The following is a 144,179-nucleotide window of genomic DNA, read 5'->3' on the forward strand; positions in this document are numbered from 1 at the left end:
AGACACAACCCAGGATAGATGGATGTAATTCTGTTTGTAAAATGTAGGGAGATGAAAGGAAGAAATCCTCTGTATGAGTGTGGTCTTTAAATATGTACCGACTTTTATGATCCATCTGACTGGTGCAGGTTATAGAGGCTGGCTCTATATGCACAAATATACAGTTATTATTAATTATGCAGCATATACAAGAGTTCAGTTTTTTAGTTCATGAATCCAAATTAAATAAACCACAATAATATTAATATTGCCCTCTGAGAACAAAAGGATGAACTAGTTTTTGGAATAGGTCATCCAAGGTAGACTATTTTGCCCTCTCAAGTGAACTTCAAGGGGCTTTCCTGAGGATTTGATTCTCTGGGAAAGCTCTGGCTGTCCGGTTGACCCAAGTAGAGTGCCTTGCCCACATCCTCACCAGTGGCATTCCAGTAAACCAACAGACACTTGGCGCACCATGGTAGTCTAAATTGCCCTTACCACCAAACATATTCTGACCAGTGTGCAACATGGTTCTGCCCTGCCCTTGGGTTGCTATCATGGTTGATTCTGGGCTTTCTCAAACTGTATAATGCTTACTGTAGAGGCTGAAGTGCTTATTAGACAGACACCAAATACATAGCTAGCAGCGTTGGGTGAATAAGGCTATCAACTTCTGTGTGTCCAAACAGCCATAGCAGTTTAAAAATGCAAGATAAACAAAAAAGAATGCAAATCTGAATTAAAAATGTCTTTGATCACTTTCAACAGGAACTTGTGTCACAGGGGCAAACGTGATTCTCATAAACCAACCCACCTACCACATACAGGTGTGCCTTAGAAGGAATGTTTCTCTTTTGAAACATAGTTTTAACATCAGCTGTGTTTAAACTGTGCAAATATTTGAATTTTACTTTATTGCAGTCACACTGTAAACACGACATGAGAAATAACAGTCTGTCAGAGGGACAAAGTAAAACTTAATTCTATCACAAATCATATTTGATGGTGCAGTCAGTCTCTAATAGTATTTGGTCGTGTTTCCTTGTGTGTACTGTAAGTCATGACGAACAACATTGTGTGGTTTGGGTCAAAGCAAAGCAATCTCATTTAGAGGCTGATGTAATCAAATCAGAATGTGTGTTTGCGTGTGCATGTTGCCCTGTGGCTAGCTGTTTATCACTTTGAGTGAACGTGACTATACCAGTGCACAGACCAAAGGCTTCCACACTGTGACCACAAGGACTGACAAAGACTTTTGTGTTTTGGAGTCAGGACAACTTCTGCTTTCTTTGCAGTGTGTATCTAAAGATTTGTGTGAGTGAGTGTTTTCATGCATCAGGAAGACAGTGGTTATGATCTTTCCCCATGCTATTTTCTCTCTGGCACACACCAGCAAAGTGTGCTGCACTACACAGTCCAGAAACAGAAACGTTTTATAAGTATTGCATTTGGCTGCTTTTCTATTTATTCTCCAGGCAAGGGACCTGAAAGACAGGACTTATTCAAGCTGACACATTTACTTAGAAATCTCAGTCCTCTCCTCCCAAGAACAGTAACTGAAGTTTAAAACTGTAAATAAGTTATTTCAGGTTGTTTTCTCACTTTCTCCTTTGATTACATTACATGTTTTAGCTAAAAATGGCTGGGAGCATAAAAGTCAAGTTGTTATACTTACAGTCTGGTCAAATGTTAGAAATGTTAATAATGTTAACAATTATAATCAAGGTGTGACTGTGTGCACTTCCAGTTCATCCACCAGAGGGAGCCATCAGGTTGTTACATACATGGTGTGCTTGTAAAGAAGGCCAGTTAGATGTCAATACATCTTACGTTATATACATGTTAACGTACATGTAAAATCTGTGGCAATAATTAACCAGTCTCATCTATAAAAATGAAGACTCGAATTAAAATGAAACCACACAATGCATTTAAATGTGTAACAAACAAACCCATTAAAGACAAACTTAATGTCAGATTTTTCAGACTTTAAGGTACTTATTCAGTTCTCATGCCCTCTCTTTTTTCCTGTGTCCTTTAGATTCTGCAGTGTGATTTAAAACCTTGGGTTAAAGCTGTGGGTTCTCCTCCTTTCCTCAAGGCCCTACAGCCAGTGTGCCTGTTGTGTGTGTGTGTGTATGTGTATATGTGTGTGTCTGTGTTTGTCACGCTACTTGTACGTTTTCTTTGAACTCCAAAGAGGCAGGTGAAAGTGTCTCTGTGTGAAGATGTGGTCTGTGTGTGTTTCAATTGTGTGTGTGTGCGTTTCTGTGCTCCTCCACCAAGCTATTTCACAGCCACCCACAGAAAGTGACACCTACACGGTAAGGCGGGATGGAACTGTTTCCCACTTTCTTCCTTTTCTCTTCTCTGTTTATTTGATAAGCATATGTATACAAGTGTGTAATATGTAAGCCTTTGCATATAATTTGCATTTGCATTCATGCCTGTTATTATTTGCTAAAACTTCAGGAATGCACAGATGGCTATCACTGGGATCCTCAAACTCAGCACTGCAAAGGTAAAACATCTTCATGCTTCCTGAACATGATGCATATATCATGCATTATGTCGTTGTTTAAGTCAGTTTAAAAGAAAAATGTTGTTATATAAAGTCAATTGCAAACTTTCTCAACAATTTTTATTTTCCCTCTCAGACATAAATGAATGTGAAACTATACCAGAGGCATGTAAGGGTGAGATGAAGTGTTTCAACCATTATGGTGGCTACTTGTGTCTACCGCGCTCTGCCTCAGTGTTCCCTGACTCTGATCCACCCAACCAAATCCCTACTGGTGTGGGTAACACCTCAAGTGAGCCTTATAACCCATGTCCCACTGGCTATGAGGCTCATGGAGACAGCTGCGTGGGTGAGTATGTTTGGAAACGTGTCTGCTTGAGGGTGGGGGTGTGTAGTGTGGGTGTTAGTGAACAGGTGGCAAAAGTGAGTGACAGTGTGAATGTGTGCATTGTTAAGGCACCAATTTTCATAATTGCATTCTGATGTTGTTTACATGCAATTGATAAAAGGAAATAAATTACACATAACATTAGCGTTATATGCTCCATGTGTAGTCGAGTGTTTATTGTGGATTACGGCTTCCAGGACAATTCCGCTACTAATTCAGAAACAGGTGGTATGTACGTAAGAGGTTGTCTGGGAGTTTTGCACGACTTGGCAGGGGGTAGTCTGCAGGAGGTAGAAGGGATTTGGCGGGCTAAGCTATTTCCCAGCTGCCATCAACAGTCAAACCCTCATTAATGCACCCCACAGTTGTATTACTCAGCACTCAGAATAAAGTCACACAGTTAGCATTTCTTTATGCCTTCAAGCTGTTAGTCATAAATCAGTAAGTGGCCTCTCTGCTGCAGTAACAAAATACCAGTGCAGCAGCAAATATAAAAGGTGAACTGAAGTGTTGCACAAATAACCTGCACAGTCAAATGTTTTACTCTTACAGATGTGGATGAGTGTGAACAAGGACATGACTGCCAACCCAGCCAGGAGTGCATCAATACAGAGGGTTCATTCACTTGCCAGTGCCCGAATGGATACCGCAAAGTGGGAACTGAATGCATTGGTAAAAAGTAGCCACACTTTTAAAAACAGGCAGAAACAGAATCGGTGTAAAATCAGTTCTTATTAAATATACTTACTTAATTAAGAATTCATACTCTTTCCATGGAGGGTTATATATTTTAGTAAGAGCAGGTATTATATTAGTGTCAGACATGGGTGTGTAAGTAAATGCGAGCCAATGACATTTAAAGAATAAGCTGAGGGGCTCATTTGTGATTTTTAGCCAATACACTTTTTCAAATGTTTTTTCCCCCTTTTTAATTTGAAGAAGCAGATTTTTTAGGATACACAGCACTGCCCTTGACTGAGTGTTACTGTGTTGATAAAGCTGAGTAATGAATTAAGCTGAATGTGTCATTCACCTGAACTTTTCCCCTTCACATTTTTCAGACATTGATGAGTGTCGGTACCGGTACTGCCAGCACCGCTGCGTTAACGTGCCCGGTTCCTTCTCTTGCCAGTGCGAGCCTGGCTTCCAGCTGGCAGGCAACAATCGCTCCTGCATTGGTGAGTGTGCCCACGTACTGCCACCCCCATGCATAGCCAACAATGCTTTGCCCTGAGTCATAGGCCATCCTCCACATACACTCAAACTATACACACAGTAATTTGGAAAACCAAGCCCACATGGTGTTGTACAATATCATCCTACACTTTAGCTTCTCTGAACAGGGGCCAAAGCCAAAACAAACTGCCACAGCACCTCGAATTAGGTGAGTAAGTGACAGTGTGGCGACATAAGGGAATAATTACCTTGGTATTCCAAGGCACAGGGGCAAAACCTACATTACCTTTGGTGTACTGAAAAAATAAACCTAGCATTCCAAGCATTATAGATTTAAGTACAAATATTATCTAATAATTTAGCATTTATTAACCTATGACATGTAGTCTCCATGAGGGACCTGAAAAGTTCCACACTGGCACTTTCTAAATACTTGACTGCATTTTTCCATGAAACGTGCTCTGTAAAGCATACTCATAATTTGGGTCTGCTGGGTCATTATTTGTGTGTTCAGACGTGGATGAGTGTGACATGGGCGCCCCCTGTAGTCAGAGGTGTTATAACACGTACGGCACTTTCCTTTGCCGCTGTGAGCAGGGTTATGAGCTTGAGCCAGATGGATTCACCTGCAAAGGTAAGTAACAAAAACCACAGGCAACGTAAGCAGCACATAACTGACTATTTTATATTTTGTTACTTTTTAACCCATCTTCTAATGTTTTCTTTATTCCTTACACAGACATAGATGAGTGCAGTTTCTCTAGTTACCTTTGTCAGCACCAGTGTATAAATGAGCCTGGCAAATTCTCATGTGTCTGCCCAGAAGGCTACCAGCTCCTCGGGACTCGTCTCTGCCAAGGTCAGCATTGTCTACGTACCTTATTACCACGCTGACCATTACTTTCTTTTCATTTGAATCACTTTCTGATTTGTATGTGTCTCCATTTAGATATAAATGAGTGCGAGACAGGTGTGCACCAGTGCACGGATAGCCAGACTTGCGTGAACATTCATGGTGGTCATCAGTGTGTCGACACAAACGGTTGTCAGGAGCCCTATGTTCAAGTGTCAAACAAGTAAGTCAAGCGGTTTTAGCCAAGCTGGTCCACTTATTTCTTCCTTCATTAAACTAGGATTTTTGTTCTCTTTCTGACAGTTGTATTTAATTTAGGCATAACTTTCTGTTTCTGAAACTGCACTGGGAGTTTTTCCATATTGCCTTAAAGCAAACGTTTAAATTCCACTCTACCTTCTTCCAAAACCTGACAGTGATAATACTGTAAGTGGTGTGAAGGGTTTTTGCTTTAAAGAAACGTCTGAAGGTTGATGAAGAGCATCTAAGATTCAAAATTTGTCAGACCTGTAAAAAATATTTGGATGTAAGGCCTTAATTTCTCTTCTGAACCAGTAGATGAAAATAAAAATACAATATAATTTGTACAATATCTATTAAGGTATCTATTATTTAAATACTTTAGCTCCCTATTCTATACTACCCTCTCAAAAAACTCTGTGCTCCTTATAAGTCATAGATCCATTATGCTCAGACTGGTATACTGTTATTACACTGCAACCCTCTCTCTTTAGTCGCTGTGTGTGTCCTGTATCTAAACCTGGTTGTCAAGACTTGCCCTTCTCCATTGTGCACCGTTATATGAGCATCACCTCAGAACGGTCCGTCCCCTCTGACCTCTTCCAAATCCAGGCCACAAGTGTCTACCCTGGAGCCTACAACACCTTCCGCATCCGCTCTGGAGATGACAGTGGAGACTTTTACATCAGGGTGAGATGCAATTTATTCACACTTATTGATTTGAAACCTCCTGGGGTTTACTTTTCTGAAAGGTATCCCACCCGAACTTGGCTTTTAAAGCGCATTAAATCCTGCCATCTGTCTATTTCTGGAACTTAAAATACTGAAGCCAAAAAAGTGAACAGTTCATATTTGAGAAAGTGGCCATGGGAGGAAAAGGGGAAGGCAGGAAAGAGGGGGAGTGGCACTGATGTTAAAAGTGTGATAGTGCCAAAGTTTGAGGACAATGCAGTTTTATTTTGGTGCCAGATTCTGTGTTTATAGCTTTTAATAGCCTAAGGAGCAAGAGGGCACTGCACAGTACTATTGCTAGGCCTTTATTTAGATTTCTGCAGTCACAAATTAGAGCATGTGTTATATAGTTATATAATCTTTGTCCATGCATGGTTTAGATGTATGCAGTCTTGTTAATATCTTGCATAGCTTTCAGAAGTACATTATGAAAACTGGATTGTGCAATACATTAAGGGTAATGTTCCACTAATGCAGACTTCTAATCCACATTTGTTGTCTTCTCCTATAGCAAATCAACAATATCAGTGCCATGCTGGTGCTAGCCCGTGCTGTGACCGGACCCAAAGAGTATGTTCTGGACTTAGAGATGGTTTCAGTCAACCCCCTCATGAGTTACCAGACTAGTTCGGCCCTTCGCCTATCAGTCTATGTGGGGCCTCATGCTTTCTAAATTAGAGTGGCATTTAGAGCAGAGAGGGGGAGAGGGGCTAGCTAGTAAAAATGGCAGAAATGTGAAGTATGGACAACATATCCATTGAGGACGAGGAGGAATTGAGTTGGAGATATTGGCATAATTAGAAGAACATCTCCCCAAGTTTACTGGAAGAACAAATGCCAAGCAATCTCATAAGAAATCAGAACAAACTATACAACTACTACTTCACAAGTGATGCTGGTCACAGACAGGTAATATAATTGCAGACACAGCCATACCACACATGGTTTTACTATATTTTGTATGAACACCAAATAAAGTAGAGCTGCACTACAATTTCAAAATCTGCTGTACAATCCCTATAGCTTTTCCTTTTACCCTTTCTCATACCTCTCTTGTCATCCATGCTTATTTTTATGATTGCTTTTTATTTTTATTTTTTTTACTTGAAAATGTGTTTTCTTTCTATTTTTCCTTTTGTAGCACAAATTCATTCCAATTATGGTTTTTGCCACAGCCCTTGCTGATGGTTTATGCCTCCCCCCTCTTTTTTCAGTTATATGTAGCAGTTTTAGTGTACAAATAATATATGCACCTCTGAGAACTTCTTTCTGTGTGTTGTGTGCCATTAGTAATCTTCAGTAACCACTTGATTCTACATCTATATCTTCTTCCGCCCCCACAGTGATCACTATTCACCTTATTTGTGTAGTTGTCACACCATGCTGTCAATGTTGTACTTTTGTTGGACTTATTACTGTAATAAAGATGATAAAACCATATGATTTTGGCTATAGCACCCTACATTGAATTTCTTTGTACTATGGTGTGTATTTATCCCTCATCTGTTTTCATGTTTTACTTGAAACTCCATGCTATTGGGGTGTTTTATTTTTTCTTATTTGTGGATTCTCTTCAACAACACTGATACAGACATTTAACATTTAGTTACAGCAAGCACATGAAAAGTCCTTTGGCTGGTAAAAAAAAAAAGGCAAAATATTTAATTGATTGTTCCCTGGTTCTTTATAATCTAAACATAACAAAATTATATTTCAATACATTGATCTACCTGGTTCAGCGAATCATTTTTCCCAACTAAAATTGATTGTAAGTAAAATGAGTATATGGGTGGAGTATCTTGCAATGTGGCAACTCTGTTAATAGTATTAAGTCTAAGGAGGGATCCCACTTCGTTTAGGAGAAACATTTACTGCTTGGCAACGGGCGGACGAGTTAATTGCGAAGTCTAAATGAGTCCAGATCACAGTAGGCTTTCTGCAATCTCCTGGGAAAAGGGTTAATCTAGAGCTCTAAAGTTTTCTCGAGCTATGCAAAACTTAAGCAAAACTTAATTTCTTTAAAGCTACTAGCTAAAATCTTTTAGCACCAGTGGCGGTCGGTCAGGGCCAGCAAAGCCTTCTCTGCTGGCCTAAACACTATCAGAAGCACTGACCTACATTTACAACCTAAATTCTAATATATGTTTCATGAAATTGTATTAATTTATTCCCAACAGTTTATTCTCTTAATTTCGTAGCGTTTCTCTTGGCTGCACTGCTTCCAGTATGTGAATGTTAGATTTTTTGTCCAATCAGATTTCAGCCTCTATGTGCTGCCATGTCAATCTAATCTGCCCAGGGCCTGTAAAGTCTGTCTTGCTGGTCCTTTTACAATATAGAATATTACCAACGGGTCTGTTTCTTTAACCAATCAGATTTAATTTTCACCTCACAGGTCCAGCTAGCTGGCCCAGAATAGCGTCAGCATTTTTCCGTCCTCTGATTGGTTGGTCAGAGGGAAACTGTTACAGCCAAATTTGACTGGCAAAACACATGTGTAGTGCTCTGCACACATTAATACATCGGAGTTAGACTTTTTATGTCTATCAAGAAAGAGAAATTGATTTGGTCTTGGACATACTTAAAAATCCATTTTCCAGAAAAGCTAGACATCATGAGTAGAGGTCGGCCAACCCTTGAAGCTAGCTAGCTTCTCTCAGCCAGGGAAAGGGTTTGTTCGCCACTTCCAGACCAGTGAATATGAGCGGTACCACTGGAGTACAGCCTCTAAGGAGCGGTGCAAATTATGAGTCTGCATCTCTTGTGAGTAGGTTGTATTTTATTTATTTAATGTTTTTGTGATGTTAGTAGACAAATGTTGATTCTGAACCATTTCAGATGATGTAGTTGGTACAGTGCGGTTGTAGTGTAGAGGTTTGGAGTTGTCTGAACTGGGTTTCTTTCTTTAGTAAAATGGTATTCACCCTCCATATGTAAAATGCTTCTCTCTCTGTAATGACACACGTAATTTTGCGTTTTTGTTTAGTATTGATGGTTTCTATAATCGCAACGTGATAGTGATAGTGATTTTTTTTAGTTGCTCAAAAAAAAGTATTTGGTAAAAACCTGAATCTTAGGTTTTTTAACGGAATCTTAACTGAGCTAGTAAACTAATGTTAGCTTGCTGCCTACTGAGCACCAACATATCCCATAAATGTATTTTTTCTTTAACACAATGGTCCCCAGTTCCACACAATAACCACCAAATTCCCTGCATTAACCCCCATAATTAAGTCATTCAACATAATTTTTACTTTCTCTTCTTTCCATCTATTTTCAGGACTGCCTCTGCCCTGGAGAATACATGAGGTATTGTTCAGTCTGGCTCATGCATAATGTTTTTTTTGACACATTACTGAACTGAAAATTAATCCAAGATTCCAAAACTGTAATCTATTATAAAACTACAGGCTCTCTTTTCTACCTGCAGTACTGCACTTCACATTCCAAGCATTGCAAAACACTGAAACACTTCTTCAGTGAGAAGAAAGACCTGCTCCAGAAAACAAGCATTTTGTAATTCCGAAATTCATTTGAATAAGTTAGAATTCAACAATTTTATAATATTATATAGAATTATAGAATTATCAAGACAAGCATAGATGATGCCAAGGCTTTAGCATTACTGTTAGAGTGGATGCACTGACCTGTATATAATCCCCTGCTAAAACTCAAAATTCCTCTTGTGCACACTTATCATCCTACTATCAGTGACTCAAATTATACTTTAGAAATTATTAACTCTTCAGGAAGATCCTGAGACTGTTACTCTTTTCAAATAAATTCCACTTATGTCCTGATTCTTCTTTTTCTTATTTCGGCTGCTTCTATTAGAGTTTGCCACATCGGATCATCCGTCTCCATACCCCTCTGTCCTCTACATCTACATCTTTTAAACCAACTACCTGCATTTCTTCCCTCACCACATCCATAAACCTCATTGGCTTTCCTCTTTTTCTCCTTCCTGACGGCTTCATCCTCAGCATTCTTCTACTGATATACCTCATGTTCCTCCTCTGCACATGTCCAAACCATCTCAATCTCGCCTCCCTCACTTTGTCTCCAACACGTTTTACATGCACAGTCCCTCTAATAAACTCGTTTCTAATCCTGTCCATCCTCATTACTCCTAACGAAAATCTAAACATCTTCAGCTTTGCTGCCTCCAGCAGCACCTCCACCTCCTGTCTTTTAGTTAATGCCACTGCCTCTAAACCATACAACATCGCAGGTCTCACCCCTATCCTATAAACTTTCCCTTTCACTCTTGCAGATACTCTTCTATCACAAATCACTCCTGCCACTCTTCTCCACCCACTCCACCCTGCCTGCACTCTTTTCTTTACTTCTCTAACACACTCTCCATTACTTTGCACTGTTGACCCCAGGTACCTGAACTTCTCCACCTGTCTGTTGTTCCTACTGCACACTTCACTGCTGTCATCCTTATAATCACTGCTCTCACTTCCTCCTTACTAATCCTATCCACGTCATGCTTCTGCACATCATCCAACCTTGTCTCTCTTTAATTTTCCTCATCTATCGGCTGCTCAAAATACTCCCTCCACCTTCTCAACACACTCTCCTCACTAGTCAACACATTTCCATCTGCATTGTTTATTGCTCTAACTTGCAGCAAATCCTTCCCAGCTCGGTCTCTCTGCCTGGCCCGTCGGTACAAATCCTTTTCTTCTCTCCTTAGTGTTTTGCCACATCCCTCTTCACCTACTTCCCCATCTCCTTGTACTCCTGCCTACTTTTCTCATCTCTCTGCCGATCCCAATTCTGTTTCACCAACCTCTTTCTCCTTATGCTTTCCTGCACTTCTGCAATCCACCACCACGTCGTTTTGTCTTTCTTTCTATTTTTAAGATGCCACACCAAGTACCTTCCTAGCTGTCTCCCTTATTACTTTTGCAGTAGTTGCCCAATCATCCAGCACCACCACCGAGCCCCTGTCTGACCTCTTCCCTGAATCTCACACTACAGTCTTCCTCTTTTAGTTTCCACCATCGTATTCTTCTTTCATTCTTCACTCTCCTCCTCTTCTTCTTTACCTCCAAAGCCATCCTACAGACCACCATCCTATGCTGTCTAGCTACACTGTCCCCTGCCAACACTGTACAGTCTCCAATCTCTTTCAGGTTGCATCTCCTGCGTAGAATATAGTCCACCTGTGTGCACCTTCCAACACTCTTATAGGTCACCTTATGCTCCTCCTTCTTCTTAGAACAAATAGTTACCACTGTTACTTCCATCATTTAGCGAAATCTACCACATTCCTCTCCTTACGGCCATGGAAATTCAGGTTTGTGTTTGATTTGGCAAATGTTTTACGCTGCATGCCCTTTCTAATGCAACCCTCCCCATTTATCCGGGTTTGGGACCAGCACTGAGTGAACTGGCTTGTGCAACCCTAATAGCTGGGTTAAATTCCACTCACGTCCTGCAGTTGGGATAAAAACACCAAAACACCATATGCTTTTTAAGAATAAGTGAAATGTTTAGTTTAATGTAATCTGTCTTGCATGCAAATGGATTTTATACAGGCATAAATTTGCAGGCCCTAATGGATCAATTTTTATAACCTATTACTCCTCATGCATTAAAACAGGAGTTGTTTACTGTCAATTACAGAAGAGATTCAAATGTACACTGGAGACATTGAGATAAGATTGACTGATTTATCAAGCTCCATCGTACCATCAGAACCAAGGATTTATGGAAGTTATGAGACATTTCAACAGCAGTGGCCACACCACTGTTCACATTGTTCTTTGCATCACTAGATGCTGCCAGTAGTACTGCCATCTCTAAGACAGAACCATACTTATCAGTTATATCAGGGCTGCCAAATTGGATTGCCATTTGTTGAATTAAACCAACTATTATAAGTTGGAATCTCACAACTGTTTAGAACGTTTTTATAAGATTTCCTATTACTGGACCCAAGAGGTCTAGATGACCATGCTCCTTTGCACAAATACCATGAAGAAATGGTTTGCCAAGGTTTGCGTGAAAGAACTCAAGTAGCCTACACAAAGTCATGGCCTCAACCCCATTTAACACTTCTGGGGAGGAACTGAAATGCAGACAGTGGACCATGCCCCTAGAATGAAAATGATCAATCAAAGCTTCAAGAAAACCCCCCCAAAAAAATTTTAAACAAACCCTAAAAAATCCAGTGTCAATGTCATTTCTTAGTCTTAACAGGATGCTTCTATTGCACTGAGCAGCAAGGGCTGCAGACAGGAAGCTTTACAGCGTCTATTCCCAAGATAAACCAATAAAAAAGAGGCCAAAAAATATAAAAAAATATAAGTGCCAAAACCATCGTATAGACACGCACCCCCCACTCACCGTCCACCCATATATACATTCACGTATGCTTTCTCTTCAATTGTCGATGCTGATGACTCATTCACTGCAAAGTCTTACATAATTATGGCAGTACGATTTGGCCTCAGTCTGCCACAGGGGGGCAGTGTGGCACACGGAGTTGCATATCAGCCAGGAATAGAAACAAACCTGGAGTTACAGGATCTTGCTGCTCGTTTTGCAACCTAATTGACCAGTGAACCCATTGTGTTCTGTCTCTTCCTAGATAGTAAAACAAGCACCAACTAGATAAGGGGTGAATGTGTGAAGGAAGCCATTCAAGAAATATCTGTATCAGTGACAAAGGGTACATAGGCAGACATTATTTCATTGATGTTTATAGTTATATTAAACACATTTGTCTTACTGTCTATGTGAGGACCTTCCAATGCCATCATTAATATTGCAGTTAATTAATGCTAGACTACACTAAACCCCTTACCGCACTAACCTTAACCCGTGCAACTGAAAGGAAATCTTCTGTCCATTTCTTTATAGAAATTCTTCTTTTAAATAAAAGTTGCAATTGTTTCATTTTTGTGAGGACCAAATATTCCTATCCTACAAAACACACACACTCCACATGGCACCATGAGGAAAGTCAGATCAGTGCCTCTTTATGGAGATCATGACAAATTAGGTGAAGTTGATAGAGTGGGTGGCTGGGTGGGGAGGATGTGTTGTGAGGACGGGACATAGTCGTGCTGCTTCCTGTTGGATCTCCGGCAAACCACACACCCAACTGTGAGTACAGCGGCAGGAGTGAGCCGTGCTGTACCCGCCCTGTGGGCACATGGAGAGGTGGGCAGAAAAAGGCGTGCCAGTGAGCCCCCGCATGCGGAGGAGGTTGTGAACAGAAAATTGTGTATACACTCCTTTTAAAGGCATGCCTCAATGTGTATGGAATTTTGTGTGAACAAAAAAGAGATAGAATATATGTCAGGTATGATTTCCTCTTTGGTATGAAAACTGCATGATGTTTGTTTGTGTGTAGATTGATGAGTGATAGAAGGACACAGTTGAACTTCATAAAAAAGGAAACATCATCAAACATGCAGCCCAGATAAGAATTATTTATGATTATTATATCTCTGTATGTCCTTAAACTGTATCTCCTTGTGTCTAACTGCATATGTGCACATATCCTGCCTAGTTCTGAACAAAAGGGACAGAACAGATGGCAGATTGTAAAAATGACATATGTACAGCTTGCCATTGCTAAAGTGTACTATGGAATAATTGGTATCAAACTTTATAGATTATGACAGCAGTGTAACTAGCTGGGGAAAGTTAGATTTAAGCAGTTACACTGCACCATCAGCATGTAGTTCATATTTTGGATGATTTAATGATACAATCTTTTGCTTTTAAAGCAGTAATTTATGACCATGATTGTTTAACTCTTAATTATGACATACCATGTATAAGCACACATATAAACATCAACAGATATCAACTGTTTATACTGTTGAATGATGGAAAGGAACCCAAATTCATTTAGTATTTTTTATTGGAGAGGTCAAAAAATGTTCTATGTCCATCAGATGTTTGTCTGAACATGGTGAGCCTTCTACATGGTGAGAGGTAAGAGTGGGGAAAAACATATGTGATTACTCACTGCCTTTTTCAAAAGATTTAGCGACACAGCTACCCACAAACAGCTGCCAGCCCCAGCTGAAACATCAACCATTACCCACAAACAAACACAGAAATCAGGAAATTCTGACCTGTGTGAGGCGAATATGATGTACATACTCAGAAAAGACTTCCAAATATGCTGAAAGAAGTGTTTAAAATCTTTAATAAAACGTTACGTACGGATAGTTAATAAAAAATTAGAAATGTTATATTTGTGAAGCACTTATTGTCCAAACAGGATTAGTCCTTTCTTAGCTGTAGGTAAGATCTATAATAGATAAAACACAACAGCAACAAGGAGCTTCAATAACAGCCTCAGTTACAGTATCCACCCCTGTCAATCACTGTTATAGATTTAGTGTCTTTCCTAGTTAGTCTTGGCATTTTGCCCCCTTCAAGCACTCCAAAACATCAGCTGCATTAATTACATGAAAAAAGAGTTGTGAGGATCGTAAATATTTGATAGAAATCTCTCTATATTGAAGCAAAGGGAGCAAATAAAACAGAACAAACAAATAGTAAACACATTTCTATTTGTGGATTCTAGAGACCAGATTTATGCTGTCAAATGTATAATGCCCAGGAAACCACCTGCTCAAATAGACTGTTGGACATTACAGTGTTTGCCCCTAATAATTAATCTAATTAGATCTGCTTCTTCATTATCACTGAGCAGTCAGGAGGCCAGAAATAGACACTCCTGAAGGGGCAGAACAGAGGGAAGACATGTTGGTCACCAGTAATTGAGCCATTTACTGAAGGGAATTACATTGACCTCTGACTATTGCAGGGGTGTCCTGATTATAGTTCTGTCTAAATTACAATGACATTACAACAGTAGTCATCTACCTTACCTGCCACTGATTCTATTCAGATGACCCAACCAACAAAGCTAATGCTTCACCTAATAGAATGCCATGTTTGGATGTTGGGTGAATGAAAAGCCTGAGATGGATACATTTTCTCACATTTTAAAGAAATATCACAAAGGCATGCTTTAAGAGCACAAACTGCAAACTGTGATATGCTAAATAATAGTACAATTCTAAGAAGAAGACATACGAACTAAAAGGCTACCACTTAAGGCATGTGAAAGTTAAACAGAGGAAACAAAGGATTCCAGCATCATTTAAATGGACACATTACTTGCTCTAACACAATTCACTGAATGTAATGTAGATTCATTAGGTAAAGCAATGGCGGATAATAACTTAAATTTAAAACCATTTCTGTTTATTTATAACTACACAGCAAAACCGGTATAAGGGAAGGATTTCTCTATGATTGTTGAGCTTTTAATCATTAATAACCTAGTTGGTATATGGCAGAATATTTTACTAACAAACAGAAATACACTGAAAGAGAAATGGTTTTTAATCAAGAAAGAAAACTAGTTGGTTCCATTGAATTCTGAGCAAGTAAGATTATGTTAACTCATCATGACTAGCTTCAATTCGTTATTTGTAAGCCTTTTTTGCCCTGCATTTATTTAATCACAGAATTTCTTGAGATATAAGAATGTCCTAATGGTGAATCAGTGAATAATGTGTCAGGGAATTTCTCCACGATGCATCTGTGTTTGAACATAAGGTGTCAAAGAAGCATTCATTTAGCTGCCAAGCTTAATTCTGAGTCGACTATTTTGTCACGGCACTGCTAAGCATTCTGTTGGCATCCTCCAGCTCTGAAAACACCCACTAAGACCAGGCCAACTGATAATACATTCTTTCATTCATTTGCACTGATACCTTATTTTTCTACTTGCTACTTCATATCTCTAATGTAATCCTTCTTTCTTTACTCTTTATCTGTAGTGGTTTATTTTCTCCATTTAAACTTGCTGGGTGGGGTACATTTCTTTGCATTGGATGAGTCATAAAGTGAAATAAATTTTCCGATAAGTAACAGTCTCTGACTCTTTCTTAGATGCTGTTGATTTTCCATTTATTTTCTAAAATTTTGCTAAATGTATTTCTACAATGAATTTTTGCATTAGTTTCCTTAAAAATGTGTGGTAGGTGAAATTTTACAAAAGAAAACCTGATTTGCAAATCACTACTGTGAAATGAGCCAGGCTTCTGATACCTGGAGGAAAAGCATTTTAGTCCTCAAGGATAGGGAGCCTGGGGGAAATTGAGCAAGATAAAAGCAATAATCATAAACCAGCTAGGAGCTAAAACAGGCACTAAAGTGTTTGTTTTCCCTAACTCTGGAGAAATCTTTTTTGCTGCCCATAGTCTTTCCTATTCTAATAGTTATTCAGATTTCCATCAAACCTAATTCTTTATGGTAAACACAAAGAAAAGAAAATCAATGTACATGCATGGCAGGAGAAAACTTCATAACATTATCATACCATTTAAGGCTTGGTAATGTAATATATATTTAAGACATACTATAGAAGTCTTAAGCGAGTTTAAAAGCAGCTTGGAAAGCACACAAAGACACTGAAGAATAAAGTAACCAGCATATCTACAGTTAATTGTTTTAAGTTCAGTTTTACAATAATGTGAAATAAGAATAGCAAAAATGCAATAGTCAAGAATAAAGTCACAAATGGTAATCGATTATAGTCAGACCTATGTAGTATTAAATTAGAAAGGAGATAAGAGAAAGTGACAGACAGGAGGGGGAAAAGCTTCTGCTAGCAGGTCTGTTGTGATGTCATACATCTACATCACATCACCATGGCAACCTTGCATCAGCACCAACTTACTGAAGAGGGGAGAAGAGAGAGAAATGAAAGAGTGCTGGCTGAATGCTGCTATGTACTGCTACAATTCAGAGACCAATTTTATAAAAGGAAAGATTTATGGAAAGGTATTTGAAAAATTGATTATTAGTAAAATAAATATTCATATATTTCACCTATAGAAAATGCATTAGCATCTCAGTGTGTGACCAAAAGTACATCCTTAAAGATAATCCTGACAATCATCAATGAAAAGGAATTATAGAGTCATGAATGGGCACTTAACAAGCAAGACTCTACATTTATAATCAAATTCTGTGAGTTTGTGTGGAAGAGATGAGCGTCTTAGTGATAGCAGAGAAGGCTAAAGAAAGAGGGAGCGAGAGAATGACACCAGAATCAAAAGTGCAGCTATTCCTATAGTTCCGTGCCTCAGGATCTAAAAATAGACTGCACAATGAAAAAAAAGGAGACAGCATTGGGCTGGGGGAAACATTGGTAGTTGAGGATGAGAAAGAGAAGCAGAGTATGGGTGTGTGGGGGCATTTGCTCACTTAAATTAGGTTTTTGTCTCTGTGGACCTGGCAGTACACATCTAGATAATGCAGTATAAATTATTTTTCCCATACACACATTATTATTAAGTGTAGTTCCAAAACTTGCATATATATATATATATTTTTTTTTTATTCAATAATGCTTTTGTAGTTGATAACTACAAGTATAAAGCTTTACAGCAACACCATATTGCAGTGAATAATCAATTAATCCATCAATCTGACCATTAGTCTGACCATCCATTTATCCACACATCCATTCACAATGTTCTGATTCTTCAGCGCTTCCATTCAATTTTTCAACCCTGACTTTACCTTTGCTATGCATTATCTCTCTCTTTTATAGACCCTCTCTTCCATCCCTCTTCTCTCACTCCAGCTTCTGAGGGAGTGGGAGGTGTTGCTAGGCGACAGATTAGCTCCTTTCTTTTAAGAAGCAGAGTGAAGACCTTGATTCTCTCTTGGTAAAAATAAACACCAGCCAGGAGAAAGAAGCTTGAGATGGAGGACAAGCATCCTTCAACTGCAGAAGAGGTTGCTAACATTGTTTTTCCCTCTTAGTCACACATTTTGCAGCTCTGTCACCACTTTTAAATTGCTTTGTTGCATTCTGAGTGGTACCACATGTCCCATTCTTGTGAATCATAATTATGCAATTAACATTTGTTAGCAGTGAACTGCTCTGCATTTCAGAAATCAATGGCAATAGAGCATTGGCATCAGTAGCAGAATATTGGTACATTCTTAGCTAGTTTGCCAGTTATTTCCATTTATTTTCCATGTTACTTCGAAACATGATCAGCATGCCAGCCATAGTCTATGCAGTCTTGACACAGAAAAACATAAACAATGTAGACAAACGTACCAACTCATTAATTAGAAAAACTAACGCATAAAAATGCATAAATAATCCAAATTGTAAGAAAATAAGAAGTATAATATTTAAATGGGTGTGCCTTGAAATATTATGCTTATTTATTCATTATTTTCCACAAAATATTGAGTTTCCTGACAAAAAGAGATACAATATAATCAAAGTGTAATCTTGTGACAGAGAAAAACATTTCCAAAATAATTCTGTTTTTTGGACTTCTTGGCTTATGAACCAAAATATTATCATATTACTCTGGATCTGCATTGGTGCATCTTTTTTATGCATCTTTTCCATTCTCCTCATTCATTCACATTCACTCACACTTGATGCTCTGCTGATGTGCTAACTTGGACTAATGTGAGAACGATGTGCTATTTTAATGAGAATCATAACCAAAACAGGTGCTCATACACTGCTAAGCTTGAATGTAGAATATCCACATAAAAAATCCAACAACTTTGTTTTTGTGTTTTACAGTTATAGATTAGATTATAGATGTTTAAACATGAAAACAAGCAAAGCAACATTAAGCCATCAAATTGTTCTCTATGAAACACTTTATATTATACACTCTTAAAGTAAATTTGTGGAATCAAAGCATTCTCCAAACTACTATGCTAGGTGTCTATCTTAGAATAAAATAGTGTAGTATAGAGTGTGTGTGTGTGTGTGTGTGTGTGTGTGTGTGTGTGTGTGTGTGTGTGTGTGTGTGTGTGTGTGTGTATTATTGCTTATATGAAGCTAAAGAATACTCGAAACATTTTCTAAGAATTACATATGTGATTAAAATCATGGTTCTCATTGTTAAGCATTATCATTAAGCTCCTTATGTTCAGCATCAGGCATATTTCTGCAGCCCAGATTTCACACAACTAGAACGTTTCAATCTTTATTTATTGTTACAAACCACAATTGTGAAAAACATTGTGTCTATGAATAACAAAATCCCACTTGCACTGAGACGAGTGAAATGTGTCAGTCACCGCTGTGTGGTTATTTTTAGGTAGAGCGACGCGTGTAGTCTAGCGGTTTACAGTCCTAATGCAACAAGTCAGCTGTGCATGCGTGTTCTATCTATCTATCTATCTATCTATCTATCTATCTATCTATCTATCTATCTATCTATCTATCTATCTATCTATCTATCTGTCTGTCTGTCTGTCTGTCTGTCTGTCTGTCTGTCTGTCTGTCTGTCTGTCTGTCACTCACTCACTCACTCATTAGACCTACGAAGCTATAACCCATTTGAATGAGTGTCAATGCGATGAAAAATAAACTAGAGTGATCTGCAATCTTGCCACGTATGCTCTCTCAGGCGATACGCGAGGTGGCCCTAAACGCAGCTTCACTGCGGAAAAGACAACTGAGTCACTTAGAGTTGCCAAATATAGATTCTTAAAAAAGGTGCCTGTTGCTCAAAGTGAGATCTATTAAAATCGAAAGGCAGGATCATTGTTTTCGCCCTTTACAGAACTCCGATGGTGACTCACATAGACCTGCTAATCAGGCATTATGAAGGGTATTATAAAAACACACTGAAAGGACACATCTGCAGAGACTGTGCATGGTCAGTAACGAGCTTCTGAATGAAATGATAACCAGTTATTGCGTGTTGCAAGCTCTGTAGGTCAGGTAATACGCGTGCAACATCGTCTTACCTAAGTTGCTCTTTGAATGCCTAAGTTGTTAGGTGAATCATGATTTGCGTTTGGACGATTAGCCATTTGTGTTGTCATATATGGATCTATTGGCTGTTTGTCACAGCGTCTCTTGATTTACGTGTAAGGTCTAATCAGATGGAGCTCAGTGCAAGTTCATTTCTCAGTTTTGCCATATAAAGGCATAAAGCCAAATTGTGCATATGGATGATATGCATATGTATGTACATTAAAATATACATACATATGCTTATACATATGCTTAATCTTAGCCGCAGAGGGTTAAATATATATATAAAAAAAGATCCATTAGCAATGTCCCACCTTCCTCTACATTACTGTGAGCTGTAAAAAAGGAGAACATTAATTTGCTGTAATGATATCGGACCAGTATATCAAGCACGTAACGCATGAGTATAATATTTTTGAATATCAGTATGAACATGCAACGAACACAAACGGCATACGATCAAATGTTCGGCATCATAGTTGAAATTAATGGTTAGTTATAATAACGGCGGTACAGGAGAAATCATTCGTTGCAGTTTGGTTAGAAAAGCCCCCTTCATCCCCTTCCTCCTCCCTGCACACAGGAGCCCGGTGACTCCGTTTACGTTTTACACTCTGACTCCACCCACCGCTCGGTTTTGTCCAAATCTGGATTTTTGCGTCGCCGGGGCTCCCGATTTCAAGCCTACGTCATCAGCCAGGAGAGGGGATGCTGACGTCCGAGCGGAGTCAGAGTCAAGAGTGGAAGAGTTGGGAGGGGCGAGAGAAGAGAGTTTCAGCCTTGTGAGCACTGATATGAAGCACATCAAATCACCTAAAGCAACCCCCCCTTCCTCTCTCTCCTTTTTACGTCGGTGTTGGCGCGTTGGGAGCCCCCCTACACCAGCCTATATAAGTAACCGGCAATCATAGTAACTCCACCAGATTTACGGGCTCTTGATATCTGGGCGAGAGACGGCTTTTTCAACAGCCGAACCGATCAACACTCCGAACCGGAGGAAGTATCCAGCTAGCCTCCGGTCCGCAGGCGCTTTGGCGGAACCGAAGAGGAAAAAGCCGGACATGTGAGCATTCCGGGACAGTTAGACTTTTGACCGCATTCACGGAAAGAGAGTCGGGGCTTTCCATCAGTCACACTCTATCCACAGCAAAATACACCGCCAAATAACAGTTAGCTTCCCTTCGAACAACGACCAAGATGTACCGTTCCACTAAAGGAGCCTCGAAAGCTCGGAGAGACCAGATAAACACAGAGATAAGAAACCTGAGGGACTTGTTGCCTATCTCCGATGCAGACAAGGCACGCCTCTCCTATCTACACATCATGTCCCTTGCGTGCATATACACGAGAAAATCTGTCTTCTTTTGCCAAGGTAAATATTTTATTATATCGTAAATCATTTCGTATTTTATAAGTGATTATTGTTAATGCGTTTGTAAAGGATTCGATTAAAACTCGGGTTTGAGCTGTAGTATTTTTTGTCCATGCGCAGTACGTGAGTTTTGGCAATAAGTGGATTTTGTTAAACGGATATTAATTTGGGAATTTGAATATATACGATGAAATTTATTGCACACTATTTGGGGAAAAAAAACGAGAAATACCGATCTGCTAAATGAACAATGTCAGATTTCTGGGGGTTGCAAACCGCTGTCTCTGGTGCTAACTAATGGTTGCTGTCCATGGTACTAAAACAGTGTTGCGCTTATGTCTGTGGAATATTTGAATGATTTACTGATTCACTCTATACTATTTCTTTCAGAGGAAGCTGCAGCTGGCAGTGCTGAGGAAAGTGCAGGATTCCTCTCATTTCACGAGCTTTCTGAGCTGGTGCAGTCAATGCCAGGTTTTTTGCTGTTACTAACTGCAGAAGGAAAACTACTTTACTTGACCGACAGTGTCTCTGAACACCTTGGACATTCATTGGTGAGTCTGAATAACAAATATATTTATTATTATGCTACCTTTAATTGTCTCATACAATTAGCAATGAAAGTATAAGGTGGACTGTGAAGACAATTTTCCTTATGATATATTTTAATGAATTTTCAGGTAGATTTGGTTGCCCAAGGGGATAGTGTGTATGACATAATAGACCCTACAGACCATGCTATTATGAGGAGTAACCTGGTGCCCCCAACTTCCCCTGATTGTGGTAAGGTGTACATTTTGGCATTTTACTTCGTGTGATAAAGTGTGATACAGTCATTCATTTATCAAATTAAATCTATTGTTAAACATTTTCCCTCCTTTATCATTTAGATCGATTGTTCCGATGCCGTTTCAACACCTCTAAGTCAGTGCGAAGGCAGAGTGCTGGCAACAAGCTTGTTTTGATTCGAGCTCGCTGCTTGTCATCAGTACCTGACCCTTCCCCACAAGGATCCTACTGGACATCTAATCCAGTGTGGGTGTGCTTTTGCACACCTCTGGAACCACACCCACCTCGACCCAGCACCTCAACTGAACAAGCTTTAACCCCATCTTTGGAGAGCACTTTCCTCCTAGAGTGTTTTCGCTCACAACACAGTCGTGACATGAGACTGCAGGATGCACATGATAGGTAAGGTCAGGTGCCAACTTACTGGGCAATTATCCAACCTCAGCATATTTGTTGTAATATAATTAAAATACAGTAGATATATTATAGCTTCTCACCAGTACTGTTTTTGCTCCCCTCAGTATCAGTGTTTATCTGGGTATGGATGTGGAGACTCTTCGGTCTCGTTCCTGGTACAGTCTACTTCATCCACAGGACCTTACACATGCTTCAGCTCAGCATCGCAGCCTTTGTGAGTGTCACATTTAATAATGTCAAGTTCATGATTGCATTAACTATGTTTACCACACCAGCAATCACTGAATTTACACTATAAGATGTACTATTTACAGTACATCAGTATAGTTTGAAATGCACTTCCAAACACCCACAGGGAAGATGCATGACTCAAAATATCATGCTGGGTGGAATGTCTTGACTCATCAATTTCCTCTTATGTTTCCACACAGTAAGAGAAGGAGGTGAAGGCAGAGCTGAAATGGTGATTCGTGTGGAGGCTGGTGATTGTTCATGGGTCTGGCTTTACATGGTCCTCCAGCTGGAGACTGGAGAAAACCCCATCAGTAGCAACAATTATGTCATTAGGTAAAGTACATATATATTTATGAGTAGATAAGGTGACAATGTCTAATAAAATTCAAGCAAGTTTGAATATTATTAACAGGTTTTTTTTTTTATGCTTTAGTGAATCAGAGGCCTGGGCAGTGAGACAACAATTGAGCTCTGAAGAGTCTCAGCTCTCTGTGGTGCTGAGTACAAGCACCTCCCAACAAGACACTCTTAGCTTGCAGAGTCCTGATACACTCTCTAGTCCTGACCAAGTGTTCACACCTGGGAGCAGTGGCCTTTCGGGTCAGTCGTTTGACTTCAGCATGGCAGTGTGCAGTACAGGCTCTACAGAAGAACAAGGTGCAAGCTCCTCTATTGAACCAATGGCACTGGAAAGTGGTCCACGCTCTAGTATTTCTTCTCTGGAGGAAGAGACCTTGTTCCAGCATCCACCCAGTGAATCAATAGAAAGGCCTTCAGCTGCTTCATCCCCTGACACAGTTGCCACTGTGTCAGATTTGGACTTTCTCACCCAGAACATTCTCCTGCCACCTGCTTTTCAAGTAGATCCTCCACTGCCTGCTCTACCCCTTCCTTTACCCCCTGTACCTACCTCCCAGGCCCAACAGACTAAGGAGTTTGTGTGTACCCCTCCATATACACCCCAGCTAGGAAGCAGCAGCTTTCCCTTTGGTGAACCACTTTTTAGTTTTGATCCCACAGGTGCCACCACACCTCCACCCCTTCCACCAACTGCAACAGTCACAACTACAGTAGCTCCCACTCTTTCCCCATCTGCTCCCTCAGATCCACAGGGCAGCCCTACTCCTCCAACCACCACACTTTCCAGCCAGGTGCCCCTCACCCTGCCAGCTTTATCTACAGAAATACTCTTCCATTCAGAGCCTTGCAGTGGCTCACTCTATGAGAAGCTTCCTCCAACCCCAGACAGTCCAGGTGATGGGGACTGCACTGTTATGAGTCTGCCTGAGGTTCGTGGTCCACTGTATGTTGATGTCCCATATGGACCACTCCCCTTCCCACCTGAAGGCCTGCTCACACCTGAAACCTCACCTGGAAAACAACCAAGTCTGTCTTTCTTCTCAATTGAGCAGGAAAGAGAAAAAGAAAGAACTGAGATATCCCTTTTAGCCCACCACATAAGCACACTAGCTGAGGGCTTCTACCTGGATCCTCTTCTCTCTAAGCTGTTACCCTCTCCTATCTCTCCTCGACCTTCATCTCCCTCATTTGGCTCAGAAGGTCCTGAAACCATCTCACTTCTGGGTGAATTTTATCCTGTCAAATCCTGGAGAGGTCTGGATCTGCCTATCTTCCCAGACGATGACTCTCTGTTTGAAGAGAGTGTTTTAGAGACCATATTTCAAGATCTCTCCTCACCATCACTCTCTTCCACCCCTTCACCTCCCTCTAGTCCTCCCTCTTCTCCACTAACTCCTGAGTGCTGGCAACCACCCCTGCACTTTGACAGGGTCTCTACTATGAGTGCCGGCCACTTCTGTAGCGTCCAATCGGCGCACTCTAACCATGCGACCAGGTGCGGGGTCACACTGTCACCAGTCAACAAGGGTGACATAGTAGATGGGAAGGTGGCAGGCGAAGTTGCCATGGAGACAGAGGTTGTGCCATCGCCACTGTCAACCAGTATCCCGGCATCTCCACCGCTACAGCTGACAGTCTCGCCTGTCACTCCGGTGCCTGTCGACTCACCCGTCAGCCCCGCATCACCTGGTCTGCCCTGCGCCCAGTCCCTCCTCGAGGAGCTGGCCGCCTTGGAACCCATGTTTGGGGCAGGTGCCTCGATCGCCTCTGGCCTGGGGCAACAACCTGAGTTGTATCAACTCCAAAGTCACCTGCCACAACAATGCTTCCACAAAGGTAATAAATAGTTAATTTTATATTAACAATACTCTGCAAACCTATACATAAACTAATAGAATGGGAAGAAGACTAAAATATTAAATAACCTCTTTTTTTTCCTTTCTCATTGTCTTTCAGATGGGAGTGGAAGTGATCCTCCGTTCTAAAATAAGTCTGTGACTTACTTCATTAAGTATGGCATATTGTCATATTTCATGGAGCTACTTTTACTAAAAAGTGAAGATTATTTAACTGTATAATTATATACATAATGTATATAAGGATATAATGACTTCCTCATATTGCTCATATGAGAAAAGAAAAGAGTCAGTCATATTTTGTTCATGTATTTCTCCATGAATTTATATGTCAGGAATGGTGCACTATCTGCAACAATGATGCAATACACTAGCTGTGTTGACCAAGTTGTGAAAGCACTTGGAGGTCAGGTTTTTTGTCTCTGCTTTACTGTACCATGAGCTTTTATCAGAGACCAAGATTTCTTGTTTTGCAAGCGCAGCTCAACTTACAGACTTGCATTTGTATTCACTCGTAGTGAAAATACACTGAAGTTATGAATCTGATGATGTGGACATAAAATCTTACCTTCATATCTCAGATAAAAAAAACAACCAGTTTAAAGCTCAACACTTTTAATAGCAGCATCACAGACACAAAGCCTAATATATTGAAAATGTACCTAGACATTTAATACCATGACTAGCAATTTTATCAGATTTTCTTAGCTTAGTTAGTTGGTTCCCATTTGAAAACAACACTAACTTCACTATTAAATAAGAAATTCAGGCAAGACTGAGCTATGGGTTTGTGGCTGCTATGTTATTTTTTTTACAAATATGTGTATCAGTGTAATGTACAAATGTTTCTTAAATCTGTGAACATATATAAGCCAGTGCATGGGAGGTACATTTTCCAGCATATTTTAATCAGTCCAGTGGACACGCTCTGGAGAAGAAGCCACCAGCTGACACTGAGAAGAACTGAAGATAACTGCACTCCAATAGACTGACAGTCTGGCTAGTGTTAAATGGCTCCTTGGTTAAAAATGTTCATGGGCAAGGCTACATGCAAATGCACTGGACTTTTGCAGCATCAATATTTGTAATGCTTGCAATCTGTTGTTGCTCTCGTATGCTTCCCACAACCAAGGCTTGCTGAACCCAGCCAGGCATCATATTTATACAGTGAATACCACAGTAACATCGTAACTTTACTGTCTGCGGTGTAGAGTGGTGAACATGACCGTGTGAATGACCAATTCTTCTTTTTTGAGAGGCGTTAAAAAAAGTTAGCTTTTGTTTTAAAAATTGAGTGGACAATAGGGATGGGGATACTATTTCTATTCAGTTACTAGTCGACATGGGTTGAGAATGGTTCAATACCCATGGTGTCGACATGCTAACGTAGAGTTGTCTACGGTCAAGTAAAAGGATTGATTCCTACGTTCTACCTATTTACATGCTAAGTTAAAAAGTATTATACCGTGTGTGTGCTGTTATACAGAATGAATGTTTGGTGTACATGCCTCTAGACAGGCATGTGCTGAGGTTTCAGTATGCTACTAGGATGTATACATTTGTAAATTTGTACAAACCACAGATGTGTACATATCAAAGACCTTTGTATTGTATATGATGAAAAAATACTTGACATATGCTATATATGAAGAATGGACATTGTGGATCAGTGTTCTTTTTGTGTTGCTGATAAGTGTATTTGGCTGTCAAATCAAATGCATTTATATTAAAGTGCACTTAAACCTGCTAATGTCTTCTGAATAATTCTCTTTAGATTTGGCTTTTTTGAGGTTTCATGTTCTTTTCATCCCTCCTATTTTGTCTACCACTACTATTCTATAGCATCCTGTTCTTCCTGTATGCTCATGGTCTCTTTCTCTCTCTCTCTCTCTCTCTCTCTCTCTCTCTCTCTTACCCTGGAGCATGGACTGCTCAGCAACAGCACTGACGCACACCCATGATGAGACACTATCTGACTCAATGTGACGCACATGCTTGACACAGAGGCTCTCACACATAGAGAACCACTTCCCACTTTGACGCACACGTGCAATGAATGCCACTCTAAATCCCTCCACTCTCCTCCTTTCCTGGCAGTGTACAACGTACCTGCTATGCATACGTCACAGAGCAGTGCTGTTAGATTCCATATATGGCATTTCCTGCTTAGGGGTACCAATTTTAGCTCGCTCCTTCCCTTTCTCACAGCATCCTTCCCAATATGGAGGGAGAGAGATCATGAAGGAGAAAAACAGAGAAGAATGCATTGGCATGCTCGCCATATTGCGCATGCACGTAGTAAGTGTGTTTAGGCATTTGATATAAATTTAAACCAGTATCCTAACAATGAAACCTTTTCCTATTAATTCCAATCTGTTTTAAAATAGATAATTTTTACTCCTCTTCTCTCTCTCTCTCTCTCTCTCTCTCTCTCTCTCTCTCTCTCTCTCTCTATATATATATATATATATATATATATATATATATATATATATATATATATATATATATATATATATATATATAAACTGTAAAATTATACAGTTAAGACAAAGAAAATCTTTCAAATCCTCTTGATCCACCACCAGTAATAAATGCAGACATATGCTGATGAAAGACCAAGCACAAAGCTGCAGAAATCTGGACTAGCTCTCCTATGCCACACTGTGGCAGACATAGAACATTTTTTTAACTTTGTGTAAAACCAAACAAACTCGCGTTTTACAAATTTAGAAACCATTACACAAAACACTAGGTTTAATACGTTAGTCACTCTATCAATTAGTAGCACCAGCAGTATAATTAATAACTGAAATATGCACTAGTTTTTTTTTTCTTGAATGGATTATCACATTCTTTCATCATAAGTATTATGAGAACAGGGCTCTGCACTTTGTATCACATCTGAACTGTGTAGATACATCAAAATAAACAACTGACCTGAACAGTGTCCTGTTAAAGTTAAAACAATCTGAAACACAATCAATGATTTCATGATATGTTCGGAAAAGCCGATTAATCCCTCCCAAATATCGTGATTCAGGATTTTGAATGGCAAAAAAACCCCTCCCAAAACAACTTGTATTGTCAAGCTTTTTTTAAATGTTTAATCTAATTTAGTCAATGTTGGCAAAGTGCTATGAATGATAGCCACACTATAACTGATCAGTTGGTCAACCACCGTTAAAAACACGAATGACTCGAAGGGCATGAAACAAGCAAGAAAAAGATTCGCTGAAACATTTTACCTTTGAAAAGTTTTGCCAAAAATTAGCAAATTAGCTACACTGAAAAGATTTTAAGGCATTTAGCTCTGGAGTCAGCTTGAGGACACAGAAAACCACACACAAGAACACACATATATATATATATATATATATATATATATATATATATATATATATATATATATATATATATATATATATATATATATATATATATATATATATATATATATATATATATATATATATATTGCATGTTCATATATTTGATTATTCTTGATGATTTTTCAGTTTCCTTTAGTAAAATAAATGTGACAGACCATAGTGTGTATTTAATAGTTTTTATTTTTACATTGTTTATCCATTTTTACATAATAATCTTTAAAGTGAATAAATATGACAAAACAAACTATGATTTCATGATACACTGCAAATGCTAATTCAGAATAGGTGTTTATGACCAAATTGCCAGCCTCTCCTTTTTGACGCATTCGATTTACGTCAGTGTTTGAAATTGCTCACTCATATTCATTCCCTTTTCCCTATATTCCTATATAACTCAACTGCCATGCACTATATATGGATTAGTAAATAGCCAAAATGTATAATATTATGGCAAAAGCAAAATCAGGCCTTGTCCTTTCTTTCAGATGAAAAGAACACACCACACACCACACACTGAGAACAGCATATTGTATTATTTTTTATTCTTAAATGGCTATTCCCAATTATTATTTAAAGAGAAGCCCCATTCTATCCTGCAGTACAACTCCATTCCAAGTTTATGAAAGATTCTTTGTAGCATATCCAGAAGACTGGCGATCAATCTCAAAACGTGACGGCACAGAAACATCATCACTGTCCAGCTAAAGCACATGAATCATGTTGATTTTAATCTTGCACACATTTTTATATAGATGGCCTTTGATTTTATATTAGGGTCTTTCATCCTGCAAATCATCTGTTCTACCACAGCCCAATGGTGATCTGTTTGATTCAGATCCAGTGACTGAGAAACCAGTGAAGAACAATGATTTTAATTAAAAAGTCTGAGCTGACTTTAGTTTTAGTCATTATTCTGCTGAAACTAGGCACTGGCCAAGAAATAATGCATATGTTCAGTAACAAGAAACAAATAAGCTGTTGCATCCAAGTGATTGTTTAATATTAATGGGCCCAAACATTCCAAGGAAACATTTCCCTCAGCTTTGCTCCATTGGCCTAGACTGCTCACTAAGACAGAATGGGTCCGGTCCATTGATTCAACAGAAATTGAGAATCATCAGACCAGGATTTTTCTAGTCTTCAAATGTTTAAATTTGGTGAACCTACACGCACTGCTGACTTGTGTTCTTGGCTAACAGAAGTGAAACCCAACATGGTTATCTGCTGTAGGCCATCTACCTCAAAGTTCAATGTGTTGTGTATTTAAGATGCTTCCTGGTCATCAGAATTGCACAAGTAAATGTAAAAGTAAATGTAATTTGTTACTGTACTTAAGTAGCTATTTCAAATGTCTGTACTTTACTCAAGTATTTGCATTTGGGAACATTTCTACTGTAACTTCACTACATTTCAAAGTTAAATATCTTACTTTTTACTCATCTACGTTGCGCGAAATAAGTCATTTATTTTTATTTATGAGTGGATAAAATGTAACTGGTCAAGCATGCAAGCCACCAATCAGGGTAGGGTGTGCTCTGTTTTAAAATAGTTTTGATTGCAGCTTTATGGCATCTACTTAGCACAAACATACAGTTCAGGGTCAGTTCAACAGCAAGGTAAAACTCCTGGCTCTAACTGGCCAGAAAACCTGTCTTCTTATTTGCACAATTTTATTTTTATTTTTTTTACTTCATCCACCAATGCAATTGTACAGAATGGTTATTTGAGTCACTGTTGCGTTTCTGTCAATTCTGAACAGTCTGGCCAGTCTCAATTGACCTCTTTCATCAACAAGGCATTTCTGTCTGCAGAGCTGCACTTCACTGGATGATGATTATTATTATTTTTAATATTACATCATTCCGAGAAAACTCTAGCGGCTGTTGAAAATCCCAAGAAATCAGCTGTTATATAAATACTCAAACCATCCAGTCATTTGTTCAAAGATTACATTTTCCCATGATGATGGCTGAATTTACCTAAAACTGCTAGCTCGTATCTATATCATGTCATGCATTTTGCTGCTACATGATGGATGCTTAAATAATTGCAATTTTGAGCAGGTATACAAAGTGATGTGTGTAAGTAAATTATTAAAGATTAAATACTTTGCACTTATGTCAAACTATTGTTTCTATGTTTGTTTTCTACTGGTGCACGTTACACACTGAGGGATAAAACAGTTTCAAACGCACACATATTTCTAACCACTAGAGGTCTCTAACGGACACTCCAGAGAACACGAATGGCTGAAAAACGTCACAAAAATGTATACTGAAGTTACCACTTCTCTGGCAATCCTCCAATCATATCTGTAAACGTGATCACACTGTAGATGAAAATAACTGAAACCGCGTGAGTACTTCCTGATGCTATATACACCCTATATGCAGATAAATCTCGTTATTAAAACGATTTAGTACCAACAAAAAAGTGAGAAGTGAAACTGAATTGTCTAAATACACTCATAGTATATAGCACGTGATCAAACAATAACAATTATTAAAAGTAATGTTTATTAAAAAAGAATGTTACTATGATAATTATAATACTATTAAAAAATAAGTCACCGTTCTTTTCCTTTTTGACTATCCATAAAACAAGAAAGGTGTCTGAGTTGATCAAAATAGGCATAAAATGATTAGAGCCATTTTCAGATACTAATGGCAACAAGAAACGTTTGGAGACTAGCATCCTTGCCACCGGTTTAATATTTTTTAGACAATACTTGAAGACTATTTTTTACTGTAGGATTTTCTGATAAAAATTATTAAAGTCCAGTTATTTCTGAAAACATTATACATGCTATATTTGAAATACATGACTACCAATAAATGACCAGAACTATGTATTGTATATACTTTTGCTATCAATCCAGACAGAGAACTGTGCACAATCTGAAGAGAATGTTGCCCTCTGGTGAAATTACAAGAAAATGTATATTTATTTAATTGATAAGATTTATTTAGGTGAAAATTCTCAAAGTTTGAGTGTTATAGCACATTCACTATGTATTAGAGGTGTAACAGTACAAAAAAATTCCCCGCTTCGGTTTAATTTCGGTACGGTTAAGGGGAAGAAATGCAAAACATAAAATTGCTTATCGTTTTTTACTTACGCAGTTTATTATTATTAACATTGGTTTGTTTAAATTGGTTAAACTAAAAAAAGACCCTTGTTATTTGTGTGTGTTTTGCATTTAATATTTTATTTTTAAAAATATGATGTACTTAACTGTTCTATTTATTCCTTCCATCCTTCATTTATTCACTCCCTTGATATGCAAAAATGTCAAGATTTTCTTCTGTTAAGAGAAAATCTTGAAGCTGGATATAAAACACTAAAGAATCTATAGCACTAGCACTAGCACGTTAGCTGCTAGCCACTTCTTTGTTAGCGGCTAACGCTATGGATTCTTTAGTGTTTCAATGCATGTGCAAAACAAATCTTATTTCTGGTACAGAAAGCCAAAGTGACACTGCATCTAACTCTAGTTACTATATATATATATATATATATATATATATATATATATATATATATATATATATATATATATATATATACTTATATACATACACACACACCCCTGGCATTGTTTTGTATGTTTTTAAGTTTGATAAAAAAAGAAAATGCGCTCAAAGTGTGAGGCAGAGACTGAACAAACATAAGGTTTTCCACTTAATATGTTCCTGAGGGAACTCAGATTTTAACTATGTTCTGCATGTAAAAAGGATTGCATTTAACCCTGTACTAAAAAATGCAGGAATGAACGCGTGTACCATTGCACCCCTACTATATATAAAAATTTATTGTTCATTAACATAGATTCACCATGAGATATATCTTCATGCACTTTTATTATTGATTCAACCAAAATAATACATCTCCTGTTGTTATTTTGATGAAAGCATCATCCCCTTGTGTCCCCCTGCAGTGTCCCCTTGAAAAAGACAAAAGGATTTCATGACTACATTATGCAAAGGTCTCTTTTGAAGTGTGCCACAGTGGCTGGCAGAGCCATCAAAGTAAAGCCACTTACAGTTTGAGAATGGGTAGTCACAAAGTCAAAGGAGGAAATAAAGTGCATCTGAATCATTGTATTTGGCGTTTTATCATCTGCTCTCTGTAAATCACATGAAAAGGGCAGGCAAAATAACATCCACTGTGAACTATTTGCATACAAGATTTAAATATATGAAGGCCTATAAATCAGTAGCTTGACAATATAACTATTAAGATTGAGTAATGCATTCTATCATGAGGTCTCAGTGGCATAACAATGATGTGGGATAAATTACATACACACACACACACACACACACACACGCACACATTTGAAGACAGCTGCATTCTGGATTTCAAATGGCTTTGTGTTGTATTAGTTTGATGCCGTGGTGTTCTGACTATCAAACATAGCAAATCTAAATATAGTAACGCCTTTGTTCAAACCAAAAAACCCAAATATATATAACATTTTGTTGTCTGTGTTTGTGTAATTTGTCATTTGTATTTGCAATAAATGAGTGACTTGGAGAAGAATATAATACCTATTGCACATGTACTCTAGGTGGTGTTCCACCATTACTAGTAGGCTGCATTAATCTACTCTGTAGACTAAAAATCAATCCAGCATTACCTTTATATACCATACTGTGAATCTTTTCTTACCGCCATTGGAGGTGCTGTTATAGCTGATTTTACAAAAGTCCAAAAAAAGTCAAAAATGTGTTTGGAGAGGCCAATTTAATTTCAACACCTCACATAAGGCTCTTGAGGGTAAGTGGCAGACAGAGACTCCCCTCAGAATGTCTATCACAAATTATGAGACACTGTCCATGGTGGTGTAATGCACTACAATGGCACCACATATGCCTAAAACTTAGATTTAAGTATTTTTGTGACTCCAGAGTGGCACCTTTCTTCCCTTAAAGGTGAGGGGAAGACTTTATTTTTAATAGGCTCCAAGTAGGACCCTTTTTGTGAGAAAATCCTTACGTCAGTGGAGTTTGGGGGTTCGCCGTAGGCTGATAACCCACTTCCCTGGTCTTTACAGGCTCCAGGAGGACTACTCTTGCAATCTGTTAACAATCTCAGCATTGTCAGCAGGACCGGGTACAGCTCATAGCAATCTGCCAGAATCTAGTTGACAAGCAATGATAACTACTGCTTAGGTGACAGGGCAGCTAACACAGTCAACAAATCTAGGTTCATAAGAAAAGGACTAGCTTAGGCAACATATTCACCTGCATGAATCTCAAGAACACCCATGGTGTCAAGAAAGGCCAAAATGTTGAACAAATAATATTTGCATTGTCACTTTTTCAAATTCTAGGCATAAATGACCATGTGCAAAAGAAAGTGGGGAGGTGATTCTCACTGCACTTTATGGTAAGGACTGGTAAAATATCTTATAAGACCATCCTTCAGTTCAGCTACAATTATTTAATGGACAGTTAAATCAGTATGGGTTGATGCACAAAGGCAGACTACTTGGCCACTGTGTATTAAAAAGTGCATTTAATATAGGTTTGGGCTGAAATAGTGACAGCTTCTCATCTGATCTACAAAACCCAGTCTAAAAAACTATACAACACCATCCTAGATGAAAAAGTAGTTCTAAATAGGTTAAAGCCTTTATTTGTATTGCATAATACATCTACTGCATCAGTAAACTATCTGTAGTATACCTTTATTACTTATATAGAAATTTAAATATTTGTTAGGATAAAATCTTTAAATATCAATATAAGAAATTGTCATGATGAACAGTCCATTGAACAACAACACTAAAATCTATTTCCATATTTAACCTACCATGGAGCAAATATGCCTTGGAATATACTGTGCTTTACATATGAAAAAACATAGCTACATTTTGTCAGTAAAACAACAAACACAAATATGTTTGTGCCTGGCTTGTCTGTATGACACCTTGTGGCAATTCCACATTATCAAACCAATTCCTACTCAATGATTACTTTGGTTCTCTTTTATGTTGAAATTAAGACCTCCCAAAGACAGGTCATGTGATACTGTATGTTAGTAACAGTATGCGTCTAAATATTTTTTTTTTTGCCAAAAAGTGACGTTTAAAGTTTCAAAAACATATTTTATTCAGTATATAAGAGAAAATGTTTGAGGAAATGTAGCCTTTTAAGTTAAAAAGGTCATTTTAAATTTGATGGCTGCAATTAGTCTAAAAAAGTTAGGACATCATCAATTTACCACTGTGTAACATCCCCTTTTTTGTTTTTAACAACAGCACCCAAACTATTTTACTCTGAAGCCATGCTGTTGTAATAGATGCAAAAGTGATTTTGCATTGTCTTGCTGAAATATGCATTTCAGGCTTTCCCTGAAAAAGATGTCATCTAGATGGAAGCATATTTTTTCTCTAAGACCTGTATATACCTTTCAGCATTGATAGTGCCTTTTCAGATGTGCAAATTTCCCCTTCCATATATACTAACATACACACACATACCCCATACTAACAGAGATGCAGACTTTTGATGGTCTCTTTAATCTGGAGAACACCGCATCCATAGTTTCCAAAAAAGATTCTCAATTTTCAGTGATCACAGTACAGTTTTTAATTTTTACCTCAATCCATTTTAAATCAGCTTCGGCCCAGAGAAGACAGCGGCATTTCTGGATCATGTTCACATTATTCTTCATTGCATGATAGACCCTTAACCTGCATGTGTGGCGGACATTGCGATTTGTGTTCACAGACAATGATCTTTGAATGGGTTACTGAGCCCATGCAGTGATTTCCATTACAGAGTAATACCCATTTGAATGCAGTGTGCCTGAGGGCCAGAAGATCACAAGCATCCAATATAGATTTTTGTCCTTGTCCCATGCACAGAGAGATTTCTCCAGATTCTCAAAATATTTCAATATTATTATGTACTGTAGATTATTTTATTTTTCCACAATATTAAGAGACAGTTTTTCTAGAGTTTTTTGTAGATTGGAGACTCTGCCTCTCTATGATACTCTTTTGTTTACACAACGATGTTACTGACCCAGTTAACCTAACTAGTTGCCAAATATTCTTCCAGCTGTTACTTTTTAGTAACACTTACTTTTAAAGACTTTTGTTGCACAATACCAACTTTCTTTTTTAGTATTCAATGTATCAAAATTCCTTAAAGTGGTACATTTCCTCAATTTCAACATTTGAAACGTTCTATTGTGAATAAAATGTGAATTTATTATATTTGGAAATCTGTTTTTATTATCATATTACACAGCTTTCCAACTTTCTTTGGAACAGTCATTGTAATCAAAGGTAGTACATACACAGCCATAGTATGTCTTGCCTGGTTTGACATTTAAAGATTTCAATCGTGGTGGGAGTCTGTTTTTTTTTTCTCCACACCAGCTGGGAATTAGCAGTCGATGGAAATCAATTGCAAGGTTGTGCAGTATACAGATGAGAGCACCTACAGCAGTTAAAACAAACCATACCAATAAAAGTGTGCCATAATTGTTTGCATCACATGTAACAGTGTGTCACATTATCCGTGATAACTGTAAATACATGGAAAACCAACTGGCTTCACAGTTGTTTAAACTCACCAAGGAGCTTTTGCCCATCATCCTAGGAATTTCAGGGATATTTAGTACATTTGTGTTTGTTCTATGTGCCACAGAATGGGGGACTTGACTGAATAGAGCAATCTCAATATATTTGGTATCACACAGAGAAAGCTATTATGTTCTGCCCATGGCAGTGAAAAATTCCTGGCCTTCACTTACTTCTGATAGACACCTGCCTTTTGCACGGCTTCACTGTGTGGAAAGTAATATAACATTTTTTTATGAGCTCTTTGATTCTTAGGCCCTGACTAGCTACTCAATCAGACTCATCAAAGAATTTGATTAATCTGTGCTCTTAGCACTGTGTGCTGTTTAATATTCAACATGCAAACTGTTCTTAAATGCACATGACATTATGTCCACTGTTTAGTTTAGTAACAAATTTTTCTTTTTCAATCCTTTTTAGTGTTCATTCAGGAGATGCTTAAACACAGAATTCTAGATTATCTGAAGCTTATCCAAAACAGAAAAACCTATTGGATAGTGTGATCACTTTTGTTTTTTCACTACAATGGCAACTTAAAAAATTAGCTTGAGGCCAAAATGCTTGCTTGGCATACTTCTAAACAATTTCCAAACATCATACTTGTTTAATTCGTATGAGCAAATCAGTTGCAAGCAAAATCAGCTTTATATACACTCAATGTCCACTTTACTAGGAAGACATTTATACCTTCACATTTATTAGAAATCATCTAATCAATCATTCATGTGAAAGAAGCACACAGCATGAAATTATGCAGCGCTTCAGGTTATATTTACATCAAACATTAGTATGGTGAAGAAAGATAATCTCAGAGACCTTTTGACGTGGACTGTTGGTGCCAGAGGGGCGAGTCTAAATATTGCAGGAACTCATCTCCTGTGGGCTTTAGGGTTAAAAATTTTTTTATATGAAAAGCAAAAGATAAAAATGTATAAATCAGGGAGCGAATTCAGTAAATGTAACTCAGCCATGGTGATCAGAAAAGCATTTCTTAGCATGGCATATGCTGAGGTGGATGAGGTACATCAAGACATCAAGTTTCACTCTTGCCTGCACACAGCAAGAATCTGAGGCTACAGTTGACAGTCACACTGAAACTGAACAGCTGAAAAAAGTCTGATGAATCTCAATCTCTTCTGAAAAATGCAGATAGTAAGATCAGAATTGGGCATCAACAGCAGGCTGATAGGGATATTGTAATAATCCAATAATTCTTGGCACAAATTAATACTAGTCAAACAGCCTTTTAATAGCAAAACTCTATCTGAATATTGTCGCTGATTATGTGCATCACTTACAATGGATATGACTAGCATGATAATGTACTTAGTCACAAAACACAAGTTGTCTTAAATTGGTTTAATTAAAATTAAAAGAAGATCAAAGTTTTGCAATCAGGCCCAGTCAGGAATCTGATCTGAATCTAATTGAGTGCGTAGAATAGAAGATATGCAGCCTGGATGTTTTACTATGTCGTACATATGCCATGATGATGTTTGGCTGTATTGAAAGTAAAAAAAATGTTTGTTCCATGTATTAATAATATGTTCCTATGAAGTGGCCAGCTATGCAGGTATACTTAAATTTTTCATACTGTTCTACTCCTAACAGTTGTACCTGACAAGAGTGAAACGAAGAGACAGAAACAAAAAGACAAGAGAAGAAATAAACACAAAGATTATCTTGCCAGAAAGCAAAATAGACAGGCAAAAGGAAAGAGTGTTGTGAGATTTATAGTTCCAGTAACCACTAGGAATACGACTGAAATAATATAAAAGTATTTTATTACCAAAGGGGGGTCTTGTGTAAATTCAGGATTTCTGTTGTCTACACAATGCAGGTGTGTGTGTTGACATGGGATATAAACAACAGGCAGATACAGTGGGTTTATTTTTATTTCTTTTTTCCTGTGGCTGCCTCCATGTTAGCTGCTGCTTCTTCCTTCAGTCTCTCTTCACGTTGTCGGAGAAACTCGCCGTAGTCTTCGGGTGACAAGCTGACAGAGCGATGACAAGAGAGGAGTGAGAGAGCAAGCCAAAGACATACCACAAGGAGAGGAGTGTGCAGAGAAAGGAGGTGGAGAATGAGAGAAAGAGAGAGAGAGAAGGGGGGTGGAATTGAGAGATACATCAGCATTACATTTGAATTTCAAAATTTTTTCAGTTCATTGAAATGCAGAACAAATGTCTTTCATGCATGCATGATGAGTCAAGCTGGTTGTGCTTTAGTAACAAGGGTTATTCAGCCAGGAGCAACAATGTCATCTGAGATATCTGAGACCTAGTTAACTAATGTAATGAGGTCCTATTTTCATACTCGTTCCAAATGTTAATAAATCACATTGGCATAAAGGCATTTCAAATTGTTGTTTGTAGATTAGTTAACGAAAAACTGCTTCGCCAGGAGGTAAGCCCCCCCTCCGCTTCCAAAAAAAAAAAAACGTGGCTATAAATATGTGCATAAAGCTATTACCTAGCTCTTGCTGAGATCCCTCATCTTTATTTAACTATTAATTATTCAAACTATAAAAATGCATTTTAAACTAGAAACAGGGTGCATATTGAGTTGAAGTCTCAGCTGTACACCAGGGAGCAACGAAAAATATTTTCATGAGGATGAAAAAAAATCTAAAGAGCTTTAAATGATGGAAATATGAATGAACTACGTTAATAAAAAAAAAAGTTTTGAAAGTTATGAGCTGAATAAATAATGTGGTACTATGCATAATAATGAGGTACTACAAATAATACTACGCCCTAATACTAACCAAGTGCTAGTTTTAATTTCATGCAAGTGGCAAAGATGGTGCTGTATGTATAAAGTCTGGCATAAGTAATGCACTTTTGTGTTAGTGTGTAAAACTGTGAGAGGTAAAACTTTATTTCTCACTCGTTGACAACTTTGATGCCGAGTGATCTGGCTGAACCGATGATGCTCTTCACCACGTTCTGCATGGAGGCGTCTTGGAGCTTGAAGCATTCGTCCTGCGCCTTGACCCGTGCTATCTCGTACACCGCCCGAACAGACACCATACCAGCCATCTCATGCCCTAGTGAGAACAGCAGAGGCACAGAGCTGGTTACGAGTGAAGAGATAGAGTCAGACATAAAAAAAAAAAAGTGGAAGGAAGAAGGAAAAAACCCTAGAGCACAAAAGCAAAAGCATAAATGTGTAACAGTGTGAGAATGAGATGAGTACCAGTGTTCTGAAAAGGAGGGGTGTAGTGGAAGAAAGAGAAAACTTATGAGCAGTCAGAAGGAAAGGAGAAGAGAGGTATTAAAAGAGCAGCTGCTATGAGAGGCTATAATTGAAACAGACATGAATATAGGAAAATGAGACAACATTTACAATTCTCTTTCCTTCGTGCAGCACCTTTTTGCCACTGATTTTCTCTGAATAAATTTGCTTCTTCTTCTGGCATGGCTCAGCATAAATATATCATCAATCAAAAAAAATTCAATCAGAAGTCTGCCTGTTCTTTCGTAAAACATAAGCTGAGACTGAGGCATACAAATGGGCAACCGGGAGCTGTAAGAAGGCCATGACGATGTATGACCACAGCTTTAGTTATGATAAGGCTAACTCACCGGTTTTTCCTGCTCCTTTCTCAATGCCCGCGGCTTGTTTCAAGAAGTAGGAAACAGTGGGCTGCCCGATCTTTAAGTCATACGTCCTATCTGGCTGCAGGGAGGGAAAAAAAAGAAACTCAATGCTAGTTCATCCATTAAAGTTGAAAAAACATAAAAGGCTCTCTAAAGTCACAATCACAGCAGTAAAAATCTAAAATATGCTAAAACATGTACAGCACAGCTACAGTACGTGATTGCAGGACCTTTTAAAGACATGAAAAACCTTGAAAAGGTCTGACCACTGTTCACCCCTATGCCAAATGCAGCTATTAGTGACACTTTGGCCTCAGACTCTGTAGGTGAACCCTGCAAAAATTGAATTGCTATTCACAGGCTGAAACAGTCTTTTGTAGACTCTGATGTGTCCAGTGAAGCTAACATCTACGCACCCCACACGCACACACTAGTCTGGGCTGCTGCTACTGAAGCTTTAAGGCACGGATTAAGCGTCACAGAGTGGATCAAAGACAATGAGCGCATAGCAGACAGCCTAATGGGACTGCTGGGAATTCACAAGAGTCCAACAAGGCATCATATCCCAGCCAGAATCGACTGCAGCCATCCAGCTAAACTCTAAAGCCAACAACGTCAATTAAACAACACAGTAAAGTGGTCCTTCTTTAGCTGAGACCAGCTAATCTTTTACTTCTGTCTCCCCTAATCCATGTGCCTACAAAAAAAGAACCCCACATTTGCTCTAGGGCCCGCTTTGCATTCGGCTCTTAATGATTATGTCCTCCTTTGATTTGAATGGAGGGATATTTCTTCACTAGCCTTCTGCAATGATGGGAATATCCCTCAAAAAGCAAATGCAAAGAAATAGTACTCAAATTCTGCTGCAATTAGACATGACAAATGGTAAATGGAACATTTATGTATATAGAAGTCTTCTTTAATGAGACCAAGAAATGCTCAGAGAAATTTGTCTGACATTATGGGCTATTACACGGTACGTTATATTCATTACATTTTTATTGGTAACAGTTATAAATAGAGAACCAGGTTCATTTGCGAATATTCATTCCATCAAGTCAATTAAAGCCAGCAGGTGGAACGTCATGGTTTAAGTATTAGCATTAGGATATAAAACAGCATGATCCAACATTAAATTTGACTTATACCACACTGACAGAGTGAATCTAGAAGGACACACACAAGATCGAAAGAAGGTTTATAAAAGTTGAAATAAATGATGCTTATGATCAGATGGCTGCACAAAAAAACATTCACTGGCTTTACCAGTCTTTAGTGAACCATGGTCATGGTCATAATGTTTGAAAGAAAGAAATTAGGACTAGCAGTGAAATTACTCATGCTGGGTAACAACATAAAAAGAACTCCTACTACACCACGGAGCTCTGGGCTTTGCATAAGACACATACTCTATGGACCCAAAAAAACAAACAAACAAACAAAAAAAACAGATTGGTATTGAGATGCCATAAAAATAAAGTCCTTTTGGGTCTAAAAGAAATGTTTGTTCATGATATAGTCCCATAAAATTGTTGGTTATAACAGGGCCCAAGACTCACCTCTCCTGTTTTGACTTTGTAAAAAGATCTGTCTCATGCGATGCCATCAGTTGACAGCTGAGACAAACATACCTGTTATTTCCATTTATTTCCAAAAACACTTTTCATGACTAGAAACGTTGCTGTGTTTGCCAAAAGCAATCTGATTCCACTTTAAAGCCAGACCCGGAAAACTTAAGTGGAAAAACCTACATTTAAGCCTTTCTCTAATTAAATCTGTAACGCATTTTGTGCAGTGTTCATTCAGCGAATCTCACCTCATGTGTTTAATAACCTCACAATCAAGAGGCAAGAAATAACCCCAGCAAAAGAAAACGTTACAGGAGCAAAATTGGTTCTTGCTTAGTGCGAGTACAGGAGTGCAGATGCCTGGTAAAAGTTTGGGAATTAAAACACTGAGAAGTCTGTGATTATATAGATATATATCTCAAGTCAATAGGCTTTTATTGTCATTTCTTTATAAACAGTTGTACACAGTACGCAGTAAAAATGAGACAACGTTACTCCAGAACCCTGGTGCTCAACTGAACAACAGAGCTACAACACACAACATAAAGCTACATAAAGTGCACCGAGTGCAACCGAGTGCAACCAAGTGCAAACAGTGCAGACAAAAAAGAGTAAAGACAGACAACACAGACAGACAGACAACACAAGACAGCGCCGACCAGTAAACCTACTGTATACTCTGAATGTACAGTACTGTACAATATCTCTCTCTCTCTCTCTCTCTCTCTCTCTCTCTCCCTTTTCATCATTTCTGCAAGCCTGGATGGCTGCCATTGTATACAGTGCCTTGCAAAAGTATTGACCCCCCTTGGCGTTTCTCCTATTTTGTTGTCTTACAAACCTGGAATTAAAATGGATTTTTTGGGGGTTTGTATCATTTGATTTACACAACATGCCTACCATTTTGAAGATGCAAAATATTTTTTATTGTGAAACAAACAAGAAATAAGACGAAAAAAAACAGAAAACTTGAGCGTGCATAACTATTCACCCCCCCAAAGTCAATACTTTGTAGAGCCACCTTTTGCAGCAATTACAGCTGCAAGTCTCTTGGGGTATGTATCTATAAGCTTGGCACTGGGATTTTTGCCCATTCTTCAAGGCAAAACTGCTCCAGCTCCTTCAAGTTGGATGGGTTCCGCTGGTGTACAGCAATCTTTAAGTCATACCACAGATTCTCAATTGGATTGAGGTCTGGGCTTTGACTAGGCCATTCCAAGACATTTAAATGTTTCCCCTTAAACCACTCGAGTGTTGCTTTAGCAGTATGCTTAGGGTCATTGTCCTGCTGGAAGGTGAACCTCCGTCCCAGTCTCAAATCTCTGGAAGACTGAAACAGGTTTCCCTCAAGAATTTTCCTGTATTTAGCACCATCCATCTTTCCTTCAATTCTGACCAGTTTCCCAGTCCCTGCTGATAAAAAACATCCCCACAGCATGATGCTGCCACCACCATGCTTCACTGTGGGAATGGTGTTCTCGGGGTGATGAGAGGTGTTGGGATTGCGCCAGACATAGCGTTTTCCTTGATGGGCAAAAAGCTCAATTTTAGTCTCATCTGACCAGAGAACCTTCTTCCTTATTTTTTTCTGGCCACTCTTCCGTAAAGCCCAGCTCTGTGGAGTGTACGGCTTAAAGTGGTCCTTTGGACAGATACTCCAATCTCCGCTGTGGAGCTTTGCAGCTCCTTCAGGGTTATCTTTGGTCTCTTTGTTGCCTCTCTGATGAATGCCCTCCTTGCCTGGTCCGTGAGTTTTGGTGGGCGGCCCTCTCTTGCCAGGTTTGTTGTGGTGCCATATTCTTTCCATTTTTTAATAATGGCTTTAATGGTGTTCCGTGGGATGTTCAAAGTTTTGGATACTTTTTTATAACCCAACCCTGATCTGTACTTCTCCACAACTTTGTCCCTGACCTGTTTGGCGAGCTCCTTGGTCTTCATGGTGCCGCTTGCTTGGTGGTGCCCCTTGCTTAGTGGTGTTGCAGACTCTGGGGCCTTTCAGAACAGGTGTGTGTATATATATATATATATATATATATATATATATATATATATATACTGAGATCATGTGACACTTAGATTGCACACAGGTGGACTTTATTTAAGTAATTACGTGACTTCTGAAGGTAATTGGTTGCAACAGATCTTATTTAGAGGCTTAATAGCAAAGGGGGTGAATACATATGCACATATTTCCGTTATTTATTTTTTAGAATTTTTTGAAAGTTTTTTTTTTCATTTCACTTCACCAATTTGGACTATTTTGTGTATGTCCATTACATGAAATCCAAATAAAAATCAATTTTAATTCCAAGTTGTAAGGCAACAAAATAGGAAAAACGCCACCAATACTTTTGCAAGGCACTGTATGAGTCTATGCATAAAAGCACTGAAAGATAGACGGAGATCAAATCAGATATACTATATTTGGTCCCAGTTAACTCCACAATGTTAATTAAGTGGTTATATTTTCTTTGTAAAAAAAAAAAAACAATACTTCATCATTTCACTTAAAAAGGCTGTTATCTATAAAAAAAAACATGTTTACTCATTTAAACATAGCAAATATTTTCTATTGCTTCATTGCCCAGTTCAGTTGTTTATGTGCCCATTGCAGGTACATTCAGTGGTACAGTTACAGAGCCCCATACACAGCATGTTCTGGCAGAATTAACATTTTCAGAAATTTGCTCTTCTGAGCAATCAGAGCAGACAGGTTAGCTCTTACCCTTCACCCCTCAATGAAACTCGGGTGCTCTTGACTGTTAGCAGTTGACATGCCTTAAACACATTTCAGTAAATACTAACCACTGCATACTGGAACACGACACAGGACTTGCTATTTCAGAGATGCTCTGTCCCAGTTGTCGAGTCATCACAATTTAGCCCTTATCAAGGAAACTCATATTTTTATGTTTGCCCATTTTGCCTGTTTCCAAAACATCAAATTTGAGAACTAACTATTAATTTAGTAAATATATCCTAATATATCTAACCCTTTACAGGTAGCAAATTAATGGGATAATCAATGTTATTTACTTCACCTCTCAGTGGTTTTAATGTATGGCTAATATGTGGTGTACATAAAGGCACTCCGATGGCGAAAAAGTTTTGTTTGAAATGTTTGAGTTATTATTTAATATTATAGTATTTCACCCAGTATTGTAATTTGGAAAGGATTTGGAGGGGTTATTACTAATAAAGAGTGGGTTTGAAAAGATCACTGAACTGGCTGATTTTGAATGCCTAATAAACAGTACCATTGAACAGTACCATTCAAACACAGTACCATTCAAACGTATGAACATTTTTCTGTCTGCACAAATTGGGGAAAAATGGCTTACACCAAATCAAATTAGCACCATGTCAGCGTTATACCAGCAAATTAAGCTTTTGGATGCACAACAATTGAGCGCTTAGAGGGATATCATAACAGTTAAGGCAACTATGCACAATAATTGGTCAATATTATGAGAACATTTTGGAAATATTGATGCATGCTAGCTAAGTTAAAAAGAAAATTAATCATTTGATATTAAATTTAATTCAATAAATAGGCAATAAAAAATATGAAGGCTATAACATCAGACTAGAAGTGCAAATAAGAAAGAAATGAGTATGACATTTCCACATCTCCTACACCCTCCACTTTTTGCTCTTTAACTTCGCTCTTTAGCTTTACAGTAAAATCTGTATATATTGTATACCTTTAAAACTAGTGTTAGACAGTTGAAAACATGCCAAGGAAAAAGTAAATGTTGTCATTCATATCCTCATTAAATGTCAAAAGAGAGATACTGCACTTGGAACACCACAAAAACATCAGAATCTCCTGATTTCCTGCCTTTGGCATTCACAGCAGCCATCACTGACAACAAAAAAAAATCTTCATAGGGATTCAATTGAAAGCAAAATGTCAAAAATACTGTCATGTGAAGTCCAGATTGATATCACAGCAAAACAGGTTCACTAACAAAGAGTAGAAAAGAAAAAAGAATTTTCATTCAGATATGCTACGCAGGCATAAGAAAAGGATAGGGCATAAATGTAATGTAAAAGTCAAAAGTTACTTAATGATAATGCATGCCTACATTTCTTAGACCATGAAATGTCTCCTTCGGAGATGCAAAAAAGACAGAAAACGGCAGTGCAAGCGCTTCTAGTGAGGCTGTAAGACAGAGTGCTTAACCCGAGCACTGTTAAATGAAAGAAATGAAAATGGAACCTGCTTTAAGAGCTTCTAGGTAGTCATGCAGCCTCTAAGGTTTGTCATGAGTAACCCACATGAAATGAAAAGAAATCCTTCACGCCTTCCGCATTGTGCTTCTCAGCCTGCCACTCTGGGATCGATTCCATATGCAGCTATGCGTATACGAATCCATCTTTCTGTAAAAGCTTGAGACAGCTTGTATTTTGTTTATTATATTATTGTACCAGCCTGGTCAAAAATAAGAAGAAGAGAACAGAAAGAGACATTTGCAGGGGGTGGGAGATGTGGGTCAGCCAAATAAGAGGCATCAGGTACGGCTCTCCTAATGCACCCAAGAAACAAATCATTCAAGCTACTTCCATTACTCTACAAAGCACTGAAGCAAGTACATTACCAGTATTAACTCCAAGAGCTGAAATGATAACAGCATCTTTGGCAAATATTCTATAATAAAGAAGATCAGACGAGTTCAGACCAGGTGAAACGTATGTGCGTTGCATTACGACAGCTAATAAATTCTAAAGTCTGCACTGCAGTTGATTCCAGTCAAATCGAGGATTCCATTTGAACATAATAACCATGCAAGCTTCAATCTACACTTTAACATTCATACTGCATCAGTGGCTGCTTATAACAAGTGGGTTAGAACAATATGAGCCATATCTCAGAGGACTCATATAAACTGGATAAATGAATATGGGCCAAAAAAGATAGTGATCATTTGCCACAATTCCAAGGCCACGTGGGAAAAATCTGCTCCACAATGTTGTCGGAGCATTTTGCATTTTCAATGCAAAATCAAATGAAAGCTAGTTTAAAAAAAATAATAATAAGTGTTCACATTTTACCTTGACATTGATCTTGATGGGAAGAGGAATGCCTTCTTTAAGGTCTTTGGTTTTCTCGTTGAAGTCCTTACAGAATGCACCGATTGGGATCCCTCGCTGGAATGACAAAACAGAAAAAAACAGTGATACATTTGGTAAATTCACTTTCTAAAGATATCACAGGTATCATTACAAATGTATGACTGAAGATATATTTAATATATAGTGATGTGTAGTGTGTACTGCAAATATGTTATTCTTGTCAGATTAGCCATATCACCTATCCTTAAATCTGAACTGGTACACTGAATATTTCAGACGGTCATCTCATGGTGGCTTTCATTCGTGGAATACCAATTACCCTTTAGAAAGGCAGCGTGGTGAGTGTCAATCACTCAATAACTTATTGGTGCACTGCAAGTGCGTGTTCATGCTTGGCTGCCTGTTAGCAAACGAGTGGGAGAATGGAGGAGTCCATTTGGCCAAGGGTGAGTGTGTGTGTTTTTAGAATATGGCAGTCATCACGCCCGTGAGACGTGATAAATGAGATCCTTGTTACTGCTCCATGCCACATAGAGAGCTAAATGTAAAGCTGACATTAAGTGAGCACTGGCTGCCATTTCTTCTCCGTTCCTTCAATTCAACATGGGCGCATTTTCTGTGACTCTAATTCACAGGCCACTACTAATCAGTAATTTAATTACAGGAAAGAGAGAGCTATGCTGACCTTCCCAAAGGCACCACATTGGCCAAGACTCACTTTTTATCCTGCTGTCAGATTTTCAATAAAGGTAGGCTCTGAATTTCAAAATGATTTATTGGCAGCCTGACATATCAAACAATGTCAGACAATCATTTAGAAATAGAAAAAAAAAAACCTAGCTTGGACTTAAAAAATGATTCACAAGACAGTGTACACATTCTAAAGCATCTTTGTTGTACAAGATGATTACAAAGCTATTTCCTTGCAGCATTTAGTTTATTTTTCTCATGATCAAACACTACATAAACGTTTTGTCCAGTTTAGCAACCAATATAAATTCATGGAATGATAAAGTGTCCTTTATTCAGTGGTGGCCACATATAAGAAAAAAAAGTGATTTGTGCAAAATGCTGACCCTGTCTTTCAAAAGAAAGGTAATAAAACTTCCATCAAACTGATAATGGCAAATAACCTTGGTCTGGACCATAATAAAATGCACCTAAGAAGAACTTAAAGCAAGAATTATTTGAGAACATTTTTTTCCTATGGCAAAATAGCTGCCGTTGCCATGCCAACACAACGAACATACTACTGGTGTGGATGAGTTAAATGCTTTTGGACACAGGCACCAAGTAATCTTCCTCATGGCAGATGGCATTACTGTGGGGCTGGTGTGTTGCATTTGAATTTGAGAAGAAAAAAAAAAAAGAAAAACGTGGAAAAACAACTTGTGCTAATAAAATGCAAAACAAAAGTGCCTGAATCCAGTCTCCCTGCTGACTTGCTTATTAACAGCAATCTCATGTGAACCGTCCTGGCATCCAAGCAAACTCTCATTTAGCTGAAAACAACAGAGCTGAGTAAACAGAGGGGTGGGGGAGAGAGTTGTAATTAAATATAAAAAAATATTTTATAGAAGTTTGTGGTTACTGGGAAAGACTCATCTGAACAGCCAACAATAAAGAGTATTGGATTTAAGGCTAGGATTTTAAGGCTGATATTTTCCCATTTCTTTTCATTTGCCTTTTAACTACAAAGAAAAGCAAAACACTGCAATTGGAAGGTAGTTTGATCTATTAAACAAATCATCTGACAGACAAAGCATAGAGCGATTTTTTTTATAAGAAAGGCACATGAGTGTCATTGTAGGGAACTGGAGAGACTGGAAAAGTGATATAAGTATGAGCATACTGGAGCACAAGCCAAACCGAGTCAAGCAATGGCAGCCGTAATGGATATCTAGATGTTTCATTATCATAAGTGTGGCCACTATAAGATTGGAAAACTGTTTGAGTGAAAAGGCGAGTTGATCTCTTTGGCACGCTTTCTAAAGCATGGTGGTGGTTCATAGAGATGCCAAGTGTTTAATATAGAGGGCATAAGGTTTTCACTTTGATGATCTGGCCAAATTGACAGGCCAGCCTGCAAAAGCCTGGGGATCTAATCATCCTGATGTCAAGCAGTCCAATTAAATTCTTTCTTTACCCCGCCGTCACTGATAAAAGAAGAGTAGTCAAGAACAAAATGGTTGCTCTACATCACCTTGATGGGGGCATTTAGTTTTCCCTAGACAACTCACTCAATACTTCAGAAGAATATTAAAGTTCTTTATCATTTTGTGACTCTTATAATGTATCCTTTATGGCCTTAAAAAAAAAAAAAAAAAAAAATGGATTCTTCACAGTCATACCTGATGAAATTAGTAAAAGTTGATGTCACAGCAAAAGAAGTGATAAACGTTCTAATTTACTGAATTCCATGTTTTCATAATGACCTTTAAAAATGGTAATGCACTCTTACAAATATTGTTTCTTTACTCAGTAAGGTCTCCTCAGTGTATAAATATTTAAATCAATAATTCTCATTTTTGCTTAAACTTTCTAATTAGAACAACTGACTTACATTATGAATAAAAAATATAAGATGAATGGCATTTAAAACCAGCATTTTAAATAAATAATACACAAAATAGTAATCAAGTTTTTGCTCCCAGCTTTTGTTATTAGTAAACATAATAAACAAAAATATCTTAATTCTTTAATCATTCAATGTTTTTTTTTTTTCTTTTTTTGCTCATTCTTTACTAATTTACCAGGCACCAGAAGGAACATGCTGACCAGATTCATAGTGTGATTTCAAATTAACCACATTTAAGATCTTGCAGATCACAATAACATAGTGGAAACATAGGCAATTTTTAGTTTATAAAGACACTAATAATGTCGTTTGACCCTGAATCCTGTTTGGTCAGTGGTACTAGACCTTACCAGAAAGGTCATTTCAGTACAGTTTGACAAAATTAATTTTCAACTGCTAAATTAAACATGCATTCAGCCAGCTCCAGAATTATCATTACCCTTGGTAAAGATGATTAAAAAAAGATGATTGCGGTTTATCTCCTGCAGAATGAGAGGAATTTAATTTGAAAATGAATGAGACAATATTGTTTAAAGCTCATATTTGTACATGCACATATGAATGCTCATATCTACCGATTTGCAGAACACAATAAAATTTTGGGGTCACCGAGTGGCCAATTTTACTGCGAGATACGTTCACTATGGAGGGCATGACACAACAAAGCCTTTTTCTTCTGTAACTGCAAATGTATGTGGCTAGAATATACTAGTGCAATTTTTGAATAAAAAGGGTTCTTTTGTCTGAAGAGCCAAAAATACAACAAAATAAAAGAGAAGAGTAATCTTCACTCTAAAGATTTCGCAAATACAGCAACATGGAGTGACGAAACGACCAGTACCCCTTTCAGATCATTAATTTTTAATGAGAGGTGACATATGGTGACATGAGTGACAGAAACTACTGATGCCTAGATGTGGGCATGTCCAGTGACATGTCAAATTTAAGAATGATTTTACTTGAACCTCATGCTAATAATGACAACGAATCACTTAATCCCTGTGTGCAGTGCGTGTAAAGACATTAGTGAACATATCACTAATCAGCGCACTATTAGTTTACCTAATAGTGCGCTGACCAACTAGCACCGGTGTTCACCGAGATATTAAAACTTTCCCTGGAACAGTCTGTTATCCCCTAATGCTTCAAACGGTCCACCATTGTTCCTGTCCCGAAAAAGCCACAGCCTACCTGCCTCAAAGACTACCGACCTGTAGCCCTGACCCCAGTAGTGATGAAGTGCTTTGAAAGACTGGTCAGAAACTTCATCACTAACAGACACACTGGATCCTCTACAGTTCACGTACTGGCAGAACCGCTCCACTGAGGATGCCATTGCTCATCTTCTTCACACAATGATGAGCCACCTGGACTACAGAAAAGGGAATTATTCAAAAATGCTGTTTGTGGACTACAATTCAGTGTTTTACACTATAATTCCCTCCACGCTCACCTCTAATTTGGAGGTCCTGGGTCCTGCCGCTGTGTCAATGGATCTCCAACTTCCTGACAGACAGACCACAAGCTGTTCAGGTTAGCAAACAAACCTCATCCACCCTCACCCTCAGCACTGGAGCTCCCCAGGGTTGTGTTCTGAGCCCCTTTCCAACTCCACCACCATCATCAAGCTTGCTGACGACACTGTTGTGGTGGGCCTGATGTCCACCAACAGTGAAACTGCCTACCTACAGGAGATTAAAAGCCTGGAGAGATGCTGCCAGGAGACCAATCTTCTCTTGAATGTCTGCAAGACTAGGGAGTTGACAGTGGACTTCAGCACGAATCATGAGTGGGCATACCAAATGCTAAACATTAACAGGACCCCAGTGGAGAGAGTGGACAGTTTCCGGTACATAGGTGTTCACATCACACAGGACCTGTCTTGGTCCTGTCACATAAACACCCTGGTGAAGAACGCCCGGCAGCATCTGTACCATCTGAGACGCTTAAGGGACTTTAAACTACCCTCTCAGGTGCTAAGAACCTTTTACACTTGCACCATTGAGAGCGTTCTGATAGGTAACATCACTTCCTGATTCGGGAACAACACCATGCAGGACAGGCGAGCCCTCCAGAGGGTGGTGTGGTCAGCTGAACGTATCATCTGCACCGAGCTCCCTGACCTGCAGGACATCTACAGCACGCGGTGCCGGACCAGGGCAGAAAAATTGTGAAGGACCTCAGCCATCCCAACAATAGACTCTTTTATTTGTTGCGTTCAGGGAAGCCCTTCCGCTCCTTGAAAGCAAACACAGAGGGAAAGAGGAGGAGCTTCTTCCCGCAGGCCATTTGGAGTTAAAACCAGGAAACAACCAGGAACTAGTACTAGACCTCTCTTCTAGTCTTCACTATTTCTGCGTTTTTGCATTATTATATGACACCTTAACTCTGAACTGTCACTTCAACTGAACTTGCACAACACAGTGTCACTCTATACCACACCATACTACACATGGACACTTTAAGGACAATCACACACTAAATCACTTTAATTTGTACTGTTAATATCTGCCATACGCATCCATCCCCATCTAGATAAATGTACATATACATATATTTTCTATAGTTTAAACTTTATTTATCTACTTTATTTTTTTTGTATTTTTATCCTTATATTCTATTCTCTTTTTATGCTTAAATGTCGGACGGTCGTATAAAGCATTTCACTGCATGTCGTACTCTGTATGTATGTGTATGTGACAAATAGAATTTTAACTTGAACTTAGTGACCTCATAGTAAAGTGACTGCCCAGTTGCAGTAATAAAAGCACTGCATGTGTGAATATAGGGCTTGTAAAACTTTGTAACTTGATAACCTGGCATAAAGGACACTATTATTTTCTGATCAAATAATCTGGATAACTCTGCGAAGGAGCTACAACTGATTAACTCTTGCAGCAACATATGCAAAAAAAACCACCCAAATCCACAAAAAGAGTGGTTTCATAACCACAGAACCAAACTTTAACATGATCAAATGCTGATCTAAGCTCAATTAAAAACCTGTGTAGTGAGCTGAAGGACCACAAGAACCTAAAGGATCTCTATGAGCAGATAAACTTAAAACAGCTACATTACCTCTTTCTTTAATCTTTGATCTTTAATCATTCTAGAGCAGACTGATATTTGAAGCAATGCTTACATGCAAAATGTTTTAGAGGCTGAAACACAATTATTGTGGTGCTGTATGTTTGCATGCATGATGTGTGTATGTATGAGCATCAAATGTATAGACCAGAGATGCACAAACAAGAGCCAGCATGCCAAAGATGACCCAGGATGGCTTGCCATGCCATATTTAAAACAAAAAGGGAAAAAAGGAGATGGGGTAACAGTTAGAAAAACTTTGGAAAATGAGTATCATATTCATGTCTTTCATTAGAGGTCACTGAATAGCTGTATTAGGCATTAATTATTGTACAACAAACTGTTTCGCATTGTGATATACATTTTGCAAATGTTTAACTTTGAAAACAAACCACAACAGTTGAGCAAATTACAGAATAATGTTTTCTATTAATTTATTTATTTTTTAAATATAATCAAATCATAAATTAGAAAAACCATTGCAACTTTAATTTTATTATAAAGTTTGTTGCAAAAAAAAATCTCAGCCTAACTGAACACTGAGCGGTTCTGTGAAGCATAATCACTGAATTACTGAGCTCTGTCCTATGAGTACAGGACTGGTTTTGTAGAAGCTAGAGTTTGCAGTTTTGAGTCCACAAAAGTTTTTTTTCTTTGATTAAAGATCACATTGGCATCAAAACTGCTTCCGATTGTCATTTTAATCACAAGTTTAAGATTAATATTGACCTCTCAATAGCATAGCAGAGGACAATGACAAATCAGATTATATAAATAAACTAGGCCATGCCTAACTTTCTAAATCAATTATATAACTTCAAACTTTGCAGTCAAAACTGGTTCTGCAATCTATTTTTAATTTTTTTTCTATCAAAGATTTAACAAAGAATCTGAGTCTACCTTTAATAAATTTGATTTGAAATGCAAACTGTGCATAGCTTTGAGTTTATTTATACAGAAACATAATCTAGGCCAGAACATATAGCTTCAGAATGAACAGCTTTGTAGTTGTTCAGAGCCAGCTCTTTCAGTATGTGAAAGAGGTATATTAATGGGTCACGATTTTCACAAAGAAAATATTGAAGAATGTAAGTGGAACTGAGTTCTGTGTATAGAATGCATCATTCCTTTGCAGCCTCTTACATACTGGCTCCTGTTGTAATTCAAATGTTTCCTTCACTGCTACAGTTCAAGATAATAAACAATATAGATAGACACACACACACACACACACACACACACACACACACACACACACACACACACAGATCACCATAAAATTTAAATTGTGTTACACTGATTATCTCATTAAAATGGTACCGGCCATGAAGTGGGAAACATTAGGCAGCAAGAAAGCAGTCAGTTTTCAGAAGCAGTAAAAATTGGAAAGCATTAGGATCCGATTGCCTTAGACAAATTGTGATAGCTAGATAACTGGTAAAACTGGTATGCAGCGTTTAGTGTTTACCAAAAGGAATCCAATAAAGGACAACTGGTAAACTGTCAACTGTCATGGGTGCCATTTTCATGCACAAATTCCCAAAAATGTTAATGCTGGTTTGCATAGAATATGCCAGAACATTCAGTAGAAATTGTTCAGGAATGCTTTGAGGAAGATGACAAAGAGCTCAAGGTTGACTTGGCTTTCAAATTCACCAGGAATGCAATCTGATCGAGCATCTGTGATGTGCTACAAACACATCCAAATAATAAAGGCCCCACTTTCCAGAGAAAGTTCCTAGTTCCTACAGAACTTAAAGGACCTGCTGCTAAAGTCTTATTTTATCACGATGACCACAGCACACTTTCAAAAGGCTTGTGGAGTCCATGCATCGGCAGGTACACTGCTATTTTGAAAGCACAAAGGTGGATTTAATGTTATGGCTGATCAATATATTTATACAACAGTCAGTCTGAATACTCTATTGGCTAGGTTTGCATTTAATCCGTTGAAGGCACAGGCAGTTCCAAACAGTTTAATAGCCATTTTAAATTAATGTGCAGCCTTTTAAACAGCTGTAACAAAAGTAACAAAGTCACAACTGGAAACAGAGTTACACAGCTTTTGTAAACATTTCCTAATTACCTTAAGTAGCTAAATGAATGATTTAACTAAATGACGAGTTATTTAACTGATAAGAAAATAAGGCAATTTTCATAAAGACAAAAGATGAAATTGATGAAGAAAACCACTGGAGGAGATAATGTTACAATTACAAAAATAGCAGCACAATGAATTAACAGACACAGATTTATGTAATAATTCTTTACTCTCACAGGTTTAATTAAATCTAATCCAAATCTTTTTACACTACTAAAGTTCTGTGTATGATCAACACTGGGCAGAATGCTACATCTGTATATAAACTAATTAACAAAAATTAACTGTTATTTTTGTATCCATTGTCAGTTGCAGACATACCTGTCAGCTTCATTTAATCAATACTGACAAATGACCATGGAAAGAATGAAATCTTATTGAAATTTTCTTTATTTCTGCATAAATTACAGAAATCATTATCTGAATTTCATGTAAACAGACCAAAGTAAGCCCAATGTTTGTTTGTTTATTTATTTATTTATTTATTTATTTATCTGGTGTGACCCCTTGTAGAGCAACAACTGCAAGTAAACATATATAACATTAGCCCAGTCCTCAGTACAGAACAGGGATGTTGGTGGGTTTCCTTACATAAACTGCTTGCTTCAGATTAGGTCTAAATGAATATTACAAATTATAAATTTTTTATTCCACTGTATTTATTAACTACACATGGAGCACTGCATTTCCCCGTGGACCATTATTACTGACACACCACCTGCTAAACTCTGGACTGCTCTGGGCTCTCATTTATAAGCTCATGTATGTTTCCAGCTCAGTTTTGTGCGTACGCCACTTTTCACGTTAAGTTTATGCATGCTATATGTGTCGCCAATTCCCCTTCTGTGTTTTCACATTGTGCTTATGCAGGGCTCATAGTTTACTTACAGGTGTGCACTTTCTCCTGTCAAGTTTTTTTTCACAAATATTAAATTATTTTATATTATATATGTATATTATAAATTAGAACCCTAGACAGGTAACACATAAGATGCTGCAGAATTTAAAAAAATGGAGAAACATAGACAAAAAACAGCAAGGGGCGAGGAGACGATTCAGGCCAAAGAACACAATAAAAAGTTTGGGAACATTTCGAACTAAAACAAAGAAAACCCCATACAGTGCTTTTACCTTTTTAAAAGTAACTTGAAATAGATTATTATTTATGATTTTTTTGTGTATATATTTATATTTGCATTTTGATGTAATATGGCAATTAAATGCATGATATAGGTTTAGTTTCCACAGATTCTTTTGCAATAAAAATGGTCATTTTAAGAGACCCGTCTTATTTTCTCTTGCATATTTAGTATTGATATTTGATGAATAAAAAGTACTTCTCGTCCGATTATTTGATCAATCGATGGACTCATCAGAATACTCGATTGCTAAAATAATCAAAAGCTGCAGCACTACTTCAGATCATTTCCATACCTGTCTATTAGATTAAGGCCAGGACTTTGTCATGGACATTCCAAAACTTTAACTTTGGTCCTCTTTAACCATTCTTTGGTAGCATGACTTATGTGTTTGGGGTTTTTGTATTGCTGCATGACCCATTTTTTTCCTGAAGATTCGGTTCATAAACAGATGTCCTGACACTGTCCTTTAGAATTCACTGGTATAATTCCAAAACCATTGTTCAATCAATTTTCACAGATGGGATCAAGTTCTTAAAACTGAATGCAGTATTTTTATTATGCAAGCATAATCCTTCTAGTTAAAATCCAAAATATATATTATATATACAGTACAGACCAAATGTTTGGACACATCTGCTCATTCAAAGAGTTTTCTTTATTTTCATGACTATGAAAATTGTAGATTCACACTGAAGGCATCAAAACTATGAATCAACACATGTGGAATTATATACATAACAAAAAAGTGAACTGAAAATATGTCATATTGTAGGTTCTTCAAAGTAGGCATCAAGAGAATGCCAAGAGTGTGCAAAGCAGCAATCTAAGCAAAAGGTGGCTTTGAAGAACCTACAATATGACATATTTTCAGTTGTTTTACACTTTTTTGTTATGTATATATATATAGGTATATATAGGTATTTTTCCCCCTAATGGTCCTCTGGCTTGTCCACATTATCCTTAGCAAACTTCAGACAGGCAACAATGCAATTTTTTGAGAGTCGAGGCTTTCTCCTTGCAACCAAGGTTGTTCACACTTCTCCTGATGGTGCACTCATTAACATTAGTCAACATAAGAGAGGCCTATTTTTTTTTTTTGCTTAGAAGGGTTCTTTTGTGATCTTAGGGACTATTACATGCCTTGCTTTTGGTGTGATCAGAAGTCCTTGGACATCCTTTAAAACTTTCTTTATAAACAGATTTGTAACCTTTTCAAGGGTAATAAGCAAACAACTCTTTTTCGGAGATCCTCAGAAATCTCCTTTATTCATGCCATGATGCACTTTGAAAACGCGTGTTTTGAAGATCAGACATTGATAGATACCTGTTCTTCAAATTAAAAAGGCCACTCACTGACACCTAATTGTCTCATTCATTAAAAAACAGATGGACTCTAATTTTACCATAGAACTAACTGCTAATCCTAGAGTTTCACATGCTTTTGCCACACACATGTAATATTGGATTATTTTTCTTAACAAATAAATGACCAACATAATTTGTTTTTTTTGATTGATTGGGTTCACTTTGCCTAATTTTAGAACCTGTGGGTAAATCTGATGTTTTGGGCCATATTTCTGCAGAAACATAGAACATTTTAAAGTTCACCAACTTTCAAGCAACACTATGCATGAATATACACACAGACAGTATGATATCTATATAATGCTTATATAATATTAAGGAGTGATTAAAAAAAACTTTAGCTGAAAAGCAATGTAAATAGTAACTAGTAATAGAAAAAGTAACACTGATTTTATAACTACCGGTAAGTCCCTAAGAACAAGAGAACTCATTAATACTTAAACTGATGTAGAAGCATAGAAATGTGTTTAGACACTAAATAAAAACAGAGGAAATGATTAGATTGATGGTACAATGACCAAATATGACATTTGAGCAAGGTTAGACATTGCAAAAGTGAATCAAAGAAATTTCTTTTTTTTTTAGGCCTGGGAAGATTTACTATATACTTATATGAATAAGGAACCGTGTGTAAAACAGGACATGTACATGAGTTTAATAGAAGACTTTTGGCAGGAAAGAGGATTAATTGAGCCATGCATGCGAATATGGGTAATTCACTGGCATGACAGAGGATGGCAGCGTATAATCAGGGACAGGGTTAATTAAACTGTGCAGTGTGAGGCACTTTCATTAATTACCCTGATTCCTGTTTTCCTAATTTCATTTGCTGCAGTATCCCTTGTCTTATCACATTTCTCCCTACCAGAGAGGCATGCATTTGATTAACTTTAAACTACTAAATTCCCTGTCTCCAATACAACACTTCAAACTTAGAGTGGACACCCAGCAAATAAGGTTCATGTAACAAAACTCAAATGGTAGTTTCTAAACTTGAGCGTGATAAGAGATTGATTAAAAAAAATGTCTAATTGGTTGATGAACATATTTATGTAAAGGAGAAAGTTCTCTGACCAACACTTGGCTGACTGACTGCTGAAAACAAAATCTTTTGGGATCGACTGCTGAAACAAATGTGTTTGGACAACACATAGGTTTGAACTCAGAAACTACTGGCTCAACTCATCAAAGATGCAATCTTGTTGGACTTCCCTTATTTTTTCACAGGTAGACCATCTGTGTGTAAATGAAGTGTGTGTGTGTGTGTGTGTGTGTGTGTGGTGGCAGCTAACTGCTACTGTGTGAGACAGATGGCTATTGGGTATGTGAGTACGCAGTTGGATTGAGACTTGTTTGCGCTGGAGGACATTTGGGCAGCAATCGGGTCCTCGGCACTCCAGAGTTATCCTTCACGTCCTTCCAAACTTTGCTGCTTCTGTCAGGAGGGAAAGTGATGACTGTGCAATGCTGGACATTTGCAACTCCCTCCTTCCCACTTCTCTTCGCCCTCGTTTTCTCTTTCCTCTTATGCTGAGGGAGAGGAAGTGAGACAGAGCTCAAGCTCAGACTGACCTTCAAAGACACCCATTGGGACTAAAGACAGAAAGCTTGAGTGTGCAACAGAGGAGGGGGCAGGCCAAAGAAAAATTGAAGTTGGGTAATAGAAAATCTCTGTGAAAATCAGTGAAGCACACAGATGATTGTGACAAGAAAGATGACTTGGCCTCCCCCTTTTCTCTCCATGGGTCTGATTAAACCACACACTCAAATGACCCCTGCAACCACAAGAAGATGAGGTGCAAGGTTGTATAGAAAATGGTGCACATGCACAGAGAGAGAGGGAGAGAAGGAATAAAAGAGATTGTGCCAGGAGATCCTTTTGAATTTATATGTTAAGAAGACGAAAACTGGCATGCCAGAGCACTTAACGAGAGCAGGGAACGGATAACAAGATCATGCTCAATTTCATTCTATGATGCTGTGCAAATTGCATCTGAAAATAAATCACCTTCTCTCATAAATTCTACACTATTCCCAGACTGTGAAAAGGCGATACGTTGGAGCAGCGGTTCATTTCCGGGCTGCCAAAAGGTCTTCATCAAATATGCCTAGGAAAAAAGAAAGGATTGTTCAAATGAGGACATCGAATTACTAGGCGCCTGAAGAGTAAAACGATTCAGCTATGGTAGTAAATAAGAAATATAAACCAGAGCTTGGCAGCATGTCAACAACTAAAATAATGAGGGAATAAATAACGTAAGACTGATGACGAGAAAATCGGTGATCTCTTCTCTTGCAAATGTACTTACTGTGGCTATGACTGAATTAAACCATAACACTTGACTAGTGCCTTCCCAGCACGAATACACAGACAATTCAAACATGCCCGCCTGTAATTTCGAGTGATTTGGCCAGAAGTGAGAACTGGAGAGAGAGACACGGAATTAAACAAGGGGGGAAAATGGGTGAAGAGGGGAGGAGAGGAGGGCGCGTGCACGTAGGCTGCCTACAAATCACACGCCGCAATCATAAACTCGAGCGATGCGCGCGTTTCATGATATTATTTTCCCCGCGCCAGGAAGCGCATCTTGCCGGCTTATCGTGGGAGTTCAACTTTTTCTTTTTTTTAATATCTTTGCAGATTCCGATTCTCATCCAGCAACGTTGGTCGACTTAAACCCCCAACACCGAGCCGTGCACAGAGCAGCAGAGGAGAGCGTCAAGCTGGTGAGACCACGCGCGACAACCTGAGGGGAAAGACAAAAAAAAAAAAAGAAAGAAGAAAAAAAAAGAAGAAAAAAAAAGAACTATCGGCAGGCGCACGCGCGAGGTTCGGGCAAAAAAAACGGTGTCACGCAAAAAGGTCCGCGGACTGCGAGTTGGGTAGGAGACAGTCAAAAAAAGGCAAAACCCTGACAATTTCCACTATCCTGACAGGATTAGCACTCGATTTGAGGTTTGACAATGTAACTATTGAGCTCGTTTGCGGAGCCTAAATGGCTTCTTTGGATTTACCGGTATGTGGTGAGATCGAAGCGCAGCGACCGCGACGTTTTATTGAAGCAAGTGAACTATTCTGGACGAATTCGTCTAAAAACACAACGAAGGTAATTGCAGATCTATTGCAATACAGACACAGAGACCTGTGCAAAAAGTCACTGCTTGTTTATTTTTGTGTAAATTGTCTACCTCCTTACAATAATGCAACAAACTTTGTCATGTGGCTGAACCGCTGCTTCATTATCCAAAGTTTGCAATAAAAGTTTACAGTGAAATGTCTAAACCTGATCATAACAGCAAAAGGAGACCGCAGAGAAAACGCATGCCCACCTAAACCATCACTAATCTCTGTAGTATACTTTCCTCCAGACCATGCCTTTGATATCTGAGCAATAAAAGTCTGATTACATTTGTAATGCTCAAAAGATCAAGGTTATAAATCTACTATTTATATATTGAGAATATGATTTGATTAATTTGCAAACACCAATCCAACCCTTCACAGCACTGGACACTGTTGTGCTCATGGTCTTGACATGGACACAAAGCTCTACTCAACAACCGTGGAAAGCACCTCGGTTTCGAATGTTACATAGTTCATGTGAGACAGGTCGTTTTTATTGAAGGGAAAGCCAACTGAGAATCAATGCTTGAATAATGCATGCAAGCTCACACTTGTGAACCCACATCCACCTGTGCACTTTCCAAGCCATTACTCATGCTCACAGTAAAACAGGGCACACTGGAATCCTATAGACGCTATTGATGTTTTGAGGGTTTTCAACCAACTCTCAGTATTAATATCAAAGTGAATTACAGGTTGAAAGTTGCGTCTGGAAGAAAAAAAAATCTCTTGACCCATCAAACAGACATGTGATGCTCAAATTTGATAACACAGGCATTATCAGATGTAGTATTTTCAACTCTAATCTTCAGACACAGGGGTTTTTAAAACGCCATTTCATTTCAATTCTGGAAGTCTTTATTTTTTTTAATAATCTTTTTTCCCCACTAAAACACAAAGGTTCAGAAAAACTAATAATCCGAGGTCATGTAGTAAACATCATCTCCTTCATGCGATGTATTAATGCATTTTATTCATACAGTTCCCTAGGACTGAATACATTTGTCTATTCCTGTGCATTGGTATTCCATATTTTTACCCTCAGCAGTCTCCTGTATCCTTTTGTCTCTCATTCCTTACCATGTCACTAACCACTTCACTCATTTCCCCAGACTTATTTATGAACTATCACAATCATGCACTAACATTTTATTAGCTCTGTAAAAACCAAGGGAATGAATCATTGCCCCCCCCCCTCCCCCTTGCTAATAGCACTCTCGCTGTTTAATTCTTGGTTTTCCTCATGTCATTGCCAACCTGAGTATTTTAAAATAATATATGTAGTTGCATGAGGTATTGTAATCCAGTGCGAGTCTCCTCATTAGGACAGATTTAATTAATCTCAGCAATGGATAATGTATTCATAACGATGCCATTACCACATTTCTTAAATGCTAATGATTTTCATATTAGGATGCCATTGATCATGTCAGCTCCTAGCATCCAAAGCTGCCTGATGGACTTCTCAAAGGCAATTGGCCATGGAACACAATTGGCTGAGGATGCATGCATTCGATTTGACTGTAAAGATCATAATTATTTCTTCATACAAGTCAATAAGAACAGTAACAGTGTCCTTGACAGAAACATTGCTTTAAAGAAAAAGGTACAGTGCCTATACGATCATGTAATAACATCTTGTATTATTGTTGTAGATTATGTGCATCTGCAAAACAGCGCAGTTGTACAGTGTCGGAGAATGACCCTGTAAATAAAAGCCATTTTGATAGTGCTATCCTTCATAAAGGACTGGTGGTCCAGCCACACAGAAAACAAGCATTATCAGCATTCCTGGTATTAAATATAAAACAATTAATTAATAAAAAATAAGGCAGTAACACTGTGATTAGTGTATGCCCTATGCAGAAATGTTGAGACTTGTTTCGACAAATTCTAAGCAATGCAAGTCATTATAAAAATCTCCAAAGGAAAAGATCACATGCATGTGCAGTTCTTTTAATTTTATATATGGACAGTAACAGTGCTCCTGTCCAGGTAAAGCTGAAACAATAAATCTAGCCACAGGGACAACGAGTCAACTGCCTATTACAGAAAATAATCACTTAAACGAATACTAGAACATTTACTATGCATAAATATCAGACATTTGTTGCAGTCTATCTGATCCATCATACACCCAAAATATATAATGAATGATGTTATAGCAAAAGCATGGCAGGTGTAACAAATATTCACTGTACTTAGCATATTGTAATTTTATGCTTATTAGTGTACCTAGGACAACTCCAAACTATAAGCCCTAGAACCTTTAAAAATATCCCTGTAGATTTGATGCAAGATTACATTCTAACCATGTCCCTTTTCTCCTGCTACTCCAGGCATGTTACCTTCACCCCAGGTGTGTTTGTCCACCTTGGTGACTGTGAGCACAATGGCTGTGCTTGATCTTTATCTGCTGGAACAGAGCATGCTGGGGCGTGGAAGTAGGGCTTGGCCGGCTACATGGGCATGCACAGCAGTGGCGCTTGGTGATCTAGGCTTCCTGCTGGCACTTCGGTTTGTTTCAGCCGGCGTGGCGTCAGAGGCTCGTTCACCACGCCGTGCATTTGCCAGCGCTCTCTGGTTCTTGTTTCTGTCCTTGCTGGAGCTCAAGCTTTTCTTTGTGTGCCAGAACTACAGATATGAACGCCGGCCAGCTGACCCATTAGCACGCAAGACCCTCACTCTTCTGCTCTCCGTGGGACTGCCCTCGCTCTTTCTAGTACTGACGGGAGCTGAGCATGTAACACCGGCACATAGGAAGCAGGAAGTACGTGCCAGGCTTCTTTGGGTTGCACTAGACCTGCTAGATGTGCTGGACCTGCAGGCTGGTTTGTGGGAGGAGGCTCAGAGTGGTGCAGTAGTCCCATTATGGGTTGATGGTGTTGTATTCTTCTACTGCTATGTGCTGCTACTTCTTTTGCCCTGTGTCTCCCTCACCGAGCTGGCACTTCCAGGACTGAGGCGAGCACACAGGGAAGCTGTGTACCCCTGGCTAAGTCTGTTTGCCATTAATGTGATGACACTGGGGCTGAGGGCTGTGGGTGTACTTTGGTACAGGGACCCAAGGATATCCACAGTGTTTGTGGGGAAGAATGTGCTGGCACTGGCTGTCAAGCTAAGATCATCTTGGGATATGCACAGGAATGGTAGCAGTGGGGGGCAGAGAGAAGGGGGTGAGGGAGGAGGAAGAAACCAGAGCTTAAGGATGGATGCAGAGCAGGTGGAGCAAGGACAGGGTGGTACAGCTCCAGCCACTCAGGACCACACACTCTTGCGCACTCATGGCCAAAGCCATACAAGGCTTGATCATGCTGACAGCTCCCTGGGGTCTGCCTACATTTCACAGGAGCTCTAGATGGACAGATCAGCTACTATGGATGAGCAACAATTACAGATTTATCTTTTGGTCACCATTCATTCTCTTCAGTCTGGATTTGGCCAAAAATAAATAATAACTCATCTTGTGAGCACATTTTCTACTACAACTGAGGGTTGTGTTTTGATCCTGTTTAATTCACGATCATACCTGGAGAGTCATTTCCGCTATTCAGTGCCTTTTCTATACCACAAAACATTTCATTTAACTGCAAAAAATTATTTTGACTGTTTTCCATGTTTATTAATAAAAAAACTAAAAAAAAAAGAAAAAAAAAACCAGTATCATTAACACAATTTTATTTTGTGTGTGATTTTTTTATTTAAAATCTCACCACTTTCTTGGTGTATTATAGAGATGGTATTTGTCCATTTCCAATGCTGATTTCCACCATATAGTGCTTTGACTAAAGAAACATGAAGCCAGGCCTCTTTTTCATATTTACCATCATTTTCATATAAAGACATTGAATTCAGTGTGTTTGAATTTTCTATGGCAGTTAAATACCAACACTCCTTTTCATTTTTAATATTGCAATGGTTTTATCATAAAAAGTTCCCACCATATATGTCCCAATTAGGCTATATTTCACAGAATCGATTTAAAAATATACATATTTTTTTAATAACTATGTGAGATAACTATTTAATATATGAACCATTATGCTACTGCAATGATTAATCTTACATATACCAAAGCCAATCTTTTCTTCATATTTCAACCCTGTTAGGTCTGTGCTTCATAACAACGAAGGACTTTAGACTTAACAATTTAATTAAATATTACATGTTTTTTTAAATGTTGATTATAATAAATATCTGTTTCATACACCATTTGAAATAAATAAACAAACAAAATAAATAAATAAATCAAGGTTACATAAGCATGTTTCGGTTTTGCTAATACATTGATTAAAAAACTGTTTTGAGTCTGTTATTAGGTTATTAATAATATAAGAAGATAAAAATGCATGCAATTGAAACTGCATTCACTCTTTTTTATAAGCCCCATAAAACACACATGACCCTGATAGACCAATAGACACTTAATAGGTTGTAAAATTGATGTATTTGTATGTTGGGGATTTTTTATTTTATTTATTTATTTATTTATTTATTTATTTACAATTTTAGGTTATTCCAAGCCCCCAAAAGGACATAACTCAATGAATTGTGTTTGTGATTAAAACCCCCAGGGCTGTGAGCATCATGGGTACTAAGTATGCATAAAGATATAAAAGAGAAATTGCACAAATGGGTATTCAGAAGACAGTCATAGCTAAAGAGTTTTTCATTATTATTACAAGAGGAAAAAACCTTTGGATCCCTATTTGAGACTAACACAAAACATATAAATGAGAGAGAGCACCTTAATCAGAGACACTGTTTATCTGCACTGATTTTTTTGAATGGATGAAGTGATGAATAAAAAATGTAAATGTAGCAGCGGAGTGTTTCCACTGGCATTATTTTATTAATTCAAGAACTCAATATAGAAAATTCAAAATGAAATGGAATAGGCTGAATCCAACAACACACAGCCCATATATATTAGAGATGTCATTTTCAATGTATTACAATTTGCACCAAAAGAAAATAAATACTGAACGCATGCTTTACACATTACTGTGCTTCTGAACAACAAACAATACAGTATCTCAAAAAAGTAAGTACACCCCTCACATTTCAGCAACCATTTTAGTAACTTTTCTCAAGAGAAAATACTATAGAAATGAAACTTGGGTATATTTTAGAGTAGTCAATGTGCAGTTTGTGTAGCATTATAGATTTACTGTCCCCTAAAAATAACTCAACATACAGCCATAATTGGCAAAATAGCTGACAACCATACAAAGCCTGCTTTACAGGACCATACAAATTTGTGCATCTTGTATTTAAGCAGTTAAAATTTGGTGCTTTGAGTTCAATTCTCTAATACTGACCACTGGATGTTCAACTAGGCACCTCATTGTAAAGAACTCTCTCAGGATTTAAAAATTTGTATTTTTGCTCTCCACAAGATGGCCTAGGCTATAAGAAGATCGGTAACACTCTAAAACTGAGTTACAGTACAGTGGCCAGGATCATAGTTTTTCCGAAGAAGTTGAATCTTTGTGCTTTGTGTCAGGTGCAGAAGCTGGCTTAAAAAAACAGAAGCATGAGTGCTGCCAGTACTGCTTTAGTGGTTGCAGAAGCAGAAGGTCTGCTTGTCAGTGCTCAGATCATACGCCGCTCACTGCAACAAGTCAGTATGCATGGCCGTAATCACAGAAGGAAACCTCTTTTAAAGCTGGCTCACAAGAAAGCCCACTAACAGTATGCTGAAGACAACCCATCCTAAAGCATAAGGTACTGGAACCTTATTGTTAGATACATTTGTTTGTTTGGCTTAGATGATGTCCGGCATGTGTGGCGACGCCCTGGTGAGGAGAACCAAGAAAATTGTGTCTTGCCTATGGTGGTGGTAGCATCATGGTCTGGGGCTGTATGAGTGCCTCCCTTCAGAAAAGGGGCTGAATGGCAATTTTCCAACATAATAACGACCCCAAAACACAGCCAAGATGAAATCTCCCTTGCTGAAGTGGTCAAGTATGTCTCCAGAGCTGAACCCTATTGAGCACCTGTGGGGCATCCTCAAGTGGAAGGTGGAGAAGGGCCACATGTCTAACATTCAGCAGCTCCGTGACGTCATTATGTGGAAGAGGATCCCAGCAACAACCTGTGCAGCTCTGGTAAATCACATGCCCAGGAGGATTAAAGCAGTGCAAGATTTATTATATAGAAATATTTTGTACACAGATTTGACATGTACTCATTTTTGTTGCCAATTATTTAGACAATAATGGCTGCATGTTGAGTTATTTTCAGAGGACAATACATCTGTACTGCTAGACAAGCTGCACATTGACTAAAGTATATAACATTTGTATTGTATTGTCCCTTGAAAAGATATACTAAAATAGTTGCTGAAATGTGAGAGGTGTACTTACATTTTTTAGATACTGTACATGTTTTCAAGCACAATTTAAAACTGTTGAGCAGGGCATTTAGCCTGTCCTGAGGTGCAAAATGCATCACACACAAGAAATGGCCCACAAGAGAAAAACAGGATACAGATCAGAGATGTAGCAAATAACCCAAGTGCCTTCTTATGTGCAACAATTAAACTAAGGTTATTGATTCTTTTCACTATGGATTTTTTTTTACTCTACACTGTGTTGTATGAAGCATGGCTCTGAAGCATTAGTACTCTGCTGTAATAAATGTTTGCTAGACCCTAACCAATTTCCCATTAGTCTGAATATAGAATGATGAGACAGCGCTGGGAAATCTGATCAACTCTCTGATCTCATATTTTATATGAACCTCAGCGACTCCCAGGATCGGTCTGAAGGATTTGCTTTGACATTCTTGTTTAATATTAAAGACAGACATGTCATCTCTGTTTGGGTAAATCAAGTTTCCCTGTTGTGAAAACCATCATCATCATTATTCAAATGCATGAGAAATGACATGAAACAAATAATTGTGGCAGGGGCAGGGATTACTGCAAAGGCTGATTCCCCCATTTATCACAGCCATTATCATAATTATGTTCAGGACAAAGAGCAGAGTGATTACTTGTGTAATTATGGCAATGAGTCTCCTTCACGTTTGACTGAAATGCCAAGAACCTCAAGTCTTAGGAGGTGGTGACACAGTATGTCATGGCCTACCGGACTGACAAGAAAATTAAATTGAAGTTCCATCACTTGCCACTAATACACTCTGCACTTTCCTGCCTCCCAACTATAACCCTTATTAACCTATTTCATTAAAACGGGGCTTGTTTGTCAATGGCTTACCTGCTTACATGCAACTTTACATATGAGCTCATGTGATTCATGGCTAATATTGGCAAAAAGGATTAAAAATACAAAACAGGTGTTATTCATCATGGTGTTATGCACAGTATTGCTTTAAGCATGCCTCTTCACTGGAGATAGATTTCAGAGAAATGAACAGAGGGGGATTAACAGAACCTGAACTCTATTACTTTCTTTTTCTTATTCTCCATAGCAAATATTTTCATTGTAAAGCATTTCTCTGTTGGGTCAAACTGGGGGAAAAAAAAATATAATCTAGCAGCAAAATTGCTATTTCTTACATATAAACTTGAATAACAGTGAATTTTTTGCTGACATGCTATGAAATGCCAGTAGCGGTCATTTACCCTATCCTTTTCTTCCACCTTTTGTTTCCATCTTTCTTCTGGCAATTTTACTCTAAATCATAATGTATGCACCTCAGCTAAATTTGTCAGTTGCTTTTTTCTTTTTCGTTCTTCTTTTATTTCTCTCATTTGTTCGAGTTTGCTCCCAGGCCGACATGCAACCTACCTCTATATGTTTACTCTGTCAGGGTTGGTTAGACAGAAAAGAGAAAAACCGAAAAAGTGAGAGGGGGAGATTAAAGGGCCCATGCCTTAAGCTAAAAGGATGCTGTGCACAATTTATTTACAGTTTACCCACACACACACACACACACACACACACACACACACACAGTGTCACAGCATCAGAGATTCGGACCAAGCAAGGCTGCTGACCGTATTTTGACACACACACACACAGTTTAAACACATGGCATTGTCTTGCTTGACTGCTCATTTCATCTCATTTCCAAGGCTGAACAGATTCCCGTATGCTGTAAAGTGCACTCTGGAGGCTACACAAAAGTGCCTTTATACAGAGGAACGCAGACCTCCGTTATTGTCATTAAGACAGACAGAAGCTTAATAGCATCATTAGAGTTTCAATTACACTCTTACTTAACTAGGTGTTTTATGTGTAAACAGCTATATGGCAGTGTCAGTATACCACTATATGAAACATTCATCTATTTAATAGACAGCAGAGTAGAAAGACCAAAGGGAAAAGGAGAAAAAAAAAGAAAAATTCTACCAACCTGACCCAGAATGGGGCCCAGTGGTGGTCCTGGAGCCGCCTGTCCCGATCTAACAATAGCTCTGATCACACCACCTGCATCCACCTTCTTCACTGCTTTCGCTGCCTTGGATATTTTAGACATCTTCCGTGAGTTTGTCTGGAGCTTGGCCTCCCTGTTCACAAAGGTAATTGCTGAGTTCTAATTTAAGGCATTAAAAATTCAGCACTCTACAATCGATATGTGACCAGAGGCAAAACAATGTGTTACCACCATCTCTCAGGTGCACTTGCTATATAGTCCCCCAAAAGACACAAAATTGTTAATTGTATGAACAAAAATTTTTTTAAAAAGCAACATACATATAATCGTATATCGCACACAATTGATTACAATATTTAACCGTGATTAATCGCAACTTAATCGCACATTTTTATCTGTTCTGAATGTACATGTAAATTTTTGCCATGTTTCCACACGGATTGTTTTAAATGCTGGATGTGAACATCAAGGTGGATTTTTGTGCTTGAAACAAGTGTTTAGTGATTTGAAAATAATTTTTTGTTAGAGTTGATTGTTTTTTTTTATATCTGAGAAAGAAAGGATGTTGCAAATAAATGTGTTTTGCATTGAAGGTCAAACAGAAATGCACGCTGCATTAATCACGTGTTAATAAAATGAGTGCTGTTAAAGAGTTAATGCATATAAGATTTATGCGTATAAGATTAGCACATTAATTTTGACAGCCCTAATATATATATATATATATATATATATATATATATATATATATATATATATATATATATGCACAACATTTTTAATTCTGATTTGGGACATGGAGAATGCCACTGATCAAAAAGTGAGGTAACTGACATTTAGGTGATTTTGCAGTACAAGTGAAATCGAAGGGCTCATATAGCAATGACTCGTTGTTTAAAGAAATCTAAAGAAACGTCATGGCCGGATCTTAAAAGAAATGCTAATTTTTTGACACATTGTGTAACACATTGTTCCTTTTGTGCAAACAAGTCAATTTAGGAGTGTGGTCCATCCAGACATGCTCTCAGATAATGAGCAACTCTGAAAAATAGTGTTAATAGACCCTAATAAATTTGCATCTGGTGCCAGTGTGGGTGAATACGTTGATGCATAAAGCAGTGAAAAAAATAGCAGATGGGAAGATATGGCGCGCGCGCGCACACACACACACACACACACACACACACACACACACACACACACACACACACACACACACACACACAGAGATCCATTATAAGCACAGCTCAGGCCCTATAAGGTACAGTAATAACTACAGCTGGGCTCATACTATGCTCTACATTAGGGTGCTAGAGCGTGGCTGGAGTAATGCCTGAGGACTCATTCATGACTGAATTAAATTGACAGATTTGATCAATTACTTGAGTGATGCAATAGCCAAAAATTTTGTGCAGAGGTTATTTTAAACACACACACACACACACACACACACACACACACACACACACACACACACACACACTCTCTTTAAGCTCCTTACACACAGATTAATAGGCTACACATTTGTTGAATCAGTATGGAAGAATGGCTTTGCAAATAGGCTAACGGCATACAAAAAATCCACAGAGTGACTTTAAGTGCTGTTTAATCAGTCACGGTGTGGTCACATTAATGCGATGCAAAGCAGTTATTAGAATCCATGAGACATTACACCCAGTCAAAGAAAAACGCACTCTCTATAAACAGGCACAAGGAACCTGCTTTAAAGTTTATCACCACAGATCACAGATCTACACACACAAAGGGACAAAAGCAAAGAATCCCTTTGAAGAGCACTGAGGCAGACAAGCTTGACCCGGATCTGCACCTTTAACGCGTGTACTGTATAGCACAAAAAAGGTGTGCAGTAAATACGCACACTTGATTTACTTTAAAATGCCAGGCACGTCAACTCCTTTATTTCCAGCTGCTCTAACGCATTTACACTCTTTAAGAAGCGCCTTGCAGGTTGGATCAATTTATTGGTCAGTCGGAGTGAACGCCTGGCAACCTTCCACTGTTGTGCAATCTCTATGTAGTAGTCAGAATCTGAAGAGTCTGACAGCAGGCCGAGAGCCTGAGCGAAGCAATTTACTGAAAAAGTGCTATTTGATCTGATGTCGAGTTTAGCTTACGAAGACCAATAAATGCCTGTTTTGTTTGAAATGGAATAGATTCCCTGATTGCTTGTTGCTTCACAACACTTCTCTGATCTTGAAATAATTTCTGACAGAACAATAAATAATAAAAAAAGTTTTTTTTGCACCAACACACAGAGAGAAGTGATATCCCGTTTAAACGTCGAGCCACCCATTTCAGGATGTAAGTGTTTACACACCGTATAAACCAAACAAAGGTCATTTCGAACAAAATATACTTTGCATGTTATTTTGATTTATTTCCTTCCGAATAAAAGGTAGTCAGTGTGACTGCTTGACTGACTTGTGCAAGGGCAAAACACCACATGGCTGATTCCAAACAAATACGACAGTAGTATACAACAAACCATTAAAAATGCATTTAATTTAATAAAACATTCTGAAAAATCACTGTGCCTTGTGGGCTGTGGAAAGACTGCAAGGAGAGAAAGAGCAAAGAAAGGGAGGAGCGGAGTGGCAGTAACCAACTAATGAGAGAAAACAGCAGATGGAGCGGATAAAACATTCCTCTTTCCTGATAATGCTCAGACATTAATTATCCAGTGTATCTGATTGCTAGCTAATAATTACTTGTTGTAAAGAAGCCAACAAACCAGGGGTGTAACAAAAAACTCCAGCCATGATTTAATACACAATACAGAGTTTTGATGTTTTGATTCAATTTGAATCTTAGTATATTCAACAAAATTTTAATAAATACAAATCTCAAACTGAAAAGACATTTTAAAGATCCTGAATTGTAAACAATGCAAAACAATTTAAAACTCAGTAAATTTAAAAATGGTTAAAAAAATATATCTAATGTATTACAGGGTCACCATACCTTAGAGAGTTTTTTATTTTTCATTATTAATTGTCCCCCGAAATGAATCTCAGAGCTGTTGAAATGATCAGCTAAACCAATATGCTTTGTAGCAGTGCCCGAGTCAGCATTTTATCCAGAAATAAAAAAACAAAATAGAGTTGTAAAATGCCATTGCACCATTTTGATGCTACTGAAGAGCTCTTTATAACGGGTATAACATGGTTGTATAACCATGTAACCTTTTATTCCATTTGTGTTGGTCATCATGATCGCAAATGCAGATGATTTCCTTTCAGAACTGTCTCTCCATTAAAGAATGTGATCATGTGACCAGGATGCTATTTATAAAATGTATCACGATGGCATACACAGTAATGCACTCTACGAAAAGAAGCTTAATGCAACTTGAATGCAACATAGAGATAATATTTATCTGCACCATTCTTATATTTCTGAAGTATTTTCTCAAGATCTTCTCTGGTGTCATCTAAGAACTGATTCTATGTTCAGGAAAAAGCTTACAAAGCATGTACAGGTCCTCACTGTGAGGGTACAAAATAAAATAAAAAATGGATACATTACTATTTGCAAGGTCAGCTTTAATAAGAGAAGAAAATTGAGCATCACAGTGACATTAGCAAGAACAGGATGTCCCTCCAAAAGGACCAGAAGGAAACTTTTCAGAAAGGTTACCAATCGACCTCCAGCAACATTAAAAGAGCTGCAGAAATATCTGGCAAGCACTGGTCACTCACTGCATGTGAACAGTCTCTCGTATTCTTCATTTTTTAGACTATGGGGAAAGATGGTTTCCCTTTCACAAGAGGAAACAAACAACGTATACATTTTTGTCTATAATTCACAAAGGCAAGACAGCTTATCACTCAAAGAACACCATATCCATAGTGAAGCATGCTGGCCCTGGGGGATAAAGGTGTAAAGTTGGCAGAGGTGAGTGTAAAAATGAGAGATTGCATGACAGCTGAATATAAGGGATTGAGAGAGAGAGAGAGAGAGAGAGAGAGAGAGCTTTAAATCAGTTACAACCTTTTCTCCACATCTACTCTAACCCCACCCACTACCATAAACAGCCATCCACTCTACACCTGGTTCAACAGTTCACAAAGGCTCCATTACCATTCATACATTGTTTTGCAGTGTTTTTCTTTTATGTAACTTTATGTTGTTTTTTGTAGCACCAGGGTTCTGGAGGAACTATGACTCATTTTACGGTGTACTGCAGGGGTGGCCAACCAGTCAGAGACCGAGAGCCACATTTTTTTACTGTGTTACCGCAAAGAGCCACATCATACACATGGGCACACATGAACATCACCCATCCCTTCCTCTTACACACACACACACCTCTGCTCAGCCAGATTTATTGTAAATGTCACACACCAACATAATGACAGAAATTAACTCCTACAGTTCTAAGACCACAGGACAGTCATTTTCAACAATGAACATTGTTTGAACTGTCTTACACACACAAACTCTGTTTAACCAAGTCCACAAACAAAAATATAATAATTTACAATAGTGTTTTTCTTTAACTATGCATGTTAGTGGGACTTTTGGCATTCCTTGCCTTAAACAATCCCCTTCAAATCTGCCTCTTATTCCGTTGTTGCCACTCGAAGCAATTCTTTCACATGGGTGTCAGTCAGAACAGATCGATGCTTTGATTTCACGTGTTTCAGGGTAGAAAACACAGACTTTGTGTTTTTTTTAATGTGCGTGTTTACTTCGCTTGAGTTCAACACGGTATTTTCGTCAAATGCGCATGTGCGTGAGATGAATATACCGCAGGGGTGGGCAATTCATTTTTACAAGGGGCCACATGAGAAACCTGAATTGTGTCAGAGGGCCACACCAACGATAATATTTTAGGGATGCACCGAAATGAAAATTCAATTCAAATGGCAATGAAATCCATAATTTTTGGTGTTATGCCTTTTGCCTTGGCACCATCACTGGAAAACTTTCCTGCCTTTTCAAAAACGTCCTCTACAGACGGAGTGCGCATGCTCGGATTGACTTTACTTTTCTGCGCCGCGTTCTTCTCATATTTAGAATGGCAATCGGGATGTTTGGATTTCAGGTGATAAATTAAACCCGACGTGGAGAAACTCTTATATACAGATACACCCCCTCTTGAAATTTCAGGAACCGTGTGCTGGCTGCGCTTTTTTATTGCGTCATTACAATTGCCGAACATTTTCGGTGCATTTCTGTAATTTATGAATGGCCTCACGCGGGCCGGACAGGGACGTACAAAGGGCCCGATGCGGCCCGCGGGCCGTAGTTTGCCCAGGTCTGATATACCGCAAAGTTTCTCAGTAGGGGCAAGCTCATTTAAGTCTTAAAAATACCGTATTGAACACGCACATTAAAAAACAAACAAACACAAACTCCGATATGAACGTAAGAGCCGCATGAAACCAGCCAAAGAGCCGCATGGGTTGGCCACCCCTGGTGGACTGCTTCAGCGATATATGGTTAAAATTACAAAAGTTTCTTGACTTGACTTGATATACATTCACGTGTACCAGTTGCAATCCTTTTTTCGGACAGTATAATATTGTGTTGCCAGTGTGTTAAAGTCTGAGTTCTGAGGAATGTATAAAGTGGCAGACCGCAACTTTGTTTAGTCTCCACCGTACACTTTAAGCGCACTTTTTGTTCTTAAACTTGAAAACATACGCAACAATGCGAGGGGTATAAAAAAAGAAACTAGAGTTAGCGTAGTGGCACTGTGGCTACTTGCTCCATACTGGAAATACGATTTGTAGTGCGTTGTTTTGCAGGTGTGTGAAATTGCAGCCACTTCCGTTTTGACAACAGTCACGCTATATGGATTTGTTTGCGTTTTTATGTCCAGCTTAAAAAATTTCTCTCAAAAGGAGAAAATCCTGACAACTTCACATATCGAGTGATTGAATGAAAGATGGAAAGAAAGTAAGACATTTGTTGAAGTATGCTGAAATAAGTAGTACATATCTTAAGACAATTAAATATTAAATGTAAAACACATACACACACACACACACACACACGTATTACCCAAATGAGGTCTAACGAAGATGAACTATTAACTTTTATTTTTCCATTTATTTAATTTTATTTAATCAATTTTTCAATTTAATTGCTTTCTCATTTCTCATCTCATATCTCATCTAATTGCTTGCTCTACTCTATTTTAATATAATATATATATATTTTTTTTACAAATATTATAAAATATTATTTTAGATATTATTTAAACAAGCAGGCATTTTTAAAATTCGTTTTAGAATGGTCCCAGAAATTCTATATGATGGTCCCACAAACTAAGAAACATGACTTAAATAAAGCGGTACATACTGAAACATGAATTTTGTGTACCGTTACCGTTTTGTGCATAGTTATTCATTTTGCTATATTTGTTTTACCTCCAATTTATTTTTTTATTTTTTTATAAAGATTTCAGTTTACGTTCTGTTCAGTTATCAATTTAATTGCTCTGTTTCGGATTGGTGCTTGGGCAATACAAAATATTTTCATACCAATACTGCATGCATTAAACTGAATTAAACTTAATAAGAGAGCATGAGGGTGTGGGTGAAAGAGGGGGACAGAGTGAGGGATGATCTATAAAAAGAGATGCAAGTGTTATGGTGAGAGAAAAGGAGAACTGAGTGCATGGGGTTAACATAGGAATCTGAAAGTGGTAAAAAGAGAGGGGGAGAGAGAGGATAGTATAAGGGGCTAGGAGTATGGGGATGAGAGTGATACCTGAAAGTGTGAGGGAGATTAAGAGAGGAAAAAGCCACCAAGACAGTATTAAGTATGACTTCAAAAGATTGTTATCCTATCTCCTATCTACAGGTCATATACACCATATTCGAAATATATGTTAAAAATTTATACTGAACATATTAAGCCATTACACCCTTATTTGGAGGAACATAGCTTGAGCATCATGCAAAATTCCAAAACACTGCAGAAAATGTTCCATTTCCATCATTTAATGTTTTCATAAAAAAGATCTACATTAAATTGAACTCACTACAATTACATTTTCACTCTCCAGTGTTCGGTATTGTTTAAAGATTATTAATCACACTCTTGATATCACCCAAATGAGGATGGGTTCCCCCTTTTGAGTCCGGTTCCTCTAAAGGTTTCTTCCTCATAACATCTAAGAAAGTTTTACCTTGCCACAGTCGCCATGGCTGCTCATCAGGGATAAATACACATCGTTCACCTTAACTGTTAAATTCTGTAAAGCTGCTTTGAGACAATATCTGTTGTGAAAAGTGCAATAACTTGACTTAAATTGGAACACGATTGGCAGAGAAGAACCTCTGACACCACAGGTGCACTCATGATCTAAAGCCGAGTAACTCATATGTTTACAAATAATTATGCTGAAATTTTGTAATCCATTACTAAAAAAAAAAATAGTTGAAGGTTAAAAACGGGTCAATACACAGGCTAATCAACTGCTTATTTCAGTTCTCAGCTGAAGATAATGAAGTTTAGATAGAAAATGTAATACCCAAATCACACCAGTACACACAAGAAGAGGAGCTCTGATATTAGATTTATAGCCCAGAGACAAAGAAAAATAACAAAAGAGAGTCTTCACCCAAAGATTTATGCAGCATTTGCATATATAGATTTACAACCTGCCATATTGAAAGCCAGCCAGTTCATCAGGTTTCTCCCTCTATTGATATATTTATTTTCAGTTTGAAACAAATTGAACTTGCACACATGGGAAAAGAGCTTTGTTCAGACTGAAGAATAACCAATTTGTAAGTCCTGCTGAGTAAAGAATTTTTGCCCCCCAACCCTCTTTTTTAATTGTACATAATAGGCAGGATTTGTTGCAGTAAATAGTAAAAGCTACTAAAATCGGCTACTTATGCATCTCAAAAAAGCATTCATGTGGAAAATTATTAAGTGAATCATTAGAATTTTAAGGTGAAGAATAAGCAAACCAAATGGTGCTTAGAATGTACTGCAATCACAATCTGGCTAATTGTTTCTCATACCTTTTATTACTGTAAAAAAAACCTGCACTTGTAAAAAATAAGCTATTTTCCCTCCAACATACATACTGTAAACTTTAGGTATTTGCAGGTATTAAAGAAAAGTTTAAAGTCTGCTGGAAGAGGCCTGTGTTGGTTCAGGTCATAGTAAGATTTACTTGAATGCCAGGACCCAAGGCTTCCTAGCAGAAATTGCATCGAGCAGACCTTGCATGCTTTTCAGAGTTCATCCTGGAGTCATCTCTTCCCTGGGTAAAAAAAACCCTACAGACATCTGGCCATTTACATGATGTAAAAGAAATCCGATTTATTAGGCTACCTTCTTCATGGTTCAGGTTTGATGCTCACATGCCCATTGTAGGAACTTTTGGCAGTAGCTAGGGGTCAGAACAGGCATTTTGCCCAGCCTTTGCTCCATGCACATCAGGGAGTGTGTCCAGTGTCTCCAGTTCACCAGTTGTCTCTCTTAGAACACTTTTGTTATATACTAATCAATGAACCAGGGACACACAACAAGACCTGTCATTGTGAAGATGCTTTGAGTCATCTAGCAATCCTTGTCAATGTTGCTAAGATCCTTATGGATATTTCCTGCTTGGAATACATGAGCAGCAAGTCTATCTAATTTCGTTATCAACACATGTCCGCTTAAAACACAAAAACAGGTGTGAAATGTAAAACAATTGTTAGAACAAATCAAACCAATTATTTAAACAAGGACAATAATTGAGATATGTATGGTAAACAGTTCACTGGAGAAGTATGTTTACATAATTGCTCCAAATTTTGTTGTGAAATGTTTATTGCTGTTCTGAATAATAAATCATGTCCATGCAGCTACTGCATGAGCATATAAACAGCTGTGGCAGAGAGATTTTAATTTTTTTTTTTTAAGTGTTGAGCTTCAGGGAATGAGCCAACCTTTTAACACAGCTGTAGTCCCTATATAACTACCCTGGAGGAACACAGTTAAAGAATAATCACTCAATTAACTTTTTAATATTTATCATAGGAAAGAGGGACCGGCCCTTTAGCCTGCATGTGGCCTTTATTTCATGGCTTGCTACGATACCTGCACTTCAAATGCAACTGTGATACAGAGATGAGTCACCGCCAATAAAAGGCTAATGAAACGAAACGTCATACTGCTTCATACTGCAGCTGAGCTTTTATAAGCCACCGAGTGCACAGAAGCATCACAATTCAAAGAGCACAGCAGGGTATTAGTATTCCAGCCACTGTTCCAGAAGTTGCATATTGATAGTGGCAGGACTGTGGGAGGGTCAGTGGGGTGGCCCAAAGAAGAACTTCTTTTCTCAGGTGAAGTTTGTGAGAATTTTTTAAAAAGACAAAAATCACCCCCCACATCAATTTTACATTCCCAAACACCACTGCACCAATTTCCATTTCCAGCTACATCCAAAGTATATTAACTCAGTATATTAGCTTTAAAAGAAAAAAAAAAAAAAAAGGTTCACACTGAGCCATCTGACCACAGAAACCACAGCTTGCTCTTGGAGGTCACGTAGTATTGATTTCACCAATTAACAAACCATTTCATGTTCTAATAGAGGCACCTTCTAGAACTACACCATTAAATAGCATGATACTGAAACACTGTTGTATACTTGATTTAGTTTTTGCTCAGGAGGTGTTGATTCATTTTTTGAACAGCACGGCAATGCAGATTTATATTAATGTGTTTGTTCTAATACTTTATTATTTCTATAGCAACGGCTCACACTGCGACTCTGAGAGTATGGTAGCTGCTCAAAATAAATGGAGTTATTGGTGTAATTGCTTATGCAAGCGCGGTTTTCTGTGAGATGTTTAACATTTTTAAAAGAATAACTGTCAGAGGTTATGCTGAAAGTCTTCAGAATGAGGGACTTTGTAGTTCTTGTCAACATGACAAGCTGCTCGTTTTCATGTGTTATGAACTTCAAAAATATGCTGGTGAGGAAACATCTGTTGATCTCAAGTAAGTGATAAAAACTTAATTTGTGTAGTGGGTGTTTCACAACAAAGTCTAAAATATATGACATTTTGTTCATTCATTTACGAAAAAATATTTAACCATTGGCAAATTAGTGTTGTGACATACCAGTATCGTAAAGTAATTTAATGAAAAATCTAATAGCATCACCTGATCCTGTTATTAATTATTTTACTACAACCACACGTATTGCATTTTTACTCCTATTTTAAAGATTATATCTATTAAGTGACTGCTTTATTTTGCTGAAATGAACCCAGTTTCATTCTTTCCTGAATGCAACATGTATTATGATAATGTTACAAATAGTACATGATAATCAGTAGTAAATCATCTCTTCCATTAAAGAATTTCATAATTTGCTGCTGAGCTGTAAATACCAAATCTAAACACCAACAGCACTATGGGGACAAATTGTGATATATTTTTTTTTATTATTCTTTAGTTCTCTATGCATCCTACATTAATGAAAGAGATCAAATCTTAGGAATGTTAATGCATTCGATGTATTGTAGATAAAAAGCAACCAGGTCATAGACTCCCCAGTCACAGAGTCTTTTAGCCATACTAATTCTCTAATCTCCAAGCAAACCATGACTCACTGCATACTGGTGTATTAAACCTGCTGCTGTCATAAAAGCTTTTTTCCTTTTTTTTTTTTAAATACCCTTTGACTGAGGCAGACATATTGAACATTAAAGTGTAGTTTTAATAGAAGTCAGGGCAGAGATTCCCTAGAGCATCATGGCTCAAAGATTATTAAATGGTAGAGCGAGCAACACAATGAATACATTCTCTCTCGTTTACGATGAGCTTACCTTTGTGATGTTTTTGGGAAACTTATCACTGAGCAACTGCAAAAGAAAGCAAAAAAATATAATAAAAAAATTACTTAGTAGACTAGGCTAGTAAGTAAGGCAACAATTAAAAAAAATAAAAATTAAAAAATAATAATAATAATAATAAAAAACAATGAGGTTTCATTTTCAATCATTTGTTTTGTGGCAAACATCTATATCTGATGAAATTCAGATGGAACCACATAAACAGCACATGCTGATGTATTTTAGTCAATAAAATGAATCACCTAATCATATGAATGAAATACTTATATTTACAATTTGCTGATTTACATTCCTCCCTTTCTGTATACCAAAAGACAGCCGATATCCATCATTAAATTATATAACCATTTTTCGAATTGTAGGCGAATTGTGCTGTGGCCCGTTCTGCTGTACGGACTGCTGCAAAACATCTACACAGTAATGACACCGCTGATGTACTCACATACTAATCAGTACTGCAGTATGCAATTTGGGAACAAGTATATGATACGGGGTCACAAAAGAACTTCGACGTGACTACCAGTTACTGAACATTATGTAGAATTCAAACGCTCTATAAAACCCTTGCCATTTCTCAAATGTAAATGTTAGCCAACAAGTTTTATTTTTTATTGTACTTGTTGTGGTGTGGATTATCAGTGCCCTGCTTGTGCTTAGTGAACCACTGTGGTTCATATATGTTTTTTTGTGGGATCAAAACTTTGTTACCGGGACATGATGTGACCATGCTTATTCTTTGCAATGCTGAATATCTCAGGTTAAAGAGCTAGTTGGCTAGACAATATACACACTAGGCTTGGGCAAAAACAATGTTTTTTCCATACATGATAGTGTGTATCCATGATATCCAGGATTGACTATATTGTATTACCAGACCTGCCGACCATTATGCATTTTGTATAAAAAAACACCCAAAACAGAAGGTAAAACAATCACCATGTGTGTGAGAAATGTTTCTGCATGAACTCTGCAAGATTTCAAACTAATATGGGGAATATCTGGCCTCGTGGTGAGCTTTTGTCTCATCCAGGGACACTCACGTGAGATCCGAGGTAAACTGTTTTTTAAGTACATCAATGTAAAATAAGAACGAGCAGTGTATGTTTTCTCCCTAATTATAGTTTGGGACAGTTTTCACCCTTCAGGTAGAGCTCTCCTATTACCCACCTCTGAGGCACGTGAAGCCAGCCGACCGTATTATTTCAAACTGCTCATGTAGTTCAGTGATTGAGATGAGAAAAAGAGTATGCCACCCCTCCCTCCCTCCCTCCCTCCCTCCCTGAAAGCATGGCCAATTTTGCTCTCTTGGACTCCAAGCCACGGATGACTGCCCATGTCAATTGGGATTCGAAATTTCGATTTCCAGACGATAAGGCGAACGCTTTTCCTTTTTTCTCCACTCAGGTGCCCATCAGTGTATATTTGACTTCGCTAGTATTAGCAAATAAGGATTTTTGATAAGATTCAGATCTGGTCGCTGTCTGGATCATTTTAAACTTTGATATTCCTTTGAAGACATTCCTTTTTTGATGTGGATTTTTTCACTTTCTGGTTTTATCATGCTGTAAGGTGAACTTGTTCATCTCCAGACAGATTTAAAATCGGAACTGTTCATGAATCAGTCTGCCTTGAAAAATGTCCAAGTCTCACTAAAGAGAAGCAGCCCCATGGCATTATACTGCAATCACCACTTTTCATTGTGAGTATGGTTCTTGGGTAAAACCTGTCTTATTTCCAGCCTGAAATTTATCTTATGCCCAAAAAGTTCTTTCTTGTGAATGTTGCTCTGAATGTCTGGTATTCTGTTGGCATCTTCCAGATAAAGTCAATTCTTTTTAAAGTCCTTTTTTTTGTTTCTGGTACTGCATTTCCTCCACTCACCCTCAAGTTGTTCCATGGTACTGTTTTGAAATTTCTTCTGATCAGTTCCTTTTGACAATGAGATCCTGTATGTGCTTTGTTTGGATTCAGCAGTTCAATGAAACCAAGAAACTCCTAAAGAAATGGCGGCTCTTTATTCATGGTTAATCAGAAACTCCTGATTAATTAAGTGTAAGGCAATTATGTGTGAAGAGTTAGAAATTAACAGAATTCTTCTAGCCCTGCCTCTAATTTTTTATTTTATTTTTTTTTACTTTTTTATTGTTCAACAATTAGAACTTTGTACAACACCACAGTATTCGATATTCACCTTTCCAATCAATTACATATTCACTGGAAAGATAGTCACTATTAATTAAACAAAACAAGACAAGAGCACATGGAAATTAAACCGTTGTTCTGCTCATCACACCATTTTATATGCTGACAAAAAGGGTTTAATGCTTTTTTGCATTTTTCCCCTCACTTGCTCTCATATGACGCACCCAAAACATTTCAATTTGTTTTCCACTTAAATTGTTCTGGTTGCTATATCATGTAAGTGTATTAGAAAAGTGTTACACTCAAAATCCTTACCTTTTAATACAGAATGCCAAATATTCACTGTATATAGACCAGGGGAACCTTGTTATCCTTGTCATTGTAATTTCTTTTATTGAAATGTGGTGTTATGCTTATTTCCAGCACATTATTCAATCTTTTACCATAATATTTTGCAGTGGAAAAGAAAAAAAAGGACATTATCATCTAGTTTGTGTATTCTGTAATTTGAGATCTGATCTGTACATTCTGAAATCTGACAATCTAAAATCTTTGTCCTCAGGATACTCGTTTAGTTAAACAAGCTAAAGTAAGCCAGTTGGCTTTGCTACAATCAGCTTTATATGAAGCCAGACATCTTACAAAACATTTTAGTGTAATGAAATATAACATCTTAGACAACATATGATTTGTGTGTCCTGAGGCTCCTGCCAAAATACAGCTTGAAAGCTCGGACTGTTAATTTATAGTATTCTAAAGAAAGCTCACAGTGATTCAGGAACACTTTTCTACCTGCTTTACCTTAATAATAATGATTTTTTATAGCAATATGCACCTTGGACAGGTCTGTGTACAAGGTATTTTAGTCTTACTTAATTCCATAACCTATATACCATGCTTATAACATTATCATATATCTTTTTTAAATCCCAGTTTGCTGTTTTGTTAACACCTATTTAATTGTTTAAGCCTGCAATTAAAAATATGCTATTTCATGCATTTGTTCATAATACAACAGGTTTTTGGGAAGGGGAGGTGTTAAAGATTTGTAGTGACCATATAAGCTTAATTCGTATTTAATGCAATAAACTGAACAAAGCCTACATTTAGTTTAAAATAAGAAGTTGTACATGAATACATTTTAAAGCCGTTTACCAATGCAGCTAATAAACTACAGTAATAAAACTCCTAATAAAAACAGACCTATTTGGCACTACCTGTGAAGCAGTGTCCTTTTACAAGTTGAACCAAAATCAGAATTAAATTGCATCTTGCGCCCTCATGTGGTATACAAATATAATTACATTCTCAAAATACTAATTCTGTATGCACAGGTCATTTACATATAAAGTTTGACAAAAAATGTTTTTATACAGTATAATCCAAACAATGGTGGGCCTCAGGACCAGCAAGACCTTCTCTGCTGGCCTAAACCCTATCAGATTACTGACTTATGTTTTAATATATTTTTGTCCATTGATATTTATTAAATTATTCCTAAATGTCAGTGGTCTTTATTTCACAGCGTTACTCTCTTTTATGCTGTGTCTGTTTATGTTTGCATTTCTATCCAATCAGATTTCAGCCATCACGTTACTTGCTGTAAGGGTCAAAGGAAACTTAGGTCAAAGCACTTTAAAAATGAACAGTGGGGGCGCTTGCAGCATGCTGCTTTAAGGCTGTTGTTTTAACCAATCAGATTTCGAGTTTGTGACACTGAGGCCCACAATCAGGTGCACAAAATCGTTTTAAGTTATTGTACTTTTTTTTTCATTCCACAATGACTGACAGAAGAGCAGAAACTGATTTGGTCGCAGATAAACTTACAAGCACTTTTCAAGAAAATCTGAACATCACGACGAAAGGTCAGCCAAAACAGTTGTTTTCATTCAACTTTTCATTAAGGCTCTGGGTTACTGATCGGAAGGTCAGGGGTTCAAGCCCTTATATCTCCAAGCTACCAATCTTGGGCCCTTGAGCAAGGTCCTTAGCTATCTGCGTTCTAGGGGCGCTGTATCATGGCTGGCCCTGTGCCCTGTCCCCAGCTTTCTAACATAGCTGGGGTATACGAAAAAACATTTTCACTATGATTTAATGTAAATGTGACAAGTAAAAGCCCCCTTACCCCTTTAAACTTGCACAAAAAACACAGTTTGCCTTCATTTCAAATCCTCAAGAAAAGTGTAATGTACAAAAAATATTATGCTTCTGCTAGAAATGATGTATGTGGTTCAGTTGTGGCTCCAGTGAAAGGCTTGTTAAATTGTTTTATTAGAGTTACTTGCTTTAGTAATACTATTAATTTCTTCTACTCGCTGCATAAGATACTTGTCTGTGATGCAGCGATTCACTATACTGTCTATATGTTAATATGGTTAATATTAATGGCCATGGCATCATAATGATGGTGATGGTATTAAGAGGTGGATTGTTTCCGGTAGGACACCGCTAAAGGTCTAGGTGTGAAATGCACGGCCCCGCCAGAGTCCAAGACTAATACAGTGGAACCTCAGTGTACGAGTGCCTTGTAGTACGAGATTATCGGTGTATGACTCGTTTTACTAGTAAAAATCTTTGTAGGAGTACGAGCATATTTCGGGAAGACGAGCATTTCTTTTGAAGCATTTGGTTCCAGTGACACATTCTGCTCGTCACCTCCGTCCCCACGCTTCATGCTCAGTCGCTTCATAGACATTGTTCTGAGTGCGTTTTAGTGTTTTTGTTTTATTTCACTATATATTTAGCATCATGGGCCTTAAAAAGTGTAGTGATAGCGCTGGAAAGAAGTACAATCATAAAGAAAAAAATGTTTTTTTTATGTTATAATTAATTACTTTTATGTTTATACTTTGTTACAAGTATATTTGTGTGGTAAATGAAGCATAAAACATTTTTTAAGGGCTGAAATAATCGATCGCCTGAGGTCTGGGAACGGATTAATTCCTTTTACATTAATTCTTATGGGAGAATTAACGTGCGAGTACGAGCTTATGGAACGAATTCATCACCAGGGTTCCACTTGTCTTCACAATCTAATCAAGCCATATATCAGATATTTTAGAGATTTAGTAATTATGGAAATGCTTGTACTTTCCTGAGATGTAGATGCATCATGCAAATTGTTCTCCAGTTTTCTATTACAAATAATACAGCAAAAGTTGCCACAAGCTTACACAGGACAATCTATATACAATTCTCTGGAAAATCCTGTGAAATTCTCCAATTTTGTTTCTATCTAAAAAACATCCTTGCTGCAAATAGGAAAATAAATGTTTAATATTACATCAAAGTTAAGAATCAAACCTTTACATTTCCATTACAAAACAATCTAAAAAAAAAGAATGGAGTTGCTTTATCGGTGCCAATATTCAAGCCAGAACTATGTACATAAAAGATAAAATAAACATGGACCATCTCTTTGTTTTTTTAGAACCGCTTCTGAATGCCAGCTGAAAAAAAAACTTTGAATGAAATGAGCTCTTTAAATGAATTCTGTTGGTTGTGGCCTTGTTCTGGGAAGATGAAACAGAATTAAATCAGATATTAGAAATGTTCTACTTGAAAGCACGATTACAGAACATTTCTCAGAGATTTATTAAAATCAAACCTTTTTATGGCTCTTGTCCAACTTGCCCTGTTTATGATTTAAACCTGAATTAAATAGGTAACCTATGGCATGGTATGCATTACAGGGTGTGCAACGCAGAAGTGCAGGAGAAAAAACACTCACAAAGCACAAATTGAAAGATGGTGAAGAGATGCCTCTGTGGAGTTTATGCACCATGTCCTTGTGCTAAAACTAAGCTCAGAATAAGAATAATAGAGTAGAATAATTTAAGTGGCCTGCGCAGAGCTGTTTGTTATTTTACTTACTTTAATTTCATAACCTATTTTACATTATTGGAACAGTAGCATACCTAGTCTTTATATCCCAGTTTTCTGATTTGTTAGCAACTATTTAATTGCTTAAAACAGCCAGTTATTAAAAATGTTATTTCATGCATTAGTTCATTACATTTTCATTCGTTCCATTTTTGTGAATGGGCCAAAATTTGTGGTGGCCATTTTAAACCTTTGGGCCGATGACATCAGTACTTGACCTCGCTATGAGCACAAATTCCTACAGCCATGTGGAATCTATCGATTGGGAAACCTTCTTAAAACACTAAAGGTTATTATATATACAGTTTACACACACTGCACCTGTCAAACACACAGCACCTGTCAAAAGTCGGAAACACCTAGTCTTATCATTTTTGAGGAACAAAACTGTAGCTCCTTTTGTTTATATGCAACAAACTAGGTAATTTAAAAGTAAGATCTTCTCTGACAAAGAAAAAAGTAACGATAATCACCTTTATTTTTATTGAAATATTATTTCCTAGCATTAATAACAGCTTTACTATCCTGCCTTGTGATCCAGTTCATCACAGAGCAGTTGAATAGGATTTAGATGCAGTGACTAACACTCCAGCCAACTATTTACTCTCCAAATAACGCTATATATAACGTTATAAAGCTTTTATAGTGAAATTTGTTTTAATTAGTTGGTTTTAATTAACAGCAGTCCAGATTAAATTTCCTAGCATTGAAGTAGGAAATGGTAGCCATGTTGGTTCAGTATTCCTTTCACCTGAAGCAATTTTCCATACTAGCTCCAAAACAACCACAAACCATTAAGCTTCCACCTCCATGTGTGATTGTGGGTGTAAGGTGTATAATATCTTCATTTCTTTTAGCCATCTCACTTACAGTAAGTTTTTTTTTTGTTAGAGCCAAAAATGTCAAATTTTAACTCATCTGACTACAGACCTTTATTCCACTCATTCACTATCCAATTGTGTTTTTGCCTTTTACCTGTTGTTGTTTTTTTTTTTGCATATAAACAAAAGGAACATGCATGTGTCTCAAATACAACAACAACAGCAACAACCAGAACTGTGTGTGTAAGCATGTGCATGCATGCATGTATGTATGTATGTGTACACACACAGACAGACACACACACACACACACACACACACACACACACACACACACAAGACAGACACGCACACAGACACACACACAGACACACACACACAGACACACACACACAGACACACACAGACACACCAGCATTATGGAATGCACATCATTATGAAATGAGTGAATCATTTTAATATTTGCCAGATTTTGTTCAGTCACTACGTGACTGTTAGATGCACCGAGAAAGTAAGAAACTGCCTTACTGCCCAAACCTCAGTTAATAAAGTTATTGCTCTTCTTGTCCTACTGCATCGATTAAACCCCACAAATAACCATAAGCAGCACATGACAGTTTCCTTTACTTATTTATTTATTATCAGATAATTCTAACATCAAGGATTACAAATGAGATACAAAGAGACAATCAGTGCATTTTAGATGAAGAGTGAAATAACATGTACTCACCTCAGCAATGTGAAAAGCAGTGTGTTCAGATAAACCCGGCAAGTCCTTCACGTTAACATAGAAACATGCACGCTGCCATATTGCACCCACTAAACTATTATAAACCTTGCGATAGTGACTCCTAACGTGCAGGAGGATAAACTACATGTACCCTAGTGGACTTACTGTATAGTGCACTGTGCAGGACGTAGAAGGCATAATAATCTTGGTACTGAATATTCACCACATGGCCGAAAGTATTCAGACACCTGACCATAACACTGACCATGACATGTGGTAGTTCCCATTTTGCTACAAAGTAAAAAGCATGCAATTGTATAGGATGTATTCATATATTATATATATCATACTTTGCTGCATCGTTCCTTTATCTATGTCTTTATATGCAGTAGCATTATACAATGTCATACATATTTTGCAATATTTATTTTACAGCTCATTGTCTGTGAATTTATTATCCAGTGATTCTTTTGTTCTACATTTAGGTTTATGGCATTTGCAAGACTCTCTTATCCAGAGCGACATACAACTGAGCAGGGGAAGGTTAAGGGCCTTGCTCAAGGGCCCAGCAGTGGCAGCTTGGTGGTGGGATTTGGACTTGTAACCTTCCGATCCAAAGTCCAATGTCTTAACCACTGAGGTACCACCTCCCTGTTCTATCCAATCAGATTTCAACCATCACATTACGTGTTGCCAAAATCAAAGGTATCTAACGTAAGACCATCACTGTGAGCACTGCAGGCTTTGTTTTGCAAACTCTACATTCATGGAAGCTGTTGCTTTAACTATACATACTTCTAAATATACATGCTTCTCTGGGAAATATTATTAGAAGGCATGGGATTAGCTTCTATTGTTATGCTGATGATACCCAACTATAGATCTCATTGAAACCAGACGATATAGCTCAACTGGCTCGGATAACTGAGTGTGTCAAAGAATTAAAAGATTGGATGACTTATAACGTTCTATTATTAAATTCTGATAAGACAGACATTTTGCTTATCGGCCCAAAAACCAGTACACAGAAGCTCCAGCATTTCAACCTGCATTTAGAAGGATGTTCTGTAACTACTAGTTCAACAGTAAAAGACCTGAGAGTTATTTTAGACAACAACTTGTCTATTGAATATCATATCAACCATATTACAAAAACAGCCTTCTTCCACCTTAGAAATATTGCTAAGCTAAGAAACATGTTGTCTATATCTGATGCAGAGAAGCTCGGCCATGCATTCATGAACTCCTGACTGGACTATTGTAATGCATTACTAGGTGGTAGTCCTGCATCATTGATCGGCAAGCTACAGTTAGTCCAGAATGCAGCAGCCAGAATTTTCACAAGGTCAAGAAAATATGACCATATATCCCCAATCTTATCACCCCTACACTGGCTACCTGTTAAGTTTTGAATCGACTACAAATGACTGCTTCTTACTAACAAAACACTAAATGGTTTAGCTCCCATGTATCTACACAGTCTTCTAACACGCTACAATGTGTCACACTCCTTGAGATCTCAAAACTCGGGACTTCTATTTGTTTCTACTAAAGGTGGTAGAACATTCACACATTTAGCTCCTTAACTTTGGAATAGTCTTCCTGACAATGTTCGGAGCTCAGACACTCTCTCCCAGTTTAAGTGTAGATTAAAGACGTATCTTTTTAGCAAAGCCTACACATAACAAACATCACATATCATAACCTTGTGCTCCAGTACATTTAATCACATGCACATCTCACCTTGTGCTTTTTAATATCATTAACAGCAGCTACACTAAATCCTCTCCACTGCTTCTCTCATTTTACCCATCCCGAGGCACCCTGAGGTTGCGCCAGCTCTAGTCACGTCCCACCTCATGAAGATTATGGACCTTTAAAGAAGTAGACGTCGACCCCGCAAACATCCCGAACCATCTAGAGACGCACCAGTGCCATTTGGATCCCACCTCATGTGGAGTTTGGACATTGAACCTCTTTGAGTGTTTAAAGGCTCTGGCTTGGAGAAGCTGGTGTTGGATCTATGATGATCGCAAATATTGAGCTATTTTATGAGTTGCTCAGTAGCTTCTGGTTCCATAACCTCAAATGACAGTATAAGACGTTAGAAACTCATCACTCATAATCTTACACTCCAGTGCTCATGTTAGTTCTCACTCTCCAGTGTTCTGTATTGTTTAAAGACTATAATCACACGCTTGATATCACCCAAATGAGCATGGGGTCCCCTTTTGAGTCTGGTTCCTCTCAAGGTTTCTTCCTCAAAACATCTGAGTTTTTCCTTGCCACAGTCGCCATGGCTGCTCATCAGGGATAAATACACATCGCTCACCTTAATTCTCAAATTCTGTAAAGCTTCTTTGAGACAATGTCTGTTGTGAAAAGCGCTATTGAAAATAACTTGACTTGACTTGACTTAACTAATCAGACTGTAAGAGGTGTAAGAGGTGGATTGATTCAGGAGGACACCACTGAAAGCTTAGGTGTGAAATGCACTGCTCTTGACTGGTATATATTTGCATTGGAATGACTTGATTACATTTTTGAATATACTACACATGTACACCAACTAATCTTTTACATTTGAATTAAACCTTAAAATAATAATAACAATAAATTTACATTTACTGTCTAATTTCCTAGTTTTTTTTTTTTTACATTAGTCTGTGATAAAAGACTAACTCCCAAGTCAGATTCCTGCAAATAAATACATTTGTATTAGGATATATTCTTTCAAATAGGTCAGAATTCCCCAAATTGTAATCTTTGCATATATTCTGTTAAGATATATAAAAAATAACATGCATTTTTAATACATGGCATAAATAAATAGACTATCTGCATAGATAATCCTCAAATGTTGTATCTACTATTGAAGGAAAGGATTCCCATTTAGTTGTATTTCCACGCTTCACCACTAGAGGTAGACATACAGTTTACCACTCATGATAAGTTATCTAAGAACATCACAGTGCACCGTTCTCCATCAAGAGTATAAAAGGCCAGAACACAGCAGCAGACGCTATTCAGCAGGCCAGTTGACATCACCCAACCTACCGATCAGCAGCTAACAGAAGACAGCAATAATCACCTCACACACGATCAATCCTAAACCCAGTAAAGTTTAAGTGTTCTGAATCCTGTACCGTGTTTTTACTGACACGCTGTGGCGACTACAATCTCCTGATCAGCGCACACCAGATCGTGAAATTCCTTTAGTTGTTAGGGATAGTGAAAACCCTCCTAACAACTATATCTGGACATTAGGGGGCAGTGTTACACACGGACGCGCTCAGTCTGTCGCAGAATTATTGCGTCATTCGTGCTGCGCCTCCCTTTAATCTGCATGGCTAAGGAGCACAGCTAGCTAAAGCAGATTTTGTTGTTTTATCCGGTAAAAAAACGAATGTTGAATTAGTTTCCAATAATCAGCGGAATGGCGGACGCAATACAAAAGAAGCTACAGTCCGAGTTGGAAAAATATCAACAGATCCAAAAAGGTATCTGTGGGAATGATGAGCCCAGCCCGATGAGACTGTCATGGGCGAGCTAATTTAAGATTTAGTAGAGAAGCACACTGTTGTTTTCGCTGTTAATATGTTTAAATCAGTGAATATTCTCTGTGTTCGATTTCCTTTTAATTATAATACCCAGTTATTAGAGATGCAGTTAATTACTGATCTGCCTTCATTACAATTCCACCTGCCTTCACTTTTAAGCATTAATGTTTAGTCTATCCAGAGGTGGCAAAAGTATACACATCGTTTACTTAAGTAGAAGTGTTTTAAAACACTGACTACACTTTTTTTTACCCAAGTTAAAGTAAAGATGTTTGGGCTCTGGCATGTACTTAAGTAAAAAGTAGCTGTTACTACTGCCTGTTTTAGTGTCATACTGGTAACTGAACCTCACATTATATCAATGTATTAATACAAAAACTGAATGTATCCAGGCTGAGCAACCACCATATAGAATACAAGCAGAGAAAAGACTAAGATGGCATAAAAAAATAAAATAATATATATACACTATATTTTTAAAAGTATTGGGTCACCTGGTCATAAGTACAGTATGTAATCTTTGAGCATTGAATTCAACATTTAGTCCCAATTTTTGGAGTGTGCTTATGGATATTTGTGTTCATTAGCCACAAGGGTGTTAGTAAAGTCAGGTACTGATGTAGGTGAGGTGAGGAGGCCTGGGGTGCAGTCAGCGTTCACATTCATCCCAAAGGTGTTCAGTAGGGATGAGATCAGAGCTCTATAGCAGGCCACTCAAGATCTTCCTCTCCAAAGCATGTAAACCAGATCTTCAAGGAGCTCACTTTGTGCACATGGGGCATTGCAATGCTGAAACAGGTTTAGGTTTCCAAGTTCAAGTGAATGCAAAATTGTATTATAGTGCATCTAAAGACATCTTGTACAATTGAGTGCCTCCAGTTTTGTGGTAACAGTTTGGAAAAGAACCACATATAACAGGAAAGGTCAGGTGTGTGTGTGTGTATATATATATATATATATATATATATATATATATATATATATATAAATTAATATTTTTTTTTTTTAATGTTTGCCATCACCAGGCCATATCCCTGATTGTAGGGTTAATCCAGCTGTCTTTGAAAACAACTCAAAGTTATTATGAGGTTTTACAAATGACAAATTTAAGGTGTGTTATCCTTTGCATTTTATTGAAGTTCAAACAGGAAGTTAATAATTTACACTTCACCTGTATAGCAGTTCTACAACATATAGAAACTATCGGACTAAACCTCAGATTTCAAATGACAGCTACATACTACAGAAATCAAGAACATTAAGAACATCCTTATTGAAAGAAATAGCAGCATGTGGCAGCATCCCTTATATATAAGACAAACTTAATTGTAGGAAAAAAACTTTAAACACTAAAATGGCTCATGACAAGAAAGTTATAACAATAAAACGTTAGATTACCTGTATGTGCTTTCTCAAATTTGACGGCGAATTCTTGAAAGCCGATAATTTCGAACATCTCCCTTATATATGGCCATAGGTTTTGAGGAATGTATTTGTTTTTATTTATTTTCACATCGGTGACTCCCTCTAAATTCACATTAACCATTCCTCCTATTGCCTTGCTCATTGTTAGCTCTGCTAGCCTATGTCTACGTCTGATAGCCAGGAAATAATACATCAGTGATATGGTGACAAAGCTGTGCGATGATAGGATGATGGGTTGGAAACAGCGCTCAATGAGATGAAATAATACTAAAAGTAACGAGGCTGGTTTGAAAATGTAAGAAGTAGAAAGTACAGATATTTGTGTAAAAATGTAATGAGTGAAAGAAAAAAGTTGTTTGGAAAAAAAAAAAAATAGTGGAGTAAATTAATGATACCAGAAAAATCTACCTGAGCACAGTAACAAAGTATTTGTACTTCGTTACTTCCCACCTCTGGTCTATTCCAGTTAGACGCCGTTATTTGTCCCTATAGAGTTTGGTGTAAATTTAAGTAATGACATGCCACTGTGTGGCGCTTATACTTGATGATGGTATTGGAATTGTGCGAATTTTGATAGCAATTTGTGTTTACCAGAAACATGATTTTGTATGCAACATATTTCATATTGTTCCACACATTATTACTCAAGTATCATACACAAGTGCATGCATCATCTATAAAATACATATTTATCTGCCTTCTTTTTTTCTTGGTTAATTTTTCTCCCCATCCTACTCGCTCATGCCGGACCGTCATAAAAAGCATTTCACTGCATGTCGTACTCTGTATGTATGTGACAAATAAAATGTGATTTGATATCTTTCTGCTTTTTACTGTTACATTTTTGCATCATATGTATAGTTCATACTTTATTCCATTAAAGATTTTTTATTATATAAGAAAGTGTATATAAATGACAAAGTTCCTAAATCTTGTCTCATACTACAGATATCAGTAAAAGCATGTCAGCCCGACAGAAACTTGAGGCTCAGCTTACAGAGAATAACATAGTTAAAGAGGTAAGGAATAGTGTTATATGACCCCTTTCTGAATTTTGGGAAAGTAGCATTTTGTGTCTTATGTGTAATTGTGAGTAGTTACACATTGTGAGGTGTGAAGTGCTTTAACAGTTATACAAATTGATTGTATATGTATGCATTTTGTAGGAGTTTGACTTGTTGGACAACCAAAATACCGTTTACAAGTTAATTGGACCAGTTTTGGTAAAACAAGACCCAGATGAAGCAAAAGCAACAGTAGCCAAAAGGCTCGAGTACATCAACGGAGAAATGTAAGTTGATTAGAAGTGGTGTACAATGTATTGTATAGTAACGGCCACTATATTAACATGTGTAATTACGGAACACATTTACAGTTATCCATTTAATATTGCAAACAGCTGTGCCATTGTTTTGTTTGTAGCTTGTTTAAAATAAAAATGATTTCCCTTTAAGAATTAATATCAGTGAAATAGTGTCTTCAATTAAATAGATAATCTTCTTCTGTGTCCTTTTTCTGCAGCAAACGATATGAGACGTTACTGAAAGACCTGGAGCGAAAGTCTGAACAGCATCGCGAGACACTTGCCAGCTTGCAGCAAGAGTTCCAACGTGCTCAGGGCCTTCCTGTTGGCAAAGTCTAATTTGTGAATGGATTATGAATAAACCCCATTATTTATATCTCTCTGGTGCAACTTGCTGTTTCATCTAAGGGAGTTTTTCTTTGTCACAGTCGCTACGGCTGCTCATCAAGGATAAATGCACATTGCTTACCATAATTCTTAAATTCTGTAAAGCTGCTTTGAGACAACGTCTGTTGTGAAAAGCGCTATAGAAATTGACTTGATTTGACTTCAATAATTAGACTGTGATTAGGCTACTTCAAGGCCCTCTAGCTGATGTTCAGTCAAGTCGGCATTTTCACGTCCTTTATTTAGATGGTCAGAGAGCATGCTAGTCAGAGCTTTCAAACTGCATATGTAACTACATATTTAGCAGATGTTTTTTCATTCCAGAAATGATGTACGCAGGTGGTTTATCTGTGGCTGTGTGAATTAAGACTTGCTGAATGTTTTGCTTTAGTAATGTAATTTATTCAGATACCTGTCTGTGATGCAGCACTCTGTTATACTGTGTATCTGTAAAGTGTGGATGGTTTCTATATCTGTGGGGGTCATAATGATGGTATTAAGAGGTGGATTGACTCAGGTAGGACACCACTGAAGGCTTAGGTGTGAAATGCACTGCTCTCGACTGGTATATATTTTCATTGAAATGACTTGAATTTAATTACATTTTTGAATACAGTACACATGTACACCAACTAATCTTTTACATTTTAAGTAAACCTTATAATAATAATAATAATAATAATAATAATACCAATAAATTATATTTACTGTCTAATTCCCTGCTTTTTTTTAACATTTGTCTTTGATAAAAGACTAACTCCCAAGTCAGATTCCCTGCAAATAAATAGATTTGTATTAGGATATATTCTTTCAAATAGGTCAGAAATCCCCAAATTGTAATCTTTGCATATATTCTGTTAAGATATATAATAAAATAACATGCATTTTATAATACATGGCATAAATAAATAGACTATCTGCATGGATAATCCACAAATATTGTATCTACTATTGAAGGAAAGGATTCCCATTTAGTTGTATTTCCACGCTTCACCACTAGAGGCAGACAAAGTTTACCACCAGGGGTCACCAACCTTTTTGAAACTCAGCTGCTTTTTGGGTACCGATTACTGTGAAGGGCTACCAGTTTGATACACACTTCTGAAATAACAAATTTGCTCAATTTACTTTTAATTATATGTTATCAATAATTAATGATATTCATCTATGTGAAGACACTGATCATGTTAATGATTTCTCACAATAATTATCAACAATGATTTAACAAGGTAGGAAAAAGATAAATATCAATATTCAAAACTTTATTTCTATGAATCTCTGCAAGTATTTACATTTTCACTAGCCACTAACAATTTTTTAACAAATTATGCACTACGTTGCATCATGTTTGTACAGATTATCAATTAAGTAACATACAAAAATCAACTTGGAGACCAGCTAGCTCTAATCTAATATGAAATTTTTTTTTTTAACTTTTTTATATTGTCATTTTCAAATTCATACCAATGCAAGTGTGATTTAAAAAAAGAATAGCAGCAAAATAATTATATGCATCTCACTGGTAAGTGTCACTATGGTGAGCTATTTTTAGAATAGGCCCGCGGGCACCATGTTGGTGACCCCTGGTTTACCACTCATGATAAGTTACCTAAGAACATCACAGTGCACCGTTCTCCATCAAGAGTATAAAAGGCCAGAACACAGCAGCAGACGCTATTCAGCAGGCCAGTTGACATCACCCAACCTACCGATCAGCAGCTAACAGAAGACAGCAATAATCACCTCACACACGATCAATCCTAAACCCAGTAAAGTTTAAGTGTTCTGAATCCTGTACCGTGTTTTTACTGACACGCTGTGGCGACTACAATCTCCTGATCAGCGCACACCAGATCGTAAAATTCCTTTAGTTGTTAGGGATAGTGAAAACCCTCCTAACAACTATATCTGGACATTAGGGGGCAGTGTTACACACGGACGCGCTCAGTCTGTCGCAGAATTATTGCGTCATTCGTGCTGCGCTTCCCTTTAATCTGCATGGCTAAGGAGCACAGCTAGCTAAAGCAGATTTTGTTGTTTTATCCGGTAAAAAAACGAATGTTGAATTAGTTTCCAATAATCAGCGGAATGGCGGACGCAATACAAAAGAAGCTACAGTCCGAGTTGGAAAAATATCAACAGATCCAAAAAGGTATCTGTGGGAATGATGAGCCCAGCCCGATGAGACTGTCATGGGCGAGCTAATTTAAGATTTAGTAGAGAAGCACACTGTTGTTTTCGCTGTTAATATGTTTAAATCAGTGAATATTCTCTGTGTTCGATTTCCTTTTAATTATAATACCCAGTTATTAGAGATGCAGTTAATTACTGATTTGCCTTTATTACAATTCCACCTGCCTTCACTTTTAAGCATTAATGTTTAGTCTATTCCATTTAGACTCTAATTTGTCCCTATAGAGTTTGGTGTAAATTTAAGTAATGACATGCCACCGTGTGGTGCTTATTTTTGATGATGGTATTGGAGTTGTGTGAATTCTGTAGCAATTTGTATTTACCAGAAACATGATTTTGTATGCATCATATTTCATGATTTTTACTCAAGTATCATACACAAGTGCATGCATTATTTATAAAATACATTTTGCTTTTTACTGTTACATTTTTGCTTTATATGTATAGTTCGTATTTTAATTCATTAAAGATTGTAGAAAAAAAGTTTATATAAATGACAAAGTTCCTAAATCTTGTCTCATACTACAGATATCAGTAAAAGCATGTCAGCCCGACAGAAACTTGAGGCTCAGCTTACAGAGAATAACATAGTTAAAGAGGTAAGGAATAGTGTTATATGACCCCTTTCTGAATTTTGGGAAAGTAGCATTTTGTGTCTTATGTGTAATTGTGAGTAGTTACACATTGTGAGGTGTGAAGTGCTTTAACAGTTATACAAATCTATTGTATATGTATGCATTTTGTAGGAGTTTGACTTGTTGGACAACCAGAATACCGTTTACAAGTTAATTGGACCAGTTTTGGTAAAACAAGACCCAGATGAAGCAAAAGCAACAGTAGCCAAAAGGCTCGAGTACATCAACGGAGAAATGTAAGTTGATTAGAAGTGGTGTACAATTTATTGTATAGTAACGGCCACTATATTAACATGTGTAATTACGGAACACATTTACAGTTATCCATGTAATATTTCAAACAGCTGTGCCATTGTTTTGTTTGTAGCTTGTTTGGAATAAAAATTATTTCCCTTTAAGAGTTAACATCAGTAAAATAGTGTCTCCAATTAAATAGATAATCTTCTTCTGTGTCCTTTTTCTGCAGCAAACGATATGAGACGTTACTGAAAGACCTGGAGCGAAAGTCTGAACAGCATCGCGAGACTCTTGCCAGCTTGCAGCAAGAGTTCCAACGTGCTCAGGGCCTTCCTGTTGGCAAAGTCTAATTTGTGAATGGATAATGAATAAACCCCATTATTTAGATCTCTCTGGTGCAACTTGCTGTTTTATCTAAGGGAGTTTTTCCTTGCCACAGTCGCTACGGCTGTTCATCAAGGATAAATGCACATTGCTTACCATAATTCTTAAATTCTGTAAAGCTGCTTTGAGACAACGTCTGTTGTGAAAAGCGCTATAGAAATTGACTTGATTTGACTTCAATAATTAGACTGTGATTAGGCTACTTCAAGGCCCTCTAGCTGATGTTCAGTCAAGTCGGCATTTTCACGTGCTGTATTTAAATGGTCAGAGAGCATGCTAGTCAGAGCTTTCAAACTGCATATGTAACTACATATTTAGCAGATGTTTTTTCATTCCAGAAATGATGTACGCAGGTGGTTTAGCTGTGGCTGTTTGAATTAAGATTTGCTGAATTTTTTGCTTTAGTAATGGAAGTTATTCAGATACCTGTCTGTGATGCAGCACTCTGTTATACTGTGTGTCTGTAAAGTGTGGATGGTTTCTATATTTGTGGGGGTCATAATGATGGTATTAATAGGTGGATTCACTCAGGTAGGACACCACTGAAGGCTTAGGTGTGAAATGCACTGCTCTCGACTGGTATATATTTTCATTGAAATTACTTGAATTTGATAAAATTTTAAATACAGTACACATGTACATTAACTAATCTTTTACATTTGAATTAAACCTTGAAATAATAATGAATAAGAATTTAATAAATTAATATTTACTCTCTAATTCCATGCTTTTTTTGACATTAGTCTGTGATAAAAGACTAACTCCCAAGTCAGATTCCCTGCAAATAAAGAGATTTGTATTAGGATATATTCTTTCAAATAGGTCAGAATTCCCCAAATTGTGATCTTTGCATATATTCTGTTAAAATATATAATAAAATAACATGCATTTTATAATACATGGCATAAATAAATATAAACTAGATTCCAAAAAAGTTGGGGCACTGTACAATTTATGAATAAAAAAGGAATGCAATAATTTACAAATCTTATAAACTTATATTTTATTCACAACAGAATATAGATAAAATATTAAATGTTAAGAGTAAGACATTTTGAAATGTCATTCCAAATATTGGCTCATTTTGGATTTCATGAGAGTTACACGCTCCAAAAATGTTGGGACAGGCAGCAATAAGAGGCCGGAAAAGTTAAATGTACATATAAGGAACAGCTGGAGGATTAATTTGCAACTTATTTGGTCAATTGGTAACATGATTGGGTATAAAAAGAGCCTCTCAGAGTGGCAGTGTCTCTCAGAAGTCAAGATGGACAGAGGATCACCAATTCCCCCAATGCTGCAGTGAAAAAATAGTAGAGCAATATCCGAAAGGAGTTTCTCAGAGAAAAATTGCAAAGAGTTTGAAGTTGTCATCCTCTACTGTGCATAATATCATCCAAAGATTCAGAGAAACTGGAACAATCTCTGTGCGTAAGGGTCGAGGCCGGAAAACCATACTGTATGCCCGTGATCTTCAGGCCCTTAGACGGCACTGCATCACATACAGGAATGCTACTGTAATGGAAATCACAACATGGGCTCAGGAATACTTCCAGAAAACATTGTCAGTGAACACAATCCACCGTGCCATTCGCCGACCAAAACTCTGTAGGTAAAAAAAGAAGCCATGTCTAAACATAATCCAGAGGCGCGGGCATTTTCTCTGGACTATGGCTCCTTTAAAATGGACTGTGGAAAAGTGGAGAACTGTTCTGTGGACAGACAAATCAAAAATTGAAGTTCTTTTTGGGAAACTGGGATGCCATGTCATCCGGACTTAAGAGGATAAGGACAACCCAAGTTGTTATCAGCGCTCAGTTCAGAGACCTGCATCTCTGATGATACGGGGTTGCATGAGTGCGTGTGGCATGGGCAGCTTACACATCTGGAAAGGCAACATCAATGCTAAAATGTATATGAAAGTTCTAGAACAACTTATGCTCCCATCAAGACGTCCTCTCTTTTAGGAAAGACCTTGCCTTTTCCAACATGACAACGCCAGACCACATACTGCATTAATTACAACATCATGGCTGCGTAGAAGAAGGAATTCACCCCTAGAAAAAAATTGGCGCATCATAAAGAGGAAGATGTGACAAAGAAGACCTAAGACAGTTGAGCAATTAGAAGCCTGTATTTCCTGTTGGCAAATCTAATTTGTGAATGGATTATGAATAAACCCCATTATTTAGATCTCTCTGGTGCAATTTGCTGTTTCACTCGACCATCTATTGTTTTGTTCAATAAACCATTAGCAGAAAGTTAGGATAAAATCTAAGTTAAAAAAAAATTGTTTATATGGTTCTGAAAAGATTTTGATGATCCACACTAATGCAACAAAATACTGTACGTATAAAATTCACATCATGCACAATGTTAGTAAAACACTGGTAACATTATTGTAAAAAGTAGAATGGGCCTGAGGAGACAGGCAAGTGGAGAGTGCATTAATTAAAACGAATTTTCCTTTGTGTCCATATCATTTTAGAAATAATTTCTTTAAGTTTTTTAGTAATAGGATTTATTTTTATTATGTTTATTATTATTTAAAAATCCTTGTTATCCTTGTTATTACTGCAAGAAATAAATGAGAAAATGTTGCTTACCTTTAGTGGTGGTTTTCTTCTATGATTTTATCATAGTGAAAATTATGAATAACAAGTACAATAGCAATAATAAGCTTATGTTTAAAAAGAATTGCATTATGCGCACATATAAATACATGTGCGTAAACGTTGATCTAACGTATTTCAAATGGCAACATTTCAGAAATGTACCCCAATGTGCTGGGGTATTTTATTTTTAGAAAATGTAAAGAGATTTTTACTTGTCACATGTACATAATAACACAGTGAAATTATTTCTTTGCGTATCGCAGCATATTGTGAAGATGGTGGGTGTTGTCAAGAGCTGTATTATGGCACATGCGCTTTAACCCCAACTTGCTAAAATGAGATATGCGAAGAAAGATTTTCACTGTGTAGGGATTCAGGGGAGGCAGGGGCGTAGCCATCATTTCAAAAGTGGGGGGACGAAATGTCTAGTGTTACCTGTTTTTTTTTTTTTTTCTGTTAACCCTTGTGTAATTGACAGGTTTTATTTTTAATCATATTTTTTTGCTTTATATGCTTTATGATTATATATGATTATAAAACAGAAAGAAAGAAAGAAATACAACAGCTTGCCACTGGGACAGTACCCTTAAAAGCACATCTTTGTACCTTATTTACCCCAAAAATGTATAGTTGTACATTAAGGTACACATTGGTACTCTAAGGTAGTAATGTGTACATTTTTTGAGTATAAAGTACAAGGATGTCCTTATAATGGTATTAAGAGTATATTATTTACATATTTCAAATTGTATTTTGTGTATGCACAGTACATGGCACACAGTAATGGATTGTATTCTATTGAGTACAGGAATGTATTGAACTCAACTGACAAACATCTCAAGACCCTAAATAATAAACGCACACTTGTTGGTCTCCTGTGTGTAAAAATGTTTTCCCTTCTAATATAAGCAAATAAAAAATGCAGGCTAAATGAGCATCCGAGAGTGAAAGGTGGTCCACACAGCCGGTGTCTCATGAATTCTTAATCCTTTTAGAGGCTTTTCGCTACAGCTGAGGGCGCAGAGTTTGCGGTGGGTGCGCATCTCTTCCTTTGAAACAGCGCAGATCCTTGAAAATGTCTGATTTTCGCGTTGGTTAAGCCTCTGCGGGTGGGAAATGGAGGGGGAGAAGCATGGCCTCGGTGGGATATTAATTGGAGGTGAGACTCCACAATGAGAGAGTTTGCGCCTCGTCGCTTCTGTATTGTGTGCCTAACAGTCTGTAGAAAGGTGGGCGGGGCCTTAAAATTCCAAACCCAGCGTCATACCTGAGCGGACTGAATGACGTCGCTGCGTGAACAGCTGGCTTCGCGCGCCACTCGCCTGCCCATACAATTACAGAAAACTTTCTCGCTTCAATAAGCGACCACCAGTCACGGATCTCATGCATGCCAGGGCGTGCGACATTGTAAACACAGTGCAGTTTAGAGCAGATCAAAAGAGTTTGGGATAAACACCAAGCTGTCACAGTTGGGCCCCTCAGCGAGGCCCTTAACCCTCGCCCTTAATCCCTACACTGTGCTATTATGTACATGTGACAAGTTAAAACCTCTTTACATTCTCTAATAATAAAATGCCCCAACACATTGGGGTACATTTCTAAAATGTTGCCATTTGAAATACGTTAGCTCAACGTTTACCCACATGTATTTTTATGTGCGCATGGTGCAATTTTTTTTGAAACATAAGCATATTATTGCTATTGTACTTGTTACTTAAAATTTTCATTATGGTAAAATCATAGAAAACCACCACTAAAGGTAAGCAACATTTTCTCATTTATTTCTTGCAGTATTAACAAGGATAACAAGGAGTGCTGCATCACAGACAGGTATCTGAATAAATTACATTACTAAAGCAAAACATCCAGCAAGTCTTAATTCACACAGCCACAGCTAAACCACCTGCATACATCATTTCTGGAATTAAAAACATCTGCTAATTATGTAGTTACATATGCAGTTTGAAAGCTCTCACTAGCTGTCTCTCTCTCTCTCTGTCGAGTTAAACATGCTCCTGAGGCTCCAGTGACCACTGTTCCTGCCCCTCTCCCCTCCGTGGATCTTCCCACTTCAGTCCAGGCCTGCCTCTGTATAGTGTTCTCTTCGACTGGAGGCCACTCTGTGCAGCTTGGGACGGTTACTCATCAACACCTTGGGTGGTTCCATGAAATTCCGGAGTAAGAACGGACGCTTTGAGGATGGATTGGACTGTAGTTAATGTCAACAGTCTGCTACACTGACTCAGGAATACAGTTCGCTTCTGATCATCATCACTGTACCCCGCAACATTGTATATCTGCTTTAAATGGACTTTCGGTGCAACCCAGATGAGGATGGGTTCCCTCTTGAGTCTGGTTCCTATCAAGGTTTCTTCCTTATGCCATCTCGTGGAGTTTTTCCTTGCCACAGTTGCTCATCAGGGACAAACTTACTTACAAAGAACATATTTCCTTTTAATCACCACATTATCTGTGTAAAGCTGCTTTGAGACAATGTTCATTGTTAAAAGCGCTATACAAATAAAAATGAATTGAAATTGAATTGAACTAGCATGCTCTCTGACCAACTAAATAAAGGACGTGAAAATGCTGACTTGACTGAACATCAGCTAGAGGAGCTAGGAGTGGCATAATCACAGTCTGATTAGTTAAAGCAACAGCTTCAATCAACGTAGAGTTTAAGCCTGCAGATCTCACAGTGATGGTCTTACGTTAGATACCTTTGAGCTCAGCAACACAATTTGTTGGTTGAAATCTGATTAGATAGAAACTCCAACATAAACAGACATTTGGGTGTGTTGCACAAGCGAGAGAAACACACTGAAATAAAGAATATAGACTATTGGGAATAATATAATACATTTTCCATCAGTGAATCTGAGAGTTTAAGCCAGCAGAGAAGACATTGCTCACCTTGAGTGACCCTGCTAGTGACATAGACAAAAGGGACAGTTGAGTGCATGACAATAAATCCACAGAAGAGAACAGGGAGGTGGTACCTCAGTGGTTAAGACATTGGACTTTGGATCGGAAGGTCACTAGTTCAAATTCCACCACCAAGCTGACACTGCTGGGCCCTTGAGCAAGGCCCTTAACCTTCCCCTGCTTAGTTTTAAGTCGCCCTGGATAAGAGAGTCTAGCAAATGCCATAAATGTAAATGTAGAACAAAAGAATAACTGGATAATAAATTCAAAGACAATGAGCTGTAAAATAAATATTGCAAAATACATATAGCATTATATAATGCAACTGCATATAAAGACATAGATAAAGGAAAGATGCAGCAAAGTATGACATATATCCGATATGAATACATCCTATACAAGTGCTTGTAACTTTGAGGCAAAAGGCGAACTACCACATGTCATGGTCAGTGTTATGGTCAGGTGTCTGAATACTTTCGGCCATGTGGTGAATATTCAATATGCCTTCTACATCCTGCACAGTGCACAGTAAGTCCACTAGGGTACATGTAATTGATACTCCTGCATGTTAGAAGTCACTATCGCACGGTTTATAATTAAGTTTAGTGGGTGCAATACGGCAGCGTGCATGCTTCTATGTTAACGTGAAGGACTTGCCGGGTTTATCTGAACACACTGCTTTTCACATTTCTGAGGTGAGTACATGTTATCTCACTCTTCATCTAAAATGCACTGATTGTCTCTTTGTATCTCATTTGTAATCCTTGATGTTAGAATTACCTGATAATAAATAAATAAGTAAAGGAAACTGTCATGTGCTGCTTATGGTTATTTGTGGGGTTTAATTGATGCAGTAGGACAATAAATGAATTTGTAATCAAAACGTGTTTTTTTAGTAGTAATAGGAAAGCATGATTTTGTAACATCCGTGTAGTATATGGTATACCTGTATGTTTAGAGATGCTGGAAGAGCAATAACATTATTAACTGAGGTTTGGGCAGTGAGGTTGTTTCTTTCTTTCTTTCTTTCTTTCTTTCTTTCTTTCTTTCTTTCTTTCTTTCTTTCTTTCTTTCTTTCTTTCTTTCTTTCTTTCTCTGTGGCATATAACAACAAACTTGTAGCTTGATTCAAGTAAAATTGAATTATTCAGATTGCTACAGGAGTAAAAATAAAGGTTAGTTGTTACTAATGCAGAATACATGGGGACTGCAGACATACCAACAAGTACAATGTATAACACAAATAGCTGTAACAGCCTGTGTTAAAATTGTGAAATATATTTGGAAGTTATTTGCTCAGGCTCAGATTACTTGACGGAAGTAAAAAAAGTAAAAAAGGAAACAACGCGTTACAACTTTACCACACCACAAAAGACCAATGCAACGTGAAATAAAATCACATAGTCTAAATAATGAGTTGATTAGAAATAATAGGATGTGAATATAGAGAATAAATCATACTTACACTCTTGCGGCTTTCCGTTTTCGCCATTGTAAAAGTTCTAGCTTTAGAAAGCCAGTTTAAGCAATAACTACTGCGAGCTGAGGCTGAAACCTATATTCTGTGATACGCACTTTTTCGATATGTTGTGACATCACCACCAGAGACGAAGTCTATCTGGGTGCCCTAAAACTTGTGTATCTCAAAAAAATGTTTTACCATATTTTTGGTACTTTATTTTTTATTTATAAATACTTGTTTATGTGTTTTGTTTTTCTATGTGTATTTTTTTCGATAACTTAAGCTGCATGACGTAAAAATGTAGTAAGGATTTTAAAGGCGATATAATAGGAAATGATTTTTAACATATACTTTGAGTCAGAAGATGAATTCAGATCACTGGAATCTTACAACTTTTACGGTATTTAATTCCATGCTGCACTTGTGTAGTAAAAAAATATATATATACATACGCGTTTCTGCTTGGTATAGTGATCAGTGTGGGAGGAGGGCTGTAGCTACCAGTGGAGTAATGGCCAAACATTTAGCACCATTTCGCAAAGTGTGCTTGTGTGAGTGAAGTGCGGTAGGTGTAAAAGGCTTCGAGAGAAATTCAACAGTTATCGAACTGACGCACGTGACTTCTATTAAAGAAAGTTTCATTCAACCACTTAACCTTTAATTAAGGAATCTATTATTGTGCAATCAATTTGATTTCACATGCTTCTCATCGATACAACTTTTTCCAGAATAATAAAAGAAATTGAAGTATTCAAAAAAAGAGCTTGTTGTGAGTAACGAGTTGAAGTGTCACATCAGCCACCAAGACCTCGTGCCAAGATCTCATGGCAGGCGATAGGTGAGAATGTGGACTCTTGGTGAACTTAAAGGACCAACTGGGCAGCAAATATTTAGACTTTTAATTGAACTGGTCAAAAGAAAACAGATGATTTGCGGTGTTAATTGTGGCTCGTTAACACGTCTGTGTAATTCCGGTCTTCTTGCAGATATTTCAGTAGATATTCAGTAGAAATCAACTCATCTCTCAACATAGACTAGAAGATCAACCTGAAAGTCCACGAAAGACTAGAATATATACTGTTACATTTAATGCTAATTTGCTCTAATAATTTATATTTCTGGGATGTGCATTTGTGGTCATGTTCCAAAAATAAATTCATACTCTTTATGCAATATCTCTATTTTGGGGTTTTATGTGAATATGCATGGCTTCTTCTATAATGGAGACTACATATATCCTATTATATTTGACAAATAATAAACGTGTCAGAAAATCCATATACTGGTTCAGGTCAACCTGTACAAATCAAAGTCTCTTATCGAGACTACATATAACCATTGCCTATTATTTTGACAAATAATAATAAACGTGTCAGAAAACTCCAAACGTGGCCAGCACATTGGGGTACATTTCTGAAATGTTGCCATTTGAAATACGTTAGCTCAACGTTTATCCACATGTATTTATATGTGCGCATGGTGCAATCTTTTTGAAACATAAGCATATTATTGCTATTGTACTCGTTATTCATAATTTTAATTATGTTAAAATCATAGTAGAAAACCACCACTAAAGGTAAGCAACATTTGATCATTTATTTCTTGCAGTATTAACAAGGATAACAAGGATTTTTAAAATAATAATAAACATCAAAATAAATCTTATTATGAAAAAACTTCATGAAATTATTTTTTTAAATGATATGAACATAAAATAAAATTTATTGTATGCACTCTCTCCTTGCCTGTCTCCACAAACACATTCTGCTTTTAGCACTAATGTTAGTGTTTTACTAACATTAAAAATGTGAATTATATATTCATTTTTGTTGTATTAGTGTGAATTATAGAAATATTTTTAGAACCACATAGACAACTATTTTTTTCTTACTTACATTTTACCATAACTGAACATTAACATGAACACAAAAGAACATTAGTTTTTATTTTAATCGTGTGCTGCACAAAAAGGACACAGAAGTAGATTATATTTTTAATTGAAGACACTATTCTACTACTGATATTAATCTTAAAGGGAAATATTTTTTATTCCAAAGAAGCTACAATCAAAACAATGGCACAGCTGTTTACAATATTAAATGGATAACTGTAAATGTGTTCCGTAATTACACATGTTAATATAGTGGGCGTTACTATACAATACATTGTACACCACTTCTAATCAACTTACATTTCTCTGTTGATGTACTCAGCCTGTGGGCCACTGTTGCTTTTGCTTCATCTGGGTCTTGTTTCATCATGAATTGTCCAATTAACTTGTATATACAGAAACTGTATTCTGTTTGTCCAACAAGTCCAACTCCTACAAACTGCAATCATATACAATAGATTTGTATAACTGTTAAAGCACTTCACACCTCACAATATGTAACTACTCACAATTACACATAAGACACAAAATGCTACTTTCCCAAAATTCAGAAAGGGGTCATATAACACTATTCCTTACCTCTTTAACTGTGTTATTCTCGGTAAGCTGAGCCTCAAGTTTCTGTCGGGCTGACTTGGTTTTACTGATTTCTGTAGTATGAGACAAGATTTTGGAACTTTGTCATTTATATACACTTTCTTAAACAAATATATATATATATATATATATATATATATATATATATATATATATATATATATATATATATATATATATTTACAAACTATACATAATAAAGCAAAAATGTAACAGTAAAAAGCAGAAAGATGTATCCTATAAATAATGCATGCACTTGTGTACGATACTTGAGTAAAAATGTGCGAAACAATATAAAATATGATGCATACAAAATCATGTTTCTGGTAAATACAAATTGCTATCAAAATTCGCACATACTATCATCAAGAATAAGCACCACACAGAGGCCATTACATAAATTGACACCAAACTCTATAAGGACAAATTACAGTGTTTAATTGAAATAGACAATAAACAATAATGCTTAAAATTGATAAGTAATTTACTGCATCTCTAAGATTTATACATATTAACAGAAACTGTGACAGTGCCAATAAATTCGTTTTTTCTTAACTCACTGCTGTGTGGTTCTACCTCGATGACAGGTGTAGATGGCCACTGGTCAGAAGATTGGAGGAGGAAGTCTGGTCCTGTACTCCACTGGTGAGAACTTGCCAGCTGTGTCAGTGTTAGACCTCTCGTGATGTGGTCAGCAGGGTTGTGAGCTGAGTCGACGTAACGCCATTCAGCCGTGTCTGTGAGGGTCTGGATTTCTGCAACTCAAGTCCCTACAAATACCTTGTATCGACAGGACTTAGATGCCAGCCAGGTCAGCACAGTGGTTGAAACGGACCAGAGGGTAACTGTACAGATTTTAAGAGACAACTCCGTCTGAATGACCTTTGCTAACTGAGCACCAGTCAGGGCTGCGCTCAGTTCCAAACGCGGCATGAAAAGCCATTTTTTGGGAGCCACTCTGGCTCTGGCCCTAATGAAGGTGACCTGGACGTGGCCTGATTATCAGTAGTGCGCAAATAGGCCACGGAGCCATATGCTCTTTCCGACGCATCACAGAAGATGTGGAGGTCCCGGATGGCAATAGGGTGTACCTGCTGATGTGTAAGGTCGAGGGAATTGTAGCTAAGCAAGATTAGGAATCTCTCTTAGCCAGGTTAGCCACTTCTTCTTTAGCGGTTGAGGTGTTATCGGCTCGTCCCAACCCAAATTCTGCTTCCAGAGGTCTTGGATGAGAATTTTAGCCCGGGTAGTAAATGGAATGATATAACCTAATGGGTCATACTGGCTGGCCAAGGTTTTGTACATGTTTCGCATGGTAGGCTCTAAGGGCTCGGCAGAGCGTAGATTATAGCCTAATCTGTCAGTAAGACGATTCCACCGTAGGCCTAGAGTGAGTTCTTGGAGGTCCGTTTTTGCTTTGGTCAACCACAATTCACTGTTAGGGGATCGGGCTTCTGCAGGAAGATGCTCAATGACTGAGAGTACATTGCAGGCCCATTGTCTAAGTCGAAGCCTTCCTCTGACAACAGCTTACGAAGAACATTTACCACCTCCTTAGCTTCATCAGAGCTCAAAGAGCTGTGCAGGCAATTATCTACATAGAAGGAATTCTCAACAAGTCTAGCCAGATTACCATAATCGTCCTGGTATTCTTGAACATGGCGCTGGAGGGCATAAATTGCGCAGCATGGACTGCATGTCGTTCCAAATGGGAGCACCTGCCATTCGTATATCTCAGGCACCTTGTCTTTCTGCAAGTCCCTCCAAATGAACCGCAACACTGACTTGTCTTTAGGCAGCAGGCGTACCTGATGGAACATGCCCTTTATGTCCCCACTCACAGCTACAGTGTGTTGTCGGAACCTCAGAAGCACACCTAATAATGATGGTCCCAGCATCGGGCCAGAAAGTAGCTGACTGTTCAAAGCCTGCCCATGATGCTGAAAAGAGCAGTTAAAGACAGTCCTGTCCTTTCCATTGTGATGTACCATGTGAACCAGGACTCTAAGGTTCTGTGTGCTTTTTCTGTGGTTATCTTGGCTACATATCCAGCAGATTCCAGCTTTTTGATTTCATTGCATTAGGCCTTCGCCCGTGCAGGATCTCGTGCCAGTCTGCGCTCGGTACTTCGAAGACTGGGAAGGACAGCATCCCTTTCTGCACAAAGCATAGTCATAGGCATGCGTCGGAGCAAAGGCGTAGCATACCTTTGAACGCCAGCCACGTTCACCCTGATGGTGTCGTCCTGGAGCATGGCGAGAGCATCTTTATCTTGCTTGGACCTAGTGACCATTTTCTCATTGTATGGTAGAGTGTCGACCAACCAGAGTCGTTCAACGTGCCGAATCAGATCATCATGAGATTGGGTGGTGGTGATATGAAGGCACTGCTGATAACGCCATAAGGGCTGCTTGGGGCTCATGGGGCCTTAAAGAGACCATCCCAACTGTGTCCGGATGGCTATTGGACCTCCATCTGGGCCACGGAATACTGGGCCACGTATTGGTGCTAAGAGATGTGGCATGTCTGAACCTATAAGAAGTAGCGGTTTGACTCCGTCAACATGAGGAAGAGGTAGATCTCTCAGATGACGATAGGCTTGTTGCAGCGCCGCTACTGGATAATTATGCTCTGCCAGACTTAGACCGGTCGCAGTAAAGGCATGGTGGATAGTGAACCTCTGTGTAGGTCGGGTGACTGAAGAGATCTCAAAGGAAACAGACGAACCTACAACTTCCGTATGACATTGTCGAACAGTCTGTAAATGGAGTACCTCAGGCGTACAAGAAAGCGTGAACTGCTGCACGACAGGGAAAAGCACAAGTGTTCTCTCTGACCCGTTGTCAAGAATGGCATGTGCTTCCATTGTGTAGGGTCCATTAGGAAGAAGGACCTTGACAATCTTCAGCATGACTCTGGGTGTACGGTTTGGCCTGTCCATGTAAACCTGGGTAGATGGGAGGCTGACGGTGAGGACAGATCTACTGCTGTCACTGATGGAGTCATGAAGAACTGTGAGATGTGGTTCTTTACAGATTTTACATGGACGTTTAAGGTTGCAAGAATCTACTGCATGTAACCATCCAAATCTCCAGCAGCGTTTACCATCTTTAATCCAATCTTCAATCTGGGCCGTGGTCAACTTCTTGAATGTCTCACAAGAGTTTCGGTAGTGATCCCTGTTGTCACAATAGGGACAATATGGCTTAGGCTTGGAACTGGATTTCGAAGCTGGCAGCTTAGAATCCTTTGCTGTATTCTCACATGTCAGGAGGACTGGCCTTGGCTGCTCTTTAGGATGCGGTGTTCCTCTAGCTCTTATAGGGGCCTTTGGAGTTTCACTCTGGAACATCGACTAGAGATGCGTTTTGCCTGGGACTTGATTTGGAGCCAGTCTGCGAAATCAGGGAGTGTATAGCTCTTGTCGGTACCCGTCTGGAGAATACCCCAGTTTAGACAGTATTTAGACAGTAACAAAACTGTCGAGATAGGCTGGTGGCAGTTTGCTCAAGAGACGTTCTACATGCAAACATACCCACCAGGGACTGGACTGACAAAGCAAATGAGTCAAAGGCATTGGCATCACCCAGCCTAAAAGGGGGAATGTTCAAGATGGCACCCAACTCAGATTGAACAAGCTGTCTTGGCTGTCCATACTTGTCTTGAAGTGACTGCAGTGCAGCAGAGTAAGGCTGCGGGTGATACATAAAGGCTTTAGCTAGCTGATGAGCACTGGGGAGTATTAAATGACTTAAGAGGACATGGTATTTGTACTGTTCACTGATATGGTTGTAATTACTCAACAAATTGTCTAACGCTAACTTGAACAATGCAAAGTCACTCCTCAGCACCACTCTCGAAAACTGGTAAGGTAGGCTGTGGAATGCCATAAGCTGATGCATACAGGAGCTCTGGGCTTGGATAAGGTGAGTAGACAGCTGAGGGAAAGGGCTCAGTTGGAGCTGCTTGAACGCAACCAGGAGATTTAAGTGCCTTTGTCGTTGCTTGATAGTTAAAGCTAGGGAGTTGTGACTGACCTGGAAGTGTTGCGGCGGGCATGCTGCTGCTTATAGGGTTCACAGCAGAATCATCAGGACAATGTTGTTTGGTAAGGCAAAGCAGCAGCGATGATGTCACAGCTGTCGACTGGAAGGGGGCCTGCTGAGACTTGGGAGACAGGAGTTGAGGTGAGCAAGTCTGGTTGCACTGTGCTGCAAGCTGTTGTGTGTTGGGAGAACCAGAGTCTGCAGAAACTGGAGTGGTTGAACTAGAGTTAGAGAGCATGGAAGAGACAAGCTTAGCCACTTCAAGTTTGGACTCTGCTTGTTGAAGCTTACGCCGTCGTTCTAGATGGTTTGACAGGGCCACCTTTGCCTCTAGAGTCTCCTCTTGTATGCGCTGGGCCTCTCTGGCTTGTGGCTGCAGTCTCCAGGTTTCTAGATCAATCAGTGAGTCTTCTTCTGCCTGCTGCCGTAGACTGTCATACTGTCTCTGTTTAATCGTCTCCTCCAGCATAGCAGCCTGGACGCTAGAAAGCTCTGATGGAACATAAACACCAGCGGACGTAATGGAATGCCTACTTGTCTTGGAGTGAGAGCTGACACCGCTGTGTGATGTAGTCCTCGAGTTGCTTCGGGGCTGTTTAGGACAATGAGAGGAAGCTTTTGGATGAGGGTCACCTGAGGGTTGGTAGCTGACATTGTAATCACCCAGGTGGGTAGGCAGATTCGTCTTGCGCCGAGGTCTGGATGATGTCTCTAATGCTTCACTTCGTCCATATTGGTTCAATGTTGCTCTCAATCCGGCTCGAAGGACCACTTTGTGAGGGAGTGATGATATCCCTCTAAATTAAACTGGTTGAGGCGGCCAAATATGAACAGGATTCCGGTTAGAGAATCAGACAGTGGAGGAGAGATTCTTCATACAGTAGCCTTTATTAAAGGTATGGTCACCTGCAACAATCATCTCATGGCAATGATGTCTGTATGAATGTGTGTGGTCTATAGGAACAATAAAGAAATATAATTATTGCTATATTTAGAAACATTAACACCCTGACATGAGAAACAAACAAACATCATAAATGGCACTTAACAGATGTTATCAGGCAATGGCGTGCTATTAATATAAACACGTGCGATTCAGTATAATAATGCTGCCGATGCTAATGCTAATTAGCGCATTTTCTCACAACAAATTGCGGCCGGTACGGATCTCAAATTGTCAATATTAACCATAACAATCACGGAACATCAATAACACATGCAATGCATAAACGCACAATACTGGCATAAACGCACAATACTGAGCATAAAACGAGCATGCAGGTATGAACTGATCCACTGCTATCTGCCATTGCGCAACACAATAATAGGTCTGTGTGGACACCAACATTTTTCATATTCGGTTCCTAGAACAGGCTTTCGTACAGTATTCAAAAATGTAACTAAATTCAAGCCATTTCATTGCAAATATATACCAGTCGAGAGCAGTGCATTTCACACCCAAGCCTTCAGTGGTGTCCTACCTGATTCAATCCACCTTTTAATACCAGCATTATGTCACCCACGGATATAGAAACCATCCATGCTTTACAGATACACAGTATAACAGATTGCTGCATCACAGACCGTAAAAAATATCTGCTAATTATGTAGTTACATATGCAGCTCTGACTAGCACGCTCTCTGACCATCTAAATAAAGGACGTGAAAATGCCTGAACATCAGCTATAGGGCCTCACAGTCACAGTCTGATTAGTTAAAGCAACAGCTTTAAGCAACGTAGAGTTTATGCAAAAAAGTGATGTCTTACGTTAGATACACTTGATCTCAGCAATAAGTAAAGGAAACTGTCATGTGCTGCTTCTGGTTATTTGTGGGGTTTAATTGATGCAGTAGGACAATTAATGAATTTGTAATCGAAACGTGTTTTTTTATTAGTAATATTTATATTCATTTGTCTCCTTTGATATTCTGCAGTTAAAGTGGGAAAGCATGATTTTGTAACATTCGTGTAGTATATGGTACCCTGTATGTTTAGAGACGCTGGAAGAGCAATAACTGAGGTTTGGGCAGTGAGGCAGTTTCTTTCTTTCTTTCTTTCTTTCTTGTTGCCATATAACACTCACATAGTGACTGAACAAAATCTGGCAAATATTAAAATGATTCAATTATGTCATAATGATGTGCATTCCATAATGCTGGTGTGTGTGTGTGTGTGTGTGTGTGTGTGTGTGTGTGTGTGTGTGTGTGTGTACATACATACATATGTACATACATACACACATACATACATACATACATACATACATACATACATATATACATACATGCATGCATACTAACATGCGTGCATGTACATGCTCACAGACAGTTCTGGTTGTTGTTGTATTTGAGACACATGCATGTTCCTTTTGTTTATATGCAAAAAAAAAAAAAAAAAAAACAGGTAAAAGGCAAAAACTCACAACAATTGGACAATAAATGAGTGGAAGAAAGGTCTGTAATGTCCAAATTTGACATTCTTGGCTCTAGCAAAAAAAAAAAAAACTTACTGTATGTGAGATGGCTAAAAGGAGTGATGATATTATCAGGCTGCCTTACACCCACAATCAAACATGGAGGTGGACACTTAATGGTTTGTGGTTGTTTTTGAGCTAGTATGGAGAATTGCTTCAGGTGAAAGGAATACTGAACCAACAGGGCTACCATTTCCTACTTCAATGCTAGGAAATTTCATATGGACTGCATCTAATTAAAACCAACTAATTAAAACTAATTTTACTCTAAAAGCTCTATAAGCATTGTTTAGAGAGAAAATAGTTGGCTGAAGAGTTGGCTGAAAGTCACCGCACCTAAATCCTATTCAACTACTCTGTGATGAACTGGATCACACGGCAGAATCGTAAAGCTGTCATTAATGCTAGGATTTTATTTTTAATAAACTTCAACAGCATAAATAGACCCTACAGAAGAAGAGAAAGGTTATGTTAAATGGGGACCTGATAGAATTTTAAAGAAAAGAACAAAGTAGACTAGAATATACCTATCATATTTGTCTTGTAACATGTGTTATTTCTTATATACTGAACAGCCAGGTCTAAAATTTCAGCTTTCTCCAGTTTGGGTTTTTGTAAATGCTGTGAAGAGAAGGAAAGATAAAGTAAATTCCGCTGCAGAAATAAGGGTGGAGGGCTAGGAAAGCAAATTCGTAGCTTGATTCAAGTAAAATTGTATTATTCAGATTGCTGCAGGAGTAAAAATAAAGGTTAGTTGTTACTAATGCAGAATACATGGGGACTGCAGACATACCAACAAGTACAATGTATAACACTAATAGCTGTAACAGCCTGTGTTAAAATTGTAAAAAATATTTGGAAGTTATTTGCTCAGGCTCAGTTTACTTACCGTGTCTGTTGTTCTGTCAAACAGTAAAGCCCTAAGCACAGCAAGGTTTTGATTGATTCAGGCTCTTCTTTTTTTCTCGATCACTGGTTTCAGTTTCTGAGAAAAAAAGGAAACAACGCGTTACACCTTCACCACACCACAAAAGACCAATGCAACGTGAAATAAAATCACATAGTCTAAATAATGAGTTGATTAGAAATAATAGGATGTAAATATAGAGAATAAATCATGCTTACTCTTTTGCGGCTTTCCGTTTTCGCTATTGTGAAAGTTCTAGCTTTAGAAAGCCAGTCTAAGCAATAACTACTGCGAGCTGAGGCTGAAACCTATATTCTGCGATACGCACTTTTCCGATTGGTGGAAAGTATGTTGTGACGTCACCACCAGAGACAAAGTCTATCCGGGTGCCCTAAAACCTGTGTATCTCAAAAAAATGTTTTACCATATTTTTGGTACTTTATTTTTTATTTATACATACTTTTTATGTGTTTTGTTTGTATGTGTATTTTTTCGATAACTTAAGTTGGTACATATTTTCCTCGGAAAGCTGCAAGTAAAAATGTAGTAAGGATTTTAAAGGCGATTTTATAGGAAATGATTTTTAACATATGCTTTGAGTCAGAAGATGAATTCAGATCACTGAAATATTTTACTTTTACGGTATTTAATCCCATGCTGCACTTGTGTAGTAAAAAAATATATATATACATAAGCGTTTCTGCTTGGTATAGTAATCAGTGTGGGAGGAGGGATGTAGCTACCAGTGGAGTAATGGCCAAACGTTTAGCACCATTTCGCTAAGTGTGCTTGTGTGAGTGAAGTGCGTTAGGTGTGAAAGGCTTCGAGAGAAATTCAACAGTTATCGAACTGACGCACGTAACTTCTGTTAAAATAAGTTTCATTCAACCACTTAACCTTTAATTAAGGAATATATTATTGCGAACCCAGCCATTATGGATGCACAAGCCAGGGCACTCTTAGTGCCGGTCCCAAACCAGGGTAAATGGGGAGGGTTGCGTTAGGAAGGGTATCCAGCATAAAACATGTGCCAAATCAAATATGCGGATCACAAATGAGAATTTCATACCGGATCGGTCGAGGCCCGGGTTAACAACGACCGCCACAGGTATCGTTAGCCGACAGGGTACCGGTGGAAATTGGGCTACTGTTGGCCAAAGGAGGAGGAGGAGAGGAGGAAGACGTCTACAGAGACGGCAGGGAAAGAAGCAGTGTAGGAGAGTGGAGGTTCGGGTTGGTACTTTAAATGTTGGCACTATGATGGGTAAAGGGAGAGAGGTAGCTGATATGATGGCGAGGAGAAAGGTAGATATGTTGTGTGTTCAGGAGACCAAGTGGTAAGGGAGTAAGGCCAGGAATATTGGAGGTCTGTTTAAACTGTTTTATCATGGTGTGGATGGAAAGAGAAATGGTGTAGGGGTGATTCTGAAGGAAGAGTACAGTAAGAGTGTAGTGGAGGTGAAGAGAGTTTCTGATAGGGTGATGATCGTGAAGGTGGAAGTTGAAGGGATGATGATAAATGTCATCAGTGCCTATGCTCCACAAGTTGGCTGTGAGATGGAGGAGAAGGAAAGATTCTGGAGTGAATTAGATGAAGTGGTAGATGGTGTACCTAGGAAAGAACGATTGGTGATTGGGGCAGACTTTAATGGGCATGTAGGTGAAGGGAACAGAGGTGATGAGGAGGTGATGGGTAGGTATGGTTTTAAGGAGAGGAATGTGGAAGGGCAGATGGTGGTAGATTTTGCTAAAAGGATGGAAATGGCAGTGGTAAACACTTATTTTAAGAAGAAGGAGGATCATAGGGTGACGTATAAGAGTGGAGGAAGGTGCACACAGGTGGACTATGTGCTATGCAGGAGATGCAACCTGAAGGAGATTGAGACTGTAAGGTGTTGGCAGGGGACAGTGTAGCTAGACAGCATCGGATGGTGGTCTGTAGGATGGTTTTGGAGGCGAAGAAGAAAAGGAGGAGAGTGAGGACTGAAAGAAGAATAAGATGGTGGAAACTGAAGGAGGAAGAGTGTATTGTGAGGTTCAGGGCAAAGGTCAGACAGGGGCTCGGTGGTGGTGAAGAGGGGCTGGATGATTGGGCAACTACTGCAGGAGTGATGAGGAGGCAGCTAGAAAAGTACTTGGTGTGACATCTGGAAATAGAAAGCAAGACAAGGAGACGTGGTGGTGGAATGAGGAAGTGCAGGAGAGCATAAGGAGAAAGAGGTTGGCAAAACAGAAGTGGGATAGACAGAGTGATGAGAAAAGTAGGCAGGAGTACAAGGAGATGCGGCAGCAGGTAAAAGGGATGTGGCGAAAGCCAAGGAAAAGGCATATGAGGAGCTGTATGAGAGGTTGGACACTAAGGAAGGAGAAAAGGATTTATACCGATTGGCCAGGCAGAGGGACCGAGCTGGGAAGGATGTACTGCAAGTTAGAGCAATAAAGGATGGAGAGGAAATGTGTTGACTAGTGAGGAGAGTGTGTTGAGAAGGTGGAGGGAGTATTTTGAGCAGCTGATGAATGAGGAAAATCAGAGAGAGAGAAGGTTGGATGATGTGGAGTTGGTGAAGCAGGATGTAGATAGGATTAGTAAGGAGGAATTGAGAGCAGCGATTAAGAGGATGAAGAGTGGAAAGTCGGACCAGATGACATACCGTAGAAGCGTGAGATGTTTAGGAGAGATGGCAGTGGAGTTTTTAACCAGATTGTTTAACAGGATTTTGGAAGGTGAAAAGATGCCTGAGGAATGGAGAAGAAGTGTGCTGGTACTGATCTTTAAGCATAAGGGAGATGTGCAGACCTGCAGTAACTACAGGGGAATTAAGTTGATCAGTCACACCATGAAGTTATGGGAAAGAGTAGTGGAAGCCAGGCTGAGAGAAGAGGTGACCATCTGTGAGCAACAGTATGGTTTCATGCCGAGGAAGAGCACCACAGATGCCTTATTTGCTTTGAGGATGTTGATGGAGAAGTATAGAGAAGGACAGAAGGAATTGCATTGTGTATTTGTGGATTTAGAAAGCGTCGACAGAGTGCCAAGAGAGGAGTTGTGGTATTGTATGAGGAAGTCAGGTGTGTCAGAGAAGTATGTGAGGGTGGTGCAGGACATGTATGAGGACAGTGTGACGGCAGTGAAGTGTGCAGCAGGTACGACAGACTGGTTCAGGGTGAAGGTTGGACTGCATCAAGGATCAGCCCTGAGCCCTTTCCTGTTCGCAGTGGTGATGGACAGATTGACGGACGAGGTCAGACAGGAGTCTCCCTGGACTATGATGTTTGCGGATGATATTGTGATTTGTGGTGAGAGTAGGGAGCAGGTCGAGAAGAGCCTGGAGAGGTGGAGGTATGCGCTGGAGAGAAGGGGAATGAAAGTCAGTAGGAGTAAGACAGAGTACATGTGTGTGTGAATGAGAGGGAGGGCAGTGGAGTGATGCAGTTGCAGGGAGAAGAGGTGGAGAAGGTGGAGGAGTTCAGGTACCTGGGGTCAACAGTGCAAAGTAATGGAGAGTGTGTTAGAGAAGTAAAGAAAAGCGTGCAGGCAGGGTGGAGTGGGTGGAGAAGAGTGGCAGGAGTGATTTGTGATAGTAGGGTATCTGCAAGAATGAAAGGGAAAGTTTATAGGACTGTGGTGAGACCTGCGATGTTGTATGGACTAGCAACAGTGGCATTGAGTAAAAGACAGGAGGTGGAGCTGGAGGTAGCAGAGCTGAAGATGTTAAGGTTTTCGTTGGGAGTGACGAGGATGGACAAGGTTAGAAATGAGTTTATTAGAGGGACAGCGCATGTAGGATGTTTTGGTGACAAGGTGAGGGAGGCGAGATTGGGACATGGAGGGACATGAATTATATTGGTAGAAGAATGCTGAGGATGGAACCACCAGGTAGGAGGAAAAGAGGAAGGCCAAGGAGGAGGTTCATGGATGTGGTGAGGGAAGACATGCTGGTAGTTGGTGTGAAAGAGGCAGATGTAGAGGACAGGGTGGTATGGAGACGGATGATCCGCTGTGGCGACCCCTAATGGGAGCAACCGAAGAAGAAGAAGAAGAAGAAGAAGAAGAAGAAGAAGGAATATATTATTGCGCAATCAATCATCAATTTGATTTCACATGCTTTTCATCGATACAACTTTCTTCAGAGTAAGAAAAGAAATTCAAGTATTCAAAAAAAGAGCTTGTTGTGAGAAACGAGTTGAAGTTTCACATCAGGCACCAAGACCTCGTGCCAAGATTTCATGGCAGGCGGTAGGTGGGAATGTGGACTCTTGATGAACTTAAAGGACCAACTGGGCAGCAAATATTTAGACTTTTAATTGAACTGGTCAGAAGTTCATAGGTTTAAAATTGGCATGACAGAAATTAGCTTGTGCATAAAAAATGTACCATCATATATCCATCATTTCATCCAGTATTCAGTATAACACTGAATGCATGCAACCCCAGGCTGAAGAGGAATACGCGCTAAAACCAAGAAAATCTCATGTGTGATTTGAGCTGATTTGCGGTGTTAATTGTGGCTTGTTAACATTTCTGTGCAAGTCCGGTCTTCTTGCAGATATTTCAGTAGATATTCAGTAGAAATCAACTCATCTCTCAACATAGACTAGAAGATCAACCTGAAAGTCCACGAACGACTAGAATATATACTGTTAAATTTCATGCTGATTTGCTCTAATAATTAATATTTCTGGGATGTGCATTTGTGGTCATGTTCCAAAAATAAATTCATACTCTTTATGCAATATCTCTATTTTGGGGTTTTATGTGTATATGCATGGCTTCTTCTATAATGGAGACTACATATATCCTATTATATTTGACAAATAATAAACGTGTCAGAAAATCCTTATACTGGTTCAGGTCAACCTGTACAAATCAAAGTCTCTTATCGAGACTACATATAACCATTGCCTATTATATTTAACAAATAATAATAAACGTGTCAGAAAACTCCAAACGTGGCCACTGCAGATTGAATTTATCAACAGCTCATAATGTTTATGAGTCAGTTGTCCTTAACTTATTTGCATGCAAAAGACTGTAAGATGTGCAAATGTGCAGCATATGTAAATATGTGGATTTTGTACAATACTGAAATCTTTGATTTGTTACCGACATTTACAATAAACTGTGCATGTCACAGTTATGTTTTGAACTTGATAGTTTATATTTTTGTATAAAAGAAGTTGTTCCAATTTTTTCGGAGAATGTGAGCAAATTTGGAGAATTTTTACACTTTTTTAACTTCAGTCAATGAAATGACTCAATGGAGCAAATTAAATGGCTCAAATGGTGTACTTAACCAACATAATTTTTCTTTTATCAGATCTTAGATTGTGTTAGGGACACAGATGCACATACACATAGTATGATCGATTTTTTGTTTCTTTTTTTATATGTGCTATATTTTTTGGCAACACAGACTTTGACCTCTAGATGTGAAGCCAAATCAAACAAATTGTATTCATGTATAAATTGAAAGAATAAACCTGTCTGAGGATATATTTTTGAACAAGCTGCTTTGTTGAATTTAATTTGTTCTGCCATTTGCTATTTTGCATAGCTATGCATTGATTTCCTGAGACATTTGAAACCATTATTATAAAGAATCCCTCTTAATTATTAGGTTAATATGGTGCAAACAGGCCAAACATTTTCAAATTTTTAATTCACTAATGTTCCACTTCAGGCCATTGTTATATCAGTAAGACGGAGAATGCTTTAAAGCTTTGGGGAGACATTAAATTAACTTGTACCTCTAAAGGGACTTCTCTTTTTTTAATCAAACAATGTCAGGTACATTACATTTCACAATGTCTATAGAAGCAACAGTAATAATATATGCAAGTGCAAGTAAATGTTGATCTCAACGGGAGATTTTGTGTTCATTGTGGGAGGAAGCACAGCACAGTGAACACAGCAGTGAGCACAGTGAACATGCCCTAGTCCTTTTAGAACTTAATGGCAAAAATCTCTGGTGTTTTGGAGTCCATATTTGTCCCTGGGGTTACAATGGCAGTTACATTTACATTTACATTTGTGGCATTTAGCAGACGCCCTTATCCAGAGCGACGTACAAAAGTGCTTTGAGTCTCTAGTAATGAATAAATCTACACTGGAACGCAAGATTACAAACTTAATATAAATATAACTCGAATTCTACAAACTTGGAAAGTGCTAATTTAAGTATTTCAGGAAGAGGTAGGTTTTCAGTCGTCGTTTGAAGATAATCAGGGACTCTGCTGTACGGACATCTAGGGGAAGTTCATTCCACCACCTCGGTGCCAGAACAGAGAAGAGCCTTGAAGTGTACTTACCTCTCATTCTGAGAGAAGGAGGTACCAGTCGAGCAGTGCTGGAGGATCTCAGACAGCGTGGTGCAGTGCGAGATGTGATGAGGTCACTGAGGTAAGATGGTGCTGGTCCATTTTTGGCCTTGTAGGCAAGCATCAGTGTTTTGAATCTAAATCAGTTAGAGCTTCATGGCAGCATGGCTGTAGATGTCAGGGTGCGAGCGAAACAGAAGGCGGAAGCCGGAGTACAGCTCGCTCGGTTTTAATGACACGTGTGAGGGAGAGAGATACACACGAGCACACACACAGACGCGGACACACACACACACACGCACTCAAGCACACGGCAGTCCTACGGTTGAGAGAGTCCGAGGTGCGCTAGCTGACCCGAGGAGGTGAAGCGCAGCCGGCACGGGATTGTGGAGTCCGGATGCAACAGACAAATAGAGTCCTGTGTGAAAACCTGCACACATAACATAGACCGCACGTAAAGTCCAACACATACAATAACGAACACTGGGTGAATGTGAGAGAGTGTTTTATGTAGGAGCGGGGTGGAGTGATGAGGAGCTTCAGGTGTGCGTGATTAGGCCTGGAGCTCCAGAGAGAGTGGAGGCATGATTGATGATGAGCCCCAGGTGTGCGTGGTTAAACCTGGAGCTCTAGGGAGAGCGAAGGCATAGAGAGCCACCAAAGGGGGCGTGGCAGGTGGTTCCCTGACACCCCAACCCCACAGACGCTCGGAGGGCCAGGGCACTTGAAAGGGACCTGGTGAAAACCGCCTCGGAACCAGAGAAGGCCGGGAAGGACCTGAGGCGGGGCGACAGCCCAGGCGGAGTGCAGGAACCGGACGATGCCCATCCCGAAGACACGGGACGAAACCACGCTCCCAGCGGAGGTCCGAAACGGCGCATAGCTCAACGCGGAGGCCAGAAATGGGGCAAAACCACCGGCGAAGATCGGAGCCAGGACGAAGGCCGGATACAGAGAGAGGCGCCTCCAGCGGCTACCGGGGACGGAGAGCTGCTTGTAGCGGAGACCGGGGACGGAGTTACGCCTGCAGCAGAGGCAGGAGACGGAGAGCCGTCTTCAGCGGAGGCCGGAGGCGCAGAGATGTCTTCAGCGGAGGCCGGAGGCGGAGAGACGTCTCCGGTGTAGGACTTGGAACCAAGCTGTGCCCGCAGCAGAATCCAGAGGCTGAGCGACCTTCACAGCGGAGACCAGAGACCGAGTTATGCCTTCCAGGGATGTCTGGAGCGGAGTGATGTCCAGCACGGAGATCGGAGGCCGAGTGACGCACTCGGTGGAGACCGGGAGCAGAAGAACATCCACGGTGGTGTCCAGAGGCCGCGCGTCACCCACGGCAGAGTCCAGAGGCCGTGCAACGACCATGGTGGAGACGTCGCCATCGGAGGAGCTCAAAGGCGTGACGTCGCCATGGGAGGAGCACAGAGGCAAGACATCGCCATCGGAGGAGTTTAGAGGTATGACGTCGCCATCGGAGGAGTCGTGGGTTGCAATGCCACCGTCACAGGCGGACGGAGGTGATATGGCCTCCTTCTGGCAACTGGGCGGCGGTGCGACGACCCTTTTGTGGCCGGGCGGCGGCACGATGACCCTTTTGCGGCCGGGCGGCGGCACGACGACCCTTTTGCGGCCGGGCGGTGGCACGATGACCCTTTTGCGGCTGGGTGGCGCCATGACGTCCTTTTCGCGGCCAGGCGGCGGCACAACGTCCCTTTCGCCGGCCAGGCGGCGGCACGGAGTCCTTCTTGCGACCAGGGCGGCGCTTCAGGACCTCCTGGAGCTCCTGGAGGTCCTGGAGCGGAGCTGAGCTCTCATGGAGGTCCTGGAGCGGAGCTGAGCTCTGCTGGAGGTCCTGGAGCGGAGCTGAGCTCTCATGGAGGTCCTGGAGCGGAGCTGAGCTCTCATAGAGGTCCTGGGGCGGAGCTGAGCTCTCCTGGAGGTCCTGGGGCGGAGCTGAGCCCTCCTGGATACACTGGAGCAGAATCTAGCCCTCCTGGACACACTGGAGCGGAATCTAGCACTCTAAGGAACCCTGAAGCGGAGCAGAGCTCACCGGGACGTTCTGGAACAGAGAGGAGCTCACCAGGAGGTCCTGGGGCGGAGCTGCGCTCACCTGGAGGCCCTGGGGCGGAGCTGTGCTCTCTTGGAGGTCCTGAAGCAGGCTGAGGATCTCCTGGAGGCCCTGGGGCGGAGTGGAGCCATCCTGAAGGGCCTGGAGCAGGGTCTGAAGCAGGGTGGAAATGCCCCGGAGGTCCTGGGACAGAGCGGAGCTCTCCGGGAAACTCTGGTGCGGAACGGAGCTCTTCGGGAAACTCTGGTGCGGAACGGAGCTCTTCAGGAAACACTGGAGCGGATCCGTGCTCTCAGTAGCGGGAGAGAGATGGTGGAGATCTGCGGTGACCATCCCTAGTTCCCAGGTGAGAAGCTGGATAAACCGGGCGCACGAGCCGAATTCGCAACCAGACACGCTCCACAACTCACTGGCCAGAGAGAGGGATTCTCCAGACAGTAGAGAAATGTGGAGCGCGATCTTGTCTGCTTCAGTGGGGTAAGAGGATGTATAAAAGTCCATGTATTCACCAATGCTCCGTATAAATCTGCCCCACTCAGCCACCTTGCCGGAAAAGCGAGCCAGGAATTCCATCATACCCTCCGGGGGGCGTGGTGCCGCCGCGCATGCATTTTTCCCATTATGTGAGTGTTCTGGGAAGGAGACCATGTGATAGTTATTGAATATCCAAAAAATAAACTTCAGGATTTCCTCAGGACATGGAACAGAAGAGCTTTTGAAGTTTATTATTATTAAAAAATCCTTGTTATTCTTGTTATTACTGCAAGAAATAAATGAGAAAATGTTGCTTACCTTTAGTGGTGGTTTTCTACTATGATTTTAACATTGTTATGTTAACAAGAACAAAAGCAATAATAGGCTTATGTTTCAAATTAAAATCACCATGTGCACATAAAAATACATGTGGGTAAACGTTTAGCTAACGTATTTCAGATGGCAACATTTCAGAAATGTACCCCAGTGTGCTGGGGCATTTTATTATTAGAGAATGTAAAGAGGTTTTTACTTGTCACATGTACACAATAACACAGTGAAATTATTTCTTTACGTATCGCAGCATATTGTGTGGATGGGGGATGCTGTCAAGAGCGCCTGCTGTTTAACCCCAACTTGCTAAAAAGCTGAGATATGCGTAGAAAGATTTTCACTTTGTAGGGATTAAGGGTGAGGGTTAAGGGCCTCGCTGAGGGGCCCAACTGTGACAGCTTGGTATTTTTCCCAAGCTCTTTTGATCTGCTCTAAACTGTACTATATTAGTTTACAATGGCGCACACCCTGGTGTGCATGAGATCCATGACTGGTGGTCGCTTATTGAAGCGAGCAAGTTTTCTGTAATTGTATGGGCAGGCGAGTGGCGCATGAAGCCAGCTGTTCACGCAGTGACGTCATTCAGTCCGCTCAGGTATGATGCCGGGTTTGGATTTTTAGGGCCCCGCCCACCTTTCTACAGACCGTTAGGCACAGAACACAGAAGCAGCGAGGCGCAAACCCTCTCATTGTGGAGTCTCACCTCCAATTAATATCCCACCAAGGCCAAGCTTCTCCCCCTTCATTTCCCACCAGCAGAGGCTTAAACAATGAGAACATCAGACATTTTCAAGGATATGCACTGTTTCAGAGGAAGAGCCCTCAGCTGTAGCGAAAAGCCTCTAAAAGGATTAAGAATTCATGAGACACCGGCTGTCTGGACCACCTTTCACTCTCGGATGCTCATTCAGCCTGTTTTTTTTTTATTTATTTACTATTTGCTTATAGTAAAAGGGAAAAGTACACATTTTTACACACAGGAGACCAACAATTGTGCGTTTGTTGTATTAGAATTAGTCTCATCTCAACAACACTTATGTAATGATTTGGTTTAAAAATATACAATATGTGCGAAATCATGAGCTGCATACAATTACATTGAAATAGCATATTCAAAATTTGGAATAAACCACATTTAAGATTTAGTGAAGCCTTTTTGCACCACAAGCCAAAACTGCCGTAAAACATCAATATACCACCCCGGATGTTTATCGATAATATCAATCGGTATATTGATGTTTTACGGCAGTATTTGGTTAGTTGTTGAGATGAGACTAACATATATGGAAATTCTAATATAATAAATGCACACTTGTTGGTCTCCTGTGTGTAAAAATTTGTACTTTTCCCTTCTACTATAAGCAAATAGTAAATAAAAAATAAAAAAATGTGTACACTGTAAAAAAAAAAAAAAATCCGTAAAATTTACAGTAAAAAACTGCCAGCTGTGGTTGCCATAAATCTACCGTAAAAATTACAGTCAAAATGTTTATTCATTTACTGTACAAAGAAAATTTTTACTGTATTTTTTACTGTAGAATTTCTGGCAACCACATATTCCAGTTTTTTACCGTAAATTTTACAGTTCACTTTTAAGTATACTGTAAACAGAAAAACATTTTGACTGTATTTTTTAACGGTAGATTTCTGCTGTCCTTTTTTTATCCAAGCTTTTAAGAAACATCTCATTCAGATCAATTCCAGTTAGCTGCTTGAAGTGTGTACACATAGCAACCTCCTGAAATAGAAATGGGCAGTTCTCACAAAGCTGGTGTATACTTGCTCCATTGTTTATGTCTTTGCGCTGTGTGTAGTATGTTGCTTTCAGGAGGTTGCTAAATTCTTCCGAATAAAAATCTGTTGCTTTAGACTACATCTTCATCATTTCTAGTTTTTCCAGCTGGCTCTCTTTGGTCTCATTCAATGGCATAAATTTTACATTCCAATTTACACAGCCGTAAGTGTCTTGAACCGCTGCCTTTCTTTCAGCAGAAATCTCCTCTGTGTCAGAGTCTTCTGTTCTGCTGCGTTTTCGGATTTTCTGAACATTGGTCCTTTTCACATTTTCTACACAATTCTGGATCTGCTTAAGTAGTAGATATCCTGCACCAACTATATCACCATCAATAACATCCTGCAAGGATGCAGGGTATTTGGTCACTATCTTTTTGCCAATGGCTGTAGAGTTTTGCTTACTTGGAGACTCGCATATCTTCATCATTTCGGACATGACAATTTTCACCATATCTCGTCGCAATCTTGGGGTTGGTCTTTTCTGCCTTTCTAAACATTGCATCAATTGCATCGGTCAGAAGCAACTGTGGAAGCCTTGCCAAATGTTGGGGATGATAATGATGAGCATGAAGAAGACCGTGTGCCACTGCAGCTGTCTCTAGAACTTAGCAAACTATCTGAACTCTCTTCTAAGAGGACAAAGTTAAAAATGATCACTTATGAAACAAATTTTTATATTTTATCATAAAAATGAAATGTACTTACTGATCTGGCTCCAGGCAGACACAAGTTTTCGTGCCTGAATGGGTCATAATACGAGCAAGAGATCTTCTTCCTGAACATATCGGAAAACTTCAGGTGAAGATACTCCAAGTAAGTTCAGTGTCTCCACCACTGACTGAAGCACTGAGGATGAAATATCTTTGAGAATTTCAGCAATTGCAGTGGTTACACAGCCTTACTCCGATTTCTTCATGACTAAAAAGAGAAAAATTATTAATTTGGTGACTCTAAAATTAATTAAAGGTATAATTGGCCCAGTTGAGCACAATTAAACTGTTTCATTTAAACCTGTATGAGTATCTTTCTTCTTTTGTACATAAAATATATTTCCCAATAAAAAAGGAAATATAACCAAATACGTTTAAAGTTTGTTTTTTTACATTCTGATATACATTTTTAAAATTGTTTTCTTTTATGTTCAATAGAAGAAAGAAACTTGTAACAGATTGATGTCGAAACTATATCAGAAATGTCATACGTTAGGTGTGTTGAGCTGTGCAAACAACAGAAAGTAAAATATGATGCAAAAATATCAGTTTAAAACTAGTTTAGTTTTATCAATACAATCCAATGCAAGCTTGTATTGATGTAATGAGACACTATGTTGTGTTTCAGTGGAACTACCCTATAACCTTACAACATGTAAGATGATAATAATCAGGCAAGTGGTCAATGTTCAGACACTGAACCCTTTCACTGGTGTTTTTTAGGGAGTACAAATGATACTCAGGAAGAAAATCTGCTATGAACACCCTGGTCAGCAAATCAACATGCTCCTCTGTGATGAACATGAGCTTAAGTTCACCAAACTCCACTTACTCCTCATTACTAATGACAAACAGTTGGCCCTTTTTGAACACAGTTCCTTTAACTGTATTTCTGAAGAAACCCTTGTTTGTGTTTCACTGAATCTGAATGGACTGACTGCATCTTTGACAGTTTCCCTGTAAAGCGCAGAATAAAACGGAGAACTAACTTTCACTTGTAAGAATGGGGGACAAGATCCTAATGTAAAATAGGCCTGAAACAACTGATGCCTTTCAGAAAGGGTTGTGACACATTTTTAAAAATCTTGAGATGTCTGGTACATCTTTTGAAGTAACTGTGTTTACTTTTAAATCTCATTGTCCATAATCGGATCAATGGACCAAATTTGAGTATCAGACCTGGATAGTGTCGAAGGTAGTGGTGTTTTGGTTTTAGATTCACTTCTGGAAAGGCTGCTTTTCTGGACTCCAGGTATTCTTGGATGAGAACATCCAAATATGCAACCTGTGACACTGAAATGTTCTGAGCACAAATCAGATCAACAATGTCCTTTAGTTGAAGAGTCAGAGCACAACTTTATCACCAAGTATTACAGGTTGAAGACGTAAAAAAATCCAATTTGAATGGCCTGACCAGCTAGAATAGGTCCATGAGTATTTACTTACAAGGTTTTGTGAATGCATTGGACCACAAAAATTTGGGTCAACACTTTGAAATTCTTCTTTAGTACAGTCGAACCCACTTATCTCGACCTCGGTTAACTCGCCAACCCTATTAAGTCGACGTTCTTGAAGTGGAACCGCCAAATTCTCTTTGTCTTAGCATTTTCTCATCGGTTATGTCGATTCTTTTATGCCGCCGATCCCTAATATCTCGAGCACAAAAGAGGGCCAAATTTGCCACTTAATGTCGGTTATCTCGATCCCCATGACCAATTGCCGGCTTTTGAAAATGTTAGTTATCGATGCCACTTCACCATCTCACTACCGTATTTTCGCGTATATAAGACGCGTCTTATACAAAGTTTTACGTACCCCTTACCCAGGGTGCATCTTATATTAGAGATCAGCCTGGAATGACGTGAAGAAGGAAACAATCTCAAACTGCTGGATGCTCTGCGTCATTCAGGATATTTCCGATGATGAGTTTCAGGCACAGTGCTGTGCAGCCGCAGAAGAACTCGCGGAAGTGATGGAAAAATCAAGCTTTACAGATGCTGTCTTGGAAGAGAAGGTACAAGAGTTAGCCATCACTGTCCAGGAATTCAGAGATTACATAAAAATCGACAAAGACGTCGTTACGGTTTGTATTGTATGGTAAATCTCTGATGTAATTTGTTGCACATATGCCTTTTGTTGTTAGCAAGCATGTATGTACATTTTTATAGCATGCGATCGCTTCATCAAACAAATCGCGGCAATGCTGTTGTGTAAAAAAACCTCCAAACCTGCAAAAATAGCTTGACTGACTAAAATTTTCAGTGAATCCACCGATGCAGTGGGATCCCAAATTGTCTCCAAAAATGCAGTAAAATGTGCTTTTTATAATAGATTGATTAGGGCTGGGCGATATGGCATAAAAAAAAATCCCTGATTTTTTCACAAAAAATCTGATTTGCGATTTAAATCGATTTTTTTCCCCCTGCTTAAAATCAATCTGCATATGACAAAAAAAATGTTCAAAAAAGGTTTTAACTTTATTAAATAAAGTTTATTTATCCTTCTGGGATTATAACCCACTTTCTGTTAAAGTGCAATCAGAAACAACAAGCCAAAAATACAAGATGGCGGCCCTGCCATTGTAAATTGTGAAAATAGAACGTAACATAACATAAAATGAGCAAACCTCTAAAGAAAAATGTTTTATGAGTGTTTGAATGTGGAACATGAGTAAAATGCAGTGATGCTTGAAGTGAATTTGCCTTTACTTTTCTTAAAAACTCCACAGTAAAATGACTTGAAATTTGAAATAGACAGGGAGATTCTAAATAAGAATTATTTGAAAGATTGAGCAAACCTCAAAAAAATGTTTTGAGTGTTTGAATATGGTGAATGAAATGCTCAGATTTTTCTGTTTCTTAACGGAAACGCCATTCTGAAGCATCTTTACATGTATTTTGACCGCTATACCGTAAGTGTACGATTAGACGTGCAACACTTAACAAAGTGCGGCTGCTTAACCCTGTATATAACCGTGTAAAACCATACCAATTACAGATGACGCTGTGCATTTCTTGGGAACGAGTTCGTCTCTGCTCGCTGCTATATTGTTTGTGTATCTCTATGGCAAACGCGCGGGGCTGAGTTCGTTCGAAACTATGGGAGCCCAGAGGGGAGCGTCGGCGGACATTAAAGAGAAAACCAAATTTTATTAAAACAGATCGATGTAAACTACACATTCGAGTTAATCGATAAAATTGATTTATTGCCCAGCCCTAAGATTGATCTGACAAAGCGATTCCATTTTCCTCAAGGTCTTTCAGGTCTGTTACTAATTCTGAGAAAACTCTTTCAAGTCTTTGAAGTATTGTTCTCTGCACAGCATACCCAACTGCATATGTTCTGTGTTTGACCTGAGATGAACTGGCAAACTGACAAGAGAGAAAGGTATACAGCCAAAATTTTGTGTTTTTTTTCGTGCAGAACTTAGGGCCTAAAGGGTTAACCACCTCCAAAGCATCTTGATAGAGCAGTAGCTGGAGGTTTGGGATGTTTTGAGAGAAATTCCTGCACTTCAGTATTTGGCCATCTGAGCAATCACAAAGTACATCAGCAAAGTTTTTTTCAGGCAGGTGCATTGAAATGCACTTCCTCCCAAAATCTGAATTCAGCAGACACTTCAATGTGTCTTTCACCGGTACATAGTATGCAAATTGCTTTGTCCGATTCTCATCTCTACCTAAAAGTATTCTTTTTTGGTCAACGTATTTAAACAGTTTTTTAAAGGTCTGACTCCTTGAATACTCTGTTCACATTGGTCCTTTATGACACACCGAAAACAAGTCTGATTCCTTCACATTAGCAAATACAGTATTTGAGAAATAGTCTCATTAGGTAATGACAAATTCTGCAAAAGTGAATGTAGCTTACTAAAAGTATATTTCTGTCCCAATTCATGAATATTTTGCATCTCATCTACAATATTTTGTATTGTAGAAGCTGGAAGAAGAAACTGTCTTTGTAATTTCATATTACACATTTCTTAAATACAAATCATTAAAATTTTGAAATGAGCCCATTTCACTTACTTCAGACTCACTTGTATTTGAATGCAGGTCAGCAGGACATTGCTCCGATGTAACTGACAGTATCTCTGATGCAGAAGTCCGATGTGAATCAGTAATGCTGTTAACTAAACAGTTCCTGTGCTTCCTAGACATATGAGAAGTAAAAGAGGACATGATGTGAAAAACACTTTTGCACCCTCTTACTGGACAGTAAACTACACGACCTTCCTTAATATGGTTCTTTAAGTGAGCAACAAGACTAGCCACATCCTGGCACTGATATTTACATAGTGAAACACTACAAATCAAATCCGTATCAACCACTGCATGTGCAGTCACAGCAGCAGTAGAGCTGTTATGGCACCGATAAAAATGGCTCTTAAATGTTACATATTTAGAAAACGACTGTTTGCAATCACTAGCAACACATTTGAAAATGGCGCGAGGTTCGTTGCGATGCAGTCTGCAGTGCAGAACATATTCCCTCAGACTTTGCATTGTTAAACTACAAAAACAGCAAGTGTGCATTTTAATGTATTTAAATCTCACTCGTGAACTTAAGTGATAATCGGGGCGAGATATCGTTTAAACATGTTCGCTTCACCATAGTTGGAATGGCAGACTGCTAAACTGCGTCACAATCAGTTTAAATCAAAGTAATCAGAGCGAATTCGTTAAGTTCTAATGACTTGAATAAATGGCTGTATATTAAAAAAGATAAAACTTTACCATCAATACAGCCAACAAGTTCACGTCATGTGAGATATGACGCTAAAGATAAGAAAATAACACTTTTTACCTCACAAAAGCTGTAAATGAAATGGAAGTTTACAGAATGAGTTTGAGAATGAGTTTTGCTTACCTGACAGACTTCGTGAGGAAAATTATAATGTCAGAAGGTTGTCGCGGTTTGCATGTTGCTCCCTATTTCTGTTACAGAGAAACACCGCCAATTGAAAATCTCCAAATGCAATGTCATGACTGCTGTGATTCAAACGCCATTAGCCAATGACTTTAAAACACAAAATGCTTATTAAATATATGGTTTCAACAATTTAAGACTGAGCTTTCAAAAATATATATATACATACATACATACACACACACACTAAAATATATATATATATATATATATATATATATATATATATATATATATATATATATATATACACACAGTGGAACCTCGGTTCTGAACGCCTGGCATACGTATAATTCAGGTTACGAATCGCAGTTCATCAAAATTTTTGCCCCTGGTTACAAACAAAATTTCGGGATATGAACGTCGCGCACCAAAAAATCACAGGCAAGTTGGTTCTTTTCGTATCGCCACCCATGCTCTCCCACGCAGCTCGTCGCATCAGTTAGCATCCTGTGTACCTAGCAAGAGCATTGTCTAGCCGTTCTGTGACTTTATTTCATTAATATTCATTAATATTCCATAATATAATATATAATAATATATAAATAATATAAAATAATAAGATTCTCCTTCCAAACAATAACTCTCCCTCCCCCTTCTACGAACATCGTCTCCATCATGCCAGCAGCGAGTCTTCTCAAAGGTAGAGTACCCAGTAAAGATAATGTTTTCCTCTTTTATATGTTTTTATATGGTATGCTTTTAATATAACATGTTAAAAGTAAATAATATTAGTGAATATTGGCTTTATTTTTATTTTTAAAGTAATATTTTTGGTTGTCCAGTTTCTGTTCATTCTTATGGGGAAATTCGTATTGGGATACAAACTTTTCAGGTTACGAATAAAGTACCGGAATAAATTAAATTCGTAACCCGAGGTTCCACTGTATATATACATATACATATGCGTTACAAGTAACGTGCGTTACGTACAAATATTACTTTTCTGGAGTAACGAGTAGCACGTTACTTTATAAATTTATACATTAATATTTGAGTTACTTTTTAAAAAAAGTAATGCCAGTTACTTTTCAGTTAAATTATTTTGCATAAAAAAATAAATACTGAATTCAAATGAAAGTAGTCGTAGAATCGCGCATTCATACTTGCAAGCCGCGGGAACAGAAGCTGGTCAGAAGCGGAGATGGCAAACCAGAGAATTACATTACTGTGATGGAAGTATTCTTACTATTTTGAAATAGTCGAGGAAAAGGAGAAAGGATTAATGGTTGAGTGTAGATTATGTTTTGGTGAAAAGCTCTTGTCAACTGCAAAAAATAACACTTCAAAAAAAAAAAACCATCTGCATGTGTGACACTCACAAAATGTCTTTTGTTGGGATGATTACTTTAAATCCTTCTACTGCAATGCTATTTTATTTTATTCTGATGCATATAATTGAATGCTAATGAGAGACAATGAAAGAAACACATGAAGACATATATTTCATTAAACGGACACAGGGGGGCAGTAACAACGAGTGCCGCGTCACACGGGGACAATTAGCGATGCACAGAGCAAGACGAGCTCATAATCCAAGTGAATGGAGTATGAGCAACAGTTGTCCTGCTTCACTGATTTCTTTGTATTCCAGTTACACACCTTTTTTGTGATTACAAATGTTTACAAACTAATATGAATCCCCAGTGATGTGTGTTCCTTGAGTGAAAAATATGTTAAATGAGTAAGCAGTTAAGTTTAATAGCACGCGGTTGAGAAATTGGCGGCCGCATGTTGTTTATTTGATGTGTTTATTATGGCTCCGAGGCATTTGTGTATTATTTCAGTGTGTGTGAAAAACAGTTATGTTTGTGATACAATGTTAAAAGGGTAAAAGATTAATAATACGAATATACAGGTGCAGTTTATAGCACTGAACTCTAAGTTATGAGACAGCTAAGTTTATTTTTCAGGTTTATGTTCTTATAGTGTAAATGTAATACTGCACATGAGGGTTATTCTGTTGTATAAAGTGAACACTTAAAATGTAAAGTTATTACAAAATTACTCTTTGGATAAGAGGATAAAGATGAAAGATGTCTAAACGAATGGGTAAATATGATTGATGTTAGACTAAAATTAGGATTTAAAGGGAATATGTTTATTTTTGGTTTCATACTAATGTTAATAAGTTGATGTCTGTAAAATGTGTGAGGATACATTTATGTGGAAACAGACCTTTGAAGAATGTTTAAGTGTCATGTTATCCAAATGTGGATATAACCTGTGTTTCAATGTGGAACAAACAAAAAGAACAGAGGATAATTCATGATTGCAGATACAACGTTAAAAAATAAATATAATCCAAGTGAATGGAGTATGAGCAACAGTTGTCCTGCTTCACTGATTTCTTTGTAATATTTGTAATATTTCCAGAGCACTCCGATCAGAGGATTATATATATATATCTGCCAGTGGGGACCTAGTCGGGACCGCTACAGATTCTTGGGGGCTCGCCCGGGATACTTCGGCACCACCTAGTGGATCGGGAGCCAAATGATGACAACGCTGACCTGCAACTAGCCCTGTCCAGCCGTAGCTACGAGGAGCTTAGCAAGAAACTCATAAAGTGTATGCAAGCACATGCCTTACCGTCGCAGATGCACATGCCCTCTTTACAGACACAGACGCCCTCATCCTCAGTCCTGTTGAGGCAGCCAGACAGGAACCCCCTGGGTGAGCAAGCCCCTCAGTCAGCTCGCGAGGGAATGGTGTATTTAAGGGAACTCAGTTACCTTCCACGGAGAGATTTCAAAGTGCAAGGCGGGCAGATCGGTGATCAATCCTCAGATATCAGCTACAATAATGTCTTTAGACAAATTGATGATGGAGTCAAAGAAGGATTCTCCGACTCAGAGATTGTTCGTCGTGTGCTTAAGATAATAAGACCAGGCATATTCAAAGAGATGTTGATAAACAAAGACGACATGGCAGTGACTGAACTCAAGGGATTTCTCCAAACTCATCTAAGAGAAAAAAACAGCACAGAGCTATTCCAAGAGTTGATGTGTACGAAACAAGATGAAAATGAGACACCACAATAATTTCTCTATCGTTTGATAGGCTTAAAACAACGCATCCTACTGACATCAAAACTGGCTGACACTAACTTTAAATACTCTCCAGCTACAGTGCAAAATGTTTTCCTACATACAGTGTACCAAGACTTTGGACACAAACACACTGACATACGCAAAGAGCTCAAACCTCTGTTGACAACCAATGGGGTCACTGATGAGATGATTCTGCGCCATGTGATGAAAATCACCAGTGAAGAAAATGAGAGAATAAAAAGACTTAGCTCATCCCGCAGACAGATGGTAACAAATGCACACAGCGCACAGCTCGAGTCGGATGTGGTAAAGACACCTAGCATAAAGGCAGAGAGTTTAGGGTCCAAGTCAAAGCAAACAAAACCCGATCCTCTGAGCGACCTCACAGCCAAAGTAGAGAAGCTTACCAGACTAGTACAGACTATGCAAAACCAACAACAGTTAACTCACAATGGGCGTCAGTACAGTCAAAATAGGACACACTCTAAACGTGAAAGGCCCTATGGTTGTCCAAGCTGCGTGGAACAAGACAGACAGTGCACCTGCAGCTTTTCAGAGGAGCATGGAGGAAATGGGCTCCCTAAGAGATGAGAACTGCATCCTGTACCTGGATGACCTACTGTGCTACTCCAGATCTTTCAGTGACCATGTGGAGGTGATTCGCAAGGTCCTCCAAGCACTGCAACATCATGGAGTGAAGCTACGGGCAGAAAAGTATGAGATGTTTCAGAAGGAGGTTCGCTATGTCGGACGCTTGGTGTCGGCTGAGGAAGTTCGAATTGACCCCAAAGACCTAGAGGCAGTGATGGCTCTAAAAACCAAAACGCCCCAAACTAAGCTATTACCGTTCCTACATACAGGATTTCGCTAAAATAGCAAAGCCATTGTATGAGTTGCTCCAATTTAAGTCCTCCATAACGCAACCCCTTCCACGTCCATGCAAGTCCAAGGGTCCACAGCTCCCGTCCAAAACACCCATCATATGGAAGGCTGATCACCAAAGTACCTTGGAAAGGCTTGTCAATATGCTTACCAACCCCCCAGTCCTTGCATACCCCAACTTCGAGGAGCCATTCGTTCTACACACGGATGCATTGGAGAAAGTGCTCGGAGCAATCCTTTATCAGCGACAGAGTGGAAAAATGCGTGTCATTGGATATGGATCGAGAACTCTGACACCGGCCGAGAGAAACTACCGGCTCCACAGCGGAAAACTCGAGTTCCTTGCTCTCAAGTGGGCAGTGTGCGAGAAATTTAGAGACTACCTCTTCGATGCTCCGCATTTCACTATCTACACTGATAACAATCCGCTGACTAATGTCATGAGCACTGCGAAACTCAATGCAGTTGGACATCGCTGGGTTGGAGAATTGTCAGAGTTCAGTATTAAATACAGGCCTGGGAAAAACAATATAGATGCCGACACGCTCTCACGTATCCCTCTTGATATCGACAACTATGTGGCGAAATGCACTGAGGAACATGTGCTGCATGCGAATTGGGAAGGGAGTGGAGCAGCCAAGAAAAAGGATGTAGCATGGATAGCTGCACTTTACACCTCCTCTGCTGATGTGCTATCTCAGTGTGTGTGTGTGTGTGTGTGTGTGTGTGTGTGTGTGTGTGTGTGTGTGTGTGTGTGTATATAATGTTAAATATATGCAATGGTGCATATATGGAAATGGAGACAGAAATATAGAAAACGTTTGCCGACTTTCCACCACTGCAGATCTATGGACTGCTCAGAATAAAAGTTTTCCGTGGGAGACACATGTACGATGCCATCGCAGTGGAGAAAGAGAGCAAATTCACAGCTCATTTGCTCTTTGTGGGACGATAAACTGCCACGGTCACTGATAATAGCGCAAACTTTGTAAAAGCGTTCAGAATGTTTCAAGCTGATGATAAAGCAGAGAATGGTGTAGACGAGGACGAGGCCTTATTTAAGGAATTGCAGGATGTTTTACGAGATGACAGCGAAAGGTATGTTCTCCCTCCACATCACCGGTGTGCAGCCCACACCCTTAACCTTATATACACGAATGATAGTTACATTTCTGACGGCGAAGGCAGTTTGCAAAGCAGTGTACAGAAGTGCAACTGGAAAGTGTTCAGCCTTGTGGTCAAAATTTTGTCGATTATCTTATTGTTCTCTAAGAAGTTATTAGGCATTTTAAATGTTTAAGACATGTCTTTTGCCCTAATATAACTTATTTCTTAATGGCAATTATCTATATTACACCTTTTACACCTGTAAGTCGTGAAAGAGATACAAGTAACGAAAAAGTAATATAACGCATTACTTTCCATAAAAAGTTACTAAGTAATGTAATTAGTTATTTTTTTGGGAGTAACTCAATATTGTAATGCATTACTTTTCAAAGTAACGTTGCCCAACACTGCAAATAAATAATGCAAAATATATTTCCTTGTATTTACATTAGTAGTATTTAACTGTTCATTCCACAGTAATTTCATATTTTATAGTTTACAGTTTTTTACCGTTGCTGCTTTACAATCATTCACCTTTAAATCTAGTGGCATTTATTTTATTGTTTTAGTGTACATTACTGTTGTTTTAATTGGTTTTTAATGCAGTTTTTACAAAGTAAGAATTTAAAATTAACAACATTTACTTGTATTTACATTAAGAGTATTTAACTGTTAATTCAGCTGTAATTTCACATTTCATAATTTACATATTTTTTCCCGTTGCTACTTTACAGTTTTTCACCGCTAAAACTACGGACATTTTTTTACAGTGTACTTTTCCCTTCTAATTTAAGCAAATAAAAAATTCGGGCTAAATGAGCATCCGAGAGTGACAGCCGGTGTCTCATGAATTCTTAATCCTTTTAGAGGCTTTTCGCTACAGCTGAGGGCGCAGAGTTTGCGGTGGGTGCACAGCTCTTCCTTTGAAACAGCGCAGATCCTTGAAAATGTCTGATGTTCTCATTGTTTAAGCCTCTGCGGGTGGGAAATTAAGGGGGAGAAGCTTGGCTTAGGTGGGATATTAATTGGAGGTGAGACTCCACAATCAGAGAGTTTGCGCCTCGACGCTTCTGTGTTCTGTGCCTAACGGTCTGTAGAAAGGTGGGCGGGGCCTTAAAATTCCAAACCCAGCGTCATACCTGAGCGGACTGAATGAAGTCGCTGCGTTAACAGCTGGCTTTGTGTGCCACTCGCCTGCCCATACAATTACAGAAAACTTTCTCGCTTTAATAAGCGACCACCAGTCACGGATCTCATGCACGCCAGGGTGTGCGACATTGTAAACAAACATAGTACAGTTTAGAGCAGATCAAAAGAGTTTTACCATAACTGAACATAACCATGAACACAAAAGAACATTAGTTTTTATTTTAATCTGTATGCATTTGCTTCCTGCCTGTCTGCTCCGGCACATTCTACTATTTACAACAATGTTAGTGTTTTAGTAACGTGAATTTTATACACATTTTGTTGCATGAGTGTAAATCATCAAAATATTTTTAGAACCACATAGAGAACTTTTTTTTCTACTTACATTTTACAATAACTTTCTGCTGATGGTTCATAGACCAAAAGGAAAACTCTGAGCACGTTGGAGCTCTTCCTGCAAGCTGGCAATAGCCTTGAGATGATGTTCAGCCTCTTGCTCCAGGTCTTGCAATAACATCTCACACCGTGTGCTGCACAAAAAGTACACAGAAGTAGATTATATTTTTGATTGAAGACACTATTCTACTACTGATATTAATTTTAAAGGGAAATATTTTTTATTCCAAAGAAGCTACAATCAAAACAATGGCACAGCTGTTTACAATATTAAATGGATAACTGTAAATGTGTTCCGTAATTAAACATGTTAATATAGTGGGCGTTACTATACAATATATTGTACACCACTTCTAATCAACTTACATTTCTCCGTTGATGTACTCAAGCCTGTGGGCCACTGTTGCTTTTGCTTCATTTGAAATACGTTAGCTCAACGTTTACCCACATGTATTTATATGTGCGCATGGTGCAATTTATTTGAAACATGAGCATATTATTGCTATTGTACTTGTTATTCATAATTTTCATTATGTTAAAATCATAGTAGAAAACCACCACTAAAGGTAAGAAACATTTGATCATTTATTTCTTGCAGTATTAACAAGGATTTTTAAAATAATAATAAACATCAAAATAAATCTTATTGTGAAAAAACTTCATGAAATTAATGTAATTTTTTGTTGCATTAGTGTGAATAAGAAATATTTTTAGAACCATATGGACAACTATTTTTTGCTTACTTAAATGTTAACATAACTTTCTGCTGATGGTTCATAGAACAAAAGGAAAACTCTGAGCATGTTGGAGCTCTTTCTGCAAGCTGGCAATAGCCTTGAGATGATGTTTAGCCTCTTGCTCCTGGTCTTGCAGTAACATCTCACATCGTGTGCTGCACAAAAATGACACAGAAGTAGATTATATTTTTAATTGAAGACACTATTCTACTACTGATATTAATTTTAAAGGGAAATATTTTTTATTCCAAAGAAGCTACAATCAAAACAATGTCTATATACACACAAATAGTGTGCTGTTATCGTTACGAATGATTCAGTGGCCCGGGATGTCCAAGCATCACGTCAACACGACTCTCTCAGCTAAGCTAAGAGATTGTAGTACGCTCGTTTTTACCTCATTGTACAAGTTGGGCACAGCGATGTCCGTATTGTGCTGGCGGGATGGTATTGTGTAGCGAGGTTTCAAAGTTTTCAGCATATGACGGAAGCCTTCATTCTCTACGACACTGAGAGGGCGCATATCTTTGCAAATAAAAAAAATACTGACTGAGTTATTTTGGTTGCACGCGTTGAGGTTTGGTGGTAACTTTGATCTGTGAACTTGCTCCAGGGTGAGTTGACGGGGATCCTCTCTTTTAACGTAGCCATTTGCTGCTGTTTTGTTATCCGTGCAGCCGCATGGTGCCTCGTTATGTGCGCTCTCAGATTTGTAGTGTTCTTTGAATATTTGACGTTGGCATTGCACATTTTACAAACAGCAATACTTTTGTCAATCTCTTTCGTGCCCGGTTTGTGACGAAAGCCGAAATGACGCCACACATCGGCTTTGTACACTGAAGCGGAAGCTGGAAATATTCTTTCATCCTCCATTACTAGCAGCGAACTATTTTAACGTTAACATTAGTAGCGCACCATTATGCTAGTACTTCCTGTCACTGTATAAGTTCAGAGATAAGAAGACTGCGATCTAGCGTTTGGGATATAAACGGAACAAAATGAAACTGCCATGAATCTGTATAATTTTTTTTTTTTTTTTTTTTAAATAAATATCGATATTTTGTTTTTGAGGATCGATACAGTATCGCCAAACAAAATATTGCAATACTCACGTGTATCGATATTTTCTTACACCCCTAAAGACAACTATTTTTTTCTTACTTAAATTTTACCATAACTGAACATAACAATGAACACAAAAGAACATTAGTTTTTATTTTAATCTGTATGCATTTGCTTCCTGCCTGTCTGCTCCGGCACATTCTACTATTTACAATAATGTTAGTGTTTTAGTAACATTAAACATGTAAATTTTATACACATTTTGTTGCATTAGTGTAAATCATCAAAATATTTTTAGAACCACATAGAGAACTTTTTGTTTTTTACTTAAATTTTACCATAACTTTCTGTTGATGGTTCATAGACCAAAAGGAAAACTCTGAGCACGTTGGAGCCCTTCCTGCAAGCTGGCAATAGCCTTTAGATGATGTTCAGCCTCTTGCTCCAGGTCTTGCAGTAACATCTCACATTGTGTGCTGCACAAGAATGACACAGAGGTAGAAGCTACAATCAAAACAATGGCACAGCTGTTTACAATATTAAATGGATAACTGTAAATGTGTTCCGTAATTACACGTTAATATAGTGGGCGTTATTATACAATACATTGTAAACCACTTCTAATCAACTTACATTTTTCTGTTGATGTACTCAAGCCTGTGGGCCAATGTTGCTTTTGCTTCATCTGGGTCTTGTTTTATCATGAATTATCCAATTAACTTGTAAACTGTATTCTGGTTGTCCAACAAGTCCAACTCCTACAAAATGCATGCATATACAATAGATTTGTATAACTGTTAAAGCACTTCACGCCTCACAATGTGTAACTACTCACAATTACACATAAGACACAAAATGCTACTTTCCCAAAATTCTCTTACATGAGGACTCTTATGTAAGGATGCTGTTCATAGACTTCAGTTCAGCATTCAACACAATCATTCCTCAGCACCTGATCGAGAAGCTGAGCCTACTGGGCCTGAACACCTCCCTCCCTCAAATTCCTTGGTGTTCATCTGGCGGACAACCTCACCTGGTCACTTAACAGAAGCACCATCACCAAGAAAGCACAGCAGCGTCTCTACTTCCTGAGAAGGCAGAGGAAAGCTCATCTCCCTCCCCCCATCCTGACCATGTTCTACAGAGGGACCATCGAGAGCATCTTGAGCAGCTGCATCACTGCCTGGTTTGGGAACTGCACCGTCTCGGATTGCAAGACCCTACAGAGGATAGTAAGGACAGCTGAGAAGATAATCGGAGTCTCTCTCCCCTCTATCGTGGACATTTACACCACACGCTGCATCCGCAAAGCACACAGCATTGTGGATGACCACAGACACCCGTCACACACACTCCTCACCCACCTACTATCAGGGAAACGGTTCCGAAACATTCGGGCCGCCACATCCAGACTGTGCAACAGTTTTTTCCCGCAAGCCATCAGGCTCCTCAACAAACATCTGAACTGAACTGAAACTCTCACACACACACACACACACACTCACAAAACTGTGTGACTGATCTGTACAAACCGGACTCAACACACGTCATACACTTCGCACACCCAGGTTTCAGTACCATTCACACTTTTCATTATCGCAAAATGTTTACATGCCGTTTGTTGCTGATCTTCCAGGACGTGTTCTTTTGCACAATATTCTGTCCAAATCCTTTGGTCACTGTTCAGTTTATTTTGATTGCTGCTACTGTTGAATTGCACAATTCTGTTTACATTTTTCTGCTATTGTTGAATTGCACAATTTTGTTTACATTTTTCTGTTTACATTTTTCTGCTACTGTGCACCTTTTTCTGTCACGACAGGTTTTACTGGCGGAGCTATTGCTATTTGTATTTTTATATTTTGTGTATTGTCCTGCACTGTCTTGTGTTGTCTTTTGCACTGTTTGCATCAGTTGCACACATGCACTTTATGTGGTGAGGATCTTAGTTCTTGGCCCTGTGTTTTTCTGTTCTGTGACTGTTTTATGTTATTTTATGTAGCACCTGGGTTCAGGAGGAACGTTGTTTCATTTCACTGTGTACTGCATTAGCTATATATGGTTGAAATGACAATAAAAGCTTCTTGACTTTTGACTTGACTTCAGAAAGGGGTCATATAACACTATTCCTTACCTCTTTAACTGTGTTATTCTCGGTAAGCTGAGCCTCAAGTTTCTGTCGGGCTGACTTGGTTTTACTGATTTCTGTAGTATGAGACAAGATTTTGGAACTTTATCATTTATATACACTTTCTTAAACAAAAACAAACATATATATATATATATATATATATATATATATATAAAAAATATTATATGAAATATGAAAAAGATGTATCCTATAAATAATGCATGCACTTGTGTATGATACTTGAGTAAAAATGTGCGAAACAATATATATATATATATATATATATATATATATATATATATATATATATATATATATATATATATATATATATATGCATACAAAATCATGTTTCTGGTAAATACAAATTGCTATCAAAATTCGCACATACTATCATCAAGAATAAGCACCACACAGTGGCCATTACATAAATTGACACCAAACTCTTTAAGGACAAATTACAGTGTTTAATTGAAATAGACAATAAACAATAATGCTTAAAATTGATAAGTAATTTACTGCATCTCTAAGATTTAAACATATTAACAGCGAAAGCAACGGCAGGCTCATAATTCGCACAGATACCTTTTTGAATCTGTTTATGTTTTTCCAACTCGGACTGTATTTTATTTTGTATTTCGTCCGTCATGCCGCTGATTATTGGAAACGAATTAAACAATCGTTTTTATACCGGGTAAAACAACAAAATTTGCTGATTTCGCTAGCTAACGGTTCCTTAGCGATGCAGATAAAGGGAGGCGCAGCCCGAATGACGCAATTATTCTGCGACAGACTAAGCGCGTCCGTATTTAATATTGCCCGTTAATGACCAGATATAGTAGACGCAATATTTGTGGATTATCCATGCAGTTAGTTTATTTAATGTTGCCATGTATTACTAAATGCATGTGTTGTTTTTACAATCTATCTTAACAGAATATACAGTGCCCTCCACAATTATTGGCACCCCTGTTTAAGATGTGGTCGTGGACTTCTAAAAATTCTCCTTTTTTTTTAAAACAACATAGAACCCAAATGCAAAAAAAGAGAAAAATCCAACCTTTTATTTAAGTACATTACTTTGGTGGTAAAAAAATCACACATTTAGAAAAAAAAAAAACTTGAAATCATGTGTGCCACAATTATTGGCACCCCTGATGTTAATACTTTGTACAACCTCCTTTTGCCAACAAGACAGCACTTAATCTCCTCCTATAACATTTCACAAGATTGGAGAACACAGAGAGAGGATTTTGACCATTCTTCTTTGCACAATCTTTCTAGATCATCCAGTGTCCTGGGTCCTCTCTTATGCACTCTTCTCTTTAGCTCGCCCCACAGGTTTTCGATTGGGTTGAGGTCTGGGGACTGAGATGGCCATGGGAGGACCTTGAGTTTGTGACTGCTGAACCACTTTTGTGTAGATTTTGCCACATGTTTTGGATCATTATCCTGCTGAAAGACCCAATGACGACCCATCTTCAGCTTTCTGGCAGAGGCCATCAGGTTTTTATTTAAAATATCCTGGTACTTCAAAGCGTTCATAATGCCATGCACCCTAACAAGGTTCCCAGGGCCTTTGGAAGAGAAACAGGCCCACAGCATCACAGATCCTCCACCATACTTCACGGTGGGCATGAGGTGCTTTTCGGCATACTCATCTTTTGTTTTACGCCAGACCCACTTAGAGTGTTTGTTGCCAAAAAGCTCAATCTTAGTCTCATCTGACCAAAGCACACGATCCCAGTTGAAGTCCCAGTACCGCTTAGGAAACTCTTGTAGCCATTGCCTGACTTATGAAGGTCGACACACATCTGCCTTACTTGAATGGTGTGTTCTCTTGTCTTTGCCATGTTGACAAATGGGTAAGAGAATTAGGCCTCTGTGTCACGTCATATTTATACCCCAGGGACACAGGAAATCATGAATTACTAATTAAAAGTCCCTAGATACCCTGACCAACCTTAGCAACTACAGAAAAATATATATAAAAAAAAAACAATAAAATTTTTCAGAGGAATTGTTAGGGGTGCCAATAATTGTGGGACACATGATTTCAAGTTTTTTTTTTCTAAATGTATGATTTTTTTTACCACCAAAGTTATGTACTTAAATGAAAGGTTGGATTTTTCTCTTTTTTTGCATTTGGGTTCTATGTTGTTTTAAAAAAAAGGAGAATTTTTAGAAGTCCACGACCACATCTTAAACAGGGGTGGCAATAATTGTGGAGGGCACTGTATGATTACAATTTACAAAACAAAAGATTACAATTTGGGGCATCTGTATTCATAAATGTAACTAAATTCAAGTAATTTTATTGCAAATATATACCAGTCGAGAGCAGTGCATTTCACACCTAGGCCTTCAGTGGTGTCCTACCTGATTCAATCCACCTTTTAATACCAGCATTATGACCCCCACAGAGGTTCCCTGGTGGTCTAGTGGTTAGGATGCGGCGCTCTCACTGCTGCGGCCCGGGTTTGATCCCCGGTCAGGGAACCAACCCCAGCCACTCTTAGTGCCGGTCCCAAGCCCGGATAAATGGGGAGGGTTGCGTTAGGAAGGGCATCCAGCGTAAAAACATGTGCCAAATCAAACATGCGGATGATCCGCTGTGGCGCTCCCTAATGGGAGAAGCCGAAAGAAAGTTTATTATGACCCCCACGGATATAGAAACCATCCATACTTTACAGATACACAGTATAACAGAGTGCTGCATCACAGACCGAATCTGAATTAATTCTATTACTAAAGCAAAAAATTCAGCAAGTCTTATTTCACACAGCCACAGCATACATCATTTCTGGAATGAAAAAATATCTGCTAATTATATAGTTAGATATGCAGCTCTGACTAGCATGCTCTCTGACCATCTAAATAAAGGACATGAAAATGCCTTAACATCAGCTATAGGGCCTCACAGTCACAGTCTGATTAGTTAAAGCAACAGCTTTAAGCAACGTAGAGTTCATGCAAAAAAGTGATGTCTTACGTTAGATACATTTGAATCTGATTGGATAGAAACTTCAACATAAACAGACATTTGGGTGTGCTGCACAAGCGAGAGAAACAACATGAAATAAAGAATATTGACTATTGGGAATAATCTAATACATTTTCAGTCAGTGATTCTAAGAGTTAAAGCCAGCAGAGAATGCGTTGCTCACCCTGAGTGACACTGTCAGTGACATACACAACAGGGACAGATGAGTGCAGGACAATAAATACACAGAAGAGAACAGAGAGGTGGTACCTCAGTGGTTAAGACATTGGAATTTGGAACGGAAGGTCACAACTTCAAATACTTTCGGCCATGTGGTATTCATTATGCCTTCTACGTCCTACACAGTGCACAGTAAGTCCACTAGGGTACTTACTCTTATAAATTGGTAATTTATACTCCTGCACGTTAGAAGTCACTATCGCATAGTTTATAATAGTTTAGTGGCTGCAATAAGGCAGCGTGCATGCTTCTCTGTTTATCTGAACACATTGCTTTTCACATTGCTGAGGTGAGTACATGTTATCTCACTCTTCATCTAAAATGCACTGATTGTCTCTTTGTAGCTCATTTGTAATCCCTGATGATATAATTACCTGATAATAAATAAATAAGTAAAGGAAACTGTCATGTGCTGCTTATGGTTATTTGTGGGGGGTCGAAACGTGTTTTTTTAGTAGTAATATTTATATTCATTTGTCTCCTTTGATATTCTACTGTTAAAGTGGGAAAGCATGATTTTGTAACATGATTGAAACCAAAAAATAATAATTTCTTTCAATTAAAAAAAGCAATATTTTAACAATTAACAGTCCATGCCTTGGAGTAAGAAAGGTGCATAAAGACAACATTTATTCATTGGTTGAAGACAGATAC

At 38.5% G+C, this 144,179-nt stretch overlaps 6 protein-coding genes and 1 pseudogene across 8 annotated transcripts in view; 5 read left to right on the forward strand and 2 right to left on the reverse strand.

Annotated features, from left to right (window-relative positions):
- efemp2a (EGF containing fibulin extracellular matrix protein 2a) overlaps window positions 1-7,329 on the forward strand; it is a 9,017-nt gene extending 1,688 nt beyond the window's left edge. The window contains exons 2-12 of one of the 2 annotated variants that reach the window (XM_046849706.1): window positions 748-806; window positions 2,021-2,303; window positions 2,452-2,500; window positions 2,637-2,849; window positions 3,441-3,560; window positions 3,950-4,066; window positions 4,579-4,698; window positions 4,804-4,923; window positions 5,014-5,140; window positions 5,652-5,847; window positions 6,401-7,329. In XM_046849706.1, coding sequence (XP_046705662.1) covers window positions 2,208-2,303; window positions 2,452-2,500; window positions 2,637-2,849; window positions 3,441-3,560; window positions 3,950-4,066; window positions 4,579-4,698; window positions 4,804-4,923; window positions 5,014-5,140; window positions 5,652-5,847; window positions 6,401-6,562 — 1,320 coding nt within the window. In that variant the 5' untranslated portion in view covers window positions 748-806; window positions 2,021-2,207 and the 3' untranslated portion in view covers window positions 6,563-7,329. The remainder of the gene's footprint in view (window positions 1-747; window positions 807-2,020; window positions 2,304-2,451; window positions 2,501-2,636; window positions 2,850-3,440; window positions 3,561-3,949; window positions 4,067-4,578; window positions 4,699-4,803; window positions 4,924-5,013; window positions 5,141-5,651; window positions 5,848-6,400) is intronic. The other variant, XM_046849705.1, reaches the window with a different exon arrangement.
- Window positions 7,330-20,496: 13,167 nt separating this feature from the next.
- npas4a (neuronal PAS domain protein 4a) lies at window positions 20,497-26,471 on the forward strand. The gene is made up of 8 exons (XM_046848812.1): window positions 20,497-21,068; window positions 21,459-21,622; window positions 21,749-21,851; window positions 21,959-22,259; window positions 22,379-22,488; window positions 22,706-22,841; window positions 22,942-24,704; window positions 24,825-26,471. Exons 1-8 carry the CDS (start codon window positions 20,894-20,896, stop codon window positions 24,851-24,853), a joined length of 2,781 nt encoding a protein of 926 aa, XP_046704768.1. The 5' UTR covers window positions 20,497-20,893; the 3' UTR covers window positions 24,854-26,471.
- An 11,009-nt stretch (window positions 26,472-37,480) lies between these two features.
- mrpl11 (mitochondrial ribosomal protein L11) lies at window positions 37,481-86,242 on the reverse strand. Of its 2 annotated transcripts, XM_046850245.1 has the most exons (7): window positions 86,122-86,226; window positions 78,520-78,555; window positions 67,682-67,835; window positions 45,939-46,034; window positions 39,301-39,394; window positions 38,603-38,762; window positions 37,481-37,709 (listed from the first exon to the last, which is right to left on the reverse strand). In XM_046850245.1, exons 3-7 carry the CDS (start codon window positions 67,802-67,804, stop codon window positions 37,607-37,609), a joined length of 576 nt encoding a protein of 191 aa, XP_046706201.1. In that variant the 5' UTR covers window positions 67,805-67,835; window positions 78,520-78,555; window positions 86,122-86,226; the 3' UTR covers window positions 37,481-37,606. The 2 variants fall into 2 exon arrangements, with proteins under 2 accessions (XP_046706201.1, XP_046706202.1); XM_046850246.1 differs by lacking the exon at window positions 78,520-78,555 and having other exon boundaries at window positions 86,122-86,242.
- On the forward strand, window positions 57,150-64,108 carry tmem265 (transmembrane protein 265). Its single transcript, XM_046850244.1, has 3 exons — window positions 57,150-57,459; window positions 58,874-59,339; window positions 61,696-64,108. Exon 3 carries the CDS (start codon window positions 61,698-61,700, stop codon window positions 62,712-62,714), a length of 1,017 nt encoding a protein of 338 aa, XP_046706200.1. The 5' UTR covers window positions 57,150-57,459; window positions 58,874-59,339; window positions 61,696-61,697; the 3' UTR covers window positions 62,715-64,108.
- A 3,178-nt stretch (window positions 86,243-89,420) lies between the features above and the next one.
- On the forward strand, window positions 89,421-92,785 carry pfdn6 (prefoldin subunit 6). The gene is made up of 4 exons (XM_046848846.1): window positions 89,421-89,621; window positions 92,055-92,125; window positions 92,273-92,397; window positions 92,628-92,785. The coding sequence occupies exons 1-4, from the start codon at window positions 89,558-89,560 to the stop codon at window positions 92,746-92,748; spliced, it is 381 nt and encodes a 126-aa protein (XP_046704802.1). The 5' UTR covers window positions 89,421-89,557; the 3' UTR covers window positions 92,749-92,785.
- Window positions 92,786-94,761: 1,976 nt separating this feature from the next.
- On the forward strand, window positions 94,762-96,248 carry LOC124386070 (prefoldin subunit 6-like). Its single transcript, XM_046849684.1, has 4 exons — window positions 94,762-94,948; window positions 95,518-95,588; window positions 95,736-95,860; window positions 96,091-96,248. Exons 1-4 carry the CDS (start codon window positions 94,885-94,887, stop codon window positions 96,209-96,211), a joined length of 381 nt encoding a protein of 126 aa, XP_046705640.1. The 5' UTR covers window positions 94,762-94,884; the 3' UTR covers window positions 96,212-96,248.
- Window positions 96,249-136,330: 40,082 nt separating this feature from the next.
- On the reverse strand, window positions 136,331-140,951 carry LOC124386395 (annotated as a pseudogene).
- Window positions 140,952-144,179: the final 3,228 nt, after the last annotated feature.

Source organism: Silurus meridionalis, chromosome 5, assembly GCF_014805685.1.
Source record: "Silurus meridionalis isolate SWU-2019-XX chromosome 5, ASM1480568v1, whole genome shotgun sequence".
Classification (NCBI taxonomy): Eukaryota; Metazoa; Chordata; class Actinopteri; order Siluriformes; family Siluridae; genus Silurus; species Silurus meridionalis.

Excerpts from the sequence above, each read along its gene's own strand:
- npas4a (XM_046848812.1), top strand. The coding sequence starts at position 20,894 with ATGTACCGTTCCACTAAAGGAGCCTCGAAAGCTCGGAGAGACCAGATA. Across the intron at positions 21,623-21,748 it reads AACACCTTGGACATTCATTG|GTAGATTTGGTTGCCCAAGG; the intron begins GTGAGTCTGAAT and ends ATGAATTTTCAG. Across the intron at positions 22,842-22,941 it reads AGCAACAATTATGTCATTAG|TGAATCAGAGGCCTGGGCAG; the intron begins GTAAAGTACATA and ends TTTATGCTTTAG.
- tmem265 (XM_046850244.1), top strand. The coding sequence starts at position 61,698 with ATGTTACCTTCACCCCAGGTGTGTTTGTCCACCTTGGTGACTGTGAGC.
- mrpl11 (XM_046850246.1), bottom strand. The coding sequence starts at position 67,804 with ATGTCTAAAATATCCAAGGCAGCGAAAGCAGTGAAGAAGGTGGATGCA. Across the intron at positions 39,395-45,938 it reads CCATCAAGATCAATGTCAAG|CCAGATAGGACGTATGACTT; the intron begins GTAAAATGTGAA and ends CCCTCCCTGCAG. Across the intron at positions 38,763-39,300 it reads GAAAGGAGCAGGAAAAACCG|GGCATGAGATGGCTGGTATG; the intron begins GTGAGTTAGCCT and ends TGTTCTCACTAG.
- pfdn6 (XM_046848846.1), top strand. The coding sequence starts at position 89,558 with ATGGCGGACGCAATACAAAAGAAGCTACAGTCCGAGTTGGAAAAATAT. Across the intron at positions 89,622-92,054 it reads ATATCAACAGATCCAAAAAG|ATATCAGTAAAAGCATGTCA; the intron begins GTATCTGTGGGA and ends CTCATACTACAG. Across the intron at positions 92,126-92,272 it reads AGAATAACATAGTTAAAGAG|GAGTTTGACTTGTTGGACAA; the intron begins GTAAGGAATAGT and ends TGCATTTTGTAG.
- LOC124386070 (XM_046849684.1), top strand. The coding sequence starts at position 94,885 with ATGGCGGACGCAATACAAAAGAAGCTACAGTCCGAGTTGGAAAAATAT. Across the intron at positions 94,949-95,517 it reads ATATCAACAGATCCAAAAAG|ATATCAGTAAAAGCATGTCA; the intron begins GTATCTGTGGGA and ends CTCATACTACAG. Across the intron at positions 95,861-96,090 it reads GAGTACATCAACGGAGAAAT|CAAACGATATGAGACGTTAC; the intron begins GTAAGTTGATTA and ends CTTTTTCTGCAG.